General features: G+C 56.1%; 1 protein-coding gene across 1 annotated transcript; it reads left to right on the plus strand.

The window, feature by feature from the left end:
* The first annotated feature begins 533 nt into the window (after positions 1–533).
* On the plus strand, positions 534–118255 carry Tsnare1 (t-SNARE domain containing 1). Its single transcript, XM_047562230.1, is given in 14 exon segments — positions 534–3306; positions 48570–48714; positions 56233–56355; positions 56358–56381; positions 57615–58121; positions 73493–73570; positions 74198–74267; positions 86670–86760; positions 90150–90224; positions 90570–90626; positions 97965–98123; positions 109112–109184; positions 109893–110351; positions 117221–118255. Coding segments are annotated over 13 exon segments (2397 nt in total). The 5' UTR covers positions 534–3306; positions 48570–48626; the 3' UTR covers positions 117814–118255.
* Positions 118256–139320: the final 21065 nt, after the last annotated feature.

Below are 139320 nucleotides of genomic sequence, written 5' to 3' on the forward strand. Positions count from 1 at the left end.
CGCTCGGGATCAGACCCGCCGGCTGGGACCGGAGTCCCGCGCCCGCGCTCGCCCGGGTCTTTTGGCCGCGCCGTTCGCCGTCCGCGCAGCTTCCGGCCGCGCGGGGCACGCTGGGACTTGCAGTCTGCGGGCCTGCGGCAGGCCGCGCGCTATTGGCTGGCGGTGCCGTCACGTGACGTTTGGGTGCCCGCCCCAATCGCCCTCCTGCCTGGAGCCGTCCAGCACCCAGTTCCCCGGCAGGTGAGGCGGCACCGAGGGGAGGCTCCGGGAGGCCGGGCGGGGCGGGCCCGGGTCGCCGGCGAGGGGATTCGGGAGTCCAAGGGTCTGGGGAGAGCGTCTGGGGTCGTCAGGGAAGGAGGTCCCAGGGTCCAGGGAGGAGGTTCGGAAGTCTGGGGAGAGGTTCTGGGGAGAGAGTCGAGGGTCTGGGGAGGGGGTCCGAGGGTCTGGGGAAATGGTCAGAGGAGGGAGTCTGGGGGTCTGCGGAGTCTGGGGAGGGAGTCCGGGGAGGGGAATGGGGACCCCGGTGAGAGTGTCCATGGTTCCAGGCGCAGCATTCGGGGCTTGGTGGGATCCGGAGCAGCTGCGGGTGGATGCTGACCTGTGCGTCCCGCTGCCTGCCCTCCAGGACCGCTCTGGGCCAGGGGCGTCCCCGCGCCCACTTGTTGGCTGCTGCCAGGGTTGGTCCGCGTGACTCCACAGTGGACCCTGCCTTCCATCGCTGCTGGAGACCTTGATCGCCTGTGCTTCTCCTCTGCCCCTTTTCAAACTTGTACAAGGTGCCTTGTGGGTACTGTGGGCCAAGTACATCCCAGGGAGTTCCAGGTGGCTCTGTTCTCTGTGGTCTCTGGGGACGTTCCCGAGGGGCAACCTATTTATTATTCGCAGACTGGCATCTCCTTCTCCCTTGGTCCTGGGAACTCTTACCTTTGATGTCCAGGATGGCAGCCAGTAGCCACATAAAGCTTTTTAAACTGACCTGAAAGTGAAGCCACATTGACTGGTGACTGCTGGGTTGGAGAGTGCTGATTAGGGACCTGTGAGGTCATCACAGAAAGTTCTGCAGGCCAGGGTGCTGTTCCTCATCCTGCCGGGCTCCATTCCAGCCACATATGGCACCCTTTCCTTGATTAAACCCCTTACTGTCCTTCGAATAGGTCCCTGCTTGCAGGCACCTCCTATCCTCTGTAGGTATGGGCCCATGGTCACTGTCTCAATGTCCTTCCCTATCTCCTGGTATTTCCTGTTTTATTGCATCTCCTTCCCCAGCACCTCTTATTTGGTCATTGCCACTTTTCTGCTAGTTTCTGTGTCTGTGAGGCAGAGATTGGGATTGATCCTTACTGTACCTCCAGTGTGGGCACCTACTGGTGGAAAGATACAGATGAAGTTTGCTGATAGCCTCAGGTGTTTATACTCTGATATGGTTCAGCCTGGTACACTATAGGTCCTTGGTAGAAATTCTGGGCAGTGCATGGCTGTGTACACAGGGCAGCATAGGCTCAGGAGCCAGGTTGTGACTACAGATGACTGTGAGAGGCTGGTGGATCCTAGAAGGCTTCCTGCGGGTCACCACCATCCCTCACCTCCTCAGCTGACCTGGTCTGTGCACATCCAGCATCCTGTGGCTGCCCTGACTTTGCCCAGACTGTCTTTTATGGACACACCTCTTGTCAGGTCTTCTGTAGGCACTGGAATGACAGCCTTAGGCCCAGGCAGGCATCTAGGTTTGGGGCTCATGGACACGCAGGCATTCCTTAAGTCCCTTCCATGGCTTCCCGCTGCCTATAGGGTAAGGTCAGGATCTGGCTTCTGCCTAGGACATCAGCCACATTGTCCAGTTCTTTCTTCACAAGAACAACCATAGATGTCCTTGTTTTCTGCACACCACATAGCTTTTCTTGCACGTGTGTGCGTATGACTGAGTCTTCCACTTGGAATGTGCTTGCACTTGCATGTTTGTCTCAGACACTTCCACCCCAGTTGCCTTTGTGCCCTGAACACCCAGCCTAGCATCTAGAGCAGGTGGGCACCGGGCAGGTTTGGATGAATGAGGTAGCTGTGTGAGAAGGCAGCAAGAGAGGTGCAGGTGTGGAAGTTCAAGGTTTGGGAACCTCCAAGCAGGAGTAGGGAACTTACTTCCCAGAGGGGAGAAAAGATGCCCAGACCATGATCACAGGTGTACCAGCCATTCACAACAAGGCTTAATGTGGGGTGCGGGCCTGGGGGTGGGGTTGTCTTCCCAGGTTGTGGAGTTTGAATTAGGCCAGGTGGCAGGGCAAGGTCTGGTTGGCAGAGAGAATGGGGTCATTTGCAGGTGTTAACATTGGTAGACTAGCCATACCCACTTTGAAGCCCCCTGGGGGAGGGCCTGCTGCCATCCTGTTTTACCGATGAAGAGTCGGGGCCACAGGAAGGTGAACTAGCTGAGTCCCTTAACTGAAGTTTAAGACACCATCCGCTGGATCTGGATGTGTGTACTGCTTCTGAAGTTGTTGGGCATTTTATCATTCTTAATTGTATTTGGGATAAATGAACAGTTGGCTAAGGTGTGCGCTTTCTTTTTTTAAATGCACATGATGTTCCTGTGGCTGTGGGATTTGTTTTGGTTGTATGAATGGAATTTGGCCTGTGTGGCTCAGTCCTGTAATTCATTGTAGTCTTCAGAATCTGACTTAGTGCAACATCTGTAACAATGGGCCTGTTAGCAACCTGAGAATAACCTCCTGTCCGAATCATTTGTTTGCTGTCATGCCGGATGCTGCCTGGCTCCTGAGTGTTTGCTGGTTGTGTGGGTGGGTACTGGGTGACCAAAAGACTGGAGGGGAGAAAGAGTGAGCAGAATGGAAGGGTGCGAGGCCTGTGCTGCTTCTTCAGGGGTTGCTTGCAGTTATTGGCTGTTAATTCTGATGTTTGGGCTTGGAGCATCTGTGTCCTCTTCTCCTGGCATATACTGATCCCAGGTTTTTTGGTGAGAAGTTGGAGGTGCTGATTCAGGACATCCATAGCAGACTGCAGTCATTCTCTACCCCCATCTGCCACCCTGCCTCGTCCAGACCTGGGAAACATGGACCCTGGTGGATGTTTGAAGTGTGTATGGGTGTGTGTGTGTTAGGGGGGGTGTCATGGCACAACTGACCCTAAACTTGTACCATTCTTACCTCAATATGCTTTGGGAGTACTGCTCAAGAGCCATCTAGAACCTTCCATAAGAAGAGTTGTCTTGGCCTGAGTCCTCTGGTGCAGAAGATGGGACCTGCCAACAAGTACAAACCAGGTGCTGTGGGAGTTTCCTGAAGATGCTACAAGGTGGTGTCCTTGCTTGAGGAGCTGACTTGGGGTAGGCTCCTGGGGAGGCCTTGGCTTAGGCGTCCGGGTCTCCCATTCAGGGCTGTCCTCAGAGCCTGTTGCAGCTGTTTTTCAGACCTTATCCCAACCATAGGATTCTCCTGGCAGCCTGAGCTTGCCCAGTGCAGGGCGGGGTGAGATGACTGTGCTTGACTCAAACCCAGATTGCATTGGATGGACTTCTTCCTGGCATGGGGGGCTTTGTTAGGACTTGAACTAGCTTTGTGGTCACCACAGGCAAGCAAGAATGGTCTGCTGGGGTGGTCTGCCTTCCTGGCAGGGCCCCAGCCCTGGTCCCTGGAGTCAGGGCCCCTCTCTGAAAGGAGAAGAGTGTTCTGTGAGGATAGTCTAAGACCTTGCTTTGCATGGGCTCAGGGCTTGGTGGCCAGCAGGAAGGGGCTGCCCTGCAGTCTCTCCCGTCCTCACTGGGGACTTGCTGCTCACTTGTCAGTGTAAGGGCATAGAGAGTGGTCAGTGAGGTGGCACAGAGAGGGCACCCACCCCACGTGTGTGACTGTGGGCAGTGGGGTCCTGTTGGGGCTGGGCTCTGTGGTCTGGGTCAGACTCCACCCAGGGCCTGCAGCTATGGCTAACAGTGTCCGGGCCTGTCTGGGCCTAGGGCTTGGCATTTCTGGCTGGGTCATTTATAGTGGCAGCAGCACCATACACACTTTGATGAACTAGCTTGGGGCAGTAGATCCTCCCTGGACTGGCAGCAGGCCTACTTGTTGTCCTGGTGATCCTGGGTTCTCCCTGACTAGAAATGAGCGAGCACGGCTAGGAGGTCATGCTGGCCCTGTGGGCCCTGGCCAGGTGTTCTGGCCCAATGATCCTTTATTGTTTTTTCCACTGAGTTGGTAGATGTCTTGTTTTCTGCCTCTGATTTCCCCTGAGGACAGGGCAGGGATCCAGCCCTGGTGTGTACACGTGCAGCCTCCTGGGGCAGCAGAGCTGCAGTGCCTCAGTGGGATCCAAACCAGGTTACTCGTCAGCCTTCCCTGAGCCCTGCTCTTACTGTCCCTCTGATCCAGTAGCCTCCCTGGGGTGGGTGGCAGTGTGGCCATCTCAGAGACTTGGAAACTCAGGGCCTTTTGAGATATCACCTGCGGGATTCAGGGAAGAACGCCCAAGGCAAAAAGGGGCTGTGGGAATTTAGGGAGTGTGGCCGCAGGGTAGGTCTGTGCTTCCTCACACCCAGGGCTGCTCGCTCTGCGCAGGCGGGTTGGGGTAGAACTGACCATCGTTGCTGTCTTTGGCCTGTCATTGTAATTGGTGCCACTCTCATTTCCCCTTGGCATCTGCTGGCACCTGCTGGCTTCTTTATACTGCACAGATCGGCAGACTTCTAGGGTTGAGTAACTGATCCAGGTCATGGCTGGTAAGGGCCAGGCCATCACTTGAAGCCTTGGCTTCCAGTCTGGGCGCCTTAACCTGCTCTTGATGGTCTGGCTCCTCTGGCCCTGTCACTCCTGGCTGGGAGTCCTTGCGGGTGCCGACTGCTGTGCCTCCTGCCTGCCTGTACTCCTGTCCCATTGCTTCTGGAAAGGCCAAGTTGGAAGAAGCTGTACACACTGGAAGGTGTGTGCTGGGAGCCGGAGGACGCTGTTGGTCATGGCGGTTGTTGCGTGGCTGAGGCCTTCATCCTGACCTGTCTTCCCTGTCCGGGTGATGATCTTGTGAATGTGGCATAGATCTGAGGACTCGAGGAGTCCCAGCGTGCAGGTTGGCACTCCTGGTGGAGAGCCTGGGGCAGAACCCAGGATTCTTGCTCCTGGGAGAGCTTACCGTGAGGTGGGTGGAAGAAGCCTGTGGTGGCTGTGGCTGGCCCTGGCTGTGGAGGTGACAAGTCTCTGAGTTGGGCAGCTCCAGGGTTGTGGGGCAAGTGCCATACTCAGGGATCTATCTGTCCATGTCTGTTGCCTGGCCTTTCATCGCGTGAGCCTGACCCTGGGTGCAGTCTGAGGGGTGTAGACAGGCCTGTACCCAAGGAATGCTGGGCTCTGAGGGTGGGATGTAGTCTGGGGGCGTGAGGGCCAGGTGTTCCAGGGAATCCCCAGGCATGGAGGTCTGGTCCGGGTCATGGCTGCAGGGACTGCAAGTAACCTGCCCTGGGCAGAGCTGGTGAGGAGGAGAAGGGGTACAGCCCCGACCCTGTCCTGCCTGGCCATCTCTGGCTGCCCTCCACCCAGATCCACAGTCCCTTTTGGCCATGTCTTTGGAAAGGGACATCATTTTAAAGCTAAAGCCCAGAATCACTTTTTCCCTAAATTAAAAACACACAACACAACGGCGCCTTCCTGGGCCTGGCTGCCCTCTCAGCACAGGCTTTTAGTGGCGGTGCTAATGAGTGGCTGGATTCATTTCTTGGAGTCTGGCCTCCTTCCCCCTGCTGTGTCACCCACAATGAGGGTGCTAATGAGCACGGCATGGGGGCGAGGCTGGGAGGACGTCGGCTCTGTTTCTTCCTGGTACAGGATCCAGAGCGTTCAGCTGCAGGAGTGTTCCAGCTGGTCCGCAGCCTTCAGCCTGAGCTCTTTAATTCGCTCTTAATGTTCTGGCTCCTCTGGCCATGGTGGCTTCTGGCCCTGTCACTCCTGGCTGGGAGTCCTTTAGGGTGCCCTGTCCTTGCTACATAAAATCAGACTCTCACTTGGCATTGCACTTTTACTGGTCCTTCCATCCTCAGAACTCTTCTGAACTGACTGCCCAAAGCTGCCCTGAGCCTGTCCTTGGGTGACTGGTGGGGCTGCCCTCTACCTGGAATGACCCCAACTGTGGCCTCCCTAAGGAGGTCACCATACTTGTTAAAGCATGTGGGAGCCAGCCCATGCCTGAGGGCCTGGCACCTTGGCTGGCATCTGTCTCCTTTGGGGAAAACAAGGCAGAGAGACATCAATCAAGTCAAGACATCAGTAAAATGTCTCAGCCTGGCTCCATCCATGTTGACTGCAGGCATTTGTTTCTGGACTGTGCCTGTAGGACTGGACAGGGGTTTTTCTGTCTTTATATCCCCAGCACAAGGAAGTGCACATAGTAGGCACTCAGTAAACACTTAGGCCTGGGCGCATAGCTGGGAAGAGCATTGTCTTTCCAGCTTCAGCTTTTGGCCTCTCAGCCTCTGAGTGCTCTGGACTCTTCACCCCTCAAAATGACAGGAAGTGGTGGGGGCTTGATAATAGTAGATGCTTGACAAGGGCAGTACTGCCTGCTGAGCAGTCCCTGAGGCCACACCCTTAGTCCTGTTTTGCAGAAGGGAGCCTGGCTTGCAAAGACCTGCCCTGGTCGCTTTGTGTGGAGTCTTGTCTTCAGGCCCGGCTGCTCCCTGTGCACCTTGCTGTGCAGACACAGCCCAGATGCTGTGAGTGGAGGGGTATGTGACAGGGGAGATGGCCAGGCCATGCTGGTGGGTCTAAAGTGGTCAGTGCTGCAGTTGCTCTGAGGAATGGCTCATGGCTCAGCTGAGTAGCCTGATGGTCCCATTGCCACTGATCAGAGAGAAGGCAGTGCACAGCAGGTGCGGAATGTGGGTGGTGGTGTATGCCTGGAATTCCAGAGAGCAGTTTGAGGTTAGCTTGGGCAACTTAGCAGGACCCTCTCTGAAAATAAAAAGGGCTAAGGATTGTTGCTCAGTGGTAGGTTGTCCCTGGGTTCAATATCCAGTACTGCAAAAATCCAAAAACCAAAAAAAGTGTGCAGCCCAGTAGAATCCAGGTGGGTCTGTTTGTAGTCTGCCTTGCTCTGCTCTCTGCAGAGTTCCAGGCCCTGGATGGGGAGCGTAGGGGTTTGAGTTGCTCCTCAGGATCCTTGGGTGCTAGTTACCTCTGCTTCCAGCACCAGCCTCTTCTGTTTACCAGAGCTGCTCCGATTTGGTGTGCTTGTCTCTCTGGTCATGAAAGGGCTCACGCTCATGATCCAGGAGGTCTGCAGAAACTCGCAGCAGGCCTGGTGCCTTCTGAGTTCGGTTGACCAGAGGGACTGAGAGTGGGGAACAGTGCAGTGACTAGTGCCAGAGCTGCCCGTGCCAGTGGCCCTGCTGCTGTGGGGTGCAGCCATGTCTTGCCTCCGTCATCCTAGCAGGGCTTCTGGGTTTCTGCCCTCCTGAGCCTGCTGTCTTGGCACCCCCACCTGTGTGCATGGGCTCTGGAGGCCAGTGGAAGGACAGAGCCATCAGTGTGGTCCCACCAAAGCCTGTGGGGCTGTCTTATTTGGTGCTGGAGGGCCAGAGTGAGCAGGTGTGAGCCAGGCAGCTGCTGTGGAGGAGCCATGACCAGTGGTGGTGGGGATGTATGTGCACAGGCCACACCTGCTCACTGACAGGCAGCCCCGGCTCTCCGTATCTGGAAACAAAGGTCATCGTCTGTCGGTGATTCGGAACTCATGGCCAGAAGGAGCCAAAGGGCTCTGCCCACCCGAGGACAGGAAGTATAGTGGGACCACGCTCCCTTGACAGAGGAGCCTGGAAATCTCGCCCACACCAGCCACCTGGCCGTGTGGCGTTGTGGTTTGTACAGGCCACCCTTGCTCCCTGGATGTCCCCTTTTGTCCTTCTGGTACCTCCCTCTGCGTCAGGAGAGGTTGACCCATGTGAGGGCTCCTGGATCTTCTGCTCCTGATGACCAGGATGCAGGGTGGTAGAGGGAGCAGATCAGGCAAAGATGTCTCTGCTCTTTGTTAGCTGGGACCCTGGCAGGGAGTTTGACATTCTGTGCCATTTAAAAGGAACGAGACCTTTTATAGTGAGGCAGTTGTAGCTTTACGCCCTGTGGTAAGAAGTCAACCGCGTTCCTGAGCACCCTTTGCTCAGCATCTCCTGTGGTAGCACCTTGCGGGACCAGCACAGCATCACACCCAGGAGAGGGTCCCTGGTTCTGTCGCCAGAGGCCTTCCTGGAGGCAAGCCTCCTTTGTTTCCACCCCACTGCTGCTGGGCGCCTGGGAGCCACTGTCCTTTCCCCACGCTGAGTGTTGGTGGGTGGAGCCAAGCAGCGAGCCGCCTCGCAGATTGGCCTTTCCCGTGGCTTCATTTTCTGGGGCTTCCGCAGACTGCTGCCTGGCCGTGGGTCCTGTTCCGCAGTGTGGCGGTTCATGGTTGCACTGTGTGGCGGCCTCTTACTTCAGTTGTTCAGATGTTTCAACAGTAAGAGTGTGGAAAGAAGTGAGCAGCGGAAAGTCCAAGTCTCCACATCCCCACCGTCCCGCCCTGGTCTCCACTGGTGACTGTGTGGCGGCTTTCCCATACTTCCTTCCAGAGCCTCAGGATGCAGTTGGGAGAATGCTACTGTGTATCTTCACGTTTCCTTCCGCCTTCCGCAGGCCATCCCCCAGCGTGCTGCTGTCCCCTGCCTCCTTGCCACACACGGGCTGCTGCTGGGGAGGGTTCTTGGCCTCTGACCCAAAGCTCCCTTTCCCTTGTGCTGGCTCCAGTGTTGCAGGGTGTGCTTCTCGCCCACTGTTGATGTGCACGTAGGTAGTGGTGGCCTTGCTTTTCTGCCCTGCTTCATGCGTCTTGGCACAGCACGTGTGGGAGGAGCAGGCTCTGGGTCACAGGCACAGGTCAATTGCCCTCCAGGTGTTGACGCCATCCCCTGCAACCTGGCAGTGGGTTTGCCAGGCCTGGGTTCCGCCTTGGGGTGCATCTGCCTTTCATCGTGAGCTCAGCGTCACGTCAGGTGTGGAAGACTGTCCATATCCCTTCTGTGGCCTTTCCCCACGTGGCGTTTGTGAACGCTGCTGGTTGCTCTGTGCTGGAGCTTGACCCTGGGAGCTCTGAGCTCAGCTGATTTCCCTGCCAGGGGACACCTTCTGGTCTGTGGTTTTGCCACTGCAGAAGCTTGTAAGGAGTCAGGTCTGTGGGTGTTTACACTGCAGCTTTAGCTGTGAGTTGCAGTTATTAGAAGACGCTCCTTTGAGTTTATAAAGGAGTCTTGCACTTTCTTCTAGTGTCTGTTGTTCCACTTTTCCAGATTCAACTGGTTGGTCTGTGTGCTGGTGTGCAGAGTGAGCTGTAGCTCCTCCTGATTTGAACTCCTTCTGGATAACTTGCTGGTTGTCTCCTCCAGACCACTGGGCGAGTCACATCTCCCACTGATTCTCTCTTCTGGTGGAGTCACATGCTGAATTTCCGTTTGGATCCGGGTGTATTTCCTGCAGACTGTTCCATTGACTGACGTGCATCCTAGCCGTATTATAATTCTTAAAGCTTTGTGCTGTTTCAGTGCCTCAAGAGTTCATTGCTTTCTTTTGTCAGGTTTCTTGGTGCTTTCTCTGCCTATACGTTTATTTTTACGTCTGAACTTCGACTCTGCTTGTCTGTTTTTTACACAGCCCTCCCACCACTGACACATGCTGGCACGCACTCACACTCAACCCCAGATCTGTTTGGTCTCGGCTTGGAATTGGTTGCGTTGATGGATAACAGAGGGAGAGGGCTGCCTTCAGGCCACAGACTCGCCCTCTTAAAGAACAGGTGTGTCTTTCAGTACAGTCATTTGTTCTTCAGTAATGTTTAAGTTTTCTTGTTAAAAATGCTAATTATTTGTTTAAGTGACAAAACATTGCATGTGCTCCTGGTGTGCGTCCTGGGGTGCTGCCCTGCGCGGGCGGTGGAATGTTGGACCTTGGGGTGCCGTGCGTGTTCTCTGTGCTGCATGCTGGCTCTCTAGAACCTGCTTCTCCCGTCTGTCCCCTGTCCCCATTCCCCCCTCCCAGCTGCTGCCCCGTGCTAGCAGCCCTTCGACTCTGCCTCGCCGTGTGGGTGAGCTGGTGCAGCCCGGCCTTTCTGTTCCTGGCTCCTTTCGCTTAGTGACCTGCCTTTCCAGGTCTTCCCCGCTGGCCTGGACGACGCGATTTCCTTTCTCTTAAGGGCAGAGCGGCATTCCTGTCCAAGCTGTCCTGTCCACTCCTCTGCTGACGGACACTTGGGTCGTCCCGTCTCTTGGCTGTCCTGCCCGGTGCTGCGGTGACACGTTCTGACGGGGCTCCGTGGCTGCGCACCCGGCTGTGGGGTTCTGCACCTTGTGGCTGGTGTGCTTTCCGCTTTTGGAGGAGCCTGCAAGCCCTGCTCACTGCTTTGCTGCCTCAGGGATCATTGCTGCGGCTGCGGGTCGGAGCTCATGGGGTGCTCCCGCCGTCTTCTAACAGTGAGCGACGTGGAGCATCTTCAGTGTGCGTCGGCCATTCGCGTGTCGTCTTTGAGAGGCGTCTGTTCAGATCCGTTGCCCAGGGTGTAGTAACGTGACTTGCCTTCTTGCTGTTAGTTCCTTGGTGCTTGGACTTCAGCCCGTCGGGCGTTGGGCCTGCGATGCCCGTGCTCCTGGGCGCTCTCCACGCTGTGTGTCCTCTGTGCAGAGGCTTCTTGGTTGGCTGTGATCCGTTTGTCTGCTTTCACTTGCTGTCTGTGCTTCTGAGGTCAAACCGAAGGCCGTCCCCCAGGCTGGCGTCCTGAAGCCACGTGTGCCCTGTTTCCTTTTGGCAGTGCTGCAGCAGCGGCCTTAGCCTGTCACCCTTGTAGAGCTCCTCTGCCTGTGAGGGCATGCCTTGACCTAGCGCGTCCCCTGACAGCTCAGCCTCGTCCCTGTGAGTTCTTGGAGGCTTTGCTTAAATCGCTCAGCTGTGACGTGAGGCTTCGTTTCTGGGCTCTCCCTCCTGTTCTTTTGGTCTCTGGGTGTTTTAGGCTGGTACCGAGCTGTTTTGGTTATTATAGTTTCTTTGTGTGCTCTGAATCAAGTTTTATTTATTCTCAGGAATTTTATCCTTTTGTTGTTTTTGTAAGGAATTTTCTTTGATTATGTTTTCTTCCACATTTCGTGTGTGTACGAGTGTTCTCATTTCTGAGTGTTGACTCTGTCTCTTGCCACCTTACTGAAGTCCCTTTGGATTCTGGTTGACTGTTGGGTTGTCCAGTTTCTGGTCCTGTCTGCTTCATCTTGTGGTGGTGAGCCTTCTCCTTCTAGGTTATACCCCACTTTCTTTCTCTTACCTCGTTTTGTGAGCTGAAGTCTTCAGCACAGTGGTAGATCACAGAGGTGCTCTACTGGGATGTCCCTGGTGCTGCCTACTAAGCAAAATGTGACTTTGGATTGAGGTAGATAGGTTAAGGCAGAACCTGTACTTCTTATTATGAGTTTTTACTTTTTTAAAGAAATAAAGAATTGTTGAATTTTGTCAGTTGCCTTTTAAAGTCATCTTTGGGATAATCATACAGTTTTTTTCTTGTGTATACCATTATGATGAGTGATACTTATGGCACTGGTCTAATCTGTAAATTTTTAAAGTTGCTGCTGGATACTCTGCTAATATTTAATGGTTGTTCTTGTGTTGCTGTTTGTAAGTTAAGGTGGTCTGAAGTTTTCATTTTCGTGTGTGCCTTTTGGTTTTGATATCAATGTTTTATTTATTTCTTTTAAAAAGAATGTAAAATTTTTATTTCTTTTGCTATGCTCAGCAATGGTTTGATAGCATTGTAGTACCTGTGAATCTGGTCGGGCAAGGGACCTTTTTGTTTTGAGGGGGTAAATTCTTTTATGTTTTTAAAAAAATTATTTTCCCTATGGCAATGATTCTTTTAAAATCTTCTTTTTGGGGATCAGTTTTTAAGCTTACATTTTCCTAGAAAATTATCAGTTTATTCTAGTTCATCATATTTATTCATGAAAGCTTAAGCAAAATGATCCCTTGGGACTCCTAATTTCTTCAGTTTCTGTGGTTATTTCTCTCTCATTTTCTCCCTTTTCTTGGTTGGTAGTAGTTTCCATTTTGTTGTGTAAATTTTTCTTCAAAGATTCAGCTTTTAGATTTTTAAAAAAATTAATTGTTCTATTTTTCTTTCTTTCTGGTACTGGGGATTGAATCCAGGGGTAGTTTACTCTGAGCTATATCCCCAGTTCTTTCTGTTTTTTATTTTGAGACAGGGTTTTGCATAGTTGCTGAGGCTGGCCTCAAACTTGAGATCCTCCTGCCTCAGCCTCCCAAGTTGCTGGGATTACAGGTGATGTGCACCACTGTGCCTAACTATTTTTCTGCTTTTTAAAAATATTGTAATGGTTACTTTTTGCTAATAATTAATAATCCCTCAGCTTTTCCTCAATTGATCTCCTCACCCTTTTGCTGAATGTTTGGTTTGTGCTTGATTCATTTGTTCACATTCCTTTTAAAAAGTCTTGACCTTCAGGGTTGATGCTGCCGTCGTAGTGGGACGCGTTTTCCTCGTCACTGCTGCTGTCCTGGAGTTCTGCAGTTAGTGTGTGTCTTCTTTTTGTCCAGGAGGTATAGGAGCAAGTGCTAACATTTGGCGTGGAGGGACTGACTCCTGTTTTCGTCAACATTCTTGTTGACACGTTGCGCGCCTTGCGGGGAATCTCGGCCGTGCTCTTTGCCTGTTTGTTCTCAGGGCTTTTTCCTCAGCTTTATGTGGAGTCACTTCTCCTCGCTCTTCCACTGGGGCCTGGGCTTACAGGGTTGGTGTGCATCAGTGGCCGGTCACAGGCTGGTTGGGCTCACGCCTCACTTGTGTGACTCTGGCCTGTGGGTTGGCAGTTGGCCGTGGCCCTCCTGCTCTGCCGTGGCCAAGAGCAGGGCGTGTCACTGCCTCTCTAAATGGGCTGCGGCCAGGTGGCTGTGTTGCCTGGCCACAGCTGTTTGTGCCATCTGTCACTCCTGGGTCTGTCTGCTCGGCTTACCTTCGCCTCTCTTTCATTTTTAAATCTGTGTCTTCTGTGTCTTGTAAGTTGTGTCTTTCTTTGTGATTCAACCTGAGAATCTTTTTTCTTTTGCTGCTTAAACTAATTTATGTTTATTGATATTCAGATGTGTTCAGTCTTAGTTGTGTTCCGCTTTGCGTGTTTTTAAGTCTTTTAACTCAGTCTTCTATTCTTCTTGCCGTTTTTTGAAGTCCATCACATTCTTCTGCTGCCCAGGAGAGCCCAGGGCTCTGTTCATGAGACATTGCAGGACTGCCCCGTGTAATGTCTCCAGTGCCCTCTCCCCTCGGCTCTCATCTGGGACGCCTGAGAGCGTCCACGTGTGCCATGTCAGGTGGCCAAATGAGTCTGCAGATTGGTTTTGTTCACGAACTGCAAGGTAGACAGTGGGCTGTCCTGGATGGCCTGGGAGGGCTCCGTGCTGTCACCTGAGTCCTGAACACAGAACTCCCTGCAGCGAGCAGTGGAGAGATGTGGGGAGGGCTGGCGGAGAGTGGTAGGGGTGGGGACGATTTGGCCAGCCCCTGCTGGCCCCATGATGTAGGAGTGCAGGGGGCTGGAACTGAGGACCCTGCCCCGATGTGGGCAGGGACACATCTCGGTCCTGCAGCCACCAGGACCTGCCTCTTCCTGCACCTTGAGATTCTTTCCCTGCTCCAGGAGGAGAGCAAGCCCGGTGACCCTGACCCGCAGCAGCTCCCGTGGAGCAGGTTCGCGTCCTGGGTGCTAACTTGTGGTAGTCTGGAATGGCACAGTAGGAAGCTGATCCACCTTCTCTGAGCAGTCGCATAGTCGCTGCGCCTCTGTTCTGCTCCCGTCCCCTGCTTTAGTGACCCATAGTCCTTTGTCTGTGTTTGTCTGTGGGCTGTTGAATCTTCTTGTATTCTATTACTGGAATGTCGGCCTTAAGAGATATCCTTCAGCCGTGGTGCCTGCTGGCCTCCTTTCTCCCCTCTCTTGTCCCTGCATCTCCTATTGGTTGGGTCAGAGCTCTGCACTGACTCCTGCTGTCTCCAGAAGCCTGCCCTGCCAGGTGAACGTATCCAGCGCTCACTGACAGCCCGTCCAGAGCGTTTTCTCAGGGCGGCTGGTGGGAACTGCCATTCCCCCGCACTGTGGGTTCACAGGGCCGTGTGGGCTGCTGAGCTGTGGGTCAGCACTGCCGGGCTTGACTCTTGTGCTGATGTCCCCTTACCCCTCCCAGACTGGAAGCTTGCTTTGGAACTCTGAGACCTGCTTGGTTTTTCCTGTGCAGGTGATCTGCTTTCCTTCTTTTCACCTCACTTTCGTCCACTATTCTATTCTCTCTTGTTTGTGATGCTGTTTTTTTTTTTTTTTAATTTTTAAAGTTTTTGGAAGAGGGCACCAGGGATTGAACTCAGGAGCACTTGACCACTGAGCCACATCCCCAGCCCTATTTTGTATTTTATTTAGAGACAGGGTCTCACCGAGTTGCTTAGCGCCTCGCTTTTGCTGAGGCTGGCTTTGAACTTGCAATCCTCCTGCCTCAGCCTCATTTGTGATGCTTTAACTGGAGTTTTGACTGCATCCTAGGAATCCACACAGATGTCCTGGATGGCGCGTCCTGGCAGAGACAGACTTGCAGGTGTCTTCTCCCTCCCCCGGTTACTCTCCTTGCTGTTGATTGTGTACTTTGATGCACAGGACTCCTGATCTTGATGAAGTCTCATCCGTCTGCTTTTTTCTTTTGTCATTTGGTGTCATGACTAACAGACTACTGCTGCATCTGATGTCGTGGAGTTCCCGTTTTCCACGTGTTGCCTTTAGTTCTTGGATGTGCTTCCTGTTCACTTTGGTGTATGCTTTAGGGTTAGGGTCTAGTGCGTTCTTTTGCATGCGACTGGTTTTCTCAGTGCCATTTGCAGAAAGGACACTCCTTTCCCTGTGAAATGGTTTTGGCAGCCTTGCCGCGGTCCTGGGCTGGGTCCGTGGAGGTTTGTCTGGCTGTCTTGTGTAGTCTCTTGGTCTGTACGTCTGCCTTTGTGCCACAGCCAGTCACACCATTGTGAGGAGCGTAGCTTGGTACAGGTTTTGAATCGTGAAGTGCGTGACCCTGACTCTGTCCTTTTTTAAGATGGTCGTGGGCTGTTCAGGGCTCATTGTTCATTTTGGAATGGATCGTTGTTTTCCTGGGTCAGCTCTTTGTGAGAGCCCCCCAGCCCATCTAGAACAGGGTGGTGGGGACACGGGCTGGGCAGCTCTGCGCTCCTCTTCCTGCGGCTGCACAGAGGCAGGCTGCTTCCTGCAGACCTCTGTGGGGTGGTTCTGGGTGTGGTCCCTCCTCCACTGCTTGGCCCAGGTGGCTTTGCAGGAGGCTTCTGGTCCTGCCTACCCACTCCTCTTGCTGATCCAGGCCCCCCATCCCTGGGGGCGTGGCTTTCTGTGGATGCTTCCCTCCACCTGCCTCTGCAACTTGGCAGCCTTGCCATGCCCATGCCCCTGCCCCACCTGGCAGGCTCTGCCCACTTGCTCACGGCTCTGGGTGCTTACCCTCACCCGAGTTAGGGGCCTGCAGGTTGCATTTCCTTCTTGTCTGAATAGGAGGTTTGGCTTCTTAAACTCTTTCTTTGTTATTTGGGGAGCCTCCTTGTTGTTTGTATGTGATTTCTAGAAGGAAAGTGTGCTCGCTGTCAGGGCCCTGTCTTTGACGACCCCCCGAGTCTGAGCATGCCTCCTCTGGCACTTGCACCCGGGAGGTCCTTAGCAGAGTCACCTACACCCTGTACTCTCTGCCAGGACAGTAGAGCTGCCAGCCCTGACAGCACCCACTCGGGGCTCCTAGGGGTTGTGGACCAGGCTAGCAGGCAGCTCAGGGACCACTGCTTTCAGCACCATGGACAGTACTGCACAGATGCCTGCCCAGCCTGCATCTGCCGCCGTCTTGTCCACCTGGCACCTCCTGCCTGCAGGCCTTTGGACAAGTGGCTGGAGGCACAGGGCTGCCCTGGTGTTCCAACCATTGGCCAGGCCTGCCATTCAGTGCCACTCAGTACCAGTTGGTGTGAAGGCAACTGGGGAGGGGCTGAGGGTAGGAAAAGTTCTCAAGGAGAGAGAAGTTGTGGAGAGGAGAGGAGAGGCCCCTGGGGGTGAGGGGAGCAGTCATCCTTGAAGGCCATGAAGTAGACCCATCAGTGTTGCCTTGTGGTGGGGGAGGGGGCAGAACAGGCTTGGTGTTCCCAGTGTGGAAGGGGACTGAGGTTCCAGGGGGCTGAGGGCCCTGGGAGGCCCGCACAGGTACAAGGTGGGATGTCTTGATCCTTCCCCGGGTGTGCGTAGTTTGGAGGGGCCTGTCTCTTATTGACTCTGAGCCCCACACCCCAGGTCTGCTCAAGTGTTTGCCAGTGCATGAACCACTGTTTTGTCTTTACAGTGACCACTTCCCCCAGCCTGAGGGAGAAATAGTGCTCCTCAAGTTATTTTGGAGCATTTTGAAACTCTTGTGAACTCCTGGGCTCCTGATGGAGCCCTGGGCACTTGGTTTGGCATGGCCCAGATTCTCTCCTGCTCCCACCTTTGGCCATGCCGTGAGCCTCTTGGCACTGCCAGGCTGACTCCTGTGCTGGCGTCTGCCTTGTGAAGCTCAGAGCTGAGTTGGAGAACTATCTGAGTGCTAGAATGTTCTGGTGTTGAGCTGCTTTCGCTGTAGATGGAGGCCTCTCTGGCCTGGCTCTCTCCAGCCTGGTCCAGCTGCCTGGTACCTGGTGGGGCCTCTTCCGAGCCTCATGTTGGCAATGGACTGCCTCTCTTGGGAGTCCTCCCCTGGACCTCTGAAGGTGCCCTGGGCGTGGTGGCTATGTGACATCCCTGCCACTGGCTACAAGCTCGTCAGGTTGAACTTTTGCCTGTCCTCACTGACCTCATGGGGAACCAGGCTGTGAACGCCCAGACATACTCCAGACCACGGCTGTGGCTGCTTGGAGTGGTGGCTGTTCAGAGCAGGTGCCAAAGCCTGGTGGGCAGGGTTAACACAGCTTTTAGGAAAAGGGACCTGGCTCTGGATTCCATCTAGGCCTTTGATCTGCTGGGTGGCCTGGGGCAAGGTCTGACATTTCTGAGCCTCATCTCTCTGGCTGGGAAGTGCTGACAGTAGAAGCTCCTTTGCCATGGGCCTAATAGTCACAAGAAGTGAAGACCACAAGTGTAGAGAATGGTTCCGCTCTCTCCTACAAAGCTGTGCTGTCTGACAAAGGGGAGTGACTTCCCTCCAGACCAGGATGTGCCCAGGTGGTGGGGCACGCTCTGGTCTTCCCCTTGCCCTGCTTCCCTCCATCCCTGCCCCCACAGCCCACCTGGAGCCTGTGCGGATGGGGCTCCTGCCTCCGCTGTTTGACTTGGGCGTCATCCTCTTGCTTCTCTGCTGCCGCCATCCTGGGGAGAGGGGACTAGCTGACGATGCAGACCGCTGGGTGGTGGGCACAGCTGGACCTGGACGCCTCCCATCCCAGGAAGGGAGGAGGTTGGAGTAAAGGCCGCGCGGGCAGGAGGAGGGAGATGTGCACTGCGGACTTTCCCTTTTGTGCTGCTAGTGATCGCGCTTCTCCATGGCTGATTCCGGGCGTCATTTTGCAAGGGTGCCTGGGGGTGGCCGGCTGGCAGTCTGTCTGATGTGGAGTCCCAGTTGCTATAACAACACTGATTCATGTCATCACAGCTCCCCTAGCAGGGCTCTTCCCCTCTGGCTCTGTAGCTTGCACTGACAGGTGCTTGGGTGTGTACACCTACGTAGAGGCCCCAGAGGGCTGGCACTGGGCAGCTGTGTGGGCCTGGGCACAGCCAGGTCTCCTCCACCTTGGCGCTGTGCCTCTGAGCATGTGCCTTTGTGAGTGGGTGTTGGGCACCGTCAGGGGAGTGGGTTGCAGCCTACTCTCCAGGGCGAGGACTGGGCAGCTTCTGAGAGGGGCGTGGGCATGAGCCACGCTCTGTGACTCAGTGTCTCCCACGTGCAGCTTGAGCAGTGGGCCCTGGTGTGCCTGCTGCTTCTGAGACTGGGCAGGCTGCGCTTGCCTGCTTGCCCATGAAGTGGGGGGCTTTCTTGGGGCTCCATCAAGAGGGGACATCAGCCTAGGGCTGATCGTCTGACAGTCCCACAGGAAGCTGTGAGCAGCTCCTAGTGGGTCCGTCTCCACCTCATGCCATGCCTGGCCCTGGCCGCTACTCCCTTCTTCCTCGGAGGCAGGTCAGAGGTCCATCCGTGAGGGTTGGGGTGCTCCAGGACCCCGCCTACCTGTACCCCCAGCTCAGAGTCCAGCCAACACCCTGACCCTCTAGGGCAGCAGGGGACTGGCAGGTTTTTAAAAAAGGAAGCCATGCTGGGTGCTGGAAGGGGTTGGCCTGACCCTGAGCTCCTCAGTGCTGACTGGAGGGCGCTGAGCCATTCCATCCCTGCAAGATGTCCATTGCATGACTGGGACTCCGTTATCCGTCCTGGGGACCTGTGTCGAGTGGGCAGGTGCTGGCGAGATAGAAGTGGCTTTGATTTGACCCTGGGCTGCCCTTGGCCTTCCCGGGCTGGACTAGTTCTGTAGACATCCCCCAGTGCCCCAGTAGTTCTGAAGGTCATCTGGAGCCCCGTGGCTGGGCCAGGCAAGGTGCTCCCAGCCCTGGCTGGGCTGGGTCAGGGTCTGTCGTGCTGGGTGTGAGGAGGAGCGGGGTCCTGTGGGTGCTCGGGCCGCTGCCACTGAAGGCCAAGGTGTGTGTGTGCACATGCCTGTGGGTGAGGGGGTCCAAGGGCACTGGAAGGTTTGGGGGCACTTTTCACCCCTTGTTTTTTTGAAGCCCTATCTCAGTTTCCAAACCGTCGACCCCATTCTCATGGAAAACTCAGCAGGTGGAGGAAAGGAGTCATCGTTTGGTGGTGGTCACTCAGACTCTCCAGAAATCTCTCTCCAGTCTTTTTTTTGCTGTGGCATTTCACAGAATTGTGTCCTCACTAGGCAACTTGCTTGAACATTTGCTCTTCCACCTGAGAGGCAGGGTCATCTGCTGGGAGAATGACTGGCAGGGGAGGGTTGAGCAGGGGTCACTGTCTGGTGGGTCACTAAGAGAGTGGGATGGGCCTGGGCTGGGGAGGTGGGGAGGGATTTGGAGCAGTGGGCCCTGTTGGCAGGGAAGCCCTGGAACAGGGACGCAGCCTCCTGGGGTCCTCTCTCCTTCTGTTCCCGGTGCAGTTAGGCCAACAAGAGGCTCCTTGGTATTGTGATCCTGTCACAGGTCCCCAGTGTCCCTGAGAGAACTCCCACACTGCCCCTCCCTGCTGTGTGACCCTGTGAACCCGTGTTCTGGGCTGCAGCTTCTCCCACTCTGTGGTTGGCCTGAGAGCCAGGCCTGGCTTCACTGGAGATGTTCTGTGGCTTTGGGCTCATGCGTTCCTCACCTGTGACCTTGTTGGGGGTCGAAAGGGTTAATGTGTCTGAAGTGCGCCAGACAGCACTTGGCACCAGGTGAGTGTGCAGCCAAGATCTCCAAGATCCTCCCTGCCCTCCTCGTCTGTGCTGCTGTCCCTGCGACAGAGTTCTCAGGAACAGGTGCTCCAGTGCTCGGTGTCCACTCTGCTGGGCTGCATGTGCAGGCTGCTCAGACCTGCGAGGGCTGGGGCGGAGGCCTCAGCCCTGGGACCTCAGGGCTGCCTTGCAGAGGTACCTGTGGAGGCTCCCTTCCCAGCCCCGCTAGCTGGGAGCCCCGCAGTGCCACCCCTGACCTGCCCCTGGAGCTGGAGCTGAACCGTAGGCGCCCAGCCTGGGCTGCCCTGACGGGGCGCTTTGAGACTGCTGCACCAGGAGGCCTTCTGCTAGCTTTGCATTGCCCATGCCTGGCCAGGGGCCCTCTTCTGTCTAGTGTAGTCCCTGGCCAGCAGGCACCTCTCTGTGGGGGTAGGGCTTTTCAAGGACTTTGATTATGTCACACTGGTCCCCAGAGCATAGGGACTAGTGGGCCTCCCTGTCACCTTCTGCCAAGTGCTCCTGGCTGTATATTTTAGAAGCTGTGAAACTGTTTCCCCTCCTTGGACCTGTGTTTCTCTGAACTTGTGTGAACTCCAGTGATGAGCCCACACGTGACTTGTCTGCCCGCCCATGGCTCCAGTGAGCGCCTGTGTGGCATATGCTGCACGGGGTGAAGTGGGGGGCATTAGAGCCTGGGGCTGGGCCGCAGGGCTGGGAGGAGGGCCGGTTGGAGAGGGACTGGCACCTTGTTGTGCTGACACTCACCCTGGACATGCCGTGTGCCATGTTCCGGCCTTGCTGCAGTGGCTCTCTGAGGCACAGATGAGACAGGCGCTCTTGGGTGAAGCCCGCTGAGCAAGGTGCCGTGGTACGGGCTGGGGACGTAGCTCAGTTGGTGGAGTGCTTACCTCGCATGCACAAAGCCCTGGGTTTAATGCCTGGCACCACGGGGGAAAAAAAAAATAGAACCTTCGTTCTCCAAGGATCTTCTGCAGAGGACGCTGCCGGCCCATTCCTGGAGAAGCCCATGTTAGAACATGTCCAGAGAGCTGCTGGGTTCTGCAGTCACGGCCACTAGCGCTCGACAGGGTGGCCCCGCCTTGGCTTTGGGGAGGAGAAACTCGTCTACCCAAGGTCAGGAGCAGCTCACACGTGGGTGACCAGACGGGCTTGGTGTGGCCCTCCCTGTGGCCACCCCCCAAAATGGGTACCTTGTTATAGATACAGGGAGGCAGGAGCCTTCATTTTCCCAGGGTCATAGCTTGAATCCAGGAACCTGATTCCCAGGGTGTAGGCTGTCTGTGACTGGCTGAACTTGTCATCGGCCAGCCCTGGGTGCTCCTGGGCTTGGAGGTGCTGGCTCAGGATGAATGGGAGCTTTTCTCCAGGTGAAGCCCCCAGGGGTGGATTGGCCCTGTTAGCTCCTGCCCCTAAATTACAGAAGTGAACACAGTGATCTTGAGCCAAACAGGATGAGCCTGTTTACCGGGCCCGGAGGGAGGGTGGGTGGAAGTGGGCACTGGATGTGTTGGTCACTCCTGGCCATTTGCCCTGCAGATTGTGCTGCCCTGAGTGGTTCCCACCCTAGGGTTGGGCACACGGTGGCCTGTGTGTAAGGCTGGTGACCTGGGTCCATCGGGGCCCTGGGACTCAGCAGGAGCTGCTGGCTGCCTTGCTCTGAGAAGCTGCGTCCTGTGTTCAGGTTCACCCTGGAGCTCCAGCAGCTTTCCTGGTTAGGTGAGGGCACTCGTTCGATTTTCCCTGATTTCAGACAGTGACTGATGTGCCTGGCAGAGGCTCAGAGAGCCTCTGTGGTGGCATCCGAGGTGGGGGCAGGGTTCTGAGTGTGGAGCCACGTGCAGAGCCCCCGCCAGCGTCTGTGGTGAAGGTGAGGCCGGTCTTCTCAGCCTGCCTGCAGCCTCTGCCGCTTGGGCATGTGTCCCGGCTTGGGGTCTGGTTCACACACCACTCAGCCCCTCTTAGAGTGTACACCTCAGTGGCTCTGGGGCGCTGAAATGGTGCTTGACCACCACCACCTCCTGGTGCTAGAGCTCTTCTGTCACCCTGAAGATCCCTGTGCCCACTGGCAGGCACTCCCCTTCCCAGCTCCCATCTGCCCACAGCCCAGTGTTCTCTAGCTTTGTGGATTTTGCTGGTTCTGAACATTTCCTTTGGGAGGATCTGACAGTGTTGTCCTCTGTGACTGAGCTCCGAGTGTCGGGGTCTCTGCCCACCCTTGCGCCTCTCAGAACCTCCTGGCTGGTGTGGCAGGCACCTCCTTCCAGGGCTTCTTCCTGCCCACATGCAGGGCTGATGAGCACGTGGTGAGAGCTGGATGCCAGGAGTTGAGCGATGAGCTTTGATGTCTGTGCTCACAGTGTGAGGCCCCCACAGTCACCACCTAGCGCCCTGAGCCCCAGAACAGCCCTCGTGTCCCTACCTGTAGCTCGAGTCAGTGGTGGTGCATTAATACATGACACTTACAGACACAACTCCGCCGCGTGTTCCCTTGAGTGAGGTACAGGACGTTGATGCGCCTGAGCCCTTGCTCCATCCCATTGCTGCACAGCGTCCGAGCCCTGTGTGTGGCTGTGCGGGCGCTGTGCAGATGGGCCACCGCCTGTTCTCCTGTGCACGTTCTGGGTGGGTGGCAGTGACAAGGCTGCTCTGACCATGGGTGCCAGGCTCTTGGGGACATGTGTTTTCAGCTCTTCTGGTCAGCGACTGGGCCTGGTCACTTGCCTCTATCAGAAGCTGCCAAATGACTCTGACTGGCAGCCCCATGGTGCACCACTGTCGGGACAGGAGCACCTGGTAACCCGGCTGAGCACGCTCCTGTGGGCTTGCTCTCACCCTAGTGATGTCCTCCAGGCTGCGTGTGAGCTGAGAGGACTGCCGGAGTACCCGTGGCAGTGTAAAGTCGCCACATCGGACGTGACATCCTCCAGCGACGACTCTGGGTGGTCATAGCTCCCGTTCTGCTGGTTTCTGGTGGCTTCTTTTGGATTCCTTGGACAGAGTCCTAGGATGTGGGGGCTGTGTGGTGGCCCCTTTGCCCAGAGGCTTGTGGGGGCTTGTGCTGCTCTGTTCCCGTGGTGCTGCCCCTTCCTCACTGTGCCCTGACTGGGTGGGCCCCTGCGTGTCCTGTGGGGCTGGCTGCTGCCCCCACGGCCCCGGTGCTCTGGCTGTCCCCTGCCGGCTCTCTTTCTTGCTTTAGTTTGTACCTTGTGTGGCTGTTTCTTAGACTGAATCTCAGCAATGCCTTATATATTCACGATGTAACCTTCATCTTATTTGTTGCAAACATGTTTTCACTCTTATCTTTTGCCTTTTAATTTTGCTTATATTGCATTTTGATTTACAGAATCTTTAAAAATGTGCTGCCAAATCTCTTTTCCCCTGTGTGTGTGTGTGTGCGTGTGCGCGTGTGCGTGCGCTTGCTCAGCATTACTTTGGTGTTTGGTGGATGTTTTGCGTGTATTTTAAAACTGTCTAACCCTTCCACCCACCTGGGACTTACCTTGGTTTAAGTGTGAGGCGGGAGCTGGCTGACACTTTCCTACGCTCATTGGTTTGCTTGCCGAATGAGGGGTGAATGGAAGAGGTCTTGGAGGTGGAACTCTGGGGATGCTGGCCCTTCCCCTGGTTGACAAGCTCAGAGGTGTTGGGGAAAGCCGGCTCCATGCAGCACAGGGAGGGGATGGGGGCAGGCAGGGTGCCGGGTACCAGGTACGTGTGGCCCTGTGCTCTGCCAGGAGCAGCCCTCTGCTTCCTATGTGGCTCTGAGCCCAGGTCCTCATTTCAGCCCTCCCTGCTAGGTCCAGGCCCTGCTGGGATCTGCCTGCTGCGTGTCCAGGTGGGACGGATAGACCTTTCTGTGTGGGTGTCCAGAGGTGGGTCTCGTGTGCCCCTCCTTCGCTCCCAGGGCCTGCTCCCACCCAGGCTTGTCACTCCATGGCAGGCCCTGGAGTCTGGTATTTGGGTGAGCCCTGTGGCTAGCCATCTGCTGTTGCCCTGACCTCAGGGCACAGGGCCTGGTGTAGTCCATGTGAGCTTTTGTAACTGCGTGGCTCATAAACTGCTCATAAACTTTCTTTGGGTTCTGGAGGCTGGACACCTGGGGTCAGGGTGCCTGCAGAGTGGGGTTGTGGTGAGTGCACATGTACCTTCTTGCTGTGTCCTTACATGGCAGAAGCAGAAGAGAAGCCAGGGCACTTCCTATAGGCCTGATCACCTCCTGAGGCTGGGTGTGGGCACTTTGTGAGGAACCAGTGGTGCCAGGGAGGAAGCAGGCGTTGCTCTGAGGAAGCCATGTATCCTGGGCCCTCTGTCACGGCCAGTTGTCTTGTGCATGGAGGTTGGCCGGGTACCCAGTGCTGGTAGAGTCAGGGTTGTACCTTCAGTTTTTCACTGGATGACTCGATTTGCTCATTTAAGGTTTGGGCCTTGAGAGACCATGCTAGGCACTGTGACTTCACCGGGTGGTGCCTCAAGGCTGCCCAGTGGCTGAGCCCTTGGGCCAGCTGCTGCAGGCCTGTCAGGCAGATGCCTGCAGGGTCAGGGCAGCTGGTTCCTGGCCCCAGGGCCTGTCCTGCCAGGGCCCACTCTTTCTCTGCCAGCCTGGCTCTCTTCCCCTCAGAGCTTGAGGGTCACACTCTCTGCCCTTCCCACCAGTGTTGGGCCTTCTTCCTCTCCTTCCCTGGCATGTGGCCACAGGATGCCCTGATGGCAGAGCTGCCCTGTGTTGGTGCCTGCGAGGTGGCTCTCCTAAATTTGGGCATCTTCTTTCTAGCCAGCCTGTGACCTCCCTGGGGAAAGGGGACAGGAGCTATTGGTATTTGGGTACTGGGTTGACCTGGGGTCCTGGGGTCTTGTCAGATGTGCACTAGTCTAGCAGCAGTCTGGGTGTGTGAGAGCGAGCTGGAGTCCTGTGGGGCACCTCCCCAGGGCACAGGTGCTTGGAGCCTTAGGCCGAGCAGAGTCCCTTCTCTGTTCTGGCCTGTCCTGGCAGTTCCCGGTTCCTTCTGGAAACGCTGAGCCTGCCTCAGTGTGTCTAGATCTGTGTGAGCTCTCCCGGGCCTGTGATTGACTGATCTCCCACTTCTGAGGTGATTTGCTGGGAAGCAAGTTCCCCGTGAATGAACTTTAGTTCTGATTTTCCCTGGACTTTTTAGCTGGGGCTGAAGGACCCTGTGCTGAAGGCGGGTCTCTCTTCTGGAGTGTCGTGCAGCTGTGCCCAGTCCTCCCCTCAGGCCTCACTCCCCTTCCTCCCTTCAGGATTCAGCTGTGGTCTCGGATTGCAGAGGTCCTCCTGTCCCTGCTCTGTTCCTGACTCTGTGTGGCCAGGCCAGCTTCCACCAGAGCCTAGGCCTTCATCTTTGGCCTCTGATCTCACAGGCGGCTGGGCTTCTGGGCAAGGTTTTGGTGCCAGGTCCCTTCCTTGACCTGACATGCTTTCTCCCAGCCAGACTGCCACTTGGTCCTGCGTGGTCTGTGGGAGGGACCTGCTGGATGGTCATCCCAGAGAGCAGGGCCAGTGCTGCTCTGCTGTGGGGTGACCAGGTGGTGGTCACAGGGAGAGAGTTGAACCTGACTCTGGCCATGACCTGGGCATGGGACAGGCCTCTGCTGAGCCCATAGGCAGGGCCCTCCCTGGAGGACAGTAGCAAGCCCTTCCTAGTGCTCTACCCAGGGGCACTTAGTGTCTGCATCCTGGTTTCTTTGGCTGGGTGGGGGTGGGTAGGCACTGGGGGAGGCCAACTTGTCATGCCATCCTGCTCTCTCCCTCCTAGGTGGATGTTTTCCCAGCCACAAGGCTGGGTGAGGCCCTGCTGGGCCAGACCATGGCCTCCCCGGGGCCTTCAGGACCACCCCAGCAGGACTTTGAAGCTGGCCGGGCCTGAGCCAGCTCCCACAGCTGTGGCCCAGGTCTGTACCCTGCGGCCCCTTCAAAGACCAGATGGTCTGCTTCCCAAGGGAGCTGTACCCAGCTTTGGGCTGGGGCCGAGTGCTTGCTTCCCAGATCTGGGACCTTCCTGCCCTTTGACCTTCCTGAGGGAGACCGACGAGTCCCCTCCTGTGGGGAGGGTGGGGAAGCAGCCCGTGGGACTGGAAGAGAGGAAGGTCTCACACACTGGGGAGGCCCAGGGAGCTTGTGGAGCTGTGCACAGCAGTCTGGGGCTGTGGCCGGAGCCTCCTGAGCACATATGTCAGGGGTGCCAGCAAGAGCTCACTGCTCCCTCCCGCGGCCCTGTGGGCCCTGCTGAGGAGGCTGCCTGGAGGAGGGGCTGACAGCAGGGAGGCCAGGATGTGGCTCACAGAGGAGCAGCCCTTGCCTCTCATGGGAGGGGGCTGGGGGTCAGGCAGCACCCCTTCCCTCTGACCTTCTGATTCCCGAGGTCCCGCTCTTCCCCGCCCATGCTCCCCAGCTGGCATCACCTGTCTGCAGGCTGCCTGTGGGGCTGGGAGCTGGGCACTGTTGTCCACAGGTGTCCTCGCTGCCCAGCCTTCCCCTCCACTTGCTGTCACTCTTCATCCTTTCAACAAGTCCTCTGGAGGAGCTCCCAGACCTGGCCACTGAACCCCAGCAGCTGAGGCCACAGCAGGTGGCCAGCTGCCTCCTGCCCAGCCACCTCCTGCCCAGTTCTCCCAGCAGCTGTGTCGTGGAGGGCCTGCTGGTGCATCCGTCGTCCGTCGTCCTCCGTCCTTCGTTCTGGGCCTCTCTCCTGAGCCCTAGCTCCTGAATCCTGTTGCTCTCACTGTGGCTGCACTGTCGCTTGGAGCACATGACTTGGAGCAAGGCTGCTTCTCAGAGCTCTTGTCTGTTCAGCTGCGATCTGGGCGAGCCCTCCTCCGCAGCCCGCGCCATCTGCGTGAGTCATCTGACGGCAGCCCGTTCTCCTGCTCGCTTAGGCCAGGGGTCGGCAGGCCTGTCCCTGCGAGAGCCAGACTTGGGCATCTGGGTTCCCGGGCCTGCCCTGACTCTGCCTTGGGGTGCAGAGCAGTCAGTGTGAGGCAGTGTGCAGGCCAGTGGGCCTGCCCTGCCCCGCTCAGACCTCAGACCCCAGACCCCAGACCCCAGACCTGTGCGCCTATCCTGGGCTCGGGGCCTCCAGGGACTAACAGCTTGCGTGTGCAACTCAGGACACTGCGGGTGGGTTCACCCAGGTGCCCCATTGGGAAGTGGCTTCCTAGCACCCCACCAGGTGCTTCTGTGCCCCTCAGTTGGTGCTGCCAGCGAGCGTCTGTCTTCACAAGTAAGCGTTGCCTGCTCTTCCTGTGATGCCAGGTCTGTTGACATGGGACAACATAGTGCCACTCGCTGTGGTGTCCGTCGAACCCCGGGCGCGTCACAGTCAAGCTGGGAGCGTTGCCTACACGCCTTTCTCCTGCCTGTTGGCCTGCCCCTGATCCCAGTCCTCGTCGGCCCCCAGCCTGATCTCTGCGCTAGGCCTCTGCCCTGAGAGGCTGGTGTGGAGTTGGCGCTTTCTTCTCAGGTTTCGTAGGAGTCGCTGTGACGCCTCTGGAGGCTTCTTGAGGGAAGGTGCTCAGCTGCCTGTCAGGTGTCTGAGGCAGGAGTGTCCCCATCCTGGGGTTCTCCCCGAGGAGCTCGTTGGTTTGTGTCTTGTGAGGAGTCCTTGCTGGACTTGTGGGTGTGACCGTGAGTTACAGAATATTGACTGTTGGTGACATTCCCTCACACTCCTTTGCGTGCCGGTGGGGTCCTCGTGGCAGTGATGTCCCTGTGTGCTGGCAGGAAACAGTGGTGCTGACTCCGGGTGGAGTTTGTGTGCGGCTCCTCTGGCGTCCCCGATGCTGCTCTCTGGAGGCACCGGGTCAGTGCTGGTCGCCTCCCCTGCTTTCCGCCCCTGGGAGTGATCCTGGCCTGCTGCGCTCTCGGTGCTGCCTCGAGAGGTGATGGTGTGTGGGCTGTAATTCTCATCTTCCTTCTTAGTGTCTTTGTGCCTTTTCCCCGTCAGTTCCAGGGCTTTAGTTTCATTTCCAGCAGGTTAATGATATTTCGGCCTGTTTTCCGTTCTGTTTGGTTTGGCGTTTGTCTCTCTGGTGTGCTGCTGTCCTAGTCTGCCAGGCTGCCGCGACAGCGCCACAGACGGGCTTATGAGCAGCAGAAGTCTCTCCCGGGGTTCTGACTGGGAGTCCAGGACCAAGGTGCCAGCGGGTTGGTGTGCGCAGCATCCCTTCCTGAGTTCACAGATGGCACCTCCTCGCTGTGTCTCTCGTGGGGGGATCAAGGGGTCTCTGGGGGCCTCTTTCCCATTCACAAGGGCTTTGCCCTATGACTCAGTCACCTCCCAGAGGCCCCCTCCCTCCGCTCAGTACCACTGTCTTGGGGGTGAAGACCTGGCACACAACTTTTGGGGGACACACATCAAGCTTGCAGCAGGGGCCCTTGAGGAGCAGTTGTGAAGGGTTCTTTGCCAACCCTGGGTTGCTTCCTTGCGTGGTCCTCTCTCCTCGCCTTCTGGGGCTCCAGGGTGCATCACTGTGCGGGTCATGCTGTCCGATAGCTCACTCCTTTCTGGATGCATGGATCTGGGGATTTCTGGCGGCCACTCTTCTGCTCCTCCTGCTCGCTGCACCCCAGCTGTGGATCCCTGCTGACAAGCGCCTTCAGCGTGCTCTTCTCTTCTGCCACCTTGTGTACTATTGCAGCGTTTCCATTTGGTGCTCTGAGAGCGTCCACTGTGGGCCTTCTCTTCCAGTGGGCTTTTTTTTTTTTTTTTTTTTTTTTTTTTTTTTATTATAAAATTGTAAACAAATGGGATACATGTTGTTTCTCTGTCTGTACATGGCGTAAAGGCATACCATTTGTGTAATCATAAATCTACATAGGGTAATGTTGTTTGATTCATTCTGCCATTTTTTCCCTTCCCCCCCTCCCCTCCCACCCTTCCCCTCCATCTATACAGTCCTTCCTTCCTCCATTCCTGCCCCCCTCCCTAAACCCAACTCCAACCCCAACACTAACCCTTCCCACCCCCCATTATGTGTCATCATCCACTTATTAGCGATATCATTCTTCCTTTGGTTTTTTGAGATTGGCTTATCTCACTTAGCATGATATTCTCCAGTTTCATCCATTTGCCTGCAAATGCCATAATTTTATCGTTCTTTATGGCTGAGTAATATTCCATTGTATATATATACCACATTTTCTTTATCCATTCATCAATTGAAGGACATCTAGGTTGGTTCCACAATCTGGCTATTGTGAACTGAGCAGCTATGAACATTGATGTGGCTGTATCTCTGTAATATGCTGATTTTAAGTCCTTTGGGTATAGGCCAAGGAGTGGGATAGCTGGGTCAAATGGTGTTTCCATTCCAAGTTTTCTAAGGAATCTCCACACTGCTTTCCAGAGTGGCTGCACTAATTTGCAGCCCCACCAGCAATGTAAGAGTGTACCTTTCTCCCCACATCCTCGCCAACACCTGTTGTTGGTTGTATTCTTGATAATTGCCATTCTAATTGGGGTGAGATGGAATCTTAGGGTGGTTTTGATTTGCATTTCTCTTATTACTAGAGATGTTGAACATTTTTCCATATGTTTGTTGATTGCTTGTATATCTTCTTCTGTGAAGTCTCTATTCATTTCCTTAGCCCATTTGTCGATTGGATTATTTACATTCTTGGTGTAGAGTTTTTTGAGTTCTTTATAGATTCTGGAGATTAGCGCTCTATCTGAAGTATGATTGGCAAAGATTTTCTCCCACTCTGTAGGCTCTTTCTTTGCATTGCTGATAGTTTCCTTTGCTGAGAGAAAGCTTTTTAGTTTGAATCTATCCCAGTTATTAATTCTTGCTTTTATTTCTTGTGCTATGGGAGTCCTGTTGAGGAAGTCTGGTCCTAAGCCGACATGTTGAAGCTCTGGACCTACTTTTTCTTCTATAAGATGCAAGGTCTCTGGTCTGATTCCGAGATCCTTAATCCATTTTGAGTTTAGTTTCGTGCATGGTGAGAGATATGGGTTTAGTTTCATTCTGTTGCATATGGATTTCCAATTCTCCCAGCACCATTTGTTGAAGAGGCTATCTTTTCTCCATTGCATATTGTTGGAACCTTTGTCTAGTATGAGAAAATTGTATTTATTTGGGTTTGTGTCCGTGTCCTCTATTCTGTACCATTGATCCACCTTTCTATTTTGGTACCAATACCATGCCGTTTTTGTTACTATTGCTTTGTAGTAGAGTTGAAGATCTGGTATTGCGATACCCCCTGCTTCACTCTTTCTGCCAAGGATTGCTTTAGCTATTCTGGGTTTTTTATTCTTCCAGATGAATTTCATAATTGCTTGCTCTATTTCTGTAAGGTACATCATTGGGATTTTAATTGGAATTGCATTGAATCTGTATAGCACTTTTGGTAGTATGGCCATTTTGACAATATTAATTCTTCCTATCCAAGAACATGGGAGATCTTTCCATCTTCTAAGGTTTTCTTGAATTTCTTTCTTTAGTGTTCTGTAGTTCTCATTGTAGAGGTCTTTCACCTCTTTTGTGAGATTGATTCCCAAATACTTTATTTTTTTCGAAGCTATTGTGAATGGGGTAGTTTTCCTAATTTCTCTTTCTGAAGATTCATCGCTTATATATAAAAATGCCTTCGATTTATGTGCATTGATCTTATATCCCGCTACTTTACTGAATTCACTTATGAGATCTAAAAGTTTTCTGGTGGAATTTCCTGGTTCCTCTAAGTATACCATCATATCATCAGCAAATAGGGATAGTTTGAGTTCTTCTTTTCCTATTCGTATCCCTTTAATTTCTTTGGTCTGTCTAATTGCTCTGGCTAGAGTTTCAAGGACGATATTGAATAGAAGTGGTGAAAGAGGGCATCCCTGCCTTGTTCCAGTTTTTAGAGGGAATGCTTTCAGTTTTTCACCATTTAGAATGATATTAGCAATGGGTTTAGCGTAGATGGCCTTTACAATGTTAAGGAATGTTCCCACTATCCCTATTTTTTCTAGTGTTTTGAGCATGAAGGGGTGCTGTATTTTATCAAATGCTTTTTCTGCATCTATCGAAATAATCATGTGATTCTTGACTTTAAGTCTATTGATATGGTGAATGACATTTATTGATTTTCTGATGTTGAACCAACCTTGCATCCCTGGGATGAAACCCACTTGATCATGGTGCACTATCTTTTTAATATGTTTTTGTATGCGATTTGCTAAAATTTTGTTTAGAATTTTTGCGTCGATGTTCATTAAGGATATTGGTCTGAAATTTTCTTTCCTCGATGTGTCTCTGTCTGGTTTAGGAATCAGGGTAATATTGGCTTCATAGAATGAGTTTGGGAGAGTTCCCTCCTCTTCTATTTTCTGGAATACTTTGAGAAGTATTGGAATGAGTTCTTCTTTAAAAGTTTTGTAGAACTCGGCTGAGAACCCATCTGGTCCTGGACTTTTCTTTGTTGGTAGGCTTTTGATGACTTCTTCTATTTCATTACTTGAAATTGGTCTATTTAAATTGTGTATGTCCTCCTCGTTCAGTTTAGGCAATTCATATGTCTCTAGAAACCTGTTGATGTCTTCGAAATTTTCTATTTTGTTGGAGTATAGATTTTCAAAATAGCTTCTAATTATGTTTTGTATTTCGGTCGTGTCTGTTGTGATATTTCCTTGTTCATTCCGAATTTTAGTGATTTGGGTTTTCTCTCGTCTTCTCTTTGTTAGTGTGGCTAAAGGTTTATCAATTTTGTTTATTTTTTCGAAGAACCAACTATTTATTTTGTCAATTTTTTGTATTGTTTCTTTCGTTTCAATTTCGTTGATTTCAGCTCTCAGTTTAACTATTTCCTGTCTTCTACTACTTTTGGTGTTGGTCTGTTCTTCTTTTTCTAGGGCTTTGAGTTGTAGTGTTAGGTCATTTATTTTTTGAGTTTTACTTCTTTTATTAAATGCCCTCCATGAAATAAATCTTCCTCTAAGTACCGCTTTCGTAGTGTCCCAGAGATTTTGATATGTTGTTTCTTTGTTCTCGTTTACCTCTAAGAATTTTTTAATTTCCTTCCTAATATCTTCTGTTATCCATTCATCATATAGTAGCATATTGTTTAATCTCCAGGTGTTGGAGTAGTTTCTGTTTTTTACTCTTTCATTAATTTGTAACTTCAATCCATTATGATCTGATAGAATACAAGGTAGTGTCTCTATCTTCTTGTATTTGCTGACATTAGCTTTGTGGCATAATATATGGTCTATTTTAGAGAAGGATCCATGTGCTGCTGAGAAGAAAGTGTATTCGCTCTTGGTTGGATGGTATATTCTATAAATGTCTGTTAAGTCTAAATTATTGATTGTGTTATTGAGGTCTATGGTTTCTTTGTTCAATTTTTGTTTGGAAGATCTGTCCAGTGGTGAAAGAGGCGTGTTAAAATCACCTAGTATTATTGTGTTATGGTCTATTTGGTTTCTAAAATTGAGAAGGATTTGTTTAACATACATGGATGAGCCACTGTTTGGGGCATAGATGTTTATGATTGTTATATCTTGCTGATTTATGCTTCCCTTAAGCAGTATGAAATGTCCTTCTTTATCCCTTCTAACTAACATTGGTTTGAAGTCCACATTATCTGAAATGAGGATGGATACTCCAGCTTTTTTGCTGTGTCCATGTGCATGGTATGTTTTTCCCCATCCTTTCACCTTTAGTCTATGGGTATCTCTTTCTATGAGGTGAGTCTCTTGCAGGCAACATATTGTTGGATCTTTCTTTTTAATCCAATCTGCCAGTCTATGTCTTTTGATTGATGAATTCAGGCCATTAACATTCAGGGTTATTATTGAGATATGATTTGTATTCCCAGTCATTTGGTTCATATTTAAAATTTTTGACACATCTTGGTTCCTCCTTTATTTGACAGTTCCTTTAGGATAATTCCTCCCTTTGCTGATTTGCTTCTTTGTTTTTTATCTCTTCCTCATGAAATATTTTGCTGAGAATGTTCTGTAATGCTGGCTTTCTTTTTGTAAATTCTTTTAGCTTTTGTTTATCGTGGAATGATCTTATTTCATCGTCAAATTTGAAGGTAAGTTTTGCTGGGTATAAGATTCTTGGTTGGCATCCATTTTCTTTCAGAGCTTGAAAAATGTTGTTCCAGGCCCTTCTAGCTTTTAGGGTCTGGATTGAAAAATCTGCTGATATCCATATTGGCTTCCCCCTGAATGTAATTTGGTTCTTTTCTCTCACAGCCTTTAAAATTCTGTCTTTATTTTGTATGTTAGGTATTTTCATTATAATGTGCCTTGGTGTGGGTCTGTTGTAATTTTGTGTATTTGGAGTCCTATAAGCCTCTTGGACTTGATTTTCCATTTCATTCTTCAGATTTGGGAAATTTTCTGATATTATTTCTTCAAATAGATTGTTCATTCCTTTGGTTTGTTTCTCTAAGCCTTCCTCAATCCCAATAATTCTCAAATTTGGCCTTTTCATGATATCCCATAGTTCTTGGAGATTCTGTTCATGATTTCTCACCATCTTCTCTGTTTGTTCCACTTTGTTTTCGAGGTTAAATATTTTGTCTTCAATATCTGAAGTTCTGTCTTCCAGCTGTTCTATCCTATTGGTTATGCTTTCTATGGAGTTCTTAATTTGGTTTATTGTTTCCTTCATTTCAAGGATTTCTGTTTGGTTTTTTTTCAATATCTCTAACTCTTTATTGAAATGATCTTTTGCTTCCTGAATTTGCTCTGTTAACTGTCGATTGGTGCGATCGTTCAATGCCTGCATTTGCTCTTTCATCTCATCGTTTGCTTCCCTAATCATTTTAATTATGTACATTCTGAACTCCCTTTCTGTCATTTCTTCTGCCATGCTGTCGTTGGATTTTATTGATGTAACATCTAGATTTGTTTGGGGCATTTTCTTCCCTTGTTTTCTCATATTGTTCAGGGATCAGTGGGTCATTAAGATATTGCAGATTTCCTCTATCAACTTATAATGTCCCTGAAGATTGCTAGTATATCCCCTCTTATCCTTCAGTAGCCTGAAGTCCTGGAGGAGGTTGATAATGCAGAGCTCCACGAAGAAGCTGCCTCTCTAGGGGTGGTGACCCTCAGGTGGCGTATATTCCCTGCTAGTGGGCGGAGGTGCCTCCACTTGTTGACCAATGGTCATCCAATGGGGAAGTAGACTGTGGGCTGAGGCAAGGTCTGTTTGTGCCTATGTCTCTGGCTTTACTGTCCCTGTGGGAAAACCTCCCCCGGCCGGGAAGAGTCACTCGGTGGGGACGTCTCGCTAGTCAGTTGCCCTCCTAGAGGTTCCCCTCAATCTACAACTACCACCTGGGCTGGGCTGTCTTCTTCTGCAACGATCCCAGGGGCCCGGACCTACGTCCTGGGCCTGGGAGCCTCACCCTTCGCAGGCGAGTCTCCTTAGGCTGCCTCTCCCAGAGAATCTGCCCGCAGTCCTGGAAACTTCGCTCCGCCCCTAGGCGTGTCTCTGTGCGGCTCTTCCAGCAAGAAGCCACCTAGCTCCTGGGACCCTGCTCTGCACCAATCGCCTGGCTATGCAGCCCCTCCCCTGAGCCACCACCTGGAGCCCCGTACAATAGCTCCGAGACACAGAGACCCGCCACACACCTCCTCCTCCGGACAGCCGCCCGGTTTCCGACGCAGTCACTAGGAATCCAAACAACTCACTTCGGGTCTCCTCCTCCTGCCAACCACCCGTAGCCCTAGGCAGTCACTCCAAGTCCAAGTGACCCGCCCTGTTCCTCCTCCTCCTCCTTGGGGTAGCCCCCCAGGTGTTCAGGAACGGTGGCTCCGAGACTAGGTGACTCACCACGCTCCTCCTCCAGGCAGGCCACCGGTGTTCAGGAGCGGTTGCTTTTAGTCCAATCAGCTCACCACTCGCCTCCTCCTCTGGCAACTGCCTGTGGTTCTGATGCAGTCACTCCCAGGCTAAGCGTCCCACTGCTCTCCTCCTCCAGGCAGGCCACCAGTGTTCTGGAGCAGCTGCTCCGAGTTCAAACAGCTCGTCACGCAGCTCCTCCTTTGGCAACCGCCCGCAGCTCTGATGCAGTCACTCCCAGGTCAAGCAACACGCCGCGCTCCTCCTCCTCCTCCGGGCAACCTCCCGGCACTCAGGAGCGCTTGCTCTGGGTTCAAACAGTTTACCACGCAGCTCCTCTTCTGGCAACCGCCTGTGGTTCTGATGCAGTCACTCCAGACCAAGCGTCCCGCCGCGCTCCTCCTCTTCCTCCGGGCAGTCCCCCGGCGCTCAGGAGCGCCCACTCTGAGTTCAAACAGCTCACCACGCAGCTCCTCCTCTGGCAACCGCCCGTGGCTCTGATGCAGTCACTCCTAGACCCAAGCGACCCGCCGGGCCTCTCCTCCTCCTCCGGGCAAACCCCCGGTGTTCGGAAGCGGTCACTCTGGGTCCAAACAGCTCGCCACGCAGCTCCTCCCCAGGCAGCCGCCCGGAGCCCCAGCGGCTGCTCGAGTCCAAGCGCTATGCTGAGCCGCCTCCTCTACGATGATCCCAGTTGTCCGTGTTTACCGCTCCGGTGGGGGGAGGGGCGTCTCGCCGAGCAACTCCACTTCACAAATTCCCTGCGTTCTGGGGCTACCGCCCCATCCGGGACGCCTCCCCAACAGGAGAGACTCACCCGGCAGCTTTGAGTTGGTCCCAAGTCTCTCACTATCTCCTCTTTTGAATCTTGCGTCCTGGAGCAGCGTGAAATGCAGCCGCCCTCTAGTCCGCCATCTTGGCCCGCCCCTCCAGTGGGCTTTGGTGTCTCACTCATGATCACTGTGAATCCCCTGAGTTCTGACATGGAGGTCTGGTTCTGCTGGCTGTCGGTTCTTTTCCTTATGCTCGGTGTGTTTCCTATTTTGGTTGGTTCAGTCGCCCTTGACCTCATGTGTGGAGCAGGGCGTCAGGAGGTGCTAGCATTATGCTCAGCAGTGGGCACACTCGGTTTGCTAGTCCCCGCGTGGGAGTGGGCCAGCTGACAGGGTTGGGCTTCACAGTGTTGCAGCCGCCCTCAAGATGCAGCCTCACTATCCTCTGGAGTTACCTTGGGTGGGGCGGGCCTGTGTTTGCTCTGGTCCCTAAGCTGCAGATGCAGGGCTGTTCTCTCTCCACCCCTGCCCCATGTGGGGGCTGGGCGGCCTGGCATGGTGTCGAGTGGCCTGGTGGTGCCTGCTGCAGCCTTGGTCTTGGGCAGGTGTGGTCTTGTGTGTGGGGCTTCTCACGGCCCGTGCTCTTCCCCTGCCTTGACTGCCTTACTCATCTCATGTGGGAGCACCCCCTGGGGGCCTGGAAAGGCCTCCTGCCCCATTCCAGGGACAGAGGGTGATTTCTTGCTCTTCCCTGGGTGTTTTGTGTGCCCTGGAGCAATGGGTCAGCAGTTGTGTCCTCAGCCCCCAGCGCTCATTAGGGGAGAAGGGATCCCTACAGCTTTGCTGGGCTCTGCTCTTCTTGCCTCCACACCCCCACACCCTGCCTATCCTGCTCCAGGCTTCCTGGCCAGCACCTGGGCCCAGGAGGAGAGGTTTCCACCCTTTGCAGAGTGCTTACGTGGTGTGCCCGCGGCCCTGCCCTCTCTGTGCTGCCTGCCCTCAGGCTCTGTCTTGCCTCCTGTGACCATCTGTCTGTGGGTTTCAGTTGACTGTTGCCCTGAGATGTTAGCTCTGACGAGTTCAAGAAAACGGTGACCTTGTAGTCTGTAGTTTTTCTTACTGTTGGTTCAGGGTGATGCCCATCCAGCTTCCTGCAGGGCAGGTGGCAGCGGGGCCCTCACTTGAGCTTTGTTTTTCTGGCTTGAAGCAAGTTTGAACTTCTTTTCAAGTTTAAGCCCCAGTGCATGTGGGAATTTTGTGTCTTTTGCCCATTTTCCTATTTTTTTGTTCCCCGCAGTTTTTTGAGCTCCGTACTTATCAGAGGTGTTTTCTTCCTGCTCAGCTGACAGCGTTTTGCCAAGGATCTTGTGTTGGCTTCTGCTGGTGTGCATGGCCTTCCTTGCAGCATCCTGACTTTGAACCCTCCCTGGGAGCTTGCCCACGTGCCACCGCTCTTCTTCCTGCTTGCCTGGTTTCGTGCTCTGCGTGGAGGGCTGTGGCCCCTGTGGTACGTTCTGTCCTGTGCTCTCAGGCCGCTTTCTGTCTTTCCACATGGCTAGTCAGATGTCACAGCACCCTGGGTGAGAGCCCTTCACAGTGCCTCACCCACTGCACCCTGGATTGCCACGTCTGCAGGGCTGTTTGTGGACCTAATTCCACTGCTCTGTTTGTGTTTTCATGTGCAGCCTTTTAATCATGCTAATTTTTAATATTGGTTCTAATGTGGAATCATCCATGTACCCTCAGGTCCCCCTTTTCAAGTGTACTGTTCTGTGGTTTTAGTTCGTTTGCAGAGTTGTGTGCTCATTGCCACTGTCAAGTGGGAACGTTCTCATCACCCTGCAAAGGGCGCCTTGTTGTTAGCAGTCACCTCCTGCTCCCGGCCCTCGCCCCTAACGCCCCTAACGCCCCCCACCCCGTCTCCTGTCTCTTGAATGTGCACATTCTGGCACCTTGTGTATGTGGACTCACACACATGTGTCGCCATTGTGCCTGGCCTCTTCCACTGTGCTGCTGTTTCCAGCCCCTTGCATTGCAGCCTGCATCCCTGTCCGCTTCTCCAGGACTTGATGCGTCCCCTTGCTCCAGTCCTCTCTTCCTATTTGGTGCGTCCCTCTGTGTTCATGTGAATTGTTGACCCCATGAACTTCCTGTCACTTTCTGGCTCCATACAGATGCTCATTGGCATTTTAGTGGGAAGGGATAATTGATGGCTCATGAAATGGTGTTGTGTTAGCCAAGACCAAGGGGTGTCTTCCTACGGGATGCAGTGTTGCAGGGTCCCCTCTCGGGGTTTCCTGTGTTCCGATTCATTCTCTCTGGGCCCACTGTTGTCTCAGGTGCTGCCCAACACCATCCAGTCCTCTGGCTGGTTACTTGTATGTGCAGAGGCTGCTGGTTTCTGTGTTAGTTTTGCATCCTAAAGCTTCCCCAGAGTCCCCTGTTGTTTGGTTCTAGCACTGTCTCTAGGGTTTTCAAGTGTACTGTGGTGTGCTTTCCAGGAGGGGCAGCACATTCTGTTTCTGGTTTCTCGATGCTGTCTCTTTGGTGGCATGGCTAGCCCACCAGAAGGGTGCTGAGTGGTGCTAGATGTGGTGGCTCCTTCATCTCCCGGTCTATGGGAATGGCTCCTGGTGTTTTCCCACTGACAGAGGTGCCCAGTCAGGTGAAAGGTATTTATTTCATCAGGAATAAGTGTTGAGTTTCGTGCATGCTGTTGGTAGCATCCCTGGAGAGCCTCGTGAGGTTTCCTCAGGTCCATTCATGGGGTGTGCTGCAGTAATGGGAGTCCTGGTGCTGAACCAGCCTTGCATTCCTGGAAAAACTGGCAGGTGGGACTTTGGCTCTTATTTCTTAGTATTTTATTTAGTATTTTTGCATTGCTGTTTATAACATTGGCTTATAGCTTCTTTCCTTCCTTCCTTCTTTCCTCCCTCTCACTCTCCCTCCCTCCCTCCCTCCCTCCTTCTTTGTGTTGTACCAGCTTTTGGAATCAGTGTTATACACGTGTCTTACGTGTGTCATAAAAGGAGTCAGGAACTTTCCTTTTGTTTTCAGTGGACAAACTTGGCCAAATTCTTCTGCAAAACCATCAGGTCCTGGAGCTCTTTTGTTGGGGCAGGTTTGGCAACTTCTGTTTTTCCTGTTGGAATGCAGAGGTTGAAGCCTCTGTCTCCAGAGTCACTTCTGGTAGGCTTCCCTTGCCCGAGACGGTGCCCCTCACAGTCCACTTTCAGGGAGGTTGCTGTGCAGGTTAGAACCTTCCAATTCCTCAGCTGGTTTTCTGCCTTGGTGGTTACTCCTCCCTTTGAACTTCTCATGCCGTGTATTTGTGTTGCTCCTTTTTTTGATTAAGTTGGCTCTTGTTTTTTTTTTTTTTTTTTTTAGTAGTTTCTTAGAAAATAACATTTTGATTTATTAATTAGGTTGATTTTCTGTTTTCTCCCTCATTGAGTTTTGCTTTTATTTGTATTATTTCCTTCCTGGTGGCTATTTTGAATTATTTTACTGTTATTTTTCTAATCTTTTGAGCTAAGAATTTAGCTAATTTGTTTTCCTTTTTTCATAGAAATGTTTAGAGTTACAAATTTCCTCTGATTCCTGCTTTAAATTTATCTTACTGATTTCCCTATGTCATGTTTTCATTATTATTTTTTGAGAATTCCTCCATTTCATTTGTATTTTTCCTTTTCTTCCAGGAGTTGTTTAACAGGTTGTTTTTAAATGGAAGCGATTTCTTGGTTTTTGGAAGCATTTTAGACGTCACCTGTGCCACAGTCCTGATCGCACTGGCCTTGCAACCTTGAGCTCTCACTTTCGAGGGACAGACTCACGAGTGGTGTGAACCCTGTGCTGTGAAGGGATGCCCAGGGCGTGGGGGCCTCGGGGCCTGCCTCTTGGCCTCCCTTCGTGCAGGACAGCTCTCGTCCGGCCGGGTTTCCTGACGTGACCCTTTTGAGGGCTGCTGGTCCTTCTCTTTCTCCTGGGTGTTCCTGCTCTCTTCCTGGAGGTACCCTTTAGGCAGGGGCATTGTGTGGGGCTGGCTCGTGCCCTTGTGGGTGGTGGTAACGTGGTGTCTACTGGGTTTCTCCTGTGTAGAGTTACTTTTCCATTTTTAATTAATAAGTCTTGGGGGAGATGCTTTGAGACCATGTAGACATCCTATCCTCATCCTGATATCTGACTTTCATGTCCATCCATGGGACATTCTTCCTCCAGACAGGAGTTACCGCGGTGGCGTGAACCCTGCCTTCCTCCCGGGTTGTCAGCCAGCCCTGCACTACAAGGAGGAGCTCTCCTTTCTTTCCTGCTCGCTGATGTGGGCTCACGGGCCTTTGTTTTCTTCAGTGAGTTCCACACTTCTTGTCACTACCTTTTGTGTGCTCAGACTGTTCCAGACGCGACCATGGAGGCCTTTCCAGCCTGGTGCTGTCCTTCTGAGATGGCCTGCCTTACCCGAGCACCTCCTGGCGCGTTTGCTGACCAGGGTGCTCCCAACGTATTACCTGTCTCCTGCAGCTCTGGAATCCGCCATTTCTCCCAGGGGTCTTAATTTCTCTCGGTTCTTTTTTAGTGAAAAATAGTGTTTAAGAGCCAAGATTTATATGCTAGTTGTTCTCATTGTCACGGAGTGCCTTGGCGTCTCTGCCCTGTCATTGGACTGAACTAGGAAGGAGCTGCCTGTCGTTATACACGACTACGTAAATGAATGTGAGTGTGTGATATATAAACCCACACACATCTGTATCTGTATCTTTCTGTGTTTTAAAAGTAGATTCGTACTGACACCTCCAAGTTGTGTGCTTGGGGGACTCGTGAAGGAAAGCTTGGCCTGAGCAGTATGGTGAGGAGGAGGATGTGGTCCCTTCCTCCACAGCTCCTGTAGAGGGGAACCTGTGGAAGGGCACACCTGAGGCCCTCATGCCTGGTGCAGAGGGTGTGGCGTGGAGGCTGGGGTGGGCAGGAGGCACTGTAGCTCGAGTCTGCAACCTTGTCCAGCTCCCATCTGACTCTTTGCCTCTCTGGGTTCACTTTTCTTATCTTAAAAACTGGGTTTTGCACTGCATCAGAGAATTCCTAGTACAGATGCTTTTGCTCCCTTACCTGGTCCATGGTAGATGTCTGTCATCACCTAAGGTCCCATTTGATCCCCCAAACAGGTCTATTGTAGTTTGGGGACCAGGTGTGACCAGACTTGGGGCCCAGTCTCTGGTGAGTCAGGGCTTACTGTTAGATGACCACTGTCTCCTGTGAGGCTGTTTTTTTCACTCTGGGGTCTCTGTGTGCCTTCTTGGCTTCACGTCCTGAGGACACATCGTGTAGCTGATGCCATCCTGGGGGGGTTGTGGCCAGTGGAGGAAGGTGGGGTGCAGATGGCATTAATCAGCTCGAAGGCTCCTACGTGAGCTGATTTATGCTGTCTGCCTGGCCCTGGGCAGGGCAGCAGCCTGGCAGCTCCCCATCTACCTGGATTTGTGTGGGTAGGAGCAGCGTTGATTTGTTGCCCCCAGTCCTGCCTTCCCAGGGGCATCTGCTGAGCTCTGAGCAATGCAGCCAGGGGCAGGGCTGCTATTGGCAACTGGGCCCAGGGTGGAACAGAGTGCAGACAGCCTCCCCTGCCTCTTGTGGGTCCTCCCTGGCAGACACCAGGGCTTAGGAAGCCTCAAGCCTGAAGTAGCATGTGAGACAGCAGCATGGTTGCAGGTGGCAGCTGCCAGCTTGGCCTCTGTCACCCTGGTGTGCTGGCTGCTGGGACTTAAGGACCCTCCTGACTTCTAGGTGTTGGGCCAGGCAGGGCCTAGAGTGCAGAGGGGACTGGAGGTTAGGGGCTGTCAGTGCCTGGAGCTCCTGCCTGGAGCTCTTGCCTGGGACCCGATGACTGCCACATTGATCTGTATGCTCACCTCCTTAGGTAGCCTTCTGAATACCATTTTACAGATGAGAAAATTGAGGTTTGAGGACCACAGGGCTGGATGAGATGTGGCCGTCTAGAGGCTGAACAGTCACCTGGCCCTAGGTTCGACTCCTGTGCTGGGGGGCTGTGTCCTCTGCCTTAGACTGAACCCAGAGAAGTTAGAGAGGCTGACTGCATCTTAGGCAGTGAGAGATGCCTGCTGCTGTGAGCAGGGGCTTGGGGAGGCTGAGTAAGAAAGTGGGAGAATGGAAGGTTTTCATTGGGTGCTGTGGCACCCAGGGCTGCAGCCCAGCAGGGTTCCAGTGCTTTCTGCTGCTTCTCCTCACTGTATGGTGCCTGTTCCTGCCTGCAGGGGCTGTCTTTAGGGGCCTTGGCCTTGCCTCTGCAGAGCCACGCCCCTGCAGACACAGGCATCTGGGCTCCCAGGAGCCTCCCTCAACTTTTGCTCTTTGACTTTGCCCTGGAGAGTGGTTTTCCCCACAGGCACGCTTTGAGAGCAATGGTTTTCATGGCTCTGGTGCAACCTGTGTCTGCCCTGTGTGTGACAGGGCCAGGGGTTCTCAGTGTTCTGCAGTGAGGACTGACCTTGACCTGGCCGTGGGCCTCGGCCTCCCCTCCCTGCCTGCCCTTGATCCTGTTTGTCGCTGACTGTCTTATTCTCTTGGGAGCTCTGCACAGGTGCAGTCGGGATGAACGCAAAGGCAGCATCCTTCCCTGTCTGCACCAGGCAAGTGGGAGCCAAGCTTCCTGGGGAGGTGCTAAATTCAATCCTGTGCCACCATTTGTTCCCTGGGATGGGGAGAACACAGCTGTGAGCCCAACTCACCTGAGTCTGGACTGACCCCAGGCATTTCACGTGCTGACAGGTCCTGTGACCACCCACAGGAGGTCAGAGGTCGCATCTGTGAGGGCCTGGCTCTTAGTCGATGTAGGATCCTGGGCTCTTCTCTTTGCCCTTTGCTCCTGGAGACCCAGTAATGCTTCCTCCTGTCACCTCTGCTACTGCATGTCCTGGCCACAGCTCAGCCCTGAGGTCACCTGAGAAGCAATGAATTGAGTTATCAGGGTATCTGTCCCTGGCTGTGCCCTCCTCTCCAGCAGTTCATCTTTTCCTCCCCCCATGTGACAAGCATCATCAACTTCTGTCTGTCAACTGGAGTGTGAGACCCTTGTAGGCAGGCCAGGCCTGTCTAGTTCTGCTCTGTGTGTCTCGCTGGGGCGTGGGTCCAGGCAGCAGGGATTGTGTGTCTGCGGTGAGCTCACTGACTCCTTGCCCTGCTCCGGAGTGTGCACTTCTGCCCATCTGGCAGAGAAAACAGGACTGTAGCTGCCATACCTCCTGGGTGACTCCCATGGAAGACCTGCTCTGCAGCTGGGAGACCCCTCAGTCCTGAGGGGGCAGGGCTGTTCTGGGGACTCTGCTCTGCTAGGAAGGGTGGCTCCAGCCTGCGGGATTCCCTGCCTGGGGGCCCAGCCATCCCTCTGCCAGAGACCAGAGTCCGTCCTGGGATGCTGTGTTGGGAGCCTCGCCAATGGGCCCAAGCCCTGTGTGCTGGTCCAGGTGCTGGGACCCAGCCTGCGCTTGGTTGGGAACGCTGACTGGCAGTCTGCTGGCTGGCATTTCTCTGTTCCTGGACCTGGGTGCTTTGTCCTGGGAGCAGGGCTGAGGTGGGCGTTCCCTGGCACCCCCACTTCCTCTGGCACCCTGTAAACAGGATCTGCACAGTACGAGGACAGACGGCTCCCTTCAGGCTGGCAGGGAGCTGGGGTCCCAGGAGGAGTCTGGCGCCAGCTTGAGGGCATGAGGCTAGAGGGACTGGTGACTGGCTTTGGCGGGTGATCACGGAAGCAGCGTGGTAGGAGGTCTCTTCAGGAACAAGTGGGCAGTCTCTGTGGCCTCTGTTCAACCTTAGTGAGGCAGCCCTGGGTTTGGGGCCATTCTTGGGTACAGCAGCCTGGCAGCTTCCGCCCACCCCTCCGGCCTGGCCCTGCTGCCAGCTTCCGCCTGTTTGGGCCTCTGCAGCCTTCTTCCAGCCCTCCCTCCCTCTCTCCTCCTCTGGCTCACCACTGCCCACTGTGCCCTCCCCGTGCCCCAGGGAGGCGCAGATCCCTAGATCTCTCAGACCCCCAGGCCTTGCCTGTCCTCGTCCTGTCCTTCTAGCCCTTCCTCCTGCTGCCCAGCCCTGCCTTCCTCTGAATGCCGGCTCTTGCTGGATCCTCGCTGTGTCCTGGCCTGCCGCCTCCTGGAAGCCTCTGATGCATCCCAGTGTCCTTAACTCATAGCACCCTAGCCACCCATCGAGTCACAGCGCTGTGCAAAGAGCCATGCCGGCCAGCCTGGAGCCCTGACTGCCTTGCCCCACCCACAGCTACCTGGTCCCTGTGGCTGTGCCCTGCAGTGCCCCTGCACTCCTGGAGGCTCTTGAGTCTTGGGTAAAGTCCTTCTCAAACTTGCAAACGTGAGGCATTGCCTGCCTTTTACGTGGCTGGTGTTGTGGGCAGCACAGTCTAGCTGGAACAGGAGCTGTGTGCTGCAGTGAGAATCTGACTGCCTTCTGGCATGTTCCAAACTCTGCCTTGGCCCCTCATGAGTGATCTTGGGCAGGTTGAGCCTGGTTTCCTCTTTTTTAAATGGAGTTATATTTAGTACTGCAGGGAGCCTCGAGGATTAAAGTCACTCACATGAGCAAGGCAGGGTGCAGGTGAGGCGGGCAGCCTCTGGGTTTGCCCTCCAGCTTCTACCTGTGAGGCCTGGAACCAGTCATGTCATCTCCTGTGGCCTCCCTGGTTGCTGTGTACATGAGACCCCTGTGAGTGCCAGCCTCAGAGTCACAGGGATGCTCAGTGACGTGAGCATTGCCCAGTTCCTGAGGTCATTGTTCTGTCCCTGCTGAGGGCCAAGCCTCCTGTTCTGCCCCTCAGTAAAAGGCCAGGGGCAGATCCTGGAGGCTCCCTTGCTCTGGGCCCTGGTGTCTTGGGGCTTGGCCTGCTGGGTTTGGCCGATTGTCACAACAGGCGGGGACTGCATTGGGGCTGGGCAAGGATGGCTTCTGAGGGTGCCGGGCCCCACAGGAAGGGCAGTAGGCAGTGTCCTGCCAAGCAGAATGTGCGTTTTGTAGAGAACAGAGATGCTCAGGCTGTTGAGGGGTCAGCATGGGGCTCTGAGGTCAGGTGTGGCAGGAAGTGGATGGAGCACCTGGCTGGCCTGCGGGATGGCTTGGTTGAGAAGCTGGGGCAGGAACTGACTGAGGGGTTGATGGGCAGAAACTGCAGGGGAAAGTCAAGGGCACAGCCTGGGTGGAGGCACTGAGCTAGGGGGCAGCCTGGGCATGGGTGGGTAGGATTCCCAGATGGCAGGACTAGGGCACGGCATGAGCTGAGGCGTGGCCAGCTTCCTGAAGCACAGGTGCCTGCCTGGTGGGTGCTGGACTGTGGGTTGGCTGCGCTTCCTGGGCCAGTCAAAACTGTGCCCCTAGATTATCCTGTTGGTTCTGGGGGCTGGGGGGAGGGTTGGATGCTGGAGACTGGAGGTGTCAAACCCCCAGTTTGGGTTGGTCACAGCTGAGTATCCCATGGGCTCTTGTCTCTCAGAATGGGACATGTGCCTGTTGGACTCTAGGTTTCACCTGGACCCAAGGTCCCGGCCAGGAGGCAGAGGACACGCATGGCATTTTGTGTACTCAGGCCAGCCTCCCTGGGCTGCTGCAGCTCGCTGTGCTTCTGCTAGCAGGCTGGGCCGAGCAGGCGCAGAGGTGTCGACACCTTCCCTCACACAGCAGAATGAGCTTGCGCGCTAGGCGAGGGCTGGACTGCCGTCACGGCCTGCCCGTGCCCTGAGCTTCTCTTGCTCCTGGCACGTCCTGGTGCTCGGGCTGCTCAGCCCCTTCCCTGCTGTCCCTTTGCAGTCATGCTAGGGGGACTGAGCTCTGATGTAGCTGTGCCCATCATGCCTGAATCCCTTCCTGCCTCCCTCTAAGGCCTCCCACCTCTCTGTGGTCCTTGTCAAGATTTCTATGAAATTCAGCAGAGCCCTCGGCCCTTGGCAGCAGCTCCTGGTGACTGCACCCTCACAAGACATTCTGGGCCTCTCCTCCCCACCGACCTTGCCCAGTCCTCCTGTGTTGACCATCTGGGGCTCTTCTCTTTCCATGGTGGCTTCTCTTCCCAGATGTCTCCTTAGGACTTAACATAGCTGACTCCCACTCTGTCCAGCTCACCCAGGGCTTTAGCCACTTGTCACCTTCTGAGCTCCTTGGGGTCCTTCTTGCATAAACAGCTGCCCTTCCTTCTCTGGAGTGGGAAGGACAGCATTGCCCACGTGCTTTCTCAGCCAGAACTGGGGCTTGTCCTCCTTCCTTCCTGGGTTCTGCCAGCCCTCTCCTAGCTCCATTGCTCTGCCCCTCCTGGCTCAGCTACAGCTGCAGCCCCCTCAAGTCCCCTCAGCAGTCAGTTCTTGGTCCTGCAGCAGCAAGGGAGCCTCCACCCCCCACCCAGCCCTCCTCATGTCCTCCCCTGCTGGAACATCTCTGCCCTTCTTGGGTGTGTCCCAGTGCTTTCACAGGCGAGCCATGCCCCTGGCACTCAGAACCCCCTGAGCTGTTGGACTTCCCTGTCTGGGGCTACTCCCCAGGCTCTCCGCTTATGGGGCTGGTGCCCGCCACGTGTGCTCCTGGGCCAGGGCAGGCCTGCCTTACACATACCGCCACGGGGCCTGGAGCAGGGCCTGGAGCAGGTGGACGTGCAGAATATGCTGTGGGATGGTCTGCCTGGCACAGCGGCATCTCTCACAGGCCTGTGGACAGCATTGGGTCTGCCCGGCTCCTCTCTGCTGAGGGAGCCCCCAGCAGCCCTCCACTTTTCCAGGCAGATTGGTCTGCATGACGTTTCATTGAATCCTACAAAGTAGTCTTTAGTACTCTGAGGTTATACATGCACATAGTTTAGAGAATAAATGAGTTCTACAAGATTAATTAAGAAAAGCAGCAATCCCTAGTGCTCCTCTTCTGCCCTCCCCAGAGCCAAGTACGCCTAATTCTCAGAGTGTAATCTTTTGATGTTTATCTTTTCTCTAAATGCTGCATTGCTACTTGATTTTTTTTTTTTTAACCATTTAGGCTTTATATTAACTTGCAAGATGTGGAGATTGAAGTCTCTTTCCACACAAGTCACACGCATGCACACACCGCCCCCCTCAGGCACTCACGCGCCATGTGTCTACACAGGCACACACAGGACGTGCACACACCTGCACATGTACCATGTAGCATCCACAGCACATTCATGCATATGCATATATTACTTCTCATCTCCTGCCTGACTTTCTGGTTTCCCTGGGGTTCAGGATTGCCTTGTGTGCTTTGTGTTTTATGTACTTCTCAGGGACTTAACCCAAATCTCTCTTCTAATTCTCAGTCTCAAGTTTCTTCACATCAATAGTTCATTGTTTCATCTTCCTGCAGAAGTCTCTCCAGAACCTTCTATGGGGCATGGTCAGTGGGTTGCCCATTTTCTCTGACTGCAGCTCTGGTTCCCCTTCCTTTCCTCTGGGTCAGGAAGTCCAAGCTGGCCTCCTAGATGACCACTGGTTTTGATGAAGCGTGTCTTCAAGTCCTCAGGTCTCTGGGAATACCAGGGCTTTGTTATCTGGGCTCCTTCCTGTGGGGCAGTGCAGTAGTGTCTGGGCACTGGTGCCAGACTGCCTGGACCTGAAGCCTGTCTCCTCCGGTTATCAGCTGTGTGACCTTGGTCAAGTTATCCCACGTGTCTGGGCCTTCATTTCCACACCTGCAAGGCAGAGGTGACCTTGCCCATCTCACAGGCTTGAGGAGCCTGTGAAGGTGGTGGATGCTGATGAGCATTTGTTCTGTGCCATGTGAGTGCTGTCAGTTACTGTCAGCTTTCCTGGTTCTCTTCTCTGAAGTTTCTCTCTCCAAGTTGTGTCCCCATGCGTCCTGGTTGTCCCCACCTAGGTCCCCTCCCGAGGCCCTGCTGTGGAGCCCTCTGCTTCCTGGGCTGAGGACTGCCTCACACACCCTGATCATGCACAGAGCCCCTCCAGGCCAGGAGACCTCCACATCCTCTCTCCCCTGAGCCAGTCCCTGAGCCCCTGCTCCTGCCCACAGGGCACACGGCAGTGGTGACCTTGGGTGGGTTCCCAGAGTTCCCTGGGGCCTGCAGGGACTGGGTCCAACTCCTCCCTCTGCCAACTGTATCTCCTGCATAGCTGGATTTCTTTATATCCAGGGGCCAAATTCGTGCGAGAACACAGCTTGCCCCAGAAGCAGGTGCACTGGCTGAGCCTGCCTGGAGATTGACACAGGCACAGGGTAGTGCCTCTGCTCTCACTGAGGTGTTGTGCTTTGAAAACTGTAGTTATTTTCCATCAGAATATTTAGGTTAGCAGTAATTGGTTAATCAATGTTATTTCAAAATAAATCAACAAACAACTGAAAAGTCTGTTTTAATTTCGAATGGAGTAAATATCTATGGATAAAATCCACATAAAGCTCTTCAAGGGCCTCAGTGATTCTTAGCAGTGTCTGAGGGCCTGAGACCAGAATGCTTGGAGCCCCTACTGCCACCTTGTTCCGGTGGCCTGTGGTGTGACTGTGCACAGGAGATAGGCTGGGGTCCTCGGGGGCTGCAGGGTCATGCTGGCTTTCCTCAGGCCCTGGAACTCAGGCCTGCTTCTGTCCTCTGTGCATCTAGCTCCCTTTGCTCCCAAGCCCATCTCTTCTGCAGGTTTTGCGTGGGTTTGTGGAGTAGTTGCTGTAGGGGCTTTAGAACTGAGACTGGCCAGACTATAGGCTCAGAGAAAGATGACGTTGCAATCTGGATGATCGGAGGACGTTCCATGGGGATGCATGCACAGGGACCATGCTGAGGGTCTGGGAACATGGAGGTGCTGCTCTGGCTGGGTCCAGCTAGAGACTACCCCACTGCCCCTGGTCCTTGTTTGGTTTGGGGGGCAGGTGCTAAGCATCATGTGGAGTTGAGTGCAGAGTGCTCTGAGCACTTCACGTGTGTCCGTTGCTCCTAATAAACCTAGCGGGTAGGTAGTTTCATTCCCCTCATTCTACAGAAGAGGAAGCTGCACAGGTAATAAATGACTGGTCAGATCCCCCTAGAACCTGACCCCTGCTCTGCCGTCCATCAAAGGCAGCGCGGGAGGACAGTGCTGGAGGCAGAGATGTGGCAGGTGGTCTTAGCTCCTGGGCAGCACCAATCCATGTGGGGATCCAGGGGGAAGCCAACCACCCAGAAACTGGGTGGATTGGGTGTAAGGGAAGGGCTCCCATTTGACTTCCATCATTTTGCCCCCTTTGGGGTCCTGCATGGGGCACTCAGGGTGGCTTCTTCAGGGCCATGTTTTTTTGGAGTAAGTGGCTGCCTAGAAGGGGCTTGGTGGAGTCACTAACTTGAGGCTACCATGAAACTCAGGGTTGTGTTGGGACCAGACACAGAGGAGCCTGGTGCATCGGGCCAGGATGGGCATGAGTCCCCTGTCCACCTTGGATCTGAGTTTTAACCCCTTCTCTTCTCCTTCCTCCCCTCCCCAGTTTTTGTGTTTCTTCCAGCTCAGCGAGGAGGCTGCCTGCCCTTCTCGCTGTAAGAAGATGTCCTATGGATCCATCACCAGTGGAGGTGGCCTGGGGAGCCATGGACCTTTTGGGGGACCCTCAAGACAAGGCTGTCAGCCCCTAGGTAAAAACACAGCAGAAAACCTAGCGTGGGTGTGGGGGGATGGCAATGAGCAGATCTTCTCCACGTCATGTTACCCTGGAAGTGTGGCCCATGATTGGAGTCTGCTGTGGCTGCTGAGCTCGGACCCAGGAGCATTCAGATTGAGGGCTGTCCTGTGTGGGGCAGCTGAGCTGTGAGCATTCCTGTGGGGCATGGAGCTGGTGCTCAGCGCTGAGCCATTGTGGTGCTTGGGGTGTCTGGTTGTGGCCGAGTGCATGAGTGATGTTGTCCAGCCTTCCTGATGCTGCTGTGCAGCAGGTGACACTTTGTGTGGCACGCAGAGGAGGAAGCTGAGCCCTCAGTGTGATGACGACTCCCTGGGGCTGTGAGCTGCTGTGGGCCAGACCTCTGAGTGCCAGAGCCCTGCCTGCGTGTGTCACTGAGCTTTGTGCCCCCGTCCCCTGCCGCCTGGCCCCGCTTCGGGCCATCCTCCCTGTTCGGCTCCCTGTAGAGCTTGGGCTCCGTGTCGGACCTGTGAGGCACCCCTGGCCCCCACTGTCAGGCCGTGCCCTGGCTCCAGTGCTCTCCTCTGGCTGCAGCCTCTGATTCAGGGGAGACTGTGAGCTGCCGTCTTGGGGTGGGGAAAGATGTTGAATTTGGGGTCCCGGAGCTCTCTGCTCGCCTCTCCCTGCTCTGGGCCAGGCCTCAGGTGCAGCCGAGCAGCTGCTGCGAGGCCACTGTGTGTTGGTCCTAACTCCATTGAACTTTGCGGGGGCTCCTCTGGGAGCCATGGGAATCCGTTCCCTGCAGCCCTCCAGACTCCTGGCCAGGGCTCCGTTCCCCAGGGCTGCCTGTTTAGAGGAGGAGGCCGGGCATGGGCCACCACCTGGGCTTGTCATTTACTTTTATCCCTGCACCTCTCTAACAAAGAAGGTGGCTGGTGTCTGCCTCACCCGTGATGGGACCTGGAGGTGGCAGGAAGGACACGGGTCCAGACCTCCTCAGAGTTGGCTGCCTCACTTCCTCATGGCGCTGCCTCCACGCGGGACCGCCCTCCTCTTCCCACAGAATGGCTGCTGTACAGTCTCCTCTTCTCCACTGCTGGGTGCTGTCTGCCAAGCGGTGTTCTAGGTGCTGGGGGCGTGGGGTGGAGGAAGCAGGTGAGCCCCCATGCCTTAGGGGTCACATTTGCCTGGGAGAGTTTCTGGAGCACCTCATGTGGGTGCCATGAATCACGTGAAGAGACAAAGGCTGGGTGAGGGGGCCTTGGAATGGGGACTGTCTGTGGGCCATCAGCAGGAGACTGGGAGGCGGTGGCAGTTGGGAGATGTGATTGGAAAGGCAGCAGGACCAGTGTTCGGTCACACTCATCCTTCCGTGGGGGTAGGGCAGCCGTCAGGGGCTTCAGCAGGGTGCAGGGCTAGCCACTCTGGGGACCTGAGGTTTGCAGTGTGTTCTCAGGGTCGTGTGTGTGGTGGTCGCACGTGGTTCAGCGTGCAGAATTCATAGATCCTGGTCTGGATCAGCACGCTGCCCTTCCAGCCTTTCTCCTTCCCTCTGGGCCCGAGTTCTGTGTGTGTTGCTTCTTTTTCCTTCTCAGCTCTACTCTGCTGTCTTTGTGTCCCTAGTGCTGGGTTCGATGTGGCTTTGGGCTTCCTCAAGTGGGATTTGTGTTGTTCTGGGACTTGCCGCTTCTCTGTTTTGCTCCCGGGGGCAGAGGCCCGGCCCGTGTCTTCTGGGTGCTCCTTCTCCCTGCTGCTCTGATTCGGCTTTGCGGGTACGCTGTGGCATTTCTGCCTGCTCCACGCCTGGGCTGCCTGGGCTGCCTGGGCTGCCTTTCTTTCCATGCCAGCACAGGCAGTGTCCAGAGTCTCCTGGGTGGGACAAGGGGGGCAGTGCTGCTCTCCTCCTCCTCCTGCCATCCACCTGTTCCTCAGGCTCTAGTCCATGTCTTTGTCAGCCCCAAATGGTGTTGAACAGGGACTTCTGCCAACCTGGGGTGTGAAACGGTCTCTTCTGGCCTGAGCTCACGTTCCTCTGAACTTGGGTGGGTGACCTTTTCATGTTTACTGGGCACTGAGTCCTTGCGGTTCACTGCTCTTGTTGTCCTCTGGGTTTGTCTTATTCTTCTCGATTTCCTCTGTGTCTGGGAAGGAAGCCGGCGTCTGATGTGCTGTGGTCGCCCTCATGGACCATGCCTGCTCCTGGCCTGCGCCTGCCGTGGACAGGAATTCCCTCTAGGGCTCTTCAGCCTCATCCTCCTGGCTTTGGGTTTAGCGAATCCCAGCCCAGGAGGATGCTAGGCCTCTACGTCCTCCACGAAGGTGATTTTGTTGATGGTGTGAGGTAGCATGAGCAGGGCGGGGGACTCTAATGTCACTTTACACAATTTGAGCAGCAGATAGTCCAGACTGTGTCCTGGGCCCTTTTCTACAGACCTTCAGCACTGCCTGTGGGAGCCAGCTTCCCTTGGGGTCTCTTGGTCAGTTTTCTATTCTGGTGTTAAATTCATCTTGATTTCTGCAGCTTTCTTGTAATTCTTTGTGTTTTCCAGGGCAATCTTATTTCCACTGAATTCCAGTGAATCTTATTTCACTACAGAAGTGCCTTGGGTATTTTCGGCTTTCTGTTGTTGTCACACCGTTGAAGTTTGACTGGCTTGCTCTGCTTCTGCCAGCTGAAGGCAGGAACCTGTACCGTGTTCTGCCTTGAGCCCACGGCATGGCATCTCTGAATGTGCTCAGTCTTCTTTCGTGTCTTTCAATAAAGTCTCATCATTTTCTCCATGAGGGTTTTACATATCTTAAATTTGTTTCAACAGGATAAGGACAACAACATTTTTGCTGCTATTTTCGGTGATATTCTTCTGAGTGTAACACTTTTCCAAACGTTTCTTACTGATATACATACACAATTATCATTTTAAAAAGCAGAGTCCAGAGATTTTATTTAATTTTTAAATGGTTTGCTCTTTTGGCTTTCTGAACATGGAGTCTTTCAACACACAAAAGTAGACATTGATGTATTGACCCCCAGGGCAGCCCTTTGTGTCCTCCGTTGCTGCCACCCACACCTGGCCGGCTGAGCTTGTCTGTACCCTCCTGAACTCTCATGAATCAGGCTTCTGGTCACCTGGCTGTGAGCATCTCAGTGTGTCTCTAGTGACAGAGCTCCATCACTGTACCGTGTCTCAGCCACGAAGCTGGGTCATTGAGTTTTCATGGCTGCTCGTGTGAACAGGAAACCCACATGTCCACGTGCCTTCTGAGTCCGAGATCGCCTGGGTGCCTCCATCTGGATTTCTTTTGCCTCGAGGTTTACTTGCTGTAGGGAGCAGACCTCTGCTGTGGAGTGACCGTGGAGTCACCTCTGCCCACTGTCCTGCACACAGCTGCTTTGCTAAACTCTTCTTAATAGTGGCAATGATTTGTCGGTGGCACTGCCTCAGTTTCCTGTGAGATGACGTCATTGTCTTTTCCTGTCCCTGGCTCCATCCTGTTTTTCTTCCCTTCCCGAGCAGCTGGAGCCTCGTTCTGAGGCTGGATGGAAAGGGTGACTGCAGATGGCGCCCTGACTTTCGAAGGTCCCGCCTCTGCGAGCCACGGGAGCATGAGTGTGCTGGTGTGTGTGCCTCCTGGAGGGTGCTCAGCACCCTGCAGTGCCCACAGCTGGGAGGAAACAGCCTCACAAAAAGGGCGTCTGAATGAAGCCTCGAGTCCAGACGAAAGGTGACTGGTGTTTTGCAGACATGAGGGTGGCAAAGCCACAAGGTGCAGTGTCCGGAAGGTTCTTGCAGCACAGCACCCTTTGGAGTTGTGGTAGTTTCCCTGGTGATCATGGACCTGCCCAGCACTGCACCATGTGTCACCAGCCTGGAAAAAGGTCGCAGTCCAAAACTTGAAGTCTGGTTTCTCCTGAATGCCTGGTGCTTTCCCACTATCACAGTGAAAAGTCAGGCTGAACCATCTTGAGCCTCAGCCATCATGTACTCCTGTGAATCTGTGGGAGCACAGGGCTGTGTGTTTCTGGAATTTTGCTGCGAGATTGTTTTTGCTTATAGAAGGAGTTCTGACTTCCCGTTAAGTTCCCTGTAGGAGAAATCTGTTTGGGTTTTTGTTTCTCCTTGGGTCGTTTTGTTAAGTGGCTTTTTTCTATAAAAGTATCTGCTTCAGCCAGATGTTCCAGTTTATTGACATGGAATGTGCACACAGCCTGTCCTGGCCAGGCGCCATGTGGACAGCACCCTGCAGTGGGCACGAGAGTGGACAGTGAACAGCCAGCTCTGGGCCTAGCCCAGTCAGAGGTGGGAGGACAGTCAGCCTGCCCTGGGCCGCCAGGGTGAGTGAGGCACTTCCTGTGCGGCCAGGGCCCCAGGAGGCATGCGGTGGCCCGTGGCCCTGGTTTCACTCAGGTTGTCAGTGTCCAGGTGATGTCCCCTTCACTCCTGGCAGCCTGTGTTCGCCTTCCTGTTCCTCCTCTTTGGGAAATCGGTGTTGACAGGGAAGGAGCAATTTTATAAGTCTCTATGTGGGATGACTTCTGACTTTTCTTCATCTTTCTGCTACAGTTTAGCTTTAAAATTTGATTGATTTTTGCTCATGTTTTCTTTATTTTCCTCCCCTTTTTGCAAATTGATGCCATTTTATTTTTTTGGACTTGGAGATTGGATGTTTATCTTCATAGTCAATACCCAGTTTTTATTCTTTCCTAGTAAAAATATCTAAAATGATAAATTTCTAAAGAGTTACTACTTTGTTGACTACCACACATTTAAAAATATATTTTAAAACTTTGTTCAGTTCTAAATATTTTCTAATTTCCATTATTTCTTTGACCCAGCAATCAATCACAAATAGATTTAATAATGTCCAAGCATATGTATTTTTTTCTTGTCCTTTTAAAAGTGATTTCTGGTGCAATTTCATTTCCATCAGAGAAGGGCTGGTGTTGTCCTGAGGTGTTGGGACTTTTCACACTGGGGCCTTGTCGGGGTGCTGCTGGGGTCTTGGCTTACTCCTTTGTGTACTCCCCTGTGGTGAGGTGGCCTGTGAAAGCTTCGGTGGGACCTGGCCATAGAGGCTCTAGGGACTTCCAGGCAGGACAGCACGGAGACAGAGACAGCTGGGGAGGGACATGCCTGCAGAGAGAGGACAGCTGCATTTGCTGCCCCATCTGTACCTATGCAGCCTTAGGGCTGTCTCCCCATTGAACTGTCCTGGTCCCAGAGCAGTCAGTTTTGGGGCATAGGCAATATCCCCTCTCAACCTCTTCTTGGACCTTGTCTTGGTGAACAGTGAGTGATACGGGCAGAGAGCATGATTTAGAGTGCAAATCCAGAAAGACTAAGAGTCCAGCATTGGGGAAGTGGTCCAATAAGTGGCAGTTCATAACAGAATTTGAAACTCGCGTTAAAATCACAGTGCAGCTGGTGCCTGCATAGCCTGTGTGAACCAGCCACTCGGGAGCTAAGGCAGGAGGGTTGCAAGTTCAAAATTAAAAGTAGAAAGGGTGGGGATGTAGCTTAGTGATAGAGGGTTCAATTCTTAGTACCAAAAAAATGAATTAAAATGAATCACAGTGTTGAAGGAACTTGGGTGATTTGCTGCATGTCATGATTAATGACAAATGTGGTAAATAAAAGAAGCATAGCCACAGATACAGTATTTTAATTTTATGAAACACTTTTCCCCAACCCCAGGTTAACATTTATCTGGGGATATCTTGCTTGCAAATAATCTTTATTTTTACAGTCATAATTGTTGGCATTTAATTTTTTTTCTGTAATTTGTATTATTTTATTCTAAAACAATAAATGTCCCAGACTTGTCCACCCCCAAGGTCAAGGTTTGTGTGATTCAGGTGGGCAGAGTAGACCAGCCCTTTCAAGGGTGTCTGGGGAGCCTTTGAGGCAATGGGCTGTGCAGCCTGGCTCCGGGTCAGCAGGTGCAGGCATGGTGAGGTGGTTAATGGTGGCCCCAGTCACTGAGCGTCTGTATCTCCTCCTAGGCTCCATCGTGCTGGGCAGTGACTGCTGGGTGGGGTTTTGGGCCTGGAGATCGCATCTCCTGCAAGGAGAGTGTGGGTGGGTCCCCAGGGAGGGAGCCCTGCAGGTTCTCAGACACTAGGCATAGGCCAAGCCATCTCCCTTGCCCGTGATTAGCCAAGGCTGCATCTGAGACGCTCTCCCCAGGTGCTCCAGAGTGTCTGCTCTGACTCTCTGAGTTCACCTGGCGCAGTTCTTTGTCCTGTGGGAACTTCCACCCCCACATCAGCCAGACTGCACCCTTCCCGCTCTCTCCCCTCCTGGCTGGTCTCCTTACCTCAAGGGTTGGAACTGGAGTATGTGGGGGTCATTTCTGGACAGTAAGCCAGGGGGCATAGGTCCCCTCCCAGAGTCTGTAAGACTGGGAGTAAGTAGTTAGGGGCAGTGCTGCCTGTAGGCAGGGGGATGGACGAGGTGGCCAGGGAGTCTTTGGGCAGCACTTACTTCTCTGTTGTGCCAGATTGCAGATCCCCTGGAGGGATGCCAAGCTGAGAATGCATCTCTCTGCATCCCTGCGGGGAGATGCAAACATACATGTTTTTCTGAGGTCCTGAGGTTTTGCACTAGGACCTCCTTCAGGAGCTGCTGCTTCTGGAGCTCAGCACAGAGAGGGACCAGGGTGGCCATGACTCCGAGAGTTTGCAGAGGCCACCGATGAGGTCAGAAAGAACCCCTAAGCCAGCTGTACTGGACACTTGCTGGGGTGTGGCTTTTTAAGAAACTCGTGTCTCACAGGGCACGTCCCCAGATAGAGCAGGCTGTGGACAGGCACAGTCTCTCAACTTGGTGGCCTGGGCCTGGCACATACTGCCTACCTTCAGCTCTGAGTGCTGTGGACTGAAAGGCACATCTTGGTACCAGAGAGGGTAAATATTGTTATGAGGAGCCCCTGAGGACCCACATGTTCCAGTGAATGTGTCCAGGAATGTCTTTTGAATAAACGAAAATCATTATGGAGAGTTAAGAGGCCATCTCTGCCGGGAGCTGCGGTGGAGGTGCCCTGTGGCCCTCAGCCTGCGTGGGGTGCTCGTTTTCTCACTTCCTGCGTGCCATGACCCATGTGCTCGTGAAACAGGATGTAATTTCACAGTGCCAGTGCTTGGGTATCAGGGTGATTTTGATTGCTTTATGTAACATTAAAACCTTATTCTTTACTTTTGAGCTTCATCTATGGGCCATACCTGAGGGTCCCAATCTAGGGACTTTGTCTTAGTTTGGGGTCACTTTTCAGAAGAGAAAAATGTAAGGTTCTGAGAAAAATTCAGAACACCTGAAGTTCTGAACTTGGTCCTGGCATTTAGCAGTGGGGTCATTGGGTGGGGAGGCCCAGCAGTTAGGGAGGGCTTCTGGAGGAGGTGGGGACAGCTCTCGCCATCTTCCTGGGCCCAGCGTGTCTTCACCTGGGCCTGGCAGTGCCAACACCAGCAGTATCTAAGCCTCTTGTGTGAATGGGGAATGGGTTGGGAGTAATGATGATTGTCCCTTGTTGTCCATAGAGTGCATTAGAGGTTGGACCAAGTATGGAATCTGCCATTTCCCCTTCTTGTCGCCAGAGAGCTGTACACAGGAGGCCCATGCAGGGACAGATGGGGAAGGTGATCTGGGACTGGCAGGCGCACCCAGAGACCAGGGGCCAGGAAGCGAGGTACTTCTGGGACTCAGGGGCCTTGGAGTCTAGGAGACCATCCAGGGCAGCGTCAGCTGTTGGGAGGGAGCTGGAGCAGAGCTGAGGCCTCTCTTGTCCTCATCCCCAATGGCCTGTCCTCCTGAGGACAGCAGATGCCATGGCAGGGCCAGGCAGGGAAGCCTGGACTGGTGGCCAGGGCTGTTGGGCCCTGTAGCTGGGGACAAGACCTGGTGCAGCAGGACTAAGAAAGGTGTACTCATGCCCAGAAGCCTGGACCAGCAGACATGGACCCTCTGCCCTGAGCTCGGGCTGTCCCTCTGGAGTGGACTGGGGTAGAGTCTGGGTCCTTGGTGTGTGATGGAGCAGGCACAGGGAAGGTACCTCTGCAGAAGGGCCTGGCTGGGCTTCCTTCCTGCCAGAGAAGCCTCTTCTTGGTGCTTCTAGGGGAACTGGCTGGGGGCAGGTGGGCAGAGCTATTGGTCTTGCATGCTTCTCTCCAGGGGGCTTAGGTTTGCCCTTGCTGTCCCAGGAAGTCTTCTAGCCTTGGGGACTCTGTCCCTACCAGTGGGAAGTTCACCCCTTGCTCCTACACAGCTGTTTTTCTGGCAGCAGACCTGGCCCCTGCCTCCAGGAAGCCACAGCCTGGTGACAAAGCTTGTGTGCAGGGGAAGACAGGGAGACTTCGGTGCTGTTTGCTGGCCTGTTGGGGGCTCCTGTGTGCTGGGGTGGGAGGACTGTGGTGCGCTGGGTGGCAGAGGAGCTGTGCTGTGGACCAGGCTCTCTCCAGCTGCTGTCATTGCTCGAGTGTGGGAATGGAGGCCAGGCCAGTGCCCACCAGGCTCGTGGGGCCATGCTTTGGCAGGCAGCCGGGTATGAGTAGCACTCTGGCTTATCAGCTGACGAGGGCTCTTCCCAGGCCAGGGTTGTCGTAGGGGTAACCCCAGCTGCAGCCCTGGCCCCAGAGCACCTTCTCTCTGGGCCTGAGAATGGAAGATGGATGGACAGGACCCAAGGGTGGTTGTCCCTGCCTATTTGCCTTGATGGTGGCTACAGAAGGCAGGCAGGCCAGTGGAAATAGGGCTCTGTGACTCAAACCCAGGTCTCTGGATGCCCAGCCGGGAGGGGTGGTGGCCAGGAGCAGGCAGCTGTGTCCTGAAGCAGAAGCAAGGAGGCGGTGCCCTAGCAAGTCTGCTGGAGCTGCCGCCTCCATGAGGCCCAAGGCCTTAAACACCGCTTTTGGTGCCTTTCCAGGACCAGGCGTTGCCTCGGAAGGCAGCCAGATGTTGGAGCCCACCTCTCCACCTGCTACCGGTCCAAGGAAGCATTGTGCTGCTGGGCCTCACGGCCGGATTGCAGGACCCAGTGCCATCCGGGCCAAGAAGAGGAAGCCCAACTTCTGCCCACAGGAGACCGAGGTGCTGGTGTCCAAGGTCAGCAAGCACCACCAGCTGCTGTTTGGCACCGGCCTGCTGAAGGCCGAGCTCACCCGCAGGTACCGTGTGTGGAGCCGCATCCTGCAAGCTGTGAACGCGCTGGGCTACTGCCGCCGCGATGTCGTGGACTTGAAGCACAAGTGGCGGGACCTACGCGCTGTTGTGCGGCGCAAGCTCGGTGACCTCCAGAAGGCTGCCCCTGCGCCTGGCCCTGCCTCTGGCAAGCCAAAGGCCCTGGCCCTCACGCCTGTGGAGCAGGCAGTGGCCAAGACCTTCTCCTGCCCAACCCTGCCCACGGAGGGCATTGGCCTCGAGCTGCCCAAAGGTGAGTTCCTGGGCCAGCTCACCCTCCAGACCTCTGCTCTGGCCAGAGGGACGGTGGCTGCACCTCCTCCATGTGGCCTCCTCTCCTGTCCTTGTTCTCCTCTGTCCCCACTGTTGTCATTCAGAGTGTCTCGTACATTTGCTCTGCCCCACTCCCTCTTTCACTTATGCTTCTGCGCCTGATTCGCAGACGCCGTTAATGTGCCAAGGGTGCTTTGGAAGTGAGTCGTGGCTGCCCGCCTAGTTCCTGCCAGGGCTTGCCCTGGCCCTGTCCTGGAGCCATGCCGAGTGCAGGGACAAGTGAGTGGAGCTCCCTTCTCCTGGTCACCCCAGCAGTCTCCTAGACATGATGGTAGACAGAAAATCAGCTCACACCACTGAGTTGTAGGCATTTCACAGCAGGGCTTGCTTACCTGAGCAACACTTTGTGTGGAATATTTTCCTGTCTTCTCCTGTCCTATTCATTAAAAAAAAAAAAAAAAATGCTCCTTGAACTTACTAAGTTGGTTCAGTGACCTGGTTTCAGAGCTGCGGTGTGAAATATGCTGCTCTGTAACTGTTTCTATTTATTTACTTGTTTTTGTATCAGGGATTGCCTCCAGGAGTGCTTAACCACTGAGCCACATCCCCCACCCCTTTTTGTTTTTCACTTTGAGACAGGGTCTCACTAAGTTGCGGAGGCTGGCTTTGAACTTGAAATCCTCCTGCCTCAGCCTCCTGATATGCTGGGACTACAGGCATGAGCCACAGCCCCCAGCTTATTTATTTTTAAGAGAGGGCCTGTTGCTGTGTTTGCCAGGCTGGCCCTGGGCACCTGGGCTCAAGCAGTGCTCCTGTCTCAGCCTCCGAGTAGTTGGGATGCAGGAGTGTGCCAATACATCTTACTCTGTGTTCATGCCCAATAGAGACTTCAGTCCTGGTGGATTGCATCCGGGTGGGAAGGTTGAGACTTGGGGGAAGGGTTTCCCCAGAGCCTTTCTTGGAGCACAGGGTGTGGCTCTGTGGGCCTGTGACAGTTTGGGGAGGTCAAGAGAGGTCAGTGCAGGCTTGAAGTCCAGGAGCTCTGAGTGGGGCCCAGATATGTGCAGGTGTGGGTGGCCCCTGGGACATGGCAGGAGCAGCTGAACTAGGCCAGGAAGGAGCTATGGGCCCCGCAGAAGGTCCTAGTTACAGAGGGCTGGGGCCCTGTTCTGCCCTGGAAGCTGCCTGCACAAGTCATGGCTGGGGCTGGGCCTGGGCCCGTCTGCAGAGCTCAGGGCTGTGGCTGGTTGGCCAAGACTGTACCTCGTATGCATGCGTAGATCCGCTCTGCTGCCAGGTGAATGTGCCCTGAAGACCAGCTGCCCTGTGCCGCTAACGTGGCAAAGCCGGCAGGGTTCTGAGCAGTGCTCAAGGCCCCTGGCCCGATGCTGGCCTTGGAGAGCTTTGAAACAGGGGCCTTAAAATAGGCAAAAAACTCAAGACACACGTGAAGACAGCGCCATCAGACTAGCAGCTGGCACGTGTACTGTCCCTTCTTCAGTACCAGCACTGCCTGGTCCCCCACCTGTGCTGAACAGTCTTCTGGGCTGCGGTTCCTTGTCATCAGTAGGCTGTGGTGTCCTGGAAGCTGCAGGCCTTGCCTGTGTGCTGCAGGTCCTGGAGCCCTGGGGCCTCTGAGAACAAGGACTGGACAAGTCCCTGGGTCCAGACTGTGGGGCCTCACTTGCTCTCTGCAGAGGTGAGATTGAGGGGCTCCTTGATGCCACAGCCAAAACTCACACCGATCTGGTCCTGCCTGTCCTGGTGCTGAGCCTTTGGCAAGCACCACAGTCTCTTATTTTATTATTTTATTTCTTAACTGAAATAATAGCCACATATCAGAATTTGCCGTTTCACCCGTCTTACAGTGTGTGCTTCAGTGGCTTTCAGTACATTCTTGGTGCCATGCATCTGTCACCACCATGTAACTCCAGAGCAGCTCTTCTCACCCCAGAGATGATCCATGCTCTTTAGCGTTCGCTCCCCTTCCCTTGTACCTGGCTGGGGGCAGCTGTGGTCAGCTTCCTGTCTCTGGCTTTGCCTGCTCTGGCTGTTCTGTGTGGCACCTTGCACGTGCCTTCATGTCGCTCCGTGGCTCCTCCAGCCTTAGCCTTCTCTTCTGGAGAGTGGAACTGGCTGCTCGGCAATCCTGCTGTTGGCGTTTGGAGACAGTCTTGACAGGGCAGTTTTCTGCCTAGTTGGGGATCAATACCTAGGAGTTGGATTGCTGCTCATGTGGTTGGTGTGACTTGGACAACCTCCGCACTGTTTTCCAAAGTGGTTGTATCCTCCGCTCTCGCCAGAGCTGACGTCATCGGACTCTGTGCGTCTAACTGCTCTGGGTGGTGTATTGTTGGTCACGGGTTCAGTTCGCATCTCCCTGGCATGGAGCGTCTTGCTGTGTGTACTGGCCATTTGTGTACCTTCTTTTATGTAGCGTCTGTTTGAACCTGTTGCAGTGTGACATTGGGTTTTAATATTACCCAGCTTGTTTACCTTGGATGTTATGTACTTGTCACATATCTGTGTTTGAATATTTCCTTCAGACTGTGGCTCGTCTTTGTTTTCCGGGCTGTGTTTGTGCAGGCGAGAAGCCTTGCCAGTTGAGCAGTCCCTCCTTCGGTGGCTTGGGTTTGTGTCCTGCCTCCCTCGTTGGTCTTGGCTGCGCCACGGCTGTGAGAGGCTGTGCTGCTTCTCGTGTAGAGTTCTGTGCCTCTGGCCCCCGTGCTCCAGCCTGTGACGCATGCCAAGTCATTTTTGTGTGTAGTGGGTTTGATTCGGTTCCGTAGGCGGCGGGCTGCTTTGCCGCCTCTGTCCCAGGCAGATGGCTGTTCACCTGGACGCCCACTCGCTTCTGTGGGTCAGGAGGTCTGCTTAGTGTCCTGAGACTGGCAGCCTTTCCTCCTCTGGTTTTGGAAGGAGTTGTGTAGCATCTGAGTCACCCTGTGGGATGTGGGGGGACTCGCTGGGGAGCCTGGGGCCCGCAGCCTCGCCCTGGGAAAGTCTCGCACTGCAGGTCGGCTCTATCCCAGGTCGCGGTGCTCCGGCCTCTGCCTTTCAAGTAAGTGAGCTTCGCGCTTCTCAGGAAACTCAGGTGCCGCGAGTAAGTTGTCGGGCTAATCCGGCGAGGCTTCCAGAGACTTCCTGTCCCCTCTCTGCAGGTCTGCAGCGATACTCTTCTCCTTTCCTGGCGTGGCTGATCTGCATTGGTTTGCCTGGTTTAAGTTTATTGTCTTAGTCTGATGTAAATTCATTGATTTTACTCATCATTTCAAAGAACCTGATTTTTTAAGTTTTCCTCTGATGTCTGTTGAATTGATGTCTGATCATCTTTGTTTTTTTTGTTCCTTTTATTTACTTAGGTTTAGTTTGCCTTTATTAGATAATCGACTTAGGCCCCCCATTCTTATTTTCTAATGTTCACTGCTATGAATTTTCCTCTCTGCATTGCTTCACTTATATAAATGTGTTTCCATCTCATTCATTTGAAGTATTTTCTGCTTCCCCTGTGCTTTATTCCATTGCACTTATTTAGATATGTGCTGTTTGATTTGAAGCAACGATGTCTATTGACAGATTTCTTTTTGCTACTGGTCTCTAGTTGATTGTGCTCAGAGACTGTATTTCGCGTGACACCCACCATCTTGGATACGTATGTGCCGTGAGTCCTACTTCAGTGCGTGCTCCTGGGCGCCTACATGTGCCACGCTGACTGGCCGCTCCACACGCGTGCTCCTGTTCCCCTCGCCTGACTCCTCGCCCACTTCCCGTCCACTCCTGTTGGCTGCTGGGGGGTCGGCGAGGGACTCCGCTGGTGGACTGAGTTGCTCCTTGCCGCTGTCAGTTTGTGCGCCAGTGTTTCCGGGGTGGGGGGATACAGGTTCCCACGTGTTTGGGTCTGTTTTGTCTTTTCTCCAGGTTGTGTGTGTCCTACTTCTCTGCCTTCCATGTGATAGCTTTAGAAGTCATATTCTCCAGCCGTTTTACTTCATGACATGTGACAGCAGGGCCTTGGTGTAGTTGTACAGTGGGATCTTGCTCTCCCCCTGAGTGGACGGTCTCTGCTTTCTGATTGCTGTGGCCGAGACGTGCTGTCTGCCAGAGCCTCTGGAGATGGCAAGGAGGTGCTGTGCTCTGTCCTCCAGGGTGGCAGCCACCCACCACCTGCCACATGTGACTCAGGGGCACTCAGAATGTGGCCGTGGCAACTGAGGAACTGAATTCATAGTTGTATTCAGTCTCAGTATAGTTGCTGTTGGCTCTCCACCCTGCCTGGCCGGTCAGGTTTGGCTGTTCACCTTCTGCGTGGTGCTGTGTGCTTCTGTTTGAACCTGCCGTCTTCTGTTTGCCTCCTGCGTTGCCCTTCTGTGCTCTTTCCCCCTCCCCTGTCCTGCGGTACTGAGTTCTTGGGTTGGTGTCACCTCTCTGCCCCTCTGTGGTCACCTCTGCCTTGCCACACCCTGGTGGGGTCCCTCAGCTCCAGGCTGCTGGGCCTGTTCTGGTTGCCCCTTGCTCAGAAGTTTGGAGCCGCTTCGGTTGGGTGGGCTGGGCTGGCCCAGTTTTCTCTCCCTTGCTCTGTGTTGCCCACTGCACTGGGTGCTGTCCAGGAGCAGGAAATCGTTTCCGATTTTCTGGCCAGTGTTTAGTAGTTCGCAGAGGCAGCGATACTGGGCCTGAAGCTCCGTATGGCAGGCACATCTCTACTGCTGGGCATAGTTATCTCATGAGAATCCGCCTTTTTTTTTTTTTTTTTTTGTCTTTGTTCTTATATACCATTGACACCATGGTTTCTCTTTCTGGTACATGTTTCCACCTCAGCACCTTTAACTAACTCAAATGGTCAACTGCTGGACTAGGCCTCTTTTCTCTGCTGACCCTAGGTGGGTCCCTGTCCCTCTGGGCCTCATTATTCCCTGGGGCAGTGAACAACCTCACCTCCACCCTGAGTTTGAGTCCCCTGCCTTCTCCTTCAGCCCTAGCCTGTCCCCTCCCCTGGATACAGAGGCTTCGGTGGGGATTGTGTGGTTCCTTTGTCACATCAGAGAGTGACCTCTTGTGGCTGTGTGGCCTGGGAGGGCAAGAGGCAGACAGGAGGACTAGCATGTTCCAGAATTAACCCACCCCTTCTCTTCTGCCCCTCCATACTTTGTGTGCTGAGGAGCTAAGTCTGCAGCACTTCCTGCGTGCTTGTTTGTGGGATTAAGGACATCTGTGTTGTTGAAGCAGAGACCCCACAGTGAGGTGGAGCGTGTCTCTCCTGTACCACAGTCCAGCCAGGCCCGGCCATGTGGGCAGTGTGCTCCGCTCTCCCTGAGGGTGTTGTCCTTCATCTGTGTGGTCAAGGCAGGGTGGCACCCCACAGCACCCCAGCCAGGACAGGAGGAGCGAGAGCCAGCCATTGGGTGGCTGTGTCTTTTAAGCATGTGGGAGGAAGCTCACATGCTTTATTTCTCAAATTTGAGGGCAGAGGGGAGTCAACCTCTTTGATTGCAAGGGAGGCTGGGAAATGTCCACAGCTATGTGACTTATACCCAGTATTTCAGAGATGGCCAGCGGTGCCCAACTTGCATGGCCACACTGTCTACACAGTGTTCCCCACGGTGTTGTCTCTTGTCTGCTGAGATGAGGACCCTACACAGGTGTCCTCTCCAGATTTTGGTAGAGGGCAAAGAGAGCCAGTCATGGGATGGACCCCGTAGCTGTCTGTTCCTCTGCCTGGGCCTTGGGGCCTCCATCTTCATCTAGAACACCCACTCCTCTCCCCTTCCTGCAGAATCCCAGAATGCCAGCTGGCCATGAGGCCCTGGCCCTCATGCTTTCCCTGGTGGCCTAGCTGTTCTTCAGGTTCCACAACAGGGTCATGCTCCCCTCTGGAGGCAGGGCCTTCCTGGGCTGCCCACAGGTGTGTTCTGCATCAGAGCTGTGGCACCTTGGCCAGTGGACTGAATGTGCTGGACACTGCTCCCGTGCAGGGGCCACGACCTCCAGCTTGCTGGACCACCAGGACCCTGCAGTGACTTGGCTGCTGAACAGAATTTAGTGTATTCCTGGACAGTGGCCGGGCTGGCCCCTGGGCTCTCAGCTCAGCTTTCTGGATGCAGCCGCCTGGCCCTGGGCTCAGTGTCCTTCCACCACGTGGGCACCTCTGGTAACGAGGCAGGAGCTGTCTGCCTTATGAAGGTCGGGCCTCCAACCCCTGTGGGCAGTGCCGATGGACCAGCCGCACAGAGACAGCATCTGCAGCCTGCCCAGCCACTGTGTGAGGGCTCATGTTCTCGGGGTCACAGCAGTACTAGCACCAGGCGCCACGTCCAGGGCAGGACTTGTGTGGGTCAGGGCAGAGCTAGCGAGCCACAGCACTTGCTGGCAGAGCTGTCCCAGCCCTGGCCTCCAGAGAAGAGAAGGGTGGGGTGGGTGCTGCCTGTTGCCCGGGAGGGTCTGTCCCCTCAGCGTAAACAGCTGTGTCACCTGAATGTAGGTCTTGTGGAGAGCGAGGGTGCTTGGACCAAATAGCTCCTTGGTTTCTTTTTGTAGACAAGAAAAAATGGGAGTGTGTGCTGCCTCGCTCCTGCTCCACGTCCCTGCTGTGGGAAAATTGTCTTGATCCCCTTACAGCTGAGAACGTGAGGCTGTGAGAGCCCCGGTGACATGTCCCAGAACCCAGGCCTGCGATGGCCGGCTGGGGTCGGGAGGAGCTCTCAGGCTCGGAGGGCGCCTGCCATGGGGGTGCACGTGGCAGTGGTGTGGTAGGGTCTCTTGCCTCTGAGTACTGTTGTCTGCTGCGGGGCGACGCCCTGCCCCCTCCACACCACAGCCACCGAGGGCTTGCCTTGGAGGCCAGGAGGCAGACTTAGCTCCCCCAGGGTTCTAGCTGGGGTTCTGCAGAGGTGCATTTGAGTGTTTCCTCTCCACATTCCCTTACTGGTCAGTGGTCAGCTCCTCCCACTGCCCTCTGTTCCGCCTTGGCTGCCACCTGCCTGTGTTGATGCAGTGTGGGCTACAGGGGTGACCAGGACCCACCAGGCTGGGTGGGAGGGAGCTGGAGCTGGGACCAGCACAGAGTAGCGAGGCTTCCTTGAGGCAGAGACAGGCAGTTGTGAGGGGAAGCGGGGCAGGTGCCTCTGGGACGGGGGGCTCAGGTGGGCTTGTGGGGCAAGGGCTGAAGAAACTGTCCTGAACCAGGTGGCGGTGAGAACTGGTCCATCTGGAAGACAAAGCTTCATCAGGCTTCTCGGGCCCACTGCCCTCCATGTCAAGTCCTCCTCTCCTGGGAGGCTGACCACAGCACAAAGCTTGGAGCTGACTTTCACCACCAGGAGAAGGCAGGGTCCGCCTTGGCCAGAAGGGCTGTGTGGTTTTTGGCCTGGGGCAAAACGTAGGTGGTGTTTGAGGAGACCTGGGCAGAATAACAGAGTCCTGAGACCTGTCAGAAGGAAATGTCAGGGTTACCAGGTAATTTCCCTGCCTTTGTGGTGTGACGAAGGGCTGTCGCCACTCTTCTCCTTCTGCGGAGGAAACTGGGCTTGGGCATCGGATCCCTGCTAGGACTGCCAACTGGGACTGCAGTCTCAGCCTGGGAGAGCAACCCCACCTGTCCCTAGGTTCTTGCTGTGGCTCTCCCAGTGTCTGGTTTGCATATCTGACTCAACTCCTGCTGCAGGTTGAACCTATGGTTAGAATGTTGCCAGATGTCATAACAGACATCTGTCGGTCACTTGCAAAGACCTGTCCTGACCTGCAGGCATGCAGCATGCATGATGTGGTGTACTGCACTGGGTCTGCTGGTCTGCTGTGTAGGGTAGGGTGCTGGCAGGCAGGGTGGGGGGTGGCCTGAGGTCTCCCAGATCAGGGGTAGTAGGGGTGGCCGTGGTGACTTGTGCATCCATTCTCTGATCCCTGGAGTTCTAGTAAACTTTCTTTGCTGCTGTGACTAAAAGATCTGCTCAGAACAATTATAGAGGAGGAAAAGTTTATTAGGGCTCATGGTTTCAGAGGTCTCAGTTCATGGACAGCTAGCTCTATTCCTTGGAGTTCGAGATGAGGCAGAACAACATGATGGAAGAGTATGGCAGAGGGAAGCAGCTCACATGATGATCAGAAAGTAAAGAGAAAGGTCTCCACTTGCCAGATACAAATGTATACCCCATAGCCACACCCACAATGCCTGCCTCCTCCAGCTACACCCTACCTGCCTTCAGTTAAAACCACTCAGTTAATTGCTATTGGGGATTAATTTACTGATTGAGTTAAGGGCTTTCTTAACCCAATTTATCCTCTGAACCTTCTTGCACTGTCTCACATATGAACTTTTGGGGGATACCTCACATCCAAACCATAACATTCCACCCTTGGCCCCCAAAAGCTCAGGACCATCTTACAATGTAAGATACGTTGTCCATTTCCAAGAGTCTTCCTAGTCTCAACAGTTCCAAGATTGCCCAAAAGTTCAAGTCCAAAATATCCTCTGAGATTCAGGACAAGCTCGTATCATGAGCTTCTATAAAAATCAAAAGCTATTTGCAAGTATCCAATATATAAAGGTACAGAATAAACATTTCCATTCACAAAAATAGGGGCCTAGAAATAAGGCATAGGACCAAAGCAAGACTGAAATTCAGCTGGGCAAACAAGTCCTATAGTCTGTGAGCGGCACCTGGGGAACATGGCATTGTGGGGTTCAATTCAAGGGGCTTGTGTAGACTTGCCCCTTTGGCCTTGTTGGTAGCAGCCCAAGTGGTCTTGTCTCTGCTCAATTCCTGCAGCTTCCCTAGGACCATGTCCCACATTACTGTCATTTCTTTTCTTTCTTTTTTAAAAAAATACTGACCAGGAACCCCAGCCTCAGAGACTCCAGATCCTGTGCCCAGGTCCTGTTATTTATTTATTTATTTTTAATTTTTTCTGTAGTTGTAGATCGACAGAATGCCCCTATTTTGTTTGTTTATTTTTATGTGGTGCTGAGGATCAAATCCAGTGCCTCACATCTGCTGGGCAAGCACTCTGCCTTTGAGCTCCAGCTCCAGCCCCGCCATTTCTTAATCTTGGGAGTCTCCATTGCAGTTTCAGCTTCCTTCTCACATCTCCATGAATCACCCTGTCCAGGTCTGCCTGCAGAGACTTCGACCCTGCTGCACTTTGCCTGGCCTTCCAGGCCTTCCTGTGAAATCTCAGTGGAAGCCTCCATTACCCTCTAACTTCAGCATCCTACATTCCTGCAGAACCAGTACCATGTGGTTTACGCCAGAGTTGCAACCATCTTGAGCAATGTAAAGCCTCCAAGGACCATGGCTGTAGCAGCTGCTGGGTGTCTGGGTGACTGAGCACATTGAAAAACCTTCCTGGCCCCTGTGCAAGAAGGGTACCCTACTGGTCTCAAGAGAATTTTTGGTTTTACTTCCTTGAGTCTGAGATGGGTGTGGTCTTGCCAGCTCCTGAGATGCCCTCAAGCCATCTTTCTTATTGTCTTTAGGCAAAGTCCTTAGCTTTTCTTCAGTGGTGATAATGTCTTTAACAACTGCAACTTCCTGAGCCCATTTTACTCTCACCTTTCAAGTCCAAGTTCTTCAAATCTTTCTGCTCCTGATTATCACAGTAAATTTGACTGAAAGCTGCCCACAATATCCATGCCACTGCCTGAATGCTATGCTCTCTAGAAATTTTTTCCACCAGATTAAGGAGTCCACCACTTTTAAAATCAGCCTCACAGAGACACAGGCAGAATGCTGACAACTCTAAACCCTCTTGAGCCCTGTCTTCACTGTCTATGGGTCCTATTGGTATTCTAGTCTTCTGAGCTTCCACAAGAATTGGCCATTAAGCTCTGCTTACAACAATCTAAACCATTTCTATCTTGCACTACAAAACATCTCAAAATTCCTCCCACCAATTCCAAAAAACTCCAAAAACTTCTGAACAACATGGTCAGGTTAGTCACAGCAACAGCCCTACTTCCTTTTACCAATTTCTGTTCTAATCAGCTTTTTCATTGCTGAATGAAAGCAATGTGACTAGAAGATCTGATCAAAACAATTATAGAGGATGCCTAATGAATCCTCTATATTTGTTCTGAGCAGATCTTTTAGTTTAAACAGGACTCCAAAGAGGTTGAGAAAATTTATTATGTTTAACTGTCCTTCTTGTGATTTTATAACTTTGAGAAAGTTGTTCTCAACTTGTAGGCATCATTTTTTGTGAAATAAAAGGAATTATTGCAAGTAAAGTTTTGATAATTTAGTGAAATATGTATAGACTGCCTGTACAGTATCTGATACACAGAAGTATGTAATATGCTTTTATTTTCTTAAATGAGAATATTAAACATGCCTTTTAAAATAAATCTAGAAATGAGAAAAAAGAAGAAGAATTATAGAGGAGGAAAAGTTAATTTGGGGGCTCAGTTTCAGAGGTCTCAGTTCATGGATAGCTGACTATATTCCTTGGGGCTTGAGGTGAGGCAGAACATCATGGTGGAGGAGTGTGGCAGAGGGAAGCAGCTCACATAATCAGAAACAAAGAGAAATCTCCACTTGCTGGGTACAAAATCGATACCCCAAAGCCACAACCCCAGTGTCCACCACCTCCAACCACACCCTACCTGCTTTCAGTTACCACTCAGTTCATCTCCATCAGGGGATTAATTCAATGATTGGGTTAGGGTCTCATAACCCATCATTTACCCTCTAAATCTTCTTGCATTGTCTCACACGTAAGCTTTTGGGGGACTCCTCACATCCAAACCATGACACCTGGGTTTCCTCGGCAGTGAACCAGTGTCCTACAGTGTCGGCCTCATGCATTTGGCTGAAGGGTGGCAGTGAGCAGGGTGCCTGCCCAGGTGGGGTCCTGCCTCCTCTTGGGAGATTGCTCTGTGTACAGCAGCTCTGGGCACCCCTCCTCCTCCAGTCCTGGATTGAGCCCTCTGCCCAGGCAGCCACCTTGGGCCTTGGAGCCTAGCTGCCCTTGTGGCTGTGACAGCTCATGCACAGCAAGGGAGGGGCAAGGACAGCCCCCCAGGCCTGGATGGTTGACGTGTTTCTTCCTGAGGTCAGAGCCCTTTTCTGATGGTATGGCCTTGTGTAGGTCTCTGTTCTCTGCCTACAGTTTCTTTATTTGTACCTGGGAAGAATAGCCTCTGGTCATTGGCTTGTTCTGTATGCTCCTGCTAGAGGACAGTGGTCATGGCAGTTGGCCTGGGGACCTGCACCCCACCATGGGCACAACTTGTCCTCTCGTCTCCCTTGTCACTGCTGCCCTGGTGTGACCATCCTGAGACTGAGCTTGGTGAAGCCATCTCAGGGTTCCAGAGCCTGCCACATACGTGAAGTGGTGTGTGCCAGGTGGCCAGATGTCTTGTGTGTGCTGAGCCGCCTCTCTGGGAGACGGCTCTGGTACCCTTCCAGGCTGTGCTGTGTGAGTACAGCAGCCGGACCTAGAGGCCGGGGCAGGGACGTGGGAGGCCTGTGAGCCCGTGAGCTGGGTGAGTGCATCTCCAGGGCCTGCTCATGCTAGAGAGGGCGTTGGGGTCCACCCTGCCTGTGTCCAGCCAGCCCTGTGACTCTGAGCAGAGCTGGGCTTGGGCCTGTGTCCTTGTGGGCAACTACACGTCAAGCCTGGAGGTGGTACTCTGCTCTCTTCTAGGCTCATAGGCTGGCTTAGAGAGCATGGACATTTGGAGGGTCCCTGTGCTAACCAGCTTTTTATTGCTTTAACCAAGAACAACAGCTAATAAGAACAACTTGGAGAAGAAAGTGTTTATTTTGGCTCAAGGTTTCTGAAGTCTCTTGGTCAGCTCCATTGCTTTGGGCCCAAGGTAAGGCAGGACATCTTGGCAGAAGGGAACGTCAGAGGAAAACTACTCAGTTCCTGGTGGCTGGGAAGCAGAGAGAAGTGGGAGCCAAGGGGACAGGACACAATCCTAGGGCACCCCTCTTCTAGCATACCCCACCTGCCTCTAGTCACCACTCAGAATCCTAGGGCACCCCTCTTCCAGCATACCCCACCTGCCTCTAGTCACCACTCAGATTATTAATCCATCAAACAATCAAGTTACAACTCTAATTATCTAACCATTTCTGTTCCTGAACCACTACAGAAGGTTCTGGGGGAAACCTCATATCCAAACCATAGCATTCCACTCTGGCCCCCAAAAGCTGTGTCCATCTCACAATGCAGAATGCATTTAGTCCATTTCCCCATGGTCTTTTTTAGTTCCAACAAAAATCCAAAGTCTCCTCTGAGACTCAAGGCAACTCTTACCCCTGAGCCTCTGGTTATATTTATCTGATATATGTTGGCCTAGAGTAAACATTCCTACTCCAGAAGGAAGGCATGGGGGCATAGAAAGAGGGGATGGGACCCAAACAAGGTTGAAACCCAGCCAGCAGTCAAGTCCGGTAGCTTCATGTCTGACTGCTGGAGCACATGGTACTGAGATGTCCTCTCCAGAGGGTTTGGGCAGCCTGCCCCCTCTGGCCTTACTGGTTTCTTACCCACACGGCTTCTCTCAGGCTGGTTCTGACCACAGCCAGAAGCTTTCCTGGGCAGATGTTGCATATTGCTGTGTCTTCTAATCCTGGAGGGTCTCCACTGCAGCTTCAGCTACGACACAGCTTTACACGTGGTCCTCTCAGGACAAGGTGCAGGGGTTCTGACCCTGCTGCACTTGCCTGGCCTCTCAGGCCTTCCTTTAAAATTTTAGTGGAAGCCTCTGTGACCCCCTAACTCTAGCATTCTGCATTGCTGCAGAATAAGCACCACGGGGTGATGTCAAGGTTTGCTGCCAGCTTAAGCAGTAGCTAGGCCCCCTTGTACCGTAACTACAGTGTCCTGTGAGTACCCAGCTGAACACAGTGAATTGGATCCTGCAGAAACAACTTTCTAGGCCCCCTGTGAAAGCAGGGTGCTGTCGCTTTCGTGATCTCTTACTCAACTTTTCACTTCTACTCCCTTGAACCTGCCTTGGGTGTGGTGTTACTGATTCCTGAGATGCCCTCAAGGCATTTTCTTATTGTCTCTATGCCAGGTACTTAGTTTCTCTTCAACACCCACAACTTCCTGAGCCCCAGTATTGTGTGTTTCTTTGGCCAGATTGCAAGTTTTTCACATCTTTCCTTTCTGCTTTGTGCTCCCGATTCTCATAGTAAAGCAAGCTAAAAGCTGCTAGCAGCATCCATGCCACTGCCGCAGTGCTGCACTTGGAATTTTAATGCTGCCTTTAAGTTTCCCTCCACCACCTTCAAATTCAGCCTCACACAAAGTCTTAGGACATGGGTGAAATGTAAACAACTTCCCTGCCAGATAGCATGAATGGCCTCTAGCCCAGTTCCCAATGGAGTCCTCATTCCCCTCTGAAACCTCATGAGCATAGTCTTTACCGTCTGCATTCCTATTGGGGTTCTGGTCCTCTGAGCTCCCACCAGAAGCATTCATGAAGCTGTGCTTACAACCTTCTGAGCCTTCTCCAACCTGCATCTCTCATCTTTTCCAGACTCCTCCTGTGAACCAGTTCCAAAGGCTTCTGAACTACATGGCCATGTTAGTCTCTGCAGTGACCCCACTCCTGCTACCAACTTTTCTTAGTCAGCTTTTCATTGCTGTGACCAAAATACCTGACAAGGACAGTCTAGAGAAGAAGTTTATTTTGGCTCACGGTTTCAGTTTCAGGGGTTCAGTCCTGGTTGGCAAGGTCCATGGCCAGGTCCTGAGGTGAGGTGGAGGAACATCCTGGTGAAAGTGCATAGGAGAGGAAACGGCTCACCCCATGGTAGCAGAGAGGAGTGGTCAGGGGACAGATGTAGTCCCCAGGGCCATACCCTGTTGTCAGTCCACCGCATGAGCTCATCCACTGTTGTGCTGACAGCTCTCGTGACCTGATCGTTTCTCCTCCTGCGTCAGAGCAGGAGCTTTTGGTGGACCCCTCGTAGCCACACCACAGCAGTGCCCTTGGCATCCTAGTGTCCCCCACCCCACACACCCTGCAAGCCTCACACCGTGTTATTTAGCCTGACGTATTTTACCGTGGAGAGTTGGAAACACGAGGAGGTTGGAAGAATTGCAGAGTCACCATCGTGCACCACTGCCTGGATTCTACCTGCTCCCCTCACACGTGGCCCGCCCTGGCCCGTGTGCCCTTCAGAGCCGCCCTCGGGTCTTCTTTCCATTCTCGTTACTGCCTCCGCTTCCCTTCTGAGGTGGACTTTATGTGCAGTCAACGCAGAGTCCAAACTCTGCCATTCTGGGCCTCCTGGCACATGCCGGCCCACAGCCCTGTCCAGGCGCGGGGCGTGCCCTCTTTCAGGAGGTCCTTGCTGCCCTGCCCCAGCCCAGCCCAGCTGCAGGCGCCATGCACTGCTTTCCTATGTCGGAGGCCTGACTGTGCACTGACGCCTGGCACAGGGTGCCATGTTCACTGGGCTGCGTGGTGTTCTGGCCACAGGCAGGGCACACGCCCCGCCCCCCTCCCGCATCCCCTGTGCTTGCACCTCCAGGTCGCACTCTTAGGAGCAATGCTGCCACCATCTCTCTCACGCAAGGCTCCTGCGGCTGTGTTTTGCTTCCCTGCGTAGGTGTCCTGGGTGATTGTGGGCTGCAGGATGGGCAGGTGCTCCAGTGTGTGGCCTGCAGACCCCCATGAGTGGCTCACACTGCTTACTCACCCAGCAGCCTGTCCTGGACCCTGTCCTCACCAGGACTTGGAGTTTCCCCGCGCGTTCTCTGTGGTTTCATTACATCGAGAGAAAAGTGCCCAGCACACAGCCTGTGCCTGACTGTCTTTAAGTGTGCTAGTCCCTGATCCTGGCCTAGTCCCTCTATCTTCCGCCACAGACCGTCCCCCAGCCCTGGGCTGCCCCACCTGCACTTGCAGCCCCGCTCCGGCTCCACCTCGCTGGCTGCCATGTCTGGATGTGTGGTGTGAATGGGCAGCTGTCGCCCAGCCTGGTGTTTTGGGGACATACTCCTCTGTGGATGAAGCAGTGCTCTGCAGTAGTTGAGCCCATCCTGGTCCTTGCTGGTGGGATGATGGGCGTGCAGGTGGTCCACCTTCCCACCGAGCAGCGCCGCTCTGAACATTCTTGTGGGAGTTTTGTGCAGGTGGAAGTCCTTGTTCCTCTTGGTGTGTGTGCCCCTGGGGGACTGCTGGAGTGCAGTGCCTCCGTGTCTCCCCTTTGTGAGGTGCTGCCTGTCTCTTCAGCTCGTGTACTAGGAGGGCGGTGCAGTGTCTGTCCTTGAGCCTTTGCCTGAGGAAGCGGGGCTGGAGGGCAGGAGGTGGGGCGCAGGGCAGCTGTGCCTCCAGGAGAGGGTGCTGTTGATGGTTGTCGGGGCAGCAGCATCAGCTTGTGCCTCCTCTTCCAGTCACACAGGTTGACCCTTGTGACCTCCAGGAGCTGTGCCAGGAGACCTCGGCCAGTGTCTTCCGAATCAACTCCAATGGTATGTCCGTCTGTCTGCCCCCTCTCTCTTGGCTACTCTGGGCCACTGAGGTGATCCGAGGCGATGCTGGTGCCAGACCTTGCCCTGCCCCCGCTGTCCTGTGGTCCACAGTCCCAGGTTCTCAGGAGCAGGTGGGGCTGCTTCCACGTCCAGTCAGCTCTTCTCCTCTCCCCATCTCTGCTCCACTCCTGGTTCTTCTTACTGCCTCTGTGAGTGTAGGAGTCCCTGTGGAGGAAGGAGTATGTCCTTGGTTCCCTCCGAATGGCAGGCCTGGTGGAACAGAGGTCACTGAGACTAGGTTGGGGAATAAAAGCCACACCCCATACATCCCCAGGAGAGGGAGAAGCCTTCCCCAGACCTGGGTGCACTTCCCCTGGGCGGGCTATCCTTGGGCCTGGGCCTGTCCAGTCTCAGTACAGTGGGAAGAGCGTACTGTCTGGGGTGGCCTCTGCTGGGAGGGATGGACTGAGCCTGCGTGAGGCTGCTGGGCCCTGGTGTAAGGTCACCTGGTGGTCTGTGTGGTCTCTGGCCCAGGGCCTTGATTGCCCTGTTTCTGCTATGGTGGCCACGCAGAGGGCAGTGGGGGTCCTTCTAATCCTTGTGCCTTTTCCCTCTTCTTTTGGACAGTGACCACCTTGGAGAGGAGCCTCCGGTCCCTGGGAACACTGAGCGACACACAGGAGCTGCGGGACAGCCTGTGAGTGGCAGCTGCCATCCTGCGCCTGTGTGTGGTGCCACACCCACTTGCATAGCTGGGTTGTCCACGTGGGCACACACGTGCAGCTGCTGCGGGCTGGGCCTGAGATGGGGCGCTCAGCCCCGAGGCACCTCTCCTGAGGCACAAGCACCCTCCCACCCTGGGGGCCCAGGTGCCGTGTGGCTGCACACGCTTCACATCACCAGCACCCTCCAGTGTGTCTCTGCTGCGCCCCAGCTGACAGGCCTGCACATGTTCACACCTGTGGACGCAGCTGGGCAGGAGTGGGCACTTCTGGTTCTAATTCCACCCTGTGGGGAGCTGGACCTCAAAGGGGGTCACCTGTCATGAAGTCAGCCTCCCCTGGGCGGGACTGGTTTGGGATGGGGTCCAGGCCCCAAGGGAGAGGCACCTGTGGTGCTGTGTGCTGGGCCAGAACCCTGGTGGGCTGGGAGAAGGGGTGGGGAGTTTGCACCCCAGTGTGCTGGGCAGGCTTGTGGGCGTGCAGGGCTCTGAGGGGACCTGGCAGGCTGGGGCCTTGCTTTCCCGGACCCCACGCAGCAGGTGCTGCCCCGACTGCTCTGGACCCAGCCTGGTTCTGGCCTGCAGTGACGTGGGGTGCTTCATCCCCGGTCAGCAGAGCTGCCCGCTGGACCCACCACGTCGAGGGGCCTCGGTCTGTCTCTGCCGCCTGCCGTGTCTGCACAGGGCTGTGGGGACTGCAGCGCTGGGCGAGGGCTCAGGACGTGTCCTTCCTCACTCGAGCTGCACGCAGCAGGAGCAGGCGCGGCCCTGGCACCGAGGCCCTCTGCAGACGTTGCCTGTGTCCTTCTTCCTTCTTTCTGAAGGTGGAGTCCTTGTTTCCGGTTGCGAGGGCAGCTTTGGAGGCCTGTTACAGGAAGCGTGGACCCTCGGCCTGCCTGGGGAGCCACTGACACGCGGTGCCTTGGGCCTCTGCTGAATTGGGTTTAAGTGGCTCACGTTCTGGAAGCGGCGGTTTGCGCTCGGGGTGTGTGGTGTGACTGCGCCTCGTCAGGGACTTTGAAGACGAGCTCTTGGTGGGGGATGAGGATGCTGTTGGGTGCCCGTGACTCGTGTGATGCAGCTGGCTGGGGCTACGGGCTCTGCCTTTTTACAGTGTCGTGAACAGTTCCCAGTGACATTGTTTTGTTTAACCCTGTGTCACTGCCTGTCTCCTGGGCTGTCCCTGGAGGCCAGGAGGTGGTGCCTTCAGGTGGCCTTCACTTATGTGTCTGGTTAGCTAAAGACATTATCCCCAAATGTGGGCCTTGGAGAGGAGAGGGCTATCCACACAGTGGGGAGGTGGCCTAACACAGGGCTTGGCCCTCAGTGACCACAGCCCCAGTAGCAGCACCCACCTGGGCTCCAGGACCAGAAGCATACCTTCATGCGCTTGCCTCCCTGCTGCTCGCTGCTGACAGGCTGCAGGCCTGGTTTGCTTGCCTTCCAGAGCCTTCCAGACCTGATTGCTGTATCGTAGGCTCAGCACTGGTTGTGGGCTGCCTTCCTTCCTCTCTACGGACCTTGCCCTGACCCCTTGCCCATCCTGGTTGGTGGACCTTGGGTAATTCTGTCCACTGTAGGGCTGGCATGGTCTGCAGAGGGATGGAGGGAGCCGTGGACTCCTGGTGTGTGGCAGAGGTCCTGCTTCCCTGGGGCTTTCTAGCTCCTTCCTGTGAGCCATCTTCTCCAACCTCCTCAAGAGCTCATAGTGATGTCTTCCACTCACCTGCCTTCTGTGGTGTGGAGTAAAGGGACCCCAGAGTGCAGGTCAGAGTGGCCCTGAGGTGGGGGTGACCTTCAGGGGCCTCCAGCTTGTGGCTCAGTGGGCAGCCATGGGGTCCTGGGAGGCTGAGCTCCCAGCCCTGTGTGAGCAGCATCCTCCTTCCCTCAGCCAGGACTCGCATGTACACTGGGCACCAGAGGGATCAAGATAATCCAGTACCAGGGCCTGTGCATGACAGCTCTTGGAGGACGGTTCAGGCCCGAGCTCTGCTCCCCAGGAGCAAGCTGCGTGGTCTCCCCAGGCAGCTGGGCCCCTGATGGCCTGGTGGCTGAGCGGCTGCCTCCTCTCCTGCCAGCCCAGGAGAGGAGTCCTCCTGTGAACACTCCTGCAAACAGGCAGGGGACATCGTCCTTCACAGTCCCTCTGAGAAGGTGCCCAAGGTCAATCCCATTCTTTCTCGGTCAAAGCTTATCTGGATTCCAAGAGAAGGATGTGAACCCTACTTCTCCGGGAGAGGGGAGCCAAAGAACTTTGCAGCCATTTTCACTCTGCTGCAGGCCCTGAAGCAGCATCAGACATGGTGTGTTTGAGGAACCAGAAGAGGTGGCTGCTGCTTAGTGAGGGTCCTGCTGGAGACTGGCAGGGAGAAGGTGGTAGTTTAGGCAGACCACACAGGACCCCAGAAACTGTGGTAGATTGTTGACTTTAATTCCACAGACGTTTAAGCCAGTGGAAGGTTCTAGCAGAGAGGGTCATGACTGATGACATGGAAGACCAAGTCAGAGTTATTCCGGGACTTTGGGGAATGGCCCTCTTGTTTGCCTTGTCCTCAGCTCTGGGAGATGAACACGCAGAGGAGCTGGCTGCAGGGGGCCTGGGCCTCTCCTGCTCATGTTGGACTCTCAGCCCCATAAAGATCCCTAGGTAAGGGAATGGCCTTGGGTTGATGCAGTCTGTGTGGTGAATGGACGGCCATTTGGGTGTGGGGAGCTGACCTCCTGGCCTGGCCTTTTGGATAGGGATCCTCTTCTTGGGCCCTGGGATGGGAATTGCTGGTGGCTGAGGAGCGGGACCATCTGTAAGCAGAGGGGCTGGGGCAGGGAGAGGCCGAGGGTGGCTTGAAGCCATCCTGCTCCCTCGCTGCCGTCAGACCATCCCTGGCACCTCTGGACAGCCCCCGGGGAAGGTGGCCTGAGGAGCGCTGTGAGGAGCCTCAGGGTCGCGCCTGCAGGGTGCACTCAGCTCTCAGAGTCCTCATGTCCATGCAGACCCACCCCTGTGCTGTCCCTCGCCCGACCTCCGTGCCCTCACTCTGCTTGCTGCTCTCGGCCCCCGGGGCGCCTGTGTGTGGCGCTCTGGCACTGTCGGCACAGGCGCCCGGGACCGTTTCTGGGCCTGGTGGGAAGCCAAGGGAAGCCCAGCTTCTCAGAGTGTGGGAGCAGATGCTTGTGGAGTCCGCCAGGCTCCTGCTGACCGTGGAGACGCAGGGGCAGCTCTGAGCCTCTCCCACCCGCCCCCAGCTGCCCTGCAGCCGTGCAGCCGGGCCGTCCCCGTTCTTCCTGGCAGTTTAGCTCCCGTCACTGTGGGGCGGGGGGCTGGAAAACTCCCCTGGCCAGGACCTCCCTCTGCCGCCTGCGTGGTGCTGCCCTGACCTCCGCCTGCTCCAGGCAGCCCCCTCCTGGTGGAGCACTGGGCCCACCCCTGGCTTGTCCACTGGCTGCCCTCCCAGAGCTCCCGCAGGACTCCAGCAGGGGCAGATGTGGCTTGTCCCCAGTGGCTGGCTGACTGAGCAGCTTGGCTGAGGGGTGACCTGTCTGCATGGAGGGCGCTCCTCTGTGCACGACTGCTGAATGAGGTCTGGTGCCAGCACCACGCAGCGCTCAGCAGAGTGGCGTCCTGGCCGCCCGTCTCCCTCCCGGCCCTGCCCACCTTCCTCCGGATGCACTGCCTGGACAGTTGGAAGCTCCCTGCCGCAGTGTGACTGTGGGTGTGGAAGCCCATCTTGTGAAGGGGGTGCAGCCAGGAGCCAGTCCAGGTTGAGTAGACCGAGGGTGGCAGGTGCCTCAGGCTCGGCCAGGTGTCTGGGGAGCAGGCTGTCACATCCCAGAAGCCTCTCGCTGCCACGCTGCATCTTCAGAGTCTCCTAAACATGCCTCATTGATTGAGGGATTGCAATGAGGCATCTTTATTTCTTAAAACCAAGTAAATTTGTATATAATCAAGCATGCAATTAAGAACTGGTAAGTAAACCAGTGAAATCAAGCTTCTCGTCATGGTGATTGAGGGCAACATCATCTTTGGGCTCTCGTTCGCAACCCCATGTCTCAGGTGCGCTGGCCACATGGTGTCCCTTTGTAGCTCATGCTTACCCAAGGGCATGTGCCCCCGGGGTCAGATTCTGGTGTGGTTGTCTCCTGCCAGTACCCTCCTTCCTACCGTGTGCCCCTCACTCTGCCCACCCTGTGCCTGGACGCAGCCTGGCAAGATGGGGCATGGATGGGAGTGGGCTGGTGCTCACTTACCCTGAAGCACATGGCACAGAGTCCCATGGCACCCCACGTCCCCGAGGACCAGGGTCTGTGACACCCTATGGCAGGTACAGATAAGGAGCACAGTCCAGTGCCAGGCCTCTGGGCACACACGGGGATTCAGTGGGGCTGGGTGCGCACCCGTCTGCACTCCTGGGAAGGGCTGCACTTGGGCGTGCCGCCCCAGCCGTGCATGTGGCTGCCCTGCTGTGGTCATGAGGTGCACTGGTGTGCCGTCACTTCTTGGAGGATCTCGGTTTCCCCTGCAGTGGCCCTGACCTGCCCAGCGAGTGAGCTTCCGCTTCTGGGGACTGGCAGGAGCTGCATGATTTCTTCCCTTGGCGTCCACTGGAGTTGGCCTGGGGTTTCTTTGTTGGAAGTTTTTAAAACTATGAATTTAGCTTGCTTTTGATTTGGGGTTTGTTTAGCAGAGGCTGGTCTGGTCTGGCCGGCCTCTAGTGTCTTTGAGGTCAGTTTTGTCACTGGTGTGTCATCGCGGTGTTGGTGCTGCTGCTTCCTTGGGCCTCAGCCTCCGCCCGCCTCCCGCTTCTTGCACTTGGCCTGGTCAGTCCTCCCTGTGGCCTGAGAGCCCTGCAGCCGCCCGGTCCTGCCCTGTAGTTGCTCCAGAGTGCTGTCTGGCCACCGGCTCACTGCTGCTCTTGCTTTTGGTGGTCGACCATCTCTTGGGGGATTCAGGTAACAGTTTCCATTAGGGCTTGATGTTGGTCCTCTCCAGAGACCTGCTGGTTTCGTGTGGACACACGCTTTTGTGGCTCCCCTTCTGGCCTTGTGAAGAGCTTCTGGCCACCGCAGAAGGCAGGTCTGAGTGGCAGTGCACGCTCTCTGGTTTTGTCTGTTGGAGAAAGTCCCCTCTGCATTTTTGATTTGAAGGACATTCTGTTCTGGGTCCCCAGTTTTTTCCCTGAGCCCTTTTTAGAAATGCCTTGCCATTCTCTTTGGGATCACATAGTTTCTGGTGGAAAGTCTGCTGTCTTTCTTTTTGTTCCTGGCTACGTGGTGTGTCTTTTTCTCTGGCTGCCTTCAACACCTTTCTTTATCGTTGATTTTGAACCATTGTTCAAACCATAAGCATGTGTATCATTCTTATTTGTAGGTGAGGATCTGCTTGGGATCCCTCGAGCTTCTGAGTCTGTGGGTTGCTTTCATTCACGTCTCTGCAGATTTCCTCCCTTCCCTCCCCTCCTGTTCCCGAGGGGCCATGCCAGCTGAGTGCTGTCACCTTTGCTGTTGCCCCACAGTCTGCCCAGTCTGCCTATTCTTTTTTCCTGTTTCTAATTTCTCTTTGGTTTTCAGCTTGGGTCCTCTTGACTGCCCGGCCCCTCCCGCTCACTTTCAGCTCTTCTCTGTGGTGCGCTTCAGGGTGGTTTCCTCTGCTCTTCTTGGTCTGGTGTGCTGCCCCTCTTGGTTCTGTGGGTCTGCACTTCTGTCAAATCTGTGGAGTCTGGTTGCTTTTCCTCCCAGTGGCCTCTGTGCTCCTCCTCCCTGGATCACTGACCACGCCTGGGCTGCGTCTCTGCTGCCGGCTCTCAGGTTGCAGGTTGGGTTTCCCTCGTTTTCTCTTGCTCTCCCTGACACCAGTTGGAACCATGTCTGTTGCTGTCTCTAAGTGACTGGTCTCGTCTCTTGCAGCATCTACTCTGCCATTAAGCCCTTCTAGAGAATTTTTATTCTAGAAATCTATCAGCTATTTCACCCCTCAAAGTTGCACTTGGTTCTTTTGTATGTCTACCGTTTTTGTCCTTGCTGTGCCCACATTTGGTGTTACGCCCTTGGCCTGTCACGTGTTGTGATAGCTGACGGCCTCGTCTGCAGCACCTTCTCTGTTGGCTGTGTGTTCTGTGCACTGATCTTACCACTGCTGCTGGCCGGGTCTGTTCATTTGGGCTGCACATTGTGAAGCCATGGCTTTGAGTGCCTTTCCTGGGAGAGTGTTTGGGTTTCCTGTGGAGGCAGTTGTGGGTCAGCAGCGTCTTTTGGCGCCCTGGAGGTTGGCTCCTGGCAACCTTTACTCCAGCAATGGCGTGGCCCTGCTGCCGAGCCTGATCCCTCTGGGTCTCCGCTTCACGCCCTGGGTTCCAGCCTGTCTCTTTGCTGGCTGCCTCTGGGCACTGTCACTGCTGCCGGGCAGCCTGCTGGAGCCTCACCCTGCACGCACACTGTGCTGCTCAGCAGGACTCGTGGGTCATCAGTGGCCTCAGCCTCCCAAGCTCCGCTCTCTTATCTCCTCGACTTGGCAAGACCACGGAGTCCAGCTGTGTCTTGAGCAGCTCTGCTGCCGTAAGCAGACACTCAACGGGGCTTCACGGCAGGGCACGCCACCAAGGTCACGGTGCAAGGCCGGGGTCTGCCGAGGTGCTTTGCTTCCTGGCTGCGGGTGACACCTCCTCGTTGAGTCTGCACCTTTGGGAGGGAGGAAGGGTGCGTGTGAGCGGAATCTGGAGACAGCACGTTCCCTGCTGCCTCCTCATGATGACCCCACCCCAGCAGTGGACCCACCTAACTCAGGGCCATGAACCCTTCAAGGCCATCTCCAGATATGTCCCATGCGTGACTTTGGAAGACACACAGTCCAGTACCTGGCAACCTCCCCACACCATGTTCCAGAATGTTCTGCAGCAGGAACCTGAGGTGGTCGTGGGGTCTCCCACAGGGTCCTCTGCAGCCACTGCTTTGGGGCACAGCTGTGTGGGTGCTGGCGAACAAGAGTGAACCTGGCCCATCATCCCAAGCTGGCTGCGTATGGACCAGGGCCTCCATGGCTTCTTGCTCACCTGAGTGCCCAGCTCTGGGAGCACAGGTCCCTGTGAGCCCGAGGACGGCAGACACCCAGGGCACCCTGCCGGAGCCAGCCTGCTGCTTCTGTGGGATGACACTCTGCCGTGTTCTGCAGCCACCACATCACGCCTGACTCCTTTCACAGCCGCTGGGCCCTGCAGCACCATCTCCATGCTGGCGATGTGGTGTTTTCCGTGGCGTGTGTGTGTGGCGCATGGGCTGCTCAGCCCTTCCCTGGCCTCCGAGCCAGGGTCTTGACTCTCCCCGTACAGCCCCCGCTGCCCTCCTGCGACTTGGGAGCTCCAGCTGGGTCCTCTCCGGCCATGGAGGGGAGAAGGGCTGCCTGTGAGTCTCGCGGCGAGGCCTGGGAGTGGAGGGGTGCCTGCACTGGAGAGGCTCCCAGGAGCTCCCCGCCGTCCCGCCGTCCCCGCTGTCCCCACCAAGGTGGTGCCGTGCTTTGGCAGCCCCCAGCCGAGGGCATCCGGCCCTCCGTGGCCTTGGCCTTTTTGCCTGGGGCCTTGGCAGTGGGGACAGCACGTGCCACTTGATGGTGGTTTCAACACGCATCTCCTTGGTGGAGAGTGCTGTGGGACGTCTCCACGCACGGTCCCTTGGCGGGCTCCCTGGCGGCATCTCTGCAGCGTGCCTCTTGCTCGCTGGCCATGGGTCTGAGTATTGGATTGCGAGTGTCCTTGCTGCCCTCCCTGCAGGCCCTTTGTCAGGTGCCTGTGCGGAGCGTGCTTTGCTTGCGTTGTGGCGGCCTTTTCATTGTTAAGAGTCTCTTAGAAGAGCAGACGCTTTTGACATCAGCACGGATCAGGGATGCTTTACTCGTGCTGTGGCTTGAGTACGGCGTGTCCCCGAGGTGCATCTGGACCCCAGGGTCTCGGTAGCAGTCCTCAGAGGTGGCATGTCCTGACTGTGTCGGAAGCGGGCCCTTGAGAGGCACTGGGGCTGGGCTGAGCCCTTGGGCTGGAGCCACGACCGGGTTCTGGCAGTGTTGTGAGGAGACATCACCCCTGACAGGCAGCAGGCTCCTGCCATGGTGCGACTCAGCGACTGCAGCAGGGCCCGCAGGAGCCTGTGCTGTGTGGACTGTGACCCCAGAACCGCGGGGAATCAAGCACAGCACCCACCATAGGGAGCCACTCTGGCACCCGACCTTGAGTGTGGGGAAGCCGCTGGGTGTCCAGGCGGTGGTTTTAGTGCTCAGTTAGGCCTGTGGAACCTGTGGAGTTTATTCCTGCATGTGCCCTCAGGTTAGGGTCCAGGCTACTTTTTAAAAATACAAGATCGGCTTTTGGTGCCATTTGTCGAAACATCCATCTTGCCCGTTGAATGCGTCGGCGGCTTTGTGAACAGCTGCTTGCCCTTGTTGCTGGGTGTGGATTGGATTGCCGTGTGCTGCTGCTTTGTGGTCCGGGCCAGTGCTGTGTCCCCTGTCTGAGGCCCTCCTTGGGCCAGTCAGGTGTGGGTCCCCTTTGGCTTGGTTCTCTTTGAAGTGCTGGTGGACCCTCATTCTCTTGGTGTTTCAGTGGAAATCTCAGAATCACCCAGTTGGTTTCTCTTTTCAAAACCTGCTATAATTTCAACTCGGGCTGCGTAGCGTCTGTAGATTTCTATAAGAATCGGTCTCTTACAGTTGCTGGGTCTGCCATGAGCATGTCCTTTCTTTGGCTTCTTTTGGCAGCGCCTTGTGACTTTCTGTGTGCAGGACTTGTTGAGTGTTTAATGTGTTCTGTTGGATTTGGCTCAGTGACCTTGTGGCTGTATGCTGCTTCCAATGACATTGTTCACACTTCACTGTCTGCTCTTGACTACAGCTGGTTTTCGCACACTGCTGGTGTCCTGTGGCCACCTTGGGTTCACTACTGATTCCAGGAGCTTTTCTGTGGACCCCTCGGGATTTCCTTTGTGGAGGGACATGGCGGTGCCTGAGGGCGTCCTGCTTCCTGGCCCTGCATCCTGAGCCGTGATGCGGCCAGTGGGGCAGGACACGGGTGCACCAGCCTCCCGAGTGAGCGACGTGGGGTGTTCTTGCTCTACCTAGCAGGTTCTTTCTGTAGTTTTCTTAGAGTCGTAGTCATGATTGAGAGTTGGAGTGTGTCAAGTCTTTTTCCGCATAACTTACCAAGACATTTCCTCCTCTTTAACCGGTTCCTTCCAAGTCACGGTTATGCACCTTGACTTTCTTTTTGTACTGAGAATTGAACCCCAGGGCAGTTTACCACTGGGCTACATCCCCAGTCCTTTTTATCTTGAGAGGGGGCCTCACTAAGTGACTGAGGCTGGCCTCAACTCTGTTCCTCCTGTCATCCTCCTGAGCTGCTGGGATCGTGGGCGTGGCCTCGGTGCCTGGCTCATGCCCTGACTTTCCAGCGTTAGGCCACCCCTGCATCCCTCGGGTCAGTGCCACGGCCAGTGCCTCATCTCCGTTCTGTGCTGACCGGAGCTCTGCTCCTGCGCTCTGGAATGACGCCTGTTTCCTCTTTCAGTTCTTTGCTTAGGTTTGGCGTGGGCTGGAGCCAGCTCGTGCAGTCGACTCCACTGTCCCTCATCTCTGAGGGCGAAGCGTCTGCACCTGTGTCTGGCGCGGGTCGACCTCGTCCCCGCCAGAGCTCCTGGGCTCTCCGTCGCGTCGCGTTGGCCACTCATGTCTTCAGGGGCGTCTCTGGCCTCAGTGCTCGTCCAGGGGAGCGCGGGCCTCCTCTCGTGTTGGTCTGCAGTCAGGTCCTCTTCTCGTTCTCTGTGTGGGTCATTCGACTCTTCTCGACGGCTCCAGCTGTACTGGGAACCTCGAGCCCTGGGGGGGGGGGGGGTGCCTTTCGGCTCCGCTCCGCGTCCCTGTCTGTAGCGCCCTCCTTTCTGTGGGCTGGTGGCTGGCTCCCCAGGGGCTCCTGGAGCTGGAGCTTATCCTCTCGTCCCTGCCAGCCGAGCGCGGGGGCTGCAGGCTGAAGCCCTCTCTGGTGCCTCCCCTGGTGGGCTCCGTCGTGGTGGGGAGGGTGACCCTGGAACCAGAACTCTGTTGGTCCTGCCCCCGAAACCAGCGCCGGAAGGTGGCTGATCTCCAAGGCCTGTGCTCTGGCTGCCTGCCTCCCGCTGAAGCTCCTCCTTCCCGCCTCCTCCATCGCTGCTGCTTGGGTTTGCTGGCTGAGCACCTGTTGCTCTTACGACCTTGGTTGCTAGGTTGGGAAGGGCCTTGCAGGGGTTAGAGAGGAGGTGCCGCTGGAAGAGGACCTGCGTGACCTGGTGCTCTGGTGCTCATGGCTCCCTGAAGATGTGGGCAGCCACCGTTTGGGATGGAGTCTGGGAGGAGTGGAGAGCTCAGTCCTGGGCAGAGGCAGGTGTAGGTCGTTACAGCCAGGCCTCCCAGGAGCATGGCCCAGGGCTGGCTGAGTGTCTTGCCCACTGCCTTGCATCTGCAGTGCCAGGTGGCAGCCCAGGTTGCTGCCCGGGCTGTATAGGGACTGCAAAGCACGACTGTGGGATTGTCTGAATCAGGCACCAGTAGAAACCAGACCGCAGGGGCTGGAGAGGGAGGGGCCAGCCAAGGGGCAGGGTTAGGGGTGGAGTCGGAGATTCAGGAGGGTCCGAGGGAGGGCTGCAACACTGTGCAAGGATCTGGCTTTGTGGGAGTGAAACGAGGAGTCACTGGTGAGTGCTGAGGGTTAGGACACCACCTGCCCTGCCTTTCAGCAGCCCTGCTTATTAAGGTGCTGTGCCTGGGATGGCATGGGACATGGTGGCAGTGGAGGGCAAGGAGGCCCTGCAGGAGCCCTGGGGCGCGTGGGAGCAGCAGGCGTGGAAGTGCTTGCCTTGCGTAGGTCTGGCTGTTGAGCTCGGTCTTGGCTGTGGGCTTGCCCCGGCACTGCACTGGAAAGTGGGGCATGGTAACAGGAGGAGCCCAGACTGGTGCTGCAGTGTCAGGAAGGCGGGGGTGCCGGGGCTGGGGTTCCTGGGCAGGCTGAACACAGAGCAGTGGGATGCCCAGGCGGAGTGACCAAGCGCCACTAGGGAGGACAGTCTGGAGTTCAGGCCCAGGTGGGGACAGGACCATGGGATGGGGGCGTTCAGAGGGTCTCAGGCTGTGAGGCTGACAGGTTGCTGAAGAGGTTCTGGTGGGGAGTGGCAGTGAGGAGGTGGTCCAGGGTGACGTGGCAGGCTCTGTCACGTGTCAGCACAGTGAGTGGGCAGCCCCTGGACTGGGAGGGCCCTGGAAGGAAGAGGTGGACCAGGAGGCAAGACCCCACTGGGTGGCAACTGTGCCCTCCAGTCCTTGAAGCAGGAAGGCCTCTGTCTGCAGCTCTCACCAGCCTTCCCCCCACCTGGCTGTGGGGTCCCCCTGCACACACCCTCAGCTGGGTCCCCAGCAGTGTCTCCTGGACAGGCTGCCACTCCTGAGTTCTGGGTGCCACATGCTCTGCCACCGAGGGCCATGGTGGGGAGGGAGGCAGCGCTGGTGGCAGTGAGCGCCTCTCTCAGGCTGTGCCATGACCCGTGGTGCTGGACGGCGGCACTGCCTGCAGGGTGTCACCTGGTCAAGTGCCCGTGCCCGGTGGGTGGCCTTTGAGAGCCCGAGACCTACACTGCCTAACCACTGCTGAAGGTCCTGGGGGAACAGTGCTGCCTTGCCTTTGGGCTACCTTGCAAAGGGTCAGAAGGGTTCTCTGGGTTCTGCCAGGCCAGGGTCCCACCTTCTTTCGGGTATGACTTGGATGTGTGTGTCCAGGTGTCACTCTGTTGGGGAGGGTCAGTGCCTGCAGAGAGCACTGGCTCAGTTGCTGCTGGGGCACATTCAGAGCTGAAGCTGGTCTGTGGCCAGGGTCGCCTGGGCCCTCCTCCTCGTGCCCTGTTCTGGAGGTAGCAACAGGCTTACCTGGGGCCCCAGAGGCCACGTGCTTGCCTGGGGCTGCTGGACCTCCTCACCAGTGCAGATGCTGCGCCCAGGGCTGGAAAGCTCTGAGCCAGCTATGTGCCTGTGTGTTGGGGACTCCTGGTGATGGCACATGGTGGTCTCTGGTGTCGTCCTGCTGTTGGCCATCTGCCCACCACTGGAACTCACCTTGCCATTTCTCTCCCTGTCTGCTTGTCTGTGCCCGCTCCTCCCACCCTCTCCCACCTGGTCCTGGCCTCTGCCTGTCCTGCCCCTCTTCCTCGGCCTTGTCTGCTTCTCCCGTGCTCCTGTCTTGGCACCTCGCCGCTTCTCTGCCCTTCTCTCTTCCTCCTCTCTGTGCCTCCCTGTGCTCTCTGCTGGACTCTGCCTGTCCCTCTGCCACCCTTTGCTCTCCCATCCTCCCTGCTGTGCCCGCTCCCTGCCTCTCCCTGCCCCAGGCATGCAGTGCAGCAGGAGACCAACAAAGCCGTCACGGCTAGTGCCAGTGCCTTGAAGCAGATGTCAGAGCTCCTGCGGGACTCCTGCCTGGTATGTGTCCCTGGGGACTGGGCTTGGCCAGGGCAGGCCCCTAGGGAGGAGGGAGTGGCCCTGGTGCCTGTGGCGGTTTGGGACTGTGGCCCTGGAGGGATGGGGGGGTGATGCCCTAGGCTCAGCCTGATGTGGCTCATGGGCCAGAACTTGGTGTGTGGGCCATTTGGGCAGCAGGAGCCAGGTGTGGCTGCTGAGTCTGGCTCTGCTGGCACTTGCCTTGTATTGTGACAATGGTGCCCCGAGTCTTGGCTGGACCTTTCTGAATGGCCCCTCGCCTGTGTCCGTCATCCTCGGCTTTCTGCATGTGCCCGTCCTGTCGCAGTCTTTACCCTGCCCCTCGCCAGCCACATCGTGGTCGTTACCCTACCTGCTGGGTCCCCGCAATGACTGCCACCACACAGCTCCACTGCCACCCACCTCTCACCAGTGCCAGGTCGGTACCTCAAGTGCCCAGAGATCAGAGGGCCCAATGCAGTTATGCCTGGGCACGTCGAGCAGAAGTGACCAACTGCTGCCCTTCTGGCAGGGAGCTGCATTACACCCAGCCTCTGAGGAGCATGACCATCCCGACGCTTCACGCTGCCAGGAGACGGGTTAGGTGCTGCAGCACCTGCTGAGCCCTGCCGTGGATGCAGAGTGTGGCGTGTGCCTGCAGCTGGTGCTGCTGAGCAGAGGGGTGGGACGTGGAGGCCTGCCCTGCCTGGGCACGTCCTGCGGGGAGCACAGGCTTGGGACAGGAGGTGGAGCAGTGTCCGCCAGGGCTGCGGGGGGGCAGGCCCCACTGCATTCGGGCACCAGGGCACTTTGGGGTGAGGGAGTGTCCTGAAACCAGGAGTGTGATGGCTCTCACTGCAGAGTGCAGCCCTGCACACTAGGATGGGGTCGTGTGGCACCCAGTCGTGCTTCATAAAACCGCTACCGAGACATGGCCATTGCCCAGTGAGGGGGAGACGGCTCTTCCAGAGGCGCCCCGGTGGCCAGCAGCTGATCTGCACGTGACTTTCTAATCACAGTGCAGTCCTTCAGGGGAGAGCGGGACCTTGTCTTGTGACTCTTGGTGGGACTTGCCAGCAGCGTTCTCAGGCCTTCTACACGGCTGTCCAGGCCTGGCCTTGATTCTGTGACTCGTGCGTCCTCCTCTGGGCATGCCTCATTCCTTCTTCAGACATACCAGCCCCCCTTGCGTGGTGCATGTGCTGGGCGCTGGGCCCCAGGCGTCGCTGGGCAGCAGCAGCAGTGAGGCCGACTGCCCACTTGGCCCTCTGGTGTGGACACTCGTGCCTGCTTCGTCTCCACTCTGTGGAGTGTGCACACTTGGATAAGCGCTAGTCCCCTAAATTGAGGGACGTGGTCAGGGCAGTGACGCCACCGTGCCCTGGTCCTGGGAGGTGTTGCACGAGCCAGGCTTGCTGATCTGTGTCGCTCCCCCCGGGGCCCTGGCAGCCCTGGCTGGTGTCTTACCGGCTTTCCACAGGGGGAGGGTCCTGCCACCATGCTGCAGCCAGGGGGACACCCAGTAGGTGTGAACTCTGGCTGTCCTGGGCCCAGCCCGAGCCCTGCGTGTCCAGCACAGTCAGCCAACGCGGTCATCCTGCAGTCTCCTCGGGCGTGGGTTCAGTGCACCCCTTAGACGCCAAAGTCCGTACATGCCCAGATCCCTTGCTTAAAGTGATGTAGCGTGTGCAGTGACCTGTGCACTTCTCCTGTGTGCTTCAGTCACCTCTGAGCTCCTTGGGTGCCAGCATGGTGTCAAGGCTGTGTGGCCAGCATGGGTTCACCGTTGAGGGGTGACAGCGTTGGGTCGGGCACAGTGTCTGTGTCCCCTGTGCTTGGTGGGTGGATCCTGAGTATGGTGGTGTTCTGAGTAGAGGCCTGCTGTGTGTCCCTCCTCCTTTCCTCTGCCCACCTCCCTCTGAGAACCTACAGACCTGCTCTGTGAGGTGCAGGGAGGAGGCCAAGTGAGGCTGAGCCTTCCTCAGTGGCTCCCAAGTACCACGGGAGGACCCTGGACCACGTGCTGCTCACCAGCCTGGGCGAGTGCAGGGTGCGAGGCCTCGGTGGGGGGGTGGACTTGCTGTGTGCTGTGGCTGGCAGGAGGTGGCACTGTGTGGGCCCATGGTGTCAAGCAGGCATGGGAGCAGCCTCCCGGGGTGTGGGAAATGCTGGGTGGGTAGAGGTCTCGGGTACAGCAGGCGGGCCCAGGGCCCAGCCACCCACATGGGCAGGGATGGAGAAGCAGTGGGCTTCTCCTTCGGTCCAGCGGGGTCCATGGGAAGCCCCCTGGGCGGCTCTCAGCACCTTCCTTGCCCGCCCTGTCTTTGGAGAATGTGATGGTATGGGTCACTGTAGCTGCCTCCACCTGAGGGAGGGACACTGGCAGCCTGGCTGCCTTCTGTGTGCTGCTCTTTGTTCCCTTGTGAGGCTGGTGTGGAGCCCCTGGTTCTGGGGGCTGCAGGGTCTGATAGCCCCAGGTGGCATGCCCAGGGCCCCTCTCTTTCCTTCCTGAGCTGGTCTGGTGAGCAGGACATGGGGGACATCAGTGCAGCCTCCCAGAGGTGCATGCAGTGAGGCTGCAGAGTGGACAGTGTTTTGCTCTCCTGGGCTCCTTGCTCTGTCCTGGGGTTCACACATGGTGCCAATGACCAGAGGCCCCAACCCAGCACACTGGAATAGGCTCCACCAACTGCTGAGCAGAGCGTGACCAGGGAGTCCAATGTTGGAAAGCCTGCCCCTCAAGCATGGGCAGTGGCTCTCATGGTGGGTGTGAGTGGCACTGGGTGGTGGTGTGTGGTGGCTGTAGGGGGCCAGCTCCAGGCTGAGCAGGGTGCTGGGAGCTGGTGCGCTTTCCTTGGTGCCAGTTCCACATGGCCAGAGGCAGTCACTGGTGTTCGTGGCAAACCTGAGCAGGGGCCTAGACTCAAGGCCTGGCTGTCCAGCCCCTCGCCCAGCCCCTTGTCCGATGAACCTTTCTCCAGAGCACTAGCTCTGCGGCTGCTCCCTTCTTGGTGGCTGAGTGTGGGCCCAACACTGCAGCAGGGGGAGCAGGCTGGGGAGGTGCTGGGGGGAGGACCGTCAGGGGGACAAGGCCTGGGTCCCTGGGACCCGGCCCCAGCCCCTGCTGGCCTGGACCGAGCCAGTCAGGGCTCAGGTCGCGGTCTCGTGGTCTCCTGGGCTGCGGAGCCACTGCAGTGCTCCTGGTTGGGCTGCCGCGTGGCCCAGCTACACACTGGCCAAAGCAGCTCCTGGCACCTGGGCATCCTGGTCGTGCCCCGTAGGGCTGTGGCTGATGAAGAGGACGTGGGCTGTGGCCCTGCTAGGGAGCACCATGATCAGGGCTGCAGGAGGGCCAGGCCTCAGCACCCTAAAAACCTGCCCTCTGTCTGCAGCAGGAGCGCCTTCAGCTGGAGCAGCTGAAGACCCAGCTCGCAGATGCCGTTCAGCGCTACGGAGTGGTGCAGAAGGTGAGGTGCTGTGGGCGGGTGCAGCCATGGGGCCTCGGCCATCTGGGTGGCGTGGGATGGCCCCATCCCTTCCCACCTCCAGAAGTGCCGCCCAGAGGTGACCTGACCACAGCCTCCCAAGGGAAGGCAGAGCAGGTCTTACCCCATTTTGACAGGCAGGGACACGAGACCCTGTGAGCCTGCGTGTGTTGCGGGAGACCTTCCAGCAAGTCCTGCAGAGCCTGGCCAACCGCCTGGTTGCCGTCCCGTGTGTGTGTTGCCCTTAGTGCCTGGTGTTTACCTGACTTTTCCCTTTCCGCCCTTAATGTTCTCCCTGTCTTTCTCCTCTTACACTTTTCTCAACAGAGAATCGCAGAAAGGTCCAGAGCACTGCTACCCATAGCTCAGAAGGGCAGCAAACAGGTGGGTGTCATGTGGGCACTGCGGTCAGTCAGTGTGTGTTGGGCTCAGCCCAGACTCCATTGCCATCTGTGCTCCAGGGGAAGGCTGGGGACAGGGGCCATTCGAGGGGTCTGCCTCGGTGACCAGCTTTTAGAGCTCTGGCATTCTGGTCTTCAGGTTGTGGCATGGTGCTGTCCCCAGAAAGCTCTGGAGTGACCATTGATGGTTGCATGTGACTTGAGACTTTCTTATTTTCTGTAACGAAATATCCAAGACTGAGTACTTCATAAAGCTTTATTGAGCTCACAGTTTTGGAGGCTGAAAGTGCAAGATCAGGTGACCCACCAGTTTGGCCTCTGGTGAGGGTCTCGTGGCAGTTGGCATCCCAGCTGCAGGAGCAGTGTTAGAGCAGTCTTGTGGCCGGAATGCGACTTGGTCAGCGGCACTTTGATCACCGCTCACTCTCCAGGGCTAAGCGGGCTCCCACGGCACCACTGCAAGCCCTCTGTCACCACCCTTCACGTCACCATCCTGGGAACCAGGCTTCCACACCTTAGCATGGGCCACGCTTCCTGTGAGAGTCACATAGAGCCAGGACACACACACACTGAGGAGAATGCCAAGTTCAAGGCCAGCCTAGGCAACTTAGTGAAGCCTGTCTCAAAATAGGAAAGTAAAAACAAGGGCTGGGATGTAGCTTAGTGGCAGAATATCCCCCAAAAGATCCCAGAAGAGTGTAGTAGTTGGAGGCCTAGATGAACAGGAGGCAAAGAATGAATAGAAGTAATGTTTGAAGAGTAATGACTGAAAATTTCCCTAGACTGTCCAAATACTGCAAGCACAGGTTCAAGAAACTTCATGGTAAGTACAAGTCTATCCCTTACTTAAATATAACATCCTTGGTCATATCATAATAAAAATTTGAAAACCAAAGACAGAAATCAATCTTGAAAGTTCTTAAAACTCTTAAAAGCACATTAAAGCCAGAGGGAAAGGCCACAGTGTGTTTAAAGGCACAAGACCAACAGCTCGTGGAAGAGACAGGTCGGAGGCTGGTGGGAGGCCCCTATGCTGGGCCATACCGGCCTTAACACCGCAGCTGCCCATCGTCTCCAGACAGGGTCTGCAGGCAAAGGAGAAGCAGAACTAAGAGCTCGTGAGAAGGGAGGGTGGCTCAGGCGGAAGCTCGTTGCAGAGGAGGGCACGTGGGTCTGCGACTCCTCATCATAGAGCAGGTCTGCTCTGGCAGTGCCAGGCTGGGCACGTCAGAAGCAGTTGGTCTCGTTCTCTTGTTAGTAGAGTACATGGCCATCCCAGCACTTAGGGAGAAGAACATGAGACTCAGCCCCGCTCAGGGAGGCAAGCTGAGAATCGGCAGAAATGGCTTGGAGCTGTAAGAGATTCTTCAGAGTCCACAACTTGTCCCACACTTCTGAGCTTGAGAACAAGGGCACCTGTTCTGTCCACCCCATGCATCACGTGCACCTTTGCAATATGGTAGGTGTGAGGAGACCTAGGTGCGAGGATCAGGCGGAGTGAGGCAGGCTGCTTCAGAGGCTGCAGTGGGATCCCTGGCAACCTTGGAACTGATGAGCATGGAGATGCCAACTCAGCATCCAGGAAGACACAGATCACATTGGAAACGTGATGTTACTTCAAGCCAGATGCAGTGGCATACCTGTAGCCTCAGCTGCTGCCGGGGGCTGAGGCGGGGGACCAATGAGTCCAGGAGTTCAGGATGAGCTGGGCACCATAGACAGACACCATCTCAAAGAAGAGGAGAAAGCAACACCGATTCAGTAGCATTGAAGGTAGGGAGAAGCCTGCGAAGAGCTGTCCGAGGCGACTGTGGGAAACTACGAGTAGTTGCCAAGAGAGATGGTGGAAGGGCCCGAGAATGGAGTGTAGCACCACGTTGACAGCGATGTTGGCTTTTAGCCGACAGTCTGCAGAGCCCCAGTCCCGAGGGAAACTCCGTGGGCTTGAGTGCACATGCGTGTGTAAGTAGCCTTGCAGACCCTGTCGTTTGCCTGGGAATAGAGAAGACCCAAAGCAGGGGAGCCAATCCTGCCTAAGAACACAAGCACAGGATTTCCACCAGCAGATGTAAGGACGTGGTGTGAAGCCCCCGTGATGTGTGCAGGGTGGACTCAGACTCTCACACATGTGCTGGCCAGGGCTCGTGGCCTGCCTAGGTAGACTGCCTGTGGACATTTGGTGTTTGAACTGGAGGAAAGAACGCTTTGTGGACTTGAGCTCACCTGTGCACAGAGCCTTTCCAGCAGGCATAGCCTCCTGTGAGAGCCGAGGCCGCAGCACTGCACCACCCCAGAGCAGGCCCTTCACACCTCCGGAGGGCGGACTGCTCTTCCACCACACAGAAGCGCTGACTGTAAAGAGTGAGATTGGCCAGCTTGACTTCATGCACCACTAAGGGAGAGGGCATTTGCACAGCACATCTGAAAAAGACTTATGTTCACACTATGTAAAGATCTCTTTCAGATCAATAAAAAGGCAGCCTAAAAAGGGAATTTCCACATGACTGATAAGCATGTGAATGTATGCTCAACACATTAGTTAGCGGAAAAATGGAAAGTAGACTCCTAACAGTGTATCATTACACAGAACCTCATCCACCAACATAACGACAGAACACATGGCAAGCACACTGAGGGTGCCTGGTGTTGGCAGGCACGTGGGGCAGCTGGAGCTCTGTACCCTGCTGGGGGCTGTGAATATGTTCCCACATCGAAACACAGACTATCCATGAAGTCCAGCGCTCCCTTCCCTGTGATCTTGCAGTTCTACCTGGAGGAGGTGCATGTGTGTGTTCCCTGAAAGGCACCTGGAAGGGCGCCCACAGCAACACCTCCGGCAGCACCCCACACCTGGTGCACGGGGCAGAGGAGAATTCATGCCCAGCCGTACAGCAGGAGACCCCACGGTGGCCGCAGGAGTGAACCAGGCCTGCCGAGTGGTGTCCAGGACATCGTGCTGCTGAGCTGAGAGCTGGGAACCAGGCAGGATCTCCTTGCAGGTCCAGTGCTGCAGAGGAGGGGCTGGTGCCAGGAACCAGGGGCCCGGGTGTCGGTCGAGCGCTGGCTGGGGAGGGTCTCCCTCCTGTGCTCCTGGGCTGGACACAGGGCACGTGTGCCCTGGACTGCAGGCGTGCTGCTTGGTGGTGATTTATGTTAATGAGGAGGGAACGGGCAGCAGCACTTCTGAGAAATTGTGGAGACTTAGATTTTTTCCAGGAATTCTGCAAACCATAGATAGTGAGATGACACGTGGCCCCGTCCAGCCAGAGGCTTGTTGCCAAGTTGGAACTGTGGACGTGGGGCACCTGAGCTGTGAGCTTCCTGTGGGGAGTGGCTCAGCCTGTCTGGAGTTGGCCATCTTGGCGTGGTTGGATGTGGCCTCCAGCTGGGTCAGTCTCAGTGAGCAGCCCTAACCCTGCAGAGCTGAGATTGCTAAAGGTGGGGGACAAACCACGGTGGGGGTCATGCTCTCTCCTGACCCCATTGGCCAGCTCAGCCTTGCTTTCCACTAGAACCTCATCCCTAGGCCACGACAGTCAAAATGCTCCATTCCTCACTTGCCGGAAGCCCCTCGGCTTGCTCCTGTGTCTGGGCGTGGGGCAGAGTTGCTATCTCTTGCTGCCCTGGCCCCTTTTACTTAATAGGTTGTTGGGGGCAGGATTGCTGGAGGTTTGATAGCCTCTAGCAACTTCCATTTGGAGAAATTGACAACCGGTCGTGGGGGTCCTTCCCCCGGGGAGCGAATGGCTGGCACTCTGGCCTCTGCCCTGCACCTCGTTTCCCGGAACTCGAGCCCTGGATGCTGCCCTGGGTCGGTGCTGCCATTCTCCTTGTTGCCCGGGGGGAGGGCGGCAGGGCCACCACAAGCATCACCGACCCACACATACTCCTTGAGCTTTGTCTCCTTGGTGGGAAACTGCGCAGCCCTTCCGCAGAGGCACATTGTAGCACCTCCTTCTGCTGAGCACGGAGTCGCCCTGGGCCTGGAGGCCAGGGTGGCCACTTTGTTGGTCTCTGAGCTACAGCCATGGCAGTCTGTGTGCCCTGTATCCCCAGCACCTGGCCCCAAATCCCTAATCCATTTTCAACTGGCTTTGAGCTAAAGACCCAAATTGGGCCTTTGTGGGCAGCATAAAGGAGAGTTTTGTCAGCCTTTGGGGGGTTGCTGAGGAATCCTGCTAAGCCCTTCCTTCCCCTTGTCTTCTGTCGTGCCTTGCTGTGTGGGAGGCTTGGCGGCCCTGCAGGGTCTGCTCTGCCCCTGGCTCCCTGCAGCCCTCTCCATCCCTCAGCTCCACCTCCTTCACACACTGGGGCAGCCAGCCAAGACACTGTTCCTGGTGGTCTGCAGGGCTGGCCCACATAGCCACTCTGTTCTCAGCTTGTGGGGGCTTCCTCTGAAACCCAGACTTGGAAGCAGAGTGGAATGTCCTGTGAGGCTCTGCACCCAGGGTGTCTGAGGCAGTCATGGGCACTGCTAGAGTTTTGTAGTGGAAATGGATGTTTTTCCTCCCGGCCCCTCCCGTGGCCAGGTCGGCCGTGGAGTGCTGGAGGAGGGTGTGGGCCAGGGCCGTGCTTCAGTAGTCTGTTGTGTTCTGGGAAGCTTTTGGAAGAGCAGGGTAGGCCAGGCCTCAGCTGGGCTCTGCTTCAGACCCTGCTGCTCCAGAGGCCCGAGTTGCTGGTGTCCCTTGGCTCAGCACTAGGATCAGCACGGTTCTTCCTGGTCTCCCATGGGAGGGTCAGAAGTGCAACCTCCTGGTCCTGGACTCCACTGTGATCTGGCCTTGCTCACTGTCTCTCTCTCTCGAGGTGCCTCTGGGGTGTGGGTGCTATCAGCTCTGTATCATAGAAGTGAAGACCAGGTCTCAGAGAAGTAAGGCCCTGGCCCAGGGTGGCACCGCCAGGAGGCCTCCCATTAGTCAGGAGACTGATGTCAGCGGGTCCCTAGTGGGCATGAGTCTTGTGCTCAGCAGGCAGGATGAGCCGTGTCGGTAGCGCCTGCTGAGTGCAGATCACGGGCCAGAGGATAGGGGAGCATTGTTGTTCCACTGGACATATGGGAGCCCTGGGGCCCAGACGATGCTTGTGACTCACCTGGGCCTCACAGCAGGTGCCACTGCTGCACAGACCTGGAAGCTCTGGAGGGTGCTGTGGCCACGGGAGGAGGCGCAGCATGGGGCCTGGCACAAAGCCGGCCCCCTCCCGCCGCCAGGCACTGCTCACTTCCTCCCACCCACACGGGAAGGGGAGGCGATAATTATTGCCTTGGATGAGTAGTGCTTGTCAACAGATTTTTTAGATCTTTTATTTTATATTCATCTATCTGCGTATTTATTTATTTAAAGGCCTTGCTGACTCCCCGTGTTGGTGTGGTGCATGGGAAGGCAGCCCAGGCAAGGGTGGCTCCACCCACCGTTGCACTCTGCAGGAGAGTGACCACGCTTACTTGTGGGTGGTCAGGAAATGGAAGAAAGAAGTAGCCCCGGCCTTCTGCCTGGCCTGGGTGGCCATTGTCCTTATCGTGGCTCCGTGATTTTCCGTGGCTTGGGCACTGCTACAGGGGCCACCCTGATGCCCAGCCTTGGACCAGCTACAGGAGCGCACAGTGCTCAGAGTGCTCCCTGCCAGCTGGCTCCTCCCTAGGGTGTGCTGGGCCCCACTCACCTTACCGAGCTCCAGGCTCCCACCTGTCCATTCACTCCACCAGGGGCCCAGCATGGTCCCCCAAAAGACTGCCAGGAGGACACACAAGGCAGGGTGGAACTCTCTATCAGACTGTGTTCTGGGGCCTGTCTTCTAGCCCCGAGTTGTAGTACTGTCCCCACCCTGCTGACAGGGGTCCTCCTTCTCAGCACATCGGGCATCCCCCAGGTGGCCGTGGCAGACTTTGGGTGCCTTCCCACTGTGCCTTTTGGACCCCACACTGGGTTGCCCTCAGAGGAGTGTTACAGGGGAGGCCACAGGGGCACAGTGACTGCCACACAGGAGGTGCAGGTCATGATGTGGCTTCCCTGGAGTCCCATAGCTACTCCCCCTCGCATGAGCTGGCCAGAACCTGCGTGTGACCACCTTGAGCTTCGGGGTTAGGGGGTGGCCTGGTGTTCTTTGTTTCAGATAGACATCAGGGTCCTACGGGGTTGCAGAACATGAGTGAGCTGTGGCTTTGCAGGTGACGGGCAGGAGGGTACTGGAGCCTGTCCACAGCGGGAGTGGGGGAAGCAGGTTCCAGGCATGGTTTCTCCAGCTGCCCACACTCATGGAGAGCCCAGTAAGCTCAGGACTGGGACTGCATGAGCTGGGTGGCAGCCCTGCCCCATGTCATTCTGTGTGTCCTGTGCTGGTTGGTGTCTGGGGAGCCACCTTGGCAGGACAGTGCATGCTCTGGGTGGAGGTTCCATCACAGGGCAAATGGGGAGGAGACAGAGGCCCCCAGGGATGCCCCCACCCAGTCACTTCCACACTTGCTACCCTATGTCCTGGCCAGGACAGCAGCCAGGGGCAGGGCCCTGCAGCAAAGGCAGATGCACCAAGCATCAGAAGGGGACCTTTCCCAGGACTGGGAGAGGACTTCGTGCCCTCCACAGAGGCTCAGGGAGACCAAGTCCAGGTCCTTCGGGACAGGCAGGGCTGGACTCTGTGGCTGGGGAACCCTTTCTCAGCCCAACCAGAGCAGAGGCTCAGACGGAGGCCTGGTGACTGCCCTTCCCATCGCGCTCCCACAGAAAGCCTGGAAGTGTGCCTAGGTTGTCCCGGCAGAGAAAACGTGGTTAGTTGAGGGGAAAGGCACCATTTTCTTGAAATCCAAAATCAATGGAGAATAAAGGCAAGTTGAGGAATTTCCTTCACGCCCCTTCCCTGGTCCCTCAGCAGGGGTCCCCTAGGGTGGTGTTTGTTCCCTGATTGTGTGGTGTCCCGGCCAGTTCCACTGTGAGGATCATCGTTAGGGGCCCTGCAGCTGGACGCTGGATCTGTTTGGGCTCCACAGCCTCCAGACAGGAGGGTACACTTTGCGTGCGTGTGCACAGGGCCTGTTTTCTCTGGCCCCAGAAGCTGGAGGTGGCAGTGTTTTGTGTCCTTGGGTTTAGTACTGTGTCCCAAGCTCTGCATCTGGGCCCAGGTTGCGGCCATCCTGTTTTGGGAAGGAGGCCGAGGCCAGGGGCTGCCATCAACAGTGGGCTGGGGCCAGGGCCTGAAGGAAGACAGCTCGGCAGGCTCCCACCCCACGGCCACACCCCCAGAGGCGGGGAACTGTGGGAAGCAGCCCGGGCCTGGGCGTGGGGGCAGCGAGAGTGCAAGAGTGGCAACAGCCTGTGTCTGTCCTCAGCAGAGCCCTCAGGCCCCCCTTGTGGAGCTGGCTGACCACGAGAAGACCTTTAGCGGAGGTGACAACACGTGGCAGGGCCAGGAGCAGGCTCTGCTTCCGGACATCACCGAGGGTGACCCGGAGGCCATCCGGCTGCGTGAGGAAGCCGTCCTGCAGGAGGTGGGTCACGGGGGGAGGTGTGGGTGTGCAGGCTCACCCCAGGCTCCCGCCCACACAGCCGGGAAGGTGACTGGCAGCCTGGGTGCCAGGTGGAGCCAGAGTCCAGGGTACCTGGCCCACTCCTCCTGGTCTTGGTTGGGAGCCAGTCCTGCCCTGGGGCCATGGTTGCACCCCTGACAGCTTCCTGTGCTGCCCACTCAGGTTTCTAGGAGGTCGTTAGCACTAAGGAAGGAACCTTGCTGCCCGGGGCTCCCATGGCAGTTTTTGAGAGCTCCAGCCACTGCCCAGAACAGCCTACAACTGAGTGTGCTGCCCAGGTGGCAGGGAGAGCCTGGGGGCCAGCCGGCTGTGGGGACAGGTGCTGCTTGGCCTTGGTTTTTGAAGGCCATGGACTTCCTGTGCCAGATGCCGAATGCCCCTGGGGTCTTGGCTGGCCTCCCCTGATCTGAAGTGCGTGCGCAGCTTGGCAGGTGTGGCTCCGCTGGACCTAGTTCCCTGCCTGGTGTGCTCTCCCCTCCTGCCGGGCCTCCTGAGGCCTGTGGCTGGGCTTCTGAGAGCAGATGGTAGAACAGGGACCTGGGCGAGCCAGTCAGCCAGGACGCTGGCCAGGTCCTGTCGCTGTCTCTGCTTCCCTGATGATTAGCAGGGCCTCTGCTCTCCTTCCAGACACCCCACCATGGACCTCGCGGTTCCCCTCACTTTGGGGACACCCACCTGTGCCCCATTCCTCAGCGTGCTGGAGCAATGCTTATGTCCCAGTACCTCCACTCAGTGTGTCCCTGCCTCCAGAAGCTGGCCCCCACTTCCAGCTCCACAGTGGGTCACTGCCTGGCCCAGCCTCACCCGGGTGGGAGGTAGCCGGGCAGATCTTTGGCTGGACATGGATGTTCCGGAGAACACTGAACACACGCAGGTGTTTTTGTCCCTCTGTTGGTACCAAAAGACCGCTTCCCCTGGATAAGCAAGGGGGTGCAGGATCCCAGGAGGCCTGGAAGAGGGGTGGGGCCTGCTTCCCTGCAGCTCCACCATGGAACACCTATCCGAGAACAGCCCTGGGGAAGCACTGGCTTAACCTGTCCCTTGGGCATAGAGAGTGGCTCTCAGAAGCGGGAGGAGGGAGCCTCTACCAGCTGATGAGTCCAGGGAGCCCAGCCAGGCTGCCCCAGGGTCCACAACTCTGCGTGGAGAGCCCTGGGGTATGGACAGGTACCAGGCGGGTGAAGCTGAGCTCAGGAAAGGGTGCCCCGGGCCATGGGCTCCTGGCACCTGACAGCAGGCAAAGGGGCAGGCCAGGGGAGCTGTTGTTGCCCTTTCAGTGGGGGCCTGAGCAGGGCCTGAGGGCTGCTTGGGACCCATGTGACCTTTCTGACTGCTCTGGGTGGACAGTGACGGGCAAGTGGTTCATGGCACTGCAGTGACCCCAGGGTCAGGTTCAAAAACACAAAGCCTTGGCAGCCCATGTGCTAGACCCTTTTGTGGGAGGGGTTTCTCATACCAGACAGCAGGGCCGCAGGCTGTGCTTTCTGGTTTTGTGGCGTGTGTGCAGAATGGGGTCTTTCCCAGGGTCAGAGGCCCAGTTGAGAGGTGGAGGGACCCCGTCTGGGGCTCTGAGCTATGGCTGTGGAATGGTCTAGAACCATGGTTAATGCAGGGTCAACAGGGAGGGTCTGGACCTGCATACAGACCAGAGGCCCTCACGGGTGGTTGGGGCTCGTGTGAGCCCAGTGCCTCTCACAGCTCAGCAACATGCTGAGGCTTGACTGGGGGGCTTCTTGGACAGACCTTGCCTTTCCAGTCTCAGTTTCCTCAGCAGTGCCAAGGAGCCTGGGCCAGCATAGAGGGAGTGCTGGTGGAGGGGCAGTGGGCAGCATCTGCCGTGCGGACCACCGTCACTCACGGAGAGCACAGTGCCTGTTTTCCTTAGCCTCTGAAAACCCTCCAGTTTGCAGCAGGTCCTGGTGAACGCAGCTTGCTGGGATCAGGGAGGGTGGGAGCCAGCCATCCAGTCCTGGGGAGCGAATGTGACTGCAGCAGACGGTCCCCACCCTGAGGCCCGTGGCTCTGGCGTCGGCAAGGCCCGTGGGCGCGGGAGGGGTGCCTGGAAGCAGCCTCAGGAGGGCACAGTGGTGTCTTGCACCTCGCCGCTCAGCCTGCTTCTACCTGGAGTTGGGACTCCGCCCCTCCCACATCCCCTGGAGGTTTCGGAACATTCCGGGGTCACCGAGTGAGATATTGGGTCCAAGAGCCCCTTTGTGGTCTTCCCTCAATAACTTGCCTTTTTGGGTAGATGTGAGGTGTGTACAGAGGGGGAGACTGAGACCTAGGGAGGGTAACGGATGTAACTGCCCCGGGTTAGTGTGTCACATGCTCTCCTGCCAACTTCTTTCTTTGAGATAAGTCCTTGAGAGCAGACCACAAAGGGATGCCTGGACCCCAAGTTTCACCTCCTGAGATCCAAATGTCGTCATGCAAATTCCAAAGCCCCCCAGGGTTGTGGGAGGGGGTTTGAGTGAGCGACTAATGAGGAGTCCTGGATTGAGACCGGTGCTGGGAATCCCGCTCAGTGGGTCTGATGGCCCACTCTGTCGCCCTCCCTCCTCCCTCCCCAGAGTCATCCTGTGGGGCAAAGCAAACGCCTGGCATAGCCTGTATTCCTGGCTTTAGGCCCAGGTTTGCAGCAACAAGCTGGGTGGTCTTTTGTTTGTTTGTTTGTTTAATAATGTTTAGCTTTGTTTTTAAAAATAATATGAGTTAAAGGAAAGCTGCAAAATAGCACAGAAGGGACCCTGTACCTTCATCCAGCTTTTCCCAGTGCTAGATCTCACGTAACTGAAGCACAGTTACCAAAACTAACAGGTTAACACTGGTACGATGATCTAAGCACTCTATACTGTCTCCTGGGTTTCCCTACTTAGGGTCTTTTCCTGTTCTAGGACCCAATCCAGGATTTCCTGTTTCATTTACTTGTTACATCTCTGTCTCCTCCAGTCCGTGACAGTTCCCCAGTCTGTCTGTCATGACTGTCACTCTTGACAGGTGTTGCTGAGTAGTGTTGTAGGCTGTCCCTCTTGGGGACGACACATTTTTTGCAAGAGCTTCTGCCTCCTTACCACTCGTACAAGAACGGACTTGAGAAGAACATTAAAACAGCGCTGGACCCAGGCAGAGAACACCCAGTGCCCGGGAGATTTGGAGACACCAGGCAAGAGCCCTGCCATTCCTGGGTGTTCACAGCCTGCTCACCTGCTTGGCTGACAAGCTGTGCCAGGCCCTCTCCTTGTGACTGAGGCCCCTGTCCAGCTGGGTAAGCAGGCTGGCGAGCTGCATGTCCCCTGCATGCGGCTCCCTGAGGGAGGGTGTCGCCCAGCTCCCATGAGGGAGGCTGCAAGGTGGAGCCCAGGTTGATCCCTGAAGGAGGCAGTTCCCGGCCCTTGACCCTCTAACCCAAGGCCATCTGCCTCCTCGGCAGGCATAGCTGTGCCCTGGGGGCGTGCCCGTCTCGCTGCTTGCCTTTTCCCACCTCCAGGCTCTGTGAGTCTGAGGCAGCCTGTCTCTGGAAATCTCTCTGGTCTCAGGAGGGAGCCCCCACCCTCCCAGGACCCAGGGCGTTGGGTGCTGGTAGCTCACGGTGTCCCGGCTGTCAGCCCGGCTGAACTGTGAAGATGGAGAGGCTGTCCATTTCATTATCAAGAGCGTGAGCTTTAATTGTGTTTGCGCAGTGTGAGGCCAGGTGTGGGCGAAAGGAAGCAGGCTCGATGGGCCGTGGCGAGAGGTGTCTGAGTACCCAGTTAGGTCATGTCCAGAATCTGCTGTCCCTCTCCATGGCAGGCAGCCTTGGCCCCAGGGCTGTCTACTGCCCGGGCATTCTGGATCCTGTCTGTCCACCCAGGCCTGTCCAAGAGCGCCACAGCAGCGGGCCCCTGTACATGCTGCTGGCCAACCCTACTTCTTCTGGCCCAGGGTGTCCATCTCTACGCTCTGAGGCCTGGCCCCCAGACAACAAGAGGAGGCAGGAGGCCGGTAGCCACGCAGTAAGGCTGCTGGCAAGTGGTGGCAAACCAGGACCCAGACATCCTCACGCCATTCCTTCCTTGTCCCTTTCTGAGTCTTGGATTCCTAGTTTTCCTGGGTGAGACCTGGGATGTAATGGGCTGTGGGTCGTTCTGCAAATGGATATCCAGGATGAATGGCATTTTGGAACCAGATGTTAATGGTGAACCCTGGTTGGTCCCTTGAAGGACTGCCCTTCTCAACCCTGCTGGGGCTCCCAACACCCCTTGCTCTTGTGTCTCCTTCCTGTAGGGCCCTGCCTCATGCCTGCTGTCCCTCTGGCCATCTCTGAGGTCCCTTCAGTTCTCTGAGAACCTGTGTGGGCCTCAGTCTTCTCTGGTCCCTGGAGTTGTTCAGTCTTCCCTCCCATTCCCTCCTTTGGCTCCTCTGGGTGGTCTGCCCCACCTCTGCTCCCAAGGTGGGGCCTGGATGACCTTTCCCTATTTGGCTAAGATGGAATAGGGTGACTATCACTGCAAAGAAAAGCCCGATGCTGGGATTCAGCCAACATGCACCTTCCCTTCTTACCCTTTAGTCCAACTCCCCACCTGCTAGGAGCCCATGGGACTGAATAGTGCTAAGACTCAGTGGCATTAAAGAACCACCATGGATTTCCACATCAGGATGTGGACAAGGCTCAGTGGGGATGGTTGGTATCTACTCTGGCGTCTGGAGCCTTCAGTGGGAAGACTTGAGTGACCAAGGGTGATGGACAGCTGGAGATTGGAGCTGCCTAGAGACTTTCCCATTCTGCCTCTGGCAATGTGGGTTGGAATACCTCTTAGGCCAGGCTCAGCGGGACCGTTCATTGGATTATCTCCACCTGGTCACTTTGCACAGCTTGGGCTTCCCCACAACATGGCTGCCTCATGTGCTCAGACTTCTCACGTGGCTGTTCAATTCTTCAAGGACAGCTTGGCAGAAGCCACATGGTTGTGTGTGATGTAGTCATGGAAGGTACACAGTGTCGCTTCCCTTGGTGCTTTTGAAACCTGCCTGGTTCAAGGGGAGGGGCCTGGGTCATACCGCCAGTGACAGAAGCAATCAGGATCCAATGCCATGGTTAAAGCCCCCTGAGACCTTAGGTAATCTCGTCCCTGTGCTGGTTACAGTGGTCATATAATTGCTTGCCTCAAAATTTAGGGATGGAATCTGGTTACTCTGCTTGCAGATTCAGTGAGTCAGAATTGGCGCAGGGCCAAGCCAAGCCAAGGCTCCTCTCCATGTGGAAGCCTGGGAGTAAAGCTTGAACCTGTGGCAGCTGGTTTGGCCCCTCCAGGGCCTCTGACCCTGCTGCCTGTTGGTGGAGATCGACCTGGGATCTCGGCTGGACTCCACGTGGGCCTCCTCTAGAGGCTGTGTTTCAGGACCAGGTCCTGACAAGGAGCCAGCCCTGTTTTGTGGTCTGGCCTTGCAGACTGTGCAGCTTCTGTGCCAGGTTCTGTCTGTCCAGGGCCCAGAGATGGACCTTCACCCCAGTTGGCAAATCACGACGGTGTCACTCTGCAGGCTGAGTGGGTGGGTGGGTTGGTGCTGCTGCCTCTGGGAGATGCAGCTCCCCGCCCATGCTTGCCCCCAGCCACTTGGCTTCCTCACAGCCCTGCTTCCGCCCTCTGCACCTGCCCCTTGGCCTGGAGCAGCTTCCCTCACCTGCAGGCCGAGTGCACCTGCCTGTGCTTTGCCGACAGTTTGATTGCCTGGTCATTCCTTGCTGCCTTCCATTGGGGGCCACAGTTTGGTTCTTTCTAGTTCCTGTATTCCTGGCACGGCAGAGGATCTGACGCCTTGGGTGCCCCGTGACTGTTGAGGAAACAGGCAGGTGGGTGGAGGTCTGAGGGCCAGGTGGGGAGTGACGGGTCTGTGGGCCTTGGGAACCGGTGCTGCTGCTGCTGTTGACATCCCCTCAGCTCACATGAAGGCCTGTGGGGTGTGCAGGTGCGGAGGTTAGCAGAGGTGAAGCAGAGGCTCACGTGTGGATGAGCTCACGTGACTCGAGGCCAGTTGGTCTGGCTTCAGAGCTGCGCTGTTCCAGCTGTGATGCTTTTGCAGCTGCCTCTTGGTTAGTCCGATTTCAGATGAGGATGACATGACCAGGTTTGAGCCACGGTGCCAAGAACTAGCCCCCGAGGCCAGCTGCCCCTGAGACAGTGACTTAACCCCTGACCACAGGTGCTGCGCCAGTCTGGAGGGCAGCAAGCCGTTACCCATCGCGGGCCGTGAGATTGAATGAGATGGACTCATGGCCCTGAGCCCCTGCCCACGTGCTGCAGGCCTGTGGGCACTGTCCAGCTCACTGAGCTCCGCCCTTTGGCCAGACGCGGCAGTGTTGGTTCCCTCACCATGCCCGTCTCACCTGCTGGAGTGCCCAGGCAGTCCTGTCATCCAGCCCAGGTGCAGGCGCCCAGCAGGCCAGCTGCGGGTCGCCATGGCTACCCGGCAGGCACGGGGGGCAGAGGACCAGGTAAGACCGCGTGGAGGCTCAGGCGGAGCCCGACTGCCCTCCCCTGGGCCTGGCACACCAGCTCATGGCAGAGCTGTGATTGGGGTGTCTTCTACAAACTGTAAATGGGGGATAAACAAATAAGTAAAATTTGGCTATTTCATCACTCGGAACAGTTGCCCTTGTAGGTAGATGGTCGCCAAGATCCTAATTGTAAGAAGAGAGTTTGTGATTGAACAAAGTGTGTGGTGGTTCCTCTTCTTCAAGGGAAACAGCACATGTGTGTGCCTGTACAAACACACACACGCTGCGGTTTTATGTCTGCGGGGTCGTCAACAGTGGCAGTGAGAGGGAAAGATTGTGTGAGAGCATTTCAGAGGCAATCAGAAAAACAAGTGCTTGATCTAAGCTCTGCAGCTGCCCGCGCCCTCCTGCCCTCCTGCTCTCCAGCTGCCCGTGCCAGGTGTGCGACTGCAGCGCCCGGGCCTTGAATGCTGCAGCTGGGGCTGCTTGATGCCCAGAGGGCTCCGTCCTGGGCAGCGCCTGATCAGGGGAGAGGGTGTCAGGCTTGCAGGCCCTTGTCCTTGGGCCCCGTGTTGACTTGTCACTCCAGGACTCAGGCAGGCTTCTGCCTGGGATGCCTCCAGTGGTTCCAGGTGGAGTCCGGTGTATCCTGCAGGTGTGCCTGGGGGTTAGGTCTCGGTGGAATCTGAGGCCTGCCTGGGTGCCCAGTACCCAATGCCCATGTGGCAGTGGTGACCAGGGGCATACCCTTCTGGGCCAGCCGCCTGCCTTGGATCCCCCTGCACCATGCTCTCACGGTGGCCCCACTCCAGACACATGGTCCAGGCTCCACCTGCCTAGTTCTGCTGCCACTGCAGGTCCATCTGGTCTCCTCATCCCTCCATTTTGCACACCAGCACTGGGTACTGGATGAGGGAGACGCATCGGGGAAGCCAGTGTCGTGCTCAGGGGAAGGGATGAAAGCAATGCTCAGCCTCCTGCGGGAGCTCCTGCAGGGGCCTGGGGCCTTGGGACAGGAAGGACCAGCCCCCGGCACCCAGGGCCACAGGGCTTGTCTCCAGGGACAGTGGCCTACTCCTGAGCACCCTGGAGGCCAGATGGGGCTCCCTTGAGCTGGTGTGGCTGGGCCTGCCTGTGCTCTGTGTAGCACCAGGAGACCCCCTCAGCATGGGCTGTGTCCTGGCTTCCCAGAAGTGGCCTCTGTTGGGGACATCAAGTGGGGACAAGGGACAGGAGGGGGTCTGTGACCGCAGGCTCACCATGCCCTGCCTGTGCACCCTGAGGCAGGTCCAGGCCTGCTCCCTGTGGGGAGAGCGGTTTTCTGCGCAGCCTTTTGTGGAACTCGAGGTGAGGGGCTTCTTGACCCCAGGTTTCTTTTGTTCAGGTCTCGGCCTCCTTTTGTCCAAGATGGTTGATGTTCATTACTCAGTGCGCCCTGCGGAAGGAGCGATCCGGGTCTGAGCAGGGTGAGCAGGTCCACAGGGAGGCCAGGGCCGAGGAACTGCTGCTCCGCCTGCTGAGCAGTGCAGGGGGTCGGTGGTGGCAGAGCCTCGTCGTAAAGAGGAGGAGTCTTCTGTGAAAGCTGGCGTGAGATTCCAGGTCGGAGGGTGGGAACACCTGCAAGGTGGTCCTGACGCAGGAGGCCAGAGCCCTTCTGTGGACAGTCTCGTCGCTCCCCTGGAAGCCCCTGCCTCCTTGCAGTCTGTGTTCATCCCCTGCTAGCCTGGGATTCTGCGTGCGTCCCCCACACTAGCCGTGGCACAAGTTAACTTTTTGTGAGTCCGAGCTCATCCCAGTGACAGTTGTCCCTGTTCTCTGTGTCCTTTTCTGCTGAGTCCCTTGCTCTGCCAGCTCCTCTGTCCTCTGTGACAGAACTTGCTGGGGCCCTGATGGGTATTGTGGTGTGGTTAGCCAGGTCTGCGGGGAGCTGGCTGGAGCACTCACAACCCATGATGGACAGAAGGTGGCCAGGCAGCGGCAGCCGGCCTTAGGCACAGCCGAGAGGAACCAAGCTGTGGAGAAGGCCCGCACAGCCCCAGCAGCTGCAGCTCCTCCGCCGTGAACTGAGAGCAGCCTCAGCCGCCCACCTCCACGTTGGTTCCCCAAGGCCCTGAGCGAAAGCCATTGTGCCCTATTGGCACGTCAGGGGTTGGATGTGGGGACATCCAAGTCTGTCCCCCGCTGGAGGAGTCAGTGCTGCCCCAAGCAGAGGACATCTCGTGGCGTAAGTGTGTGTGTGAGCAGACAGCAGGCTGGGCTCTGGGGAAGGAACTGCTCTGCTTCCACCTGCCGGGAGCCTGGGGCTCCTGGGCCACGGGATCCCTAGGCTTGTGGTCCTGCAGACGATTCTCCTCCCTGCCCCCTAATTTTCTCCATGTCCTCTCACTGAGGCGGTGACCAGTAGGCTGGGCAGGGACCCCGAGCCACACTTCCTGCCGGCACAGGGCAGCACCATGAGAGCAGTGGCTCCGCTGCTTCTGCTCACGGGCAGGAAGGCGTGTGACACGTTCAGCCCATCCGTGCAGGCACCTGCACCCTGGGACGTCCTGGGGTGCGACCTGATGTGTACACGGTCACCTGGGGCGGGGCTGGCTTGCGGTGGGGTGCTAGCATTTCATAGCTGTGTCCTTGTAAGCCGCCTGTCTGTGAAGTAGACATTAATGAGTGAACTGCATGGTGGGGAGACGTATGGATTGCTGCCTGTGAAGCCCTTAGAAAGGCCTTAGGGGTCTGTCCCAGTGCAGCCAAGGCTGGGCTCAGGGCACTGGATTTGGCATGGGAAGTGACCAGAGCCAAGCCTGGTGCTTGGTGGGGTCAGTGCCTGCTCTTTGGCAGAGTTGGGTCAGTAACTGGAAGTCTGTGGAGGTGGGGTCAGTCTGAGACTGATCCAGACAGTGATCTTGAGGTCTCCATCCTAGGCTGCAGCCACAGCCAGGGATCCATTCCCAGAGCAAGTGGTTGTAATGAGATTCCTAGAAACTGGCTGGGCCTGGGGCTACCAGCACCATCGTCCTTCTGCTGCTGGACCTGCTGGGCTGCCATAGGCACACTAGCTGAGCCCAGAACCTCGGGCCCCATGCTCTGCAGCACCTTCCCGGCCGTGGCCATTCCCAGAGCTACCACCCGCCCCTGCTCCATATTTAAGCCCAGTAATTGAATTGCAATTGATAGTACATGTCGGTTTAAGATCATGCTAATTGCTTCATTTCCCAGAACACTCCTAAAAAGAAAATGAATTTCCCTGTAATATTTTCAGTGGGGTGAAATGACCCTTGTGGAAATCAATCCTGGCTGCAGAATGAACTGCAGAGTGGGTGGGCGTGCGGGGTGGGGGGCCAGGTCACCCTTCCTGCCATCTCAGCAGGCATGAGGAGCTTCCCCTGGCCTGAACGTAAACCCAGCCACGTGCCAGTCACTGGGTGAGGCTTGGCACGGCTGGTGCCTGTGCTGGCTTTGTGAGCAGGCCTGGCTCTGAGGGGTCTGCCCAGGGTCTCAAAACTGGCCAGAGGAGAAACTGTCCTGCATGCGGGTGTCAGTCAGGAGAGGCAGGAGTGGACACGGGACAGAATTCCTCCCCTGAGAGGCCAGGGTGATCCAGGGCCTCTTGAGTCCCCATCCCCTCCCTGTCCATTGAGGCTGGTACTTCTTTTGTGGTTGGTGCCAGCTACAAAGGTGGCCTGCTCACCCTTCTCTGCACAGCCCCCATGTAAATGGTCATGGAAGTGTGGCCATGGGCCTTATGATCATCACGGCCACTTTGCTGGGCAGAAGTTGGGGTGGAGCTGGACAGAGTGAAGGAGGCAAGAGGCCACGTAGCGTGCAGCATGGAGGGCCGGGTCCTCAGGCCCAGCATCAGCTCCTCAGCCTGCTGGCTGCTTCGTGGGGCCACTCGGCGCATGGCTGTCAGCGGGCTGCCACCTGCCACCTGCCCACTCGCCCCTATTAAACATCCCACTCCTTGCAAATTTGCTGAGCAGCCCCTGTGTGCTGGCTCCTTGATGCTGGCACACAGAGGGGCAGGGGTGCTCTGTCCCCGGTGAGTGGGGATGGATAGCTGTAGCATGCAGCTCTGCAGGTAGCATGGCCAGAGCGCTCTGCTCTGGACTCGGGCCTACTCCCACCAGGCTTCCACCAGTGGTGGGGACAGGATGTCTTACCTTAGACCATAGTGCCCAGGCAGACCCTGGTGCTTCTGCATGCATTGAGGAGCCCGAGGCACGGGGGTGCTGGAGAGCCTGGGGCTTGGCCTGAAAGCAAGACAGCTAAGCATCCAGACTCTGCCCCACCTCTGACCTGGGGCAGCCCTGGGCCTGAACCTACCATTCTGGTCCTGGTTGCTCCTCGGACAGGAAGAGGGCAGACCAGCTAGTCTCTAGTCCCCTGAGTGGCCCAAGGCTCTCTCCCCACCCTGGTGCACTCAGTCTCTGTGCCTACAGCACCTTGCCCCTAACACGGCTCCATCCTGTTTCCTCAGAGTGATTTGCTGGACGTGAATCAGATCATCAAGGACTTGGCCTCCATGGCATCGGAGCAAGGAGATACCGTTGGTGGGTACCCACTCCACCCTCAAGCCATGTAGCCCCAGCTGGTCCCCTCAGCTCGTTGCCCTCCAGGTCCCAGAGCCTGCACTTGCTCATCTGTTGCCTCCATCCCCGGACAGCCATCGCCTCTTCCAGGCCTGTGCCTGGTAGTGGCCTGCAGCTAAGGAGGAGTGTGAGCCCCAAGCTGGGTGGGCCCAGCACCCTTCCCTGGAACTCTGCCTCTCCCAGGAGGGTGGAGGCCTGAGCCAGGAGCCTGAGCCTGGCCGCTGCCCCTCATGCTGCTCCTGGGCAGCACCCCTCCAGAGACTGGGCTTCCAGCAGGGCCACTCTGGGCATGGCGCTTGCTGAGCTGCCTCATCACCCCTCCCAGAACCTCCTCCGTCCATCCTCCTTTCCCCTGGCCCATCTGCTTCCAAAGTGGCCACTCCATCCACTGCCACCTGGGGCTGACGTCAGGGCACAGAGTGTGCACAATGACTTACCCACCCCAAGGCTGCCCAGTTCCCAGGATGGACCATGGGAGTGCTATCTCACAGTGGGAGAAGGACAGGCCAGGGCTGATCTGTACATGGGCAGAGTTGCCAGGAACCCAGCTGGTGGGTGTGGGCCACCTATGTGCAGGACACTGATGTGGGGACCTGTGAGGACCAGGACCACAGGCCTGGTGGCATGCTGCCCACAGTGCCCAGCGCTCAGCCTCTGGTGCCTTTCCAGGGTCCAGCAGCAGGAAGGCCACAAGCCGACACATCACCCCTGAGCCAGCAGAGGCGGCCCTGCTACCAGGGGTGGGGCTGGGCACCACACCCCTGCGGCCCAGCAGCCACTCCCGTACCAAGACACGCAAACCAAACTTCAGTCCCCAGGAGACAGAGGTGCTGGTACGGAGGGTGGCACGCCACTACCCACTGCTCTTCGGGGCTCTGCAGGGCACACCTGCCTGGAAGCACCGTGTGTGGAGCAGGATCCTGCAGGCTGTGAATGCGCTGGGCTACTGCCGTCGCGACCTGGGTGATCTCAAGCACAAATGGAGAGACCTACGAGGTGCCGTACGCAAGAAACTGGCAGAGAGCCCGGGCCCTGGGCTGATCCTCACACCTGTGGAGCACATGGTAGCTGAGACCTTCTCGACCCCAACCCCCGAAGGCAAGAGCCTGGCAGTTGAGTCCCTGCCAAGTAAGTGGGCCCTTCCCCCACAGCCTGCCCCTGGCCTGGCCTGACCTGGGCCAGTGAGCTGGCTGGCTTCTGGTGCGCAGCCCCCAAAGAACAAGACTCTGGGAAGAGCTGGAGGCCCATGGAGACAGCTCACCACCCCTTGTCCTCTCTGCTCTTGGATTGGAACCAAGGCTCAGGCCCAGGCAGGGGCCTGCCCATCTTGGGAGTGGAGGAGTCAGAGCAGAGTCAGGTCCATGCTGGTGGCCCTGAGCTCAGGGTCCACCTGGGCTTGCCCCCACCTTGACATAGTACAGCAGGGGGACCCTGAAATCCATCACAAAAACTAAAGGTACTCAAAGCCCCTGGGTCTCATGTGGCCTGGGGGCCAGTGCCATCGTCACCACCACGGGCAGCAGCAGCACGGGGAGCTCAGACCTGCTGCTGGGCTCAGGGCTCCATGACAGCTGCTACCTTGAGCCACAGCCAGAAGGAACCGAGTGCCTCTGTCCCTTCCCTGACATCTCCACAGGACACTGGGCCCGTTTCCCTGTCAGTCTGCAGAGACGCGGACCACGATGCCCCAGAGACGTGGGCATGGTCGATGGGGCCTACAGCCCTACCCTGCACATCGAGGGAGGTGCAGAGACCTCTGAGGTCTGGGGCCCTGGCTGAGCAGCCTGGTCCACGACCCAGGCATAGTCTCCAGGGTCCTGCTTCTGTCTGCGTGTCTGCCTCATCTGCTGCGCTGTGGCTGGGAGGCCCCTTCTGCCCCAGACCATGGCGTGGCCGTCATATCCACTCTGCCTTCTCAGAGGCCAGGGCAGTGGCTGTTTTCAGGCCACCGAGTTTTAGAACCAGAATAGCCCAGCAGGGAGATACCTGTCCCCAAGCAGGGCGGAAGCTTGGGTGGTCACAGGCTTTGAAGATGAGACTGACTGGGAGGAAGGAGGGCTTCGCCGCAGTGCTCCCTCCTCCGAGCCAGGCCCGGCCCTGGAGTGGACAGTGCCTGGGGTTGATGCTGTCACATGGCAGGCTACCCAGCAGGTGCAGGCTGCCTGGCTGGAGCCACCTCTGGCTGCTAACCTTAGTCGTGACTTTTGGCATAAGAGCTGGCCTCTGTTGCTTGATGCTGCTATAGAATTTGGCCAAAACCAGGGAGGAGCCCAGGCCCAGTGCCTCCACTGTCCTACCCCTGCCTTGCTCTTGGGCCTGGGGAAGCAGGCTTGCATGCCCTCCTCTGCGGGACCTTCCCAAAACCTGGTGCTCTTGGCCTCTCAGGATGTGTCTGTGGGCTGCCCCGCAGCCCTCACTGCTCGGACCCCCTGTGGTGCAGGCGCAGGTGCCGCCACTGCCTCTCGGCTGCCCCCCTCCTCACCCTGCCTCAGAGCCAAGCCCGCTGGGCTCTCTCCTCCTGGCAAACTGCCGAAAGGATTTGGGGGATGAAGCCCAGGAGTAGGACCCGTCCTCTCCTGAGGGCTGGGAGCAGACAAGCAGGCGGACCTGGTGGAACTGTGTCCCCTTCCCTGCTCTGCTCCTTGTCTGCCATGCTGCCTGCAGCTGGGACGTGTGGGCAAGGCCAGGCCTGGGCTGTCTGGGAGACGTGTGGGTCCAGCATGGGCCACACCGTGGGCCTCGTGCTGGGCCTCAGCACGGGCGGGGGAGGATCTGCAGGTCCTGATGCTCAGGCCTGGGGAGGCCAGGGGTGTGGGGCCATGAGCACCCCCAGGGAAGCCACATGCCTTCTCTTTTAAGGCAGAGGTCTGCAGCTGTGGTCCTGTGGCAGATTTGGGTGCTTCAGGCAAGGGCGAGCAGTGTGGGGCCTGGGTGTTCAGGTCCTTTCTGCAAATCCCCAACCTGGAGGGCAGTAGGAACTCAGGAGTGTTCCTCTGCATCCCTCCCCTGGGTGAGGCCCAGCCAGGCTGCCCATCCCTGGTAGATCAGCTGCAGCCTCTAGGGCCTTGCAGCCCTGGTCTTACCTGTTAGGAGAACTCAACCAACGCTTCTCCGGTGCCCAGGAACCTCTTGTGAGATGGCCTGTCTGTGCTGACAGCCCCTGTTGCCTGTTGATTGACCATGGGGGGGCAGACTTGCCCTGGTGGGCACTGAGGCAGGAAGTGAGGGAGTAGCTGCAGAGCCAGCAGTGTGGTGGGGGTCCCTGGATCAGTACCAGCTTGGAACTCAGGCAGGGCCAGGCCTGGGGGCCTGGAGACAGTGGGCTGCAGAGTGCACGGCTTTTTCCACAGGTTCCTGTGCTCTGAGGCTGCCCAGCGTGCCTCGGGCTCAGTGTGTGTCCAGGGAGGGGTGCCGTCTTCTTTAGCTCCTGGAGACCTGCACAACTTTGGGTTTCCAGAGGCTCTGAGGCAGCTCCCACCAAGCAGCGCCATGTTTGGGGAGACAGGAGGGTGCCCTGAGGCTCTGGCTGATGGGCTCACCTGGTGGACCCACAGCCTTCAAGGCAAGGGAGGGTTCTGGCCCAGACTGATGAGCTGTCAGCAAGCTGCCTGGTCATTGTCCCCACGTGGCTCTGGGGACACCCCTCCTGCATTCTCTGAACATCACCATGTGACAGGACCTTGCAGGATGCCTGTCAGGCAAACCCTCGGGCTGAGGAGGAGGCTGCTGGTGCAAAGCTGGGTGTCTGGTTGTCTGATGCCCCAGGGGTAGGACTGTGAGTTTGTGGAGTGCCCAGAGCCCTTGGAGCACTGAGGGTGGGCCTTGGCTGTGGGCATTGCCCGTGCATCCAGGGAGCATGCCATGGTCAGAGTTGGGGCTCAGTGTCCCCAGAGTCGGCACACAGTGCAACGCAGCCTCAGGCTTTGTCCGAGGTAGGTCCAGAGCAGGGTGCTGCCTGGGCTGGGTGTGGTCCTAAAGTAGAGAAAGGTTATGGCCTGGGATAAGGCTGGGGACATGGCCTGCCCATTGCTGCCCAGGCCTCCGCAGCCTTCCTGTGTATGGTGGTGTGTGCTGTTGGCCCTGGGTACCCACTTCCCCCCGTGACAGGTGCAGGGCAGGGCTGCTGCTGTTGGCTGGGCCTCCTGGGCACCCCACCCCACAGGTCTGTAGACATATACAGCAAATCTCAGGCCATCCTTCCTGCTTCCTTCTCTGGCTGCTCTGATGTGGCAGGACACCAGGAGCGCGAGGGCAGCCGCGGCCTGCCACGCCTGGAAGAGAGGAGTGCGTGGCAGACCTGCGGCCCTCCCCCCAGGGACTCCCAGGTGGGACTGGGCTGTGTCCTTGAGACCTTTAGCCCTGTTGCCTGCCCCTGGCTGGGGTGACCAGGGCTTCAGAGGTCTGCATGGGCCCTGGGGACTTCTCAGGTAGGGCTCCAGAGAAGATGTGCCCTTCCCTGGTCGAGCAGCAGCCTCGCAGAAGGCTGAGAGTGACGTCCTCCGCAGGCCCCGGGGGGCTGGTGGCACGCTGCAGTGGTTCGACAGCCCCCTCTGGCACAGCCTCCGCCTCCCGTGCAGGGGACCGTTTACCATGGGGTCCCTCGCCTGTTCTGGAGGCCTGCCTCCCAACCGCTGCCCCTCCCTCGGGGAGCTCACAGCGCCTTGGCAGCCGCTGGCCTCAGGAGGACGAGGCTGTTGGCCACTGCCTGCTGCACTGGTGTGGCCTCTTTCTTACCCATGGGTGGAGGAGGAAATAGAGCCTGGCCTCAGACCCAGCTCCTGGTGTGTGGGAGGCCTGGTGTTTGCTGCCTGCTGCCTGTTGCCCGCTGCCCACTGCCCACTGCCCGCTGCCTGCTGCCTGCTGCCTGCTGCCCCTCGGTGCCCTGTGCTTACCCAGTGGGGTCAGGACAATGTGGCATGCCTTCCGCCATGTGGGACTACTTCTTGGTCACTGCCTGCTTTGAAATCCTGTCTCCAGGACTGGGCCAGGACTCAGCTGGCACCTCTGGGCCCAGGCCCTGCCTCCCCAAAGTCACTGTTCCCCAGCCAGCCCCCTGCTGTTTGAATGAGCTCATTGGAACCCAGCTACCAGAGTCCACGTTCACAGCCCTGTCTTCTGAGTGGCACTGCAGGACGTGTCTTTGGGAGGGGGAGGCCACAACCAGATGGGGACTGCCCAAGGCAGCCATGCTGTGGCTTCACTGCCTTCACTCTCTCCTGAGTGGGCTGTCCCTCTCTCCTCTCCCCCACCTGGGCACTGAGACGTCTGCTTCCCCCAAGGAGCACCTCCAGGCCCTCACCCTTCTCACAGCTGAATCCTGTCTACACCAGGGCGACCCTTGAGGGAGGCCCAGAGCCACATCCCTGTAGCTTCCAGTCCTTTAGAGGCTGAGCCTCCTTTCCTGTGCTTCCCAAGAAGCCCACCTGGGAAGGAGCTCGGGGTCGCTGCCCACCATCCGCTCCCCGGGGCTGGCTCTGGTGGTGCTGGCTGGTGCAGGCGCTGGCTCTCCACCTGGTGATCGCCTTCTGCTGTCTGACTTGCAGACAGCATTGAGCAGCGTTGAGGCTGCCCCCAGCTGGGCCGCCAGCACCAGGTAAGTGGGTCTGAGGACAGCAGTGCTGGCTGACCCAGTCTTGGTCCCTTTGTCCCTCACCTGTCTGTCTGGGAGGCCAGGCCCTGCCTGTTCCTAGAAGGGACAAGCCCGTGGTCTTCTCTGAGTCAGGTCACTGGCTCAAGCGCTAGCCATTAGGAGGGGAGAAGAGGGGACAGAACCATGGTCTGCGTGGCACCCATGGGGTCAACGCCATGTCCTCTCATTGGACTCCCCACCACCTTGTCCCTCAGACTCCTCACCTGCCTGGCGTACAAGGTGGTGGTCAGGTCTCTCCCTGCCTGGCACAGCAGGAGCTGGCCAGTGGGGTGTGGGGACACTGTCCCTATAGTGACCATGGTATGTGTGCTTCCCAGGAGGCTAGTGCCCTGGGACCCATGCTGGCCGTGCTGCCCTGAGTGGCCCTGGCCCCCCTCATCCCAGGAGGGCTGCCTGCTCTGCTTTCTGCCCTTTTCCGGGAGCTCGCCAGGCCTTCACCAGCTGTGCCTGCCCGGGCCACTGCTCAGAGCTGCAGATGGATATTAGGGAGGGAGAGTAAATCTCCACTGTTGCACATGAACAGGACGCGGATCAGACCTGGGGGCTGCCATCGGCCTTCTGCCCACCACTGTGAGGAGGACCTGACTGCACCAGGCAGGCTGGAGCCCTTAGTCCAGCAGGAAGGAGGGCTCAGCAGCCAGAGACCCCTGGCTCACTTGCTCACAGTGTCCCTTTGGTCCCTGCTGGCTCCAACAAGCAGAGCCTGTCCCTCAGTCTGTGTCCTAAGGGCCAGACAGGTGGGCATCCAGTGTGGCGACATGCGGGTGGTGGCACCCTGGAAATGCAGAGGCCCCAGGGTCAGCCAGGCAGGAGGGCTTCCTGGAGAGCATGTGCTCTGCTGGAGGCCGAGCAGAGGGAAGGTCTGCTGGTCCAGAGGAGAGGCCACTGCAGGCGCTGGACTCTTGTGGGAGGGCTGTGACAAGGGAGCGGCGGCCACAGTGCCCTCACTTCACTGGGGACTTGGGGAATCATTTATGCTTGGCAAAGACCCTTAGCAGCCTTGGGGAGACAGGGAGAGAGGAGTTCTGGCCTGAGAGAAGGGGAGAGGTGAGGTGGCAAAGAGTGCCCACCAAGCAGCTCTGGGCTGATCTCCATGTTGAGGTGGGTGGCCGCAGGCCTCGGCTGGCATCCAGCAGGAATGTGTGAGGGCATGGGGTGGGGCCCGGCCACAGCTGCCCTCCTCCATTTTCTGTCTTGACCATCAGACTCAAGGTCAGTATGGCCAGCAATGGCCTTTGGTGATGGCTGGTGAGTGCCAGACTAGGGCAGCTTGAGGAAGGTCTCCCTGTAGGTTGGGACCCACTCAGCCCTCAGCCCAGCCACCTTCCGGAGGCTGCTGGTGCCTTCCTGGGGTGGAACGCGCAGGCCGATGTGTCAGGAGGCCCTCTCACACAGAGGACCTTGTCCTGCATGACAAGAGGACACGAGTGCCCAGGACCACCTGGTCAAGAAGGATGCCGGGGCAGCAGAGGAAGACGTGACCACAAGGAGGAGGCCGAGGAGGGGAAGCAGGAGAGGAGGTGGCAGCAACCGACCAGCTCACTGCCATGTTCCCAGAGGGTGTGGGGGCCCAGCCCCCCCCAGTTAGGCTACAGAACAGGAACTGCCCACGCAGTAGATGGGGTGAGTGGGGCACCAGCAGGCGGTCTGCCAGAAGCCACACCACAACGTCCTGTCCCCACTGGAATGGCCCTTCCACAAGCACATCAGGAAGGGATATTTTGCTGACCTGTCCACACCCAGAGAGACTGCAGATTAGGAATTGGAGGCCTAAAGAGCCAGGGGTTTTCTTAGTGTCACACCGCCATGGAGACCAAGCTGAGCTGGTCTGGGAGCTCAGGTCTGCCGGATTCCACCAGCAGGGCTCTTCCCTGGGAAGCTCAGCTCTCTTCCTCCTGAGATGTCGCCTGGATAGGGAATAGAAAGCTCAGCAGGAAAGATGGACGGGGGTTGACAGAGTGACAGGAAGTGGAGGGACAGACAAACTGGGTAAGTGGAGGGATGAGCGCATGGTGGGCAGGTGCCTGGATGACGGAACAAGACGCACAGGTGGACGGGTGGGCGAGTGGAAGGCAGGCGTGTAGGTCAGCAGACATGAGCACGTGGGGTACCCGTAGAGGAAGACCACCGGGTGGCTAGACGGCAGGTGGATCCAGAGCCAGCACTGCTGGGGTGAGTGCTTTGCCTCACGGACTCACCTTCTTCAGCCTGAGACCGCTGCCGTGCTCACGCGGAGGGGACTAGCCCCTGAACGGCCGCAGTGCAGAGGGCCTCCCACCCGCTTCTGTCCTGCCTGGCATGCCCGGTGGTGACCAGCCAGCCTGACATCCCCGTCTCCCTCTGTTAGCTGATGAAGAGGACGAAGGTGCCAGCTGCCTGTGGCCGCCCCTGCGGACCCCAGAGAGGCCCAGTCCACCTGAACCTGACCCCCTGGACTTCCGAGGAGCATTCCGTGCATCCACTCCCTCACCCTCCCTCCCTGCCTCCCCAGCGTCGGAGGCCCCCGGGACCGCGGCCACGGGATCCTGTGGGCCCTCTCCGCCTTCCTCGGCACCAGCACCCGTGAGGATCCTGTCGGTGGAGCCCGAGGCATCCCTGTTTGAGCAGCAGCTTCTGGACTCAGGCCAGCGGCAGGGCGCCCTGTTGGCCTCCTGGTCGCAGCAGCAGGGTGCACTGATGGCCCAGCAAAACCTGCTGCTGCAGCGGCTGGCCGAGCAGAGCCAGCGGCTGGCGGACGCTGTCGAGGCCCTCAACCGGACCCTGGGGCGGCTGGTGGCAGTGGGCCCAGCCCGGGAGATCTCCACCTCCGTCCTAGAAAGTGTGCCTGATGGCGGACCCACTCAGGGAACTGCCGGAGTCCCCCAGGACAGTCCTCGGGGTACCCACCCAGGCCCCGAGGTCTTCTCAGGGATGATCCTGAAGGTGGAGGAAGAGCTGTAGGACTGTCCAGGGCCCTTCTGCACCAGGCCAGGGAGAGGACAGAGGCCCAGGACTGCAGGAAGCCTTGGAGGTTGAGAAGGTGTGGGGCATCTCCCCTGGTGCCCTTCTGGCCCTGGCCCTGGCTGGCTGTGGCTGCCTGCAGGTCCGGCCTCCGCACCAGGCTTCAGGGCCAGGTCAGGGTCTGTTCAGGACAGTGGCAGTGAGTCTGGCCTCCTGCTGTCAGCTCCCACTTGAGCCGACTGGGCCAGTGACTGGTTGTCCGCAGGTCACCTCTCTGCAGGCCCACAGCAGAGGGACCTGGGGATGGGGACCTGCCAGCTGCACGGGCTCAGAGGGCCTGGGTCGAGGCCTTGATTCTGGTCCAAGGGAGCCACGTCTGTGAGCCTGGAGTTATTTCTCCTTAACTTTACATCTGTCATACATAAATAAATATAAATATACAGACACGTACGTCAGTTGGTACTCTGGGGTGGCATACCATTTTGTACCTGTTGATTTCTTTTGCATATATAAGCACAAAATGACAATAGAGAGGGCAGTACTCCGCTGCTGCTGCTGCGGCTGGTAATGGTGGGGGGTGAACAAGGGGACCCTGCTTCTGCTCTGGTGGCAGCAGGTCCAAGCTTGTCCCTGCTTTCAGGTCCTCCTAGCCCTTTGGCTCTGAGAAAGCTCCCTCTGTGGGCTACACTCTCCCCTGCCCCTAGCAGACAGGGCAGTCTGCAGCCACACAGATTGGGTGACTGTTGGGGGAAAGCAGGAGAGGACAAGTGTGAGCTGGCCCTGGGCCTTCACCTGCCCCCTGTGGAGAAGGAAGTCCTGGGAGAACGGCTGCCCTCCATGTCTGCTTTGTGGCTGATGGGCAGCGCCCAGGCTGGAGGCACGGTGGATGGCCTCTGGGCTGTCTGTCCCCACAGTCCTTTGGCCTCTGGACCAGGGCCCCTGCCAGCCAGATGCTGAGAAGCTGGGCAGGAGCAGGACTGGGATGGGGCGATGCAGGGTGGCAGGCAGTGCCAGGATTGCTGGTGCCTGCCTGGCCTTCAGGGCAGGGGCATTCATGGGGGACGGAGAACCAGGTCAGTGCAGCCGTGCTACCAGACCTGGGGCTGGATGCTTCTGGGTGTGGGGCAGGGCCAACCAGAGGCCCGTGGGGAAAGAGGCTGAAGCTCAGCACTCCAGCCAACTGGAAGCAGAGGTTCTGGGTGATCGTGTGAGGCGGGGCGGCTGGGAGACCTTGAGGGCAGGTACTTGCCCGAGTTCAGGCCAACAACGTCCACCTCCTGGTCAGAGCTGCATGCTCTGTCCCCAGGCAGCCCACATTCTGACCCTGAGTGATGCGGGAGATGTGGGGCTATGACAGGAAATGGGGCGGGGAGGTGGCTGAGAGGGCAGTGAGCTCAGGGTGTGGACCCAAGGGGTGTGGCCAGGGATGCCCAGGTGAGCATCCCCCCATCACGGGTGTCTGGGGAAGCCCCGGCAGGGGCAGGAGTCTTCTAGGGCCCGTGTGACCTGAGGAGCGAGGGCATCAGTAGGGCTGCCAGGGCCTCCCACCTGGGCTGCAGAGGGGTCAGAGAGGAGCAGCCACGGGCCTGGGGTGGCCACCGGGAGGCTGCTGTGTAGGGGCTGGGGAGACATGAGCCCAGGATCCTGTGGGGGCAGAGATGGAAAGGGTCCTGGCCTGCAGCATCTGGAGGCAGCAGTGACCACGGCCAGTGCTGTCTCTGGCAGCCTGATGGTGGACCGATGCAACGCATCTTGGAAGAGGTGTGCTGAGGGCCGCCGGGGCAGTTTCCATCGAAACGGAGACCTTGGGTCACTCACCAAGTGCCCCATTTGACAGTAAAGCAGAGCCTAGGTGGCTGTGCATGTCCAGTGGCAGGGGAGAGCTGCAGGTGTGCTCTGAACCAAGTTGCTGGGCTCTGGGTCTGTGCCTCTCCCCCATGTCCTGCTTCCTTGTCAGGTGAGAATGTTCCCAGTGGGCCACGTCCATCTGACTCTGGAGCAGGAAGACCAGGGTCCCCACCTAAAGGGGTCTCAGGAAGCAGGAAGCAGGCAGATCTGCCCTGGTGGGTGGTGTGTTGGATGAGCCAAAGAACGCTCCATTACAAGAGTCAGACATGGAAAAACACTCAAGTGCCTGGCTGGCCTGCAGGAAGGAGGCGCAGTAGCCAGGGTTCTGTCTAACAGTCCTCCCCAGATCAAAGCTAGAGTGGGAGGCAGAGGAAAGGCAGGTCTGCCAGGGCCCTGTCTGGAGGGTTCTTCTGGTCAGGGCACCCACAGAAGATGGATCTCAGAAGCCAGGGTCTGTAATGGACCAGGCCACTGAGCCACAGTCATGAGAAACAGCAGCAAAGATCACATTACAGTTTACATTCCAAAGGCCTTCAGACAAAAGGACGAAGTCTAACTGGGGAGTAAGATGCGAAGTGGCTGATGTGAGAATGCCCAGGTGGCCTTTAGGAATGAAGAAGGGTCATTAGATTTGTTCTGTCATTACAATGAAAATCTAGAGCAATTTAACTTCCAAAGAGGAAGAGGTCAGTTTGGTTTTGGAGCTCGTGGTCCGTGATGGACTGGTCCTCTGGTGAGGTAGCACACCATGGCCAGTATATGTGGCAGAGCAGCACCACTCACCTCAGCCAGGAAGCAAAGGGGAAGAGGAGGAGAGGGTCACAGTCCTTCACACCCTGTGACTTAGGGACCGCCCACTAGTCCCCAATAGCACTGCCCCGGCACCAGGCTTTCGGAAGGCAGTATCCACATCCAAAGCGTGCAGAGGGGACACAATGTACTAGGCTCAAGCAGAGGCAGCAAGTGGACGACGTTAAGGACACCAAGATGCTTCAGATGAGAAACCCAGTGCACACCCAGCGGTTCCTAGAAGAGAATAGCTGGATGGGCGAGGGCACTGTGAGAGCTAGCGTCTGATAGGATCCATGACCACACAGACACACGGAGCCCCAGTCTGGTCTGCGACACACACGAGGAGCACATCCTCAGGAAGCTACAGAGCACCATGGCGAAAGGGAAGACGGGAAAGGGGTGGTGGTTCTGCCCAGCTCACTTTACATCAGCACCCACGCAAGCCAGGAAGCAGTAGCTGCAGACGGGACTTCTGAAGGGTGGGTGTCAGGAGAGGGGAGCAGTGGCCAGGAGGAAGGTCTGCAATGCAGACTGAGAGCCAAGGGGTTCCTAAGTATGTCAGCCCAAATGACCAGATGGCAAGAATGTCTTCAAGGACAGAAAACTGGACAATGGGAGCATATGAGCTCCTTGTGTTATTTGCAGGGAACTTAACTATTGGTTATTTTTAGCCTCCATTAATAGCTATAAATTATTTAAAAACAAAACTCTGAAGGTTTCCCTCTTTAAAAGTGAAAGCAGCTCTGCCAAAGAGCCTGTTAAGAGGATGAAAAGAGAAGTCACTGACAGGCAGAAAATATTTGCAAATCACATGTCTGACAAAGGACTTGGATTCAGAGTATATAAAGAGCTTTCTAAATTCAATAGGAAACAACAAAAGTCAATTAGAAAATGGAAAAGAATTTGATTAGATACGCCACCAAAGAAGATATGTAGACGGCAAATAAGCAGGAAAGATGTTCCACATTCACAGACACCAGGGAGATGCTAATTAAAGCCACCGTGAGGTAGCCCTTCACACCTGCTGGAATGGCTAAAATGAGACCAACCTACAGAGAAAGGGGTCACTCGCACCCTGGGGTAGGGGTGTAAGATGTGACAGCTACTTGGGAAAACAACTTTTGGTTTCATAAAAAGTTGAATATAACACTTACTATAGACACCTCCATTGCACTCCAGAACATTAATCCCAGAGAAAGAACAAAAACTTGTAAACACATGTGCATAGTGTCTATTTGTGATGTTCTTCTGTGGATGCATGAACAAGGCAGGGGATCCATCTGGTGGAATCATACATGAGAGAAAAGCAACTATCTTAAAGATTCGACCACGTGGATGGTTCTCAAGGACTTTGTGCTTAGTGGGAGCCATTGTGAGAAGGTCACGCTGGATAAACCTTAAAATGTGACAAGGTACAGAGGGCCACCAGGTCAGGGACTGGCTGCCAGATGAGGGGGTTGGGGGTGGGCCTATAAAGGGGCAGCACTGGGCATTCATGGTGATGAGGCTCTTCTGAATCTCCATGGTTGTGGGGGGCACAGGAACCTCCCTGTGTGCACGATTTCATAGAACTGTACACATACAAAAAAAGTGGAAAAGAAATACAGTAGAATAAAATAAGGTCAAGATTGAGCACAGGATTTCCATGCTTTTAGAGACAAAAGAGGAACAATTAAACCAACATCCTTGCTGAATTCAAAAAGGGCAAAGGAAGAATGGCCACCAAAGGAAAAGAAGCAATGATACAGGACAGCACGGGATGCCTCAAAGCAAGGCCTTCCGATGGGCAGGCATCTGGAAATGCCCAGGAAACCGGTGAGCGCAGGTGGGTCAGGGATCTCTCAAGAGCCACGGGGTGTCAGATGGGAGGGAGAGGACATCGCTGCTGTTCATGAGAGACACTAAAACTTACTAACAGAGAGAGCTGAAAGAGTAAAGACAGGCCAATCCAAAAAGACGCAAAAGAAATCATGAGTACAACATAAATTTCAAACAAGTGAACTCAGAGACTTTGCCAGTTGTGCATCCCTAATCTGAAATTCAAAATTTGAAATTCTCCAAAATCTGAACTTATTATGCATCATGTCAGCACTCAAAAAATTGCAGATTTTACAGCATTTTGGATTTGGGACTTTTGAATTAGGGATGGTCAACCTGAGACAGGGACCATGGCAGGGACAAAGTGCAAGTGCACTTTGACTCAGTGCCTGACAGCAGCCCAGGATGCTGGGTGTGTGCCACCCTTAACCCGTGTCGACTTGGCAGCACTGAGGTCAGGTCCCTGTGTGCATCCTCCTGAACAGCATCACCAGCTTATCCACACAGGGCAAAACGCTGAGCTGAGTGCCAGCTGGCGTTCCCACTCCTGCACGTAACCACAGTGAGCTCCCTTGGCCCAGGGGCCAGCTTGGCAACTCCCTTTCTAAGAGAAACCCCAGTGAGAACTTGCCAGTGAGGCTGCTCACCTGCCTCCATTTCATTTCTCCCATCGTCATGTCAGGAAAGCCCAGTGTCCGGCATGAAACAAAGCGGAATGTGTGGGATACCTCAAAGTAAGGTGGCAGTGTCAAACGCTGCAGTGCAAAAGGAAGTGAGAGATTATTAGGAAGACTTTGTTAAGAAAAATGTAAAAACCACAGAAAAAACTCAAAGAAATTGGAAGAAGATTGTAAAGATGAGCAGAATCGAATGCAATGTGTATTTACACAAGGTGTCATTGAGAAGTTGTACCCAGGCAAAAACTCATTCTTTGAAAGGCCATTGAAAGAGACAGACAAGTAGGAAGATGAGAAAAAGGAACAGAAATTTAAGATGTAATAAATAAGCAAATTCTATGAATTATCTTATGCCGAGAAATTTGGAAACTTAGGGAAAATGGCAACATTTACTCAAGGCTAAATATTCTCAATACTTGTATACCCATTACAGCAATCGAATCAGGAAAGATGTTTTCCAATGATGAAACATAAAACTCAGAAAGTTTTAAAAGTGTGCTCTACCCCACGTTCAGCAAGAGACCCAATCTTACACAACCCTTTGTAGATAACAGGAAAAGGGGAAATTCCCAGATGCGTAGCATGAGGTCAGGACTATAGACAACCACACGAGAAGGGAAAGTACAGGTCACATCCCAAAACTTGAATGTGCTCATTCTCGCCAAAGCATCCTGGAGCTGGGCTTGTGCTAGAACTGGGTTGATACCAAGCTGACCTAACAGCAATGCCATTCACTCATTTCATCAGTACAAAACTTGAGAGTATAAGTTTGCCACATTAACAGGATGAATCAGAAAAAGCACGTGGTGATCATTTCAAAAACTTCTGATAAAATATTTGTTTAATTGAATATGCATTGAAATTAAAAAGAAAAACTTGGAAAAAGAATTTCCTTAATCTGCCAAAACCCCAGGGCAAGTATGAAGGTGAAATATTAAATCACCCTTTAAAAGAAGGAGCAAGTTGAGGGTCTTGGCTAGCACAGTATAAAACAAAATGAAATATTGAATGAAGATTGGATCTTTAATCATAGAAGTCCTAGGCAAATTATCAGAACTCAGTGAGTTTGGTAAGGTGGCATATTCTAAAATCAAAAGGTAAGAATCAAATACATTTCTGTATATAGTCAACAAATAAATTATATTTTAAATAATACCAGGTATAATAGCAACAAAAAGAAAATTCATAGTATAACAATATGAGAAAAATTCTTATGGAGAAAATTTAAAAGTATCATAGAAAACTTAAGAAAATAAACTGGCATACCAGTTTATTTTAACACATACCATGTCCATGGACAGGAAGAATCAGTATTGTGAAGCTGTCAGTTTTCCCTAGATTCATTTATAGGTTCAATACAATTCCAACCAAAATTCTAACAGTGTTTTTCAAAGGATTTGACAAGCTGATTATAAAATGAGAATGAATGAAAGCTTAAAAACTGGACACTCTAGAGCAGAATAGTAAGGTGGAGAACATGTGGTCTCACAGGCACAGAACATAGATCTGAACAATGCCCGTAGGAGGGCTGGGACCCGTCCTGGAGGACGAGGAGGTGGAGGGTTGGTGAGGTGACCAGCCTCATGTTCTAGGAGATGTGCTGACTGATGCGTGCTGCTGGGGTGTGGGAGCCAGCTGCCCCGACATGATGGGAATCGAGAAGCAGCCACTGGGAGATGCCCTACCTAGCTGGCCCATGGCTCCCTGGGCACACACCAGCCCTGGGCTGCTCTGTCCAGAAGTGTGGCAATTAAAAGACCCTTGCACTCTGGTCCTTGAGACCCTGTGCTCTGCAGGGCGGCTCTGGAGGACAAGAGAGTGCTCTGTGGTGTGAAGAGAGCACTGGGTACTCTTGGAGGGGCTCTGTGGGGTGCCTAGCAGGGGTACAGTGGGAACCACTGTCTGCATGTGACCCGCCTCTTCGGAGCCCCTGAGTCTCTGAAGGGCGATCATGACTACCCCGGCTCCCCTCCGTGGGGCCAACCCCTGGAAGAAGGGGGAGGCTAACCGCCACATTTGTTGACTGGGCTCTTTCACGTGTCAGTGCCTTTTGTCACGGACTGTCACCGTCATCTGACCCTCCCTCGCTCTGGAGAGTGCGGGCCACACTGCCCTCCTCCCTCCCTTCTCTACTGAGCTCTTCCTCTCAGGCTCAGCTACTTGTCCCAAAGTCACACCTGTGTCCTTCTCTTCTTTGTGAGATTGGGGTTTGGACCAGTCTGAGTGTCCCCTGCTCCATTTGGACCTGCTGGGTGTCAGGCTCTGGGTTCAGGGCGGCAGAAGCCTGAGGAAGAAGTCTCCACTGGCTCCAGCGTATCAAGGAAAGCTTCCTGGAGAAGGGGGGACTTTGAGTGGCATTGGGGCTGGGGACAGAGACCTGGGAGAAGGAGACTGTGAGGAAGCCAGGCCCAAGTGGAGGCAGTGCCGAGCTGGGCGGCCGGGAGCTGTGCCAGGCCAGGACGGAAGGCCGACCCTTCCCACAGCATCCTGCGGGTGTGCTGTGACTCGCCCTCTGCCCCAGGAGGCTGGGCCAAGTCTTCTCTCAGACGCCCACGATGACATTCTTAGCCCTTTCACTGGTTAATTCTGAGGGCCAGGAGTGGCCGAGTACCAGGCAGAACACAGGCAGGACCCTTGGAGAAGGGGCTGGAGGTCCCATGGGAACCTGCCTGGGAGGAGGTGGTGCCTTCTAACTTGGAGGCCAAACAGGTTAAATAAACAGCAGTTGAACTTTTCTGAGGCTTGAGCTGTGCGGCATCCCTGGTGCAAGGAACACAGCAGAATCTCATTTCCGTGATCTGATTGTTATAGATCCTCTCTCCAGACTGCGGAGAAATGTAAATGTGAATTGTGTTTCCAGGCACTGTGAAGGACGGCTTGTGGGGCCATGGGAGACAGGGAGATGGTCCTGTCTGCACTCGGTCCTCTCAGCCTAGGGCCCTGGAGCTGTGCCCTGCGCGTCTACAGAGATCCGCGGCAGAACCCACTTGACCAGCCCTCCTTCGGGAGAACGTGGAGCAGAAAAATAACCCCAGGCACAGATTTAAATCAATCTGCCTGTTTTTAACAAATACCAGACTGGCAGCATCCGGAGAATAGAGCGCTGTGGGACGCAGGTGGGGTGTGGCTGTCCCTCTGTGGCCCCGCGGGCCCTAAATTCACATGGTGTAAACAGGTCCTGCATCTGAGCTCTCCTTACCCCAAAGTGATTCAGGGGGACCGGGGTTCCAGCTGACCGAGCTGCGGCTCTGCTTCCCTGTGAGTGGGTGCTGACCATTGGTGGTGACCCCAGCGGGCTGCACCACTGTCCTGGGAGCCGTGGGTGGCCCGGCTATTCCCTGGGAGTGTGCTGGGCTCTGGTCTGGGGCCCTTCTGGATCTGAGCCGCGCAGTGCAGCAGGCTGGGCCCCAAGGCTGAGTGAGGGAAAGGTGGAGAAAACGGTCCAGGCCCTTGGCCTGCCCAGGCAGAGGCCACCACCCTTCTGAGCCCAAAGGAACTCATGCTCAGGGTGGAGGGGTCTTGCGGCTGGGCGGGCCTGCCTGCTGCCCCCTGTGCTCTTCCTGCCATGCTGACTGCAGGCGGCCGTGGGGAGAGCAGTTGGGTGGGTGCCAGTGTCCCTGCTTTGTAGACTGGGCCTGGGGTGTCTTTGAGGCCACTGGAAGCTGCCACAGAGAGCGGCTATACAGGTGCCAGCACTGTGGGCCAGAGGAGGACGAATCAGTGTGGCCTAGATGGACTTGGAAAGGCCTCCTGGGGCGGAGGAGCTGGCTCGGGAAGACCAGTGGGACCAGACACTCCCTGAGGACCGGAAGCGCCATGCCCCTCACCAGAGTGGGCAGCCAAGACTGGGGGCGACTGGGAGTGCCTCCACCACCCTGCCTTGGTCCTCCCAGCAGCCATTCACAGAGAAGCCCCAGGGCAGCAAGCAGACTGAACTTGCTCCCACTGTCTGCCGGGAGACAGGCCTGGGCACGCAGTGGGCAGGGCACACGTGTGTGTGTGCGCGCGCGTGCGCATCTCACGTGCCTGTGTGCACAAGCATGTTGCATGGTGTGTGTGCACTCACGTGGCGTGTGCATGAGCATGTTGCATGGTGTGTGTGCACTCACATGGCGTGTGCATGAGTATGTTGCAGCGTGTGTGTGCACTCACGTGGCGTGTGCACGTGTGTGGGAGTCCTGGCCATTGCCTGTGGAGCAGTGACAGGACAGAAAGGGCCTCCCTAGGAGGCGGCTGGGCTTCAGGAGGGGGTGAGTGAGTGCAAGGCCCACAGGGCTGGGTGCAGAGGACAGGCAGCATTCCCTGGGCCGGGCCCCCTGCTCCTAACACCCTGGGAGCTCCTAAGATAGGCGCCCCCAGGGTCAAGAGCTTCAGGGGGCCCTGGAATTCTCTAGTAGGGGAGCCAGCCTCCAAGAGCCTCCCCAGGCCGGCTTTCTAGCCCGAACCCCTGAACCCCTGAACCTGCAGGGGGCCCGTCCGGTGTCCTGAACAGGGGACGGGGCAGATGGTAGGAGTGGGCTGGAAGGGACCTGCTGGAGGGTGGTGACCTGGAGGAGAGGAGGGGCTCGCCAGGCTCCTAGCCTGGGCAAGGAGCTACTGGCAGCTCCAGGAGGCAGCTCCTGGCCTCCCGCCCAGCCCAGGTGTTCGGGCTCTCCAGGGCCGGCTGTCCTGGAGGCCACAGGCCTTTAGAGAGCTCCACCCACCATGTGGACTCCTGAGCACCCCTCCTGCCCGCCCTGCTACCCATCCTGGCGAGCTGCAGCCAAGGGCGGCTCCGGGCAGGGAGGCTGCAGCCGGGGGGAGGAGGCTCCCTATCCAAGGTCACCCCTGACTTGGGGCTGAACCAGGAAGGAGACTGTCTCATGCAGAGAGGTGATGTGGGGATACAGCCAGTCAGGGTGTCTGAATGGAGGGCGATTGGGGGCTGGGCGTGTTGCGTGGGAAGGTCCCTTTCAAGGAAGAAACAATGCAGTTTTGAAGTGAGGGGGAATCATGCTCATTTTCAGCAGCTGTATGCAAATTGCATGCAAATGAGTCCGCTTTCCTTCCAGTACCTGTGGCCCAGAGCAAGAGAGAGGACCACAGGGGCAGCCTCAGCATCTTGTCCTCCTTCACTGGGAAGAGCCCTTTTCAGAAATGGCTATTGCTGCTGTTTATTTAGCAAATGAGGACTGTTCCTGGTCCTAATCCCAGCTCTGCCAAGGACTCGTGAATGACTTCGAGCACATTGCTGAATCTCTCTGCATCTCATTTTCCTCTTCCACAAAATATAATACCTTTCAACCTTTCATGTAAAGTACTGAACACGGTGACTTCTGCTGCTAGTGGTAGCAATGGTGGTGAAATGGGTAGTGTTGGCCTGTTGTCAGTGATGGTGGTACTAGTAGTGGTAGTAATGATTAAAATAGTGGTAGTGATAATAGTCGTAGTAGTGGTAGTAGTTAGGGTTAGGGTTGTGGTGATACTAGTGATGGTGGTAGTGCTGATGGTGGTGGTGGTGATGGTGGTGCTGATATTGATGGTGATGATGTTGGTGGTGGTGATGGTGGTAGTGATAGTGGTGATGTTGTTGTTGGTGGTGATGATGGTGATGTTGATGGTGATGATGGTGGTGATGGTGGTGGTGATAGTGATGATGGTGGTGGTGGTGATTGTGGTGGTGGTGATGGTGGTGGTGATGGTGGTGGTGGTTATGGTGGTGGTGGTGATGGTGGTGGTGGTGATGTTACTGGTGATGATGGTGGTGGTGGTCTGGTGGTCTGGTCGTGGTGGTGGTGGTGGGTGCTGGGGGATGGTGGTGATAATGGTGGTGGTAATGGGTGTTAATGGTAGTCTTTATGGTGATGGTAGTTATCCCTCCACACTAGGCACTGTGCGAGGCCCTGAGTGAAGGGGGAAAAATACATTATCTCTGTTTTTTAGGTTCTCTGGTCTTATTCAAAGCACACTCACAGTGAGACAATGTCCCAACCTGTGTCAGTACCTTCCAGCCACTGGAGTCCCCCAGGAGTCCCGCTGTTTATACAGTGTTCAGTTTAAGTCTACCTTCCCAGCGTGGCTTCGAGCTCCTCAGGGGTGGGCATGGGTCTGTCTCTCCCCACCATGCTGGCAGTCAGCACAGGGCTAAGCTCAGAGGGAGTGTCCAGGACCCACTGGGCTACCTTGCCCTTCTCCAAGCTTCCCCTGGAGCAGGGCTGGGTAGCAGAGGATGTGGGTGCAGTTTACATGCAGGAGCCCGGGGTGTGGTGCAGCCCTGCCAGACTCTCTTTCCTCGTCCCTTTCTTCTCCAGCCAGCACTATGCAGCGGTGTGTGTGGCACCCATTTTGTGGATGTGAGAACGAAAGTCGAGAGGAGTTGGGGGCACCCCATCACCCAGCTCGCTGTCGGCACGGTCAGGATTTGAATCCAGGACTTGTGGAGGGCTGCACTTTCCCCATAGACTTCAACACTTCTTACAAAGTCAGGAAATCAACAGAGAAGGCAGGTGGGAGGGGAGGAGCCAAAGAAGGAACAGCTCAGGGGAGGACATCCAGGACGAAACAAGACGTCCAATAGGCAGCTCCTGCCCAGGCCCACTGTGCAGAGGGGCCAAAGCTCTGTGCTAGGGATTTCGTGCGTGCAGCCTGCCAGTGGCGGGGGCACCAGGGTGACGCATTGGTGGCTGCTTCAGGCTGCACCAATGCAGCCTCGCTGCCAGGAAGCAGAGCCCAACGGGGTGCCGAGAGAGCCAGCTGCAGCTCCTGGTGCCTGGAACACAGCGGAGTTCTGCCGGCCAAGGCCCCGCCGGCCACAAGCAGATACAGACCATCTCATTAAAAAGCCTTAGCACCTGCCAGACTTCCGGCCGGCCAGCTCCCTGGGCCAGAGCCCGTGGCTCTCTTACTTTCTGCCAAGAGAGAAGGTGGAAGGGAATGCGGAGTTGTATGACTCTCTAAATGAAAATCCAGGAATCTTTCTGCACAGAATTGATCTCTGCCTCCTGGAGAAGGTGGGACGTCTTCCCCAGGCCTGCCCCACCGTCCCATCCTGTCTCGGTCCGGAGGGGTCTGGAGGTGTGTGTGGGCAGCCAGGGTGGGGTGGCCCGAGCACCCCTGCCCACTGTCCTGTGCTCTGAAATCCATGAAGAGGTGAAGTGGCTGCCGCCGCCCCGTGCAGGGCAGGAAAAGGGCACCACTGCCCCTGCCCCTCAGGAGAGTCCCAGGGGAGGACACGGTCACTGCTGCTCAGGGTGGAAGAGGTGGGGACTCACGGAGTTCAGTCATGCCCAAGACCCACAGGGCGGTCACGATGCTGCTGTGGTGGCCTCGTGGCATGGAGCGCAAACCTGTCAGGATGCTGCTGGAGTGGCTTGGAGCTGGCACCTCCAGCAGGTCACCCAGAGCTCACCTGTGCTTCCCCTTCACACGGCACCACCCCAGGCAGCCAGGCAAGAGAGCTGCCTGGTGCTCAGCACATGGTCCTCAGTGTCCCCGCCTCAGCCATTACCACCACTGTCACTGTGGATGTTCCCGTTGTGGCTTCCACGACACCCCCAGTGGGGGGCCAGTGCTCTGCTCACCCATCCTCAGAGCCCTTTCCACTCAACCCTGAGGCCAGTTCCTGCCGGACTCAACGGCTCCCCTGTCCCTCCTCAAAGGCCTCCTCCTACAGCGGGCCGCCTGCTTCGCAGCCCTCGTCTGTGCGTCCTCCAGACCACGGAGGGTGTGAGGAGCTGGAGGGAGGCGGGCTTGAGCCCTGCCCCGCCCCCAGCCGGGGCAGGACGTGGAGAAGGGGTGCCTGGCTCCTGTCCTGCGAGGAGGGTGGGTGGGACGCGAGGTGCCCACGGTACAGGTGAAAGAGCAAGGGCCTTCCCAGGACACAGCAGCTGCCCGTGAGGACTGCTCCAGGTGCTGCGCCCAGAGGAATGGGCTCGGCAGGGAGGGCAGCAGGGAGCAGCTGGCCCCGCAGCGCCTCCGGGAGGGAGCCAGCCTGGAGTGACAGTGGCCACCTGCAAGCCCTCGTTCCTCGTCTGGAAGCATCGCCCACTGGGCTGGGGGCAGGGAGCGGAGCAGCAGGATCCTGCCAGGTGCCCAGCACGCCCCGCACTGGTGCAGTCACCAGCAGTGCCTGCTCCAGCCCTGACTTACAGTGGGGAGAAGAGGCCCAGGGAAGTCCAGCAGCTTGGCCCGGTCACACAGGCGGCAGTAGCACGGCCGCGACGAGGCCCCGGCACCCTGGTGCCCAGCCTGGCCTTCGGCTTCCACCGCTGCTGGAATTATTCATCCAGGCTGCTTAGGAAGGTGACTTTGAGGCGTCTGTTTACCTCTCGGCGGCAGAAGGGGAAAACAACAAAATTAGACCAAACAAACTGCCCGACATCAAACAGGCTCTCCCTCCGCGCGTGCCCAGCACTTAGAGGAGCGTGCCCGCGGAGTGCGAGGTGCCCACCCGGGGCGGGACCCTGAGGAGCTCCTGGGCTGGGGTGGCTCTCACGGGCAGGAGGGCGTGCGGTGCCCCGGGGGTGGACGTGCTGTTCCTGCCCTGGGTCTCAGGCAGGGCGGGGGCAGGGAGGGGCAGGGGCAGGACTGTTCTCCTTGACTGCCCTCTTGCCCACTTGTGCCTCTGCACCAGGAAGAGCCAGCCCTACTTTCCCCACGGCTCTGTGGAGGCCGGCCTCTCCCTTTCCAGCCTCATCACGGGATCCACACATTGGGAGCGAAGTCCTTTGCTACGGGGTGTGGGAGTGTGGTCAGTTGGAAGCCAGAAACCTGCAGAGGAAGGTGAGTGGCTGTGGGAGAGGCCAGACCCGGGCCTCGCTACCACTTGCTTTGTGGGCTCAGGGCCTTGGCATTCTCCCTGGGCAGCGTGGGGACCCTGGTCTGCAGAAGGTGCCTGAGGCCTGGGCTTCAGCACCACGGACAGCTCCCGCCTCCGGCTGCTGTCTCTGTGGCTGGTGTGTCCCAGACGCTCACCTGTGCCAGTTACACCTCAGGCCACTGGAGGCCTCCCTGCCCCAGAGTCCTGGAGGGTGAGGGCGGTCACTCCCTGGCCATCTCCAGTGTGCGAGGGGCTCTGCATGGAGTCTTGCCAGCCACCAGTGCAGCCTGCACCAGGCACCCTAGCTCTGCCTGGAGAAGCAGGAGCTGACCCCCAGCTCACCTCCCCGTCCATGGCTGGTGGTCCGCTCGGCCAGCATGGCCTCCCTCCTAGTCTGGACGTTTCTGGGCCACGTCTCCAGCCCCAGTCCTTGGTGCTCTTCAGGAATGAGCAGCGGGAATGAGAGAGGGCTCATTCCCGCTGCTGTCAGCAGGACAAATTGGAGGTCCTGAAGGAAGAGAAGAGTGAGGGGGTGTCTGTGAGCCTTGCTGCAAGGCTCACCCAGAGGCATGGAGTCTGCCACCCAACAAGGCCACAGCTGTGGTGGCTGACTCCTCCCCCTGGCCCAAACCCAGAGCATGTGCTGGGAAAGGGTCCTGGGGTCATGCATGGGCAGGACATGCCCTGAGCGGCTGGGTGTGGTTTGGACCCAACTGCACTGCTGACTTTGGCACGCCCCATACAGCTACAAGACTCGGGGCCACGACCCCTTGGCCACGACCAACCAGAGCAATGCAGTCCATGGTGAGGGAGTGAGGAGCCCAGAGAGGGCTTGGGGGCTGACTGGGGTCACACAGCAAGCTAATAGCAGCACTCAGAACCCTGTCTGGGGAGCCTCCCATTTCTTCCCCTGTGTCAGCTTGGCTATCTTGTGCCAGGTTTGGGTTGCTTGTGTTATGAGCACACAGCAGGTTGGTGGTGGCTCTGCTCCTGCCCTCTTGGACCCAGACCTGAAGCCCTCTGACACCAGTGGGCTCTTGGCAGAGAGAAGAGAGGCAGAGGACTCTCACCATGATTTCTAATGGAACATGGAAGTAGCAAAGGTGGCCTCTGCTCCCTGACATGGCCACGCCTCTGCTGGCCCATCCTGCGCCTGGGCTAGCTCTGTGCCCCTTGCAGGGAGGGAGGGTGAACTCAGCTCAGCACGTCTGAGTCGCTCCTCCCCTCCTTGCCTTTAGCCAGGGCCACGCCCTCCCGCCTCCCATCATCCCTTCCTCTTTAGGCCTCTGCCCAGGACCTCCCTCCTCGTGGGTCTGGGGAATCACCACCCCATCCTCCGTTCCCCGGACGCCCTTCTCCCAGGGGAGGCTGTCCCCTTCCTTGCAGCAGCCTCCCCTGCCCTGCCCCGGCCACACCCCTCAGAGCTCCTTCCTCCCGAGGTGGCTCCACAGGAGCGGCAGGCGTGGGTGTGGCCCCTGCACAGGAGGAAGCCGGGGCGGAGCCTGCGGCTAACGGGTCCAGGGACCCACCATCTGCCAGGGTGGGGGCGTCCCCTGCCACGGGGAGCCCTGTGGCAGGCCAAGGGAGGACTCCACCTGAGCCACGCCCCCGGCCCTGCTCCCTCCTCCCACGCTGCTTCCTGGGAACACTGCCCCCAAGGCCACAGGTTCCCAGCCGCTGGCTCTGGTCTGCCCTGGGGCTGTCCCAAGTTGGGCCCTGCCTGCTGGTCTTGGCAAGGGCCACGGAACACCTGCAGTGCCAGGACCCTGCTTCCTGGACCGCCTCATGCCTCTGGGGGCAGTGTTTGCAGCGTGGGTCCTGGACAGAGAGAGGACCTGGACGAGAGCCGCAGGGGCCCAGGCAGGGGTTGGGCCAGCCCACACGCTGCACCTCTGCCAGCGGCTCTGTCCTGTGCCTGCTGCTTGGCCTTGTGTTTCCCAGGGTCCTGAGGACTGCCTCTCCCACCGTCCAGCCTGGCTTCCTCCGGTGTGGGGCTGGGCGTGGCCTTGGAGGGGCCAGTCTCCTTCCTACCACCCCAGCACCCATGGTACTGCCTGCATTGGTCTTGGCAGCAGGGTGCACGGACACTGCATGCTGCACCAGGAGGGGCCGCATGGACAGCAGGACAGCCCCCGCCAGCACTCCCGGCTGCTTCCCGAGGACCCTGGCTTGCCTCGCCCACGCTCCAGGCCACGTGGACAAGCAACCACTGGCGGGGCGGGAATGCTCGGAAGAGCGAAGTGTGTGGCGGCGGTAAGGTGGGGACTGTGGGCTTCAGCTCAGACTCGGCCTCCGAGGGCTGACCCCACGTGCCATCTACTTGCCCTGTCACCACGTCCACGGAGAAGACGAGGGTCCAAGGCTCAGAGGCTGAGCGCCTCCTCACAGCTGTGCTCACGAGAGGCAGGAGCAAGATGGGCCCACCTGCCTGACCTGTGTCCAGGGTCTCGCCTTCTGAAGAGGCCAGTCTCCTCTGGGGAAGGGTGAATGAACGAATGAGGGGACCAGGCAGTGCCCAGAGCACTGAGTGTGGAAGCTGGCTCCACCCGCAGACCACAAGGCGGGCTGGGAGGCAGGGACCCAGGAGCTGGGATTCTGTGGCCGGACCCAAGGGGTAGAGCCTCACGTCACTTGGCAGGGGGGCCCTGGGCCGTGGGCACAGCTGAAGCCCTCGCCTGGGCCTTCTCCTGCGAAGCCCAGCGCTGCTGCCCTCGGGAGCCAGCTTTGCAGGAAGCAAGGTGCGAGGGACCCGCAGGGCTGGCCAGGGGAGACCGGGTGCAACGCCCCTGGGACCCCCGGGACAGAAGCTCAGGACCTGAGAGTGGCGACTCCTCCCGGGACCTCAGATCCTCGCTCTGTGTCCTTGTGCAGGACCTTTGGGCCTGGCGGCATCACGGGGAAGCTGGTGGTCGCTGCCGGGGTGAAAGAGACAGTCCTGCAAAAGCCCAGCTTGCGTCAGCGTGGATGGCCCACGAGCTTGCTGTGCATTCCAACACGTTACGCACGTCGCTTGTATTTAAGATGGGAGGCCCCGTGACCTGGAGTGCTGTTGACCACCTCCTGACCCGGGAGGGACATGTCCACACTCACTGCCGGGAGCATCCCAGACGTTGCTCTCCCTCCCCATAACCTTGTCCCTAAACTCCATGTCTCTCATCCGCTCCTGCCGTGCAGCTTTAAATAGCTTTGTGCTATTCCATACAAACAATGTGTTGGTAATGTGTTTACTGCTAAACAATATACTGTTTGGTTCTCCTTATTTTTTAGCTCATAAAAGTTGCACCATAATGTTTGTATTCTTCTGAGACTTGCTTTTTAGAACCCAGCTTTGTTTCTGAGACTCTTCCGGGGGCCTGTGCATAGCCAGCTTCCTGTCTCTTGCTCGTTGAGAGGGTCCTGATTTGACATGCCGAGTATTCCTGAGGTTTGGTGAGACGGACAGTCCTGCCTTGGGCACCTAGCCTGTTCCTGGAAGTGTCGGGGGTCAGGGCACCTCCAGCATGACCTGGGGTCTCAGATGGCCTTTCTCAGAAACTCAGTGATTTCCGAAGTGTCGGAAGGCCCCAGTGGCAGCCCCTGGGCTGGCTTCGATTTTCTGCTGTCTCCAATATTCCATATTGTCAGTCTCCTTAATCTTTGCCAATGTGCTGGGTGTAAAATAGCATCTATTTGCGGTGTTGATTTGCATTCCCCTGATTACGAAGGAGGCTGGAATTTTCCATATGTTTATGTTTGTGTTTCCTTTGCTGTGAAGTCTGTTGGTGCCTTTTGCCTATCTTCAAAATGCACCCCCGTGGTTGGGGCACATGCGCGTGGCCCACTGGGCTTGAGCACAGGCCCCTTCCTTTCCACTTGCCTGTGGGTCTGTGGGGGCCGTGACTTGGGGTCTTCCCACATCTGAAGTCTGGAGAATGTTCTCTGTTGTTCTTTCCTAAATATTTCATGTTCTGCCTTCGGCGTTTCTTGCCTGGAGACCTCCCCCTGCTGGCCTGTGGCCCCCATGGCCCTGGCCGTCCTGCTCAGCTGAGTGTGGGTCCCTTGACGCTCCTGCCCACTGCCTCAGGCCCTCTGCACCACATGGGGAGCCCTGGAGGGCCGACTCCCCCCTGCGTGATACTCGGGTCCTTCTCTGTTCCACGTGCCCAGGACCTCACGACGCCCCGGAAGAAGCACTTACATTGATGTTGCATCCCCTCACTGATCCCTTTGGTAAACTGGGACCTTCTTTTTACCGGTGAACAATTGGTTCCTCTTCAGTAATGTTCTTAAACACATTTAAACAATGATTTTCTCCACAGATACCATTCATATTAGATTTGTTCCTAAACATATATTTTTGGTTTGTTTATTTTTTGTTTGTTTCTATTAATGATGTCTCTTAAAAATCACGTTTTCTCATTGCGTATTGCTGGCATATGAAAATGTGAAGACTATCAAAAATTGAGCGTAAAGTCAACTGCACACTAATTTCTCATTATTTCTAATAATTTGCCCAAGAACCCTCTGGGCTTCCTTTGAAGATAATCCTGTTGTTATCAGCAGTGACAGTCTTACTTCTTCCCTCCCGATGGGGACGCCTTTGCTGCCATGTGGCTTTGCGGTAGTGTCATTTAGGAGGGATAGTGCACAGCCTGTGCTTCTCCTGACTTTAAAAGGCATGCTTCCATGAAGAATATTGATTCTAGATTTACCATAGATACGCCTTATCAGACTAAGGAAGTTTGCCTAAAGTTAAAAAAAATTGTGGATGAGCTTTTTCTGAGTCGATTTTTATTACTGTATCAGAATCCCTTAGGCTAGGTAGCTTTATAAAGAAAAGAGGGTTATTCAGCTCACAGTTTTGAAGCTTGAAAGTCTCAGATGAGGTGGCCCAGTGGGTTTGGACTCTAGTGAAGGCCCACTGGCTGGCAGCACCAAGGCTGGAGTGAGCATCTGACGTGTGAGGGCCTCACAGCCAGGAAGCCAAGAGCGGTTCGGGGTCAGGCCTTGCTGGGGGCTCTCAGGAGAACTCAGGCCAGGAGACCGGCAAGTCCTCCCAGGGCGGCACCTGGCCTAAGACCTCCCATTAGGCCCTGCCTCCTGTATTGCTCCGTGGGACTGGCCACATGGACCCGCAGGGGCACACTCAGACCACCACGTCCCAACCACAGCAGACACGCCGCTTCATTATATCATCATTGCTTTTGCATCTGCTCCTCTCTGCTTTTGTTTTTCCATTGTTCATGTGAATGACTTCCTCGTACAGACTCAACACTGACCCCCTTCGTTTCTGGAGCAGATTCCCCCTGGCCTGAGTTGGCAGTGATGGCTGACTTTCCCTGATGGGTCTAGTGGTTGATGTCTCATTTAGGACTTGGCCTCTTAGAGTGGTCCCTGCATTTTTTTTACATTTTTGTGTCTGATTTTAAAAATTTTTTTGCTACTGGGAACTGAACCCAGAGGCCCTTGACCACTGAGCCACATCCCCAGCCCTATTTTGTATTTTATTTAGAGACAGGTCTCCCTGAGTGGCTTAGCACCTTGTTTTGCTGAGGTTGGCTTTGAACTCGCCATCCTCCTGCCTCAGCCTCCCGAACCACTGGGATTGTGTCTGATTTTGAGAACAAGGTCCTATCCGTCTCACAGAGCGGGAAAGGGATCATTCTTTTTCTTTTTCTTTGATAGACATTTTCAGAGGTGCACTGTAGTTGTGCAGGAGACCGAGGTGCTTTCTGACAACCACACAGGCCTGCTCTGCCGTTGCCTCCGCTCCCCCCTCCGCTGCTCCTCCCTCTGTGTATTTACGTTTCTAAATGGGGCTTCACAGGCGCCTGGTGGTGGGCTCCCTGGGCTGCCTTTGTGTGTCACAGCAGGGTCTGGCCCCTTCCTTCTGCAGGCCCTGCCTTGCCGACCTGCCCCCTTCCTCTGCTCCGCTGACCCCCTTCTATTTTCATGGGGTCCCCTGTCCCCCCACCTTGCTCTAGCTTCCACCTCCGAGAGAAGACGCTGACGCTTGACTTTGTTTATAGCACTTATCTTGAAGGACACATGCCAATCGTGCATGCTCGCAGAGAACAGTGTGCTGTCACCTTGGGGGGTCAGATCCGGCAGTGACGCCAGCCCGTCCTGCTCCCAGGTGGGCACAGTGTGCATGTGCTCTTTCCCCACTTCTCCAGCCTGCCCTGCAGTCCCTGTGGTCCTGGGTCGCCCACCCCTCCTCCTGCCCACCCTCCGACCCCCGTCCTGTCCCCGTCCCCAGTCGCCTAGGTCCCTGGTCACCAGGGTTTCCCTCAGTGCTCTGGTCCCGTGGGGCTCTTGAGATCCCACCTGAGGGGCCAGGGTCACTTGTCCTCCCATGCCGCTCGTCACCCTGAGCACAACGTCCTAGTCCTGCTGTGGCCGATGACAGGCACCCTTCCTTCCCCAGGCCAGGTGGCCCCTGTGGATGCATGTCCCTCACGCTGTACCAGCACTGACGGACGGGAGCCATTTCCGGCTGCCGTGGAGAGGGCTGCGGTGGGCGTGGGGTGCAGGTGCCTCGTGGGGCCCGCTCTCCTGGCCTTGGGCTGCGCCCCATCACGGGCGGCTGCATCACAGGGCAGAGCCGCTCGGAGTTCTGAGGAGCCTCTGTGCATTTCCTCCAGTGACCTTGCCCACCCGCCTTCCCACCCCAGCGGGTGCGCGTCCCCTCCCGCCGCCCCCGGGCGCTTGCTGGGGAGACATGGGCTCTGACTTGCGTTTCTCTTTCAGTGCGGCTGCGTCCAGGCCCCAGGCAGGCCCAGACTTGCTCTGCATCACGCTGAGGAGGAGTGACTCTGAGAACATTCCGTGCACCTACTGGCCATCGAACGTCTCTTTCTGAGAAGTGTCTAGGTCGTCTGTCCATTTTAAAATCAGACCACTCGTTTTGCTGTTGGGATTTTAGTTCCTTGTGTATTCTGGGTATGGATCCCTCGCTGCCTAGATAGTTGGCTGATATTTTCTACTTTCCCGTAGGTTGTCTTTCCACCCTGTTGATTGTTTCCTTTCCTATGCAGAAGCTTTTTGGTTTGATAGAATCCCATCTATTTTGCTTCTTTTGCCTGTGCTTTTGAAGTCTTGTCTAAACTCTGCCCAGACCAATTTCCTGAAGTGTCTCCTCTGTCTTCTTCAAGCAGTTTCATAGTTTGGGGTCTTACGCTCAAGCCTTGAATCTCTTTGGGTTGGTTTTTTGTGTGGTGGGAGTGAGGGCTCTAGCTTGGTTATTCTGCGTGTAGATACCCAATCTTCCCAGCACCATTTCTTGACAAGACTGTGATAGTCCCACTATGTATTCTTAGCAAAACTTTGTCAAAAATTGCTTTACTGCAAATGTGTGGATTGATTTCTGGGCTCTCCACTCAGTCCCAATAACCTACCTACTCTTGATTATCACAACTTTCCTGTGGATTTTAAGTCAGGTTGTGTAATAGTTTTAACTTTGGTGCTTTCACTCAAGATAGCTTTGCCTACTTGGGGTCCTTTATGGTTTCATAAGAATTTTAGGATTTTTTTCTATTGCTATGAAAATTGTCAGTGGAATTTTGATAGGAATTGCATTGAATCTCTAGCTCATTT

Source organism: Sciurus carolinensis, chromosome 1, assembly GCF_902686445.1.
Source record: "Sciurus carolinensis chromosome 1, mSciCar1.2, whole genome shotgun sequence".
NCBI classification, from domain to species: domain Eukaryota; kingdom Metazoa; phylum Chordata; class Mammalia; order Rodentia; family Sciuridae; genus Sciurus; species Sciurus carolinensis.